General features: G+C 44.0%; 1 protein-coding gene and 1 pseudogene across 2 annotated transcripts; one reads left to right on the forward strand and one right to left on the reverse strand.

The window, feature by feature from the left end:
- The first annotated feature begins 477 nt into the window (after positions 1–477).
- Positions 478–108,263, forward strand: LOC126426739 (serine/threonine-protein phosphatase 6 regulatory ankyrin repeat subunit B-like). Of its 2 annotated transcripts, none has more exons than XM_050088708.1 (3): positions 478–615; positions 62,391–62,886; positions 107,555–108,263. In XM_050088708.1, exons 2-3 carry the CDS (start codon positions 62,402–62,404, stop codon positions 108,201–108,203), a joined length of 1,134 nt encoding a protein of 377 aa, XP_049944665.1. In that variant the 5' UTR covers positions 478–615; positions 62,391–62,401; the 3' UTR covers positions 108,204–108,263. The 2 variants fall into 2 exon arrangements, with proteins under 2 accessions (XP_049944665.1, XP_049944666.1); XM_050088709.1 differs by having other exon boundaries at positions 107,576–108,263.
- Positions 108,264–119,078: 10,815 nt separating this feature from the next.
- LOC126427456 (5S ribosomal RNA) lies at positions 119,079–119,196 on the reverse strand (annotated as a pseudogene).
- Between the last annotated feature and the right edge of the window lie 24,983 nt (positions 119,197–144,179).

Raw genomic sequence — 144,179 nt, forward strand, 5'->3', positions numbered from 1 at the left:
GGAAAGGGAGGTAATGACAGTGGCACGTAAAGTGCCCTCCGCCACACACATTTGGGTGGCTTGTGGAGTATAAATGTAGATGTAGATGTAGATAGATGTAGATATTAGGCGGGTGTACCAGTTTCTTTGGCTCTTCATTGTGTATTCCGAGTTTTTCGTAATAAGGATAGTCTCTTATTACGTCACTTTCGCAGCAACGGCAGTTTTCGCGCTGACGTGTAAACGAAAGCGACGACTCGAAACAGAGGAACAGAAGGCCAGAGCAGTAGCAGTAGATGCATCTTTTTTTTTCTAGTCCACTGAGACCAGAAGTAGGTCGTGAGAAAGGGTCTTTACTGAGGATGAGCGGCTGTCTAGGAAGGCGGGAGTCCGAATGACACTCAGACTGCAGCGCACTGTCACAGGAGGTATCGAGTCGACTGATATCGCGGAAGCGAAGGTTGCGGCCTTCACCCGCCGGCGTTGCAACAGCGGCAGCGGCGGTCACGTGACGGCGGAGCTGCGGCGCCGCGTCGTTCTGGAACAGTTGCCGGAGAGGCGCGGCAGCAGGCGGACCTGGAGCGAGGGTTGCGGCTTCCCATCTGGAATCCAGGGCAGGCGGGCGTGGCACGGCAGGTAGGAGGGTTTAACCAGCCAGCACTGCTACCACTGAACGCGCTCCAGTCTGGGGAGGTGAGACGGCTGATGAAATACGGGGACCTGGCGGCGGAGGGGCGCCAACTGTCAGACCGTCTCGTTGCGTCCTAACTTCTCTGTGTAATTTATCTATACGGTGATTTTTTTCCAACGTCAGCAAACTCTAGGGATTGATCGATGAGAGGATACGGAACAAAAAGGGTCTAATGAACTTACACTACTGGCGATTAAAATTGCTACACCACGAAGATGACGTGCTACAGACGCGAAATTTAACCGACAGGAAGAAGATGCTGTGATATGCAAACGATTAGCTTTTCAGAGCATTCAGAGCGACACCTACAACGTGCTGACATGAGGAAAATTTCCAACGATTTCTCATACACATACAGCAGTTGACCGGCGTTGCCTGGTGAAACGTTGTAGTGATGCCCCGTGTAAGGAGGAGAAATGCGTACCATCACGTTCCCGACTTTGATAAAGGTCGTATTGTAACCTATCGTGGTTGTGGTTTATCGTACCGCGTCATTGCTGCTCGCGTTGCTCGAGATACAATGACTGTTAGCAGAATATGGAATGGGTGGGTTCAGGAGGGTAATACGGAATGGCGTGCTGGATCCCAACGGCCTCGTACCACTAGCAGTACAGATGACAGGAATCTTATCCGCACGGCTGTAACGGATCGTGCAGCCAGGTCTCGATCACTGACTCAACAGATGGGGACGTTTGCAAGACAACAACCATCGGTACGAACAGTTCGACGATATTTGCAGCAACACGGACTATCAGCTCGGAGACCGTGGCTGCGGTTACTCTTGACGCTGCATCACAGACAAGAGCGCCTGCGATGGTGTACTCGGTGACGAACCTGGGTGCACAAATAGCAAGACGTAATTTTTTTGGATGAATCCAGGTTCTATTTACAGCATCATGATGGTCGCATCACTGTTTGGCGTCATCACGGTGAACGCATATTGTAAGCGTGTATTCGTCATCGCCATACTGCCGTATCATCCGGCGTGATGGCATGGGGTGCCATAGGTTACACATCTCGGCCACCTCTTGTTTGCATTGAAGGCACTTTGAACAGTGGCCGTTACATTTCAGATGTGTTACAACCCGTGGCTCTACCCCTCATTCGATCCCTGCGAAACCCTGTATTTCAGCAGGATAATGCACGACCGCATGTGGCAGGTCCTGTATGGGCCTTTCGGATACGGAAGATGTTCGACTGCTGCACTGGTCAGCACATTCTCCAGATCTCTCACCAAGTGAAAACGTCTTTTCAATGGTGGCCGAGCAACTGGCTCGTCGCAATATGGCAGTCTACTCTTGATGAACTGTGGTATCGCGTTGAAGCTGCATGGGCAGCTGTACCTGTAAACGCCATCCAAGTGCTGTTTGACTCAATGCCCAGGCGTATCAAGGCCGTTATTACAGCCAGAGGTGGTTGTTATGGGTACTGATTTCTCAGGATCTGTCGTTGTTGTTGTGGTCTTCAGTCCTGAGACTGGTTTGATGCAGCTCTCCATGCTACTCTATCCTGTGCAAGCTTCTTCATCTCCCAGTACCTACTGCAACCTACATCCTTCTGAACCTGCTTAGTGTATTCATCTCTTGGTCTCCCCCTACGATTTGTACCCTCCACGCTGCCCTCCAATACTAAATTGGTGATCCCTTGATGCCTCAGAACATGTCCTACCAACTGATCCCTTCTTCTAGTCAAGTTGTGCCACGAACTACTCTTCTCCCCAATTCTATTCAATACTTCCTCATTAGTTACGTGATCTACCCATCTAATCTTCAGCATTCTTCTGTAGCACCGCATGTCGAAAGCTTCTATTCTCTTCTTGTCCAAACTATTTATCGTCCATGTTTCACTTCCATACATGGCCACACTCCATACAAATACTTTCAGAAATGACTTCCTGACACTTAAATCTATACTCGATGTTAACAAATTTCTCTTCTTCAGAAACTCTTTCCTTGCCATTGCCAGTCAACATTTTATATCCTCTCTCCTTCGACCATCGTCAGTTATTTTGCTCCCCAAATAGCAAAACTCCTTTACTACTTGAAGTGTCTCATTTCCTAATCTAATTCCCTCAGCATCACCCGACTTAATTCGACTACATTCCATTATCCTTGTTTTGCTTTTGTTGATGTTCATCTTATATCCTCCTTTCAAGACACTGTCCATTCCATTCAACTGTTCTTCCAAGTCCTTTGCTGTCTCTGACAGAATTACAATGTCATCTGCGAACCTCAAAGTTTTTATTTCTTCTCCATGGGTTTTAATACCTACTCCGAATTTTTCTTTTGTTTCCTTTACTGCTTGCTCAATATACAGATTGAATAACATCGGGGAGAGGCTACAATCCTTTCTTACTCCCTTCCCAACCACTGCTTCCCTTTCATGTCCCTCGACTCTTATAACTGCCATCTGGTTTCTGTACAAATTGTAAATAGCCTTCCGCTCCCTGTATTTTACCCCTGCCACCTTTAGAATTTGAAAGAGAGTATTCCTGTCAACATTGTCAAAAGCTTTCTCTAAGTCTACAAATGCTAGAAACGTAGGTTTGTCTTTCCTTAATCTTTCTTCTAAGATAAGTCGTAAGGTCAGTATTGCCTCACGTGTTCCAGTATTTCTACGGAATCCAAACTGATCATCCCGAGATCGACTTCTACTAGTTTTTCCATTCGTCTGTAAAGAATTCGTGTCAGTATTTTGCAACTGTGGCTTATTAAACTGATTGTTCTGTAATTTTCACATCTGTCAACACCTGCTTTCTTTGGGATTGGAATTATTATATTCTTCTTGAAGTCTGAGGGTATTTCGCCTGTTTCATATATCTTGCTCACCAGATGGTAGAGTTTTGTCAGGACTGGCTCTCCCAAAGCCGTCAGTAGTTCCAATGCAATGTTGTCTACTCCGGGGGCCTTGTTTCGACTTAGGTCTTTCAGTGCTCTGTCAAAATCTTCACGCAGTATCGTATCTCCCATTTCATCTTCATCTACATCCTCTTCCATTTCCATAATATTGTCCTCAAGTACATCGCCCTTGTATAGACCCTCTATATACTCCTTCCACCTTTCTGCTTTCCCTTCTTTGCTTAGAACTGGGTTTCCATCTGAGCTCTTGATGTTTATACAAGTGGTTCTCTTATCTCCAAAAGTCGTTTTAATTTTCCTGTAGGCAGTATCTATCTTCCCCCTAGTGAGATAAGCCTCTACATCCTTACATTTGTCCTCTACCCATCCCTGCTTAGCCATTTTGCACTTCCTGTTGATCTCATTTTTGAGACGTTTGTATTCTTTTTTGCCTGCTTCATTTACTGCATTTTATATATTTTCTCCTTTAATCAATTAAATTCAATATTTCTTCTGTTACCCAAGAATTTCTACTAGCCCTCGTCTTTTTACCTACTTGGTCCTCTGCTGCCTTCACTACTTCATCCCTCAAAGCTACCCATTCTTCTTCTACTGTATTTATTTCCCCCATTCCTGTCAATTGCTCCCTTATGCTCTCCCTGAATCTCTGTACAACCTCTGGTTCTTTTAGTTTATCCAGGTCCCATCTCCATAAATTCCCACCTTTTTGCAGTTTCTTCAGTTTTAATCTACAGGTCATAACCAATAGATTGTGGTCAGAGTACACATCTGCCCCTGGAAATGTCTTACAATTTAGAACCTGGTTCCTAAATCTCTGTCTTACCATTATATAATCTATCTGATACCTTTTACTATCTCCAGGGTTCTTCCATGTATACAACCTTCTATCATGATTCTTAAACCAAGTGTTAGCTATGATTAAGTTGTGCTCTGTGCAAAATTCTACCAGGCGGCTTCCTCTTTCATTTCTTAGCCCCAATCCATATTCACCTACTATGTTTCCTTCTCTCCCTTTTCCTACACTCGAATTCCAGTCACCCATGACTATTAAATTTTCGTCTCCCTTCACTACCTGAATAATTTCTTTTATTTCATCATACATTTCTTCAATTTCTTCGTCATCTGCAGAGCTAGTTGGGATATAAACTTGTACTACTGTAGTAGGTGTGGGCTTCGTATCTGTCTTGGCCACAATAATGCGTTCACTATGCTGTTTGTAGTAGCTTACCCGCATTCCTATTTTCCTATTCATTATTAAACCTACTCCTGCATTACCCCTATTTGACTTTGTGTTTATAATCCTGTAGTCACCTGACCAGAAGTCTTGTTCCTCCTGCCACCGAACTTCACTAATTCCCACTATATCTAACTTTAACCTCATGATCTATGCAGCCGAATTGCGTGAAAATGTAATTACATGTCATTTCTAGTATAATATATATCAGCAACGAATACCCGTTCATCATCTGTATTTGCTCTTGGTGTAGCAATTTTAATGGCCAGTAGTGCATGTACAGAAATGCGTGGTTTCCACGCTATAGACCATTTATTGCATCATACATTGTTGCAGAGACTGCAGTCTAATATGCGCTGTACCGTGCGGTCAGTGTTACAGTATCTGTCCAAAATGGTTTCCATGTGCGGCAACGCACAGTCTTGTCTCACAAGTTCACATAGTCCAGGCTGCTCCCAAACAGCGTCAAAACGAGCACGAATACGGTGCTCCAGTGTCGCCACATCTGGAATGGGCTCTGCATACACGATGTTTTTGAGATGGCCCGGTAGCCAGATACCGCACTGGTTGAGATATGGTGAAAGACAGTCCGTGCAACTGGACTCCTTCGTTCGATCCATTGGCTGGGGAAGACACGAGTGAGATGCGCCCGGACGTTAACGGCGAAGTGCACTGGAGCATCAGCGTTTGAGGATACGGGACAAAAAAATGTCAAATGAACTTGATACGCCCGCTAAAGCCGCTGGGAAGAACAGGTTATGAGGATTGTAGAAAGAGCCAAATAGGTTGGGGTCATTTTCATCTTCTAAATGTAATTTACTGTAATTTAATAACACTTTTACATCCACATAGCCGGCCGGCCGCGGTGGTCTCGCGGTTCTAGGCGCGCAGTCCGGAACCGTGTGACTGTTACGGTCGCAGGTTCGAATCCTGCCTCGGGCATGGATGTGTGTGAAGTCCTTAGGTTAGTTAGGTTTAAGTAGTTCTAAGTTCTAGGGGACTTATGACCACAGCAGTTGAGTCCCATAGTGCTCAGAGCCATTTGAACCATTTGAACCACATAGCCGGACCTTTACCGAATGCAACTCTTTCGTGGCTGAAGGCCTCCAAACAAGAAATCTTAACAAATCAGTAAGGTAAAAATCCAATTAAGATAGCAATAAAACAAAAAAACCATCACCGCAAAGTAGATAGGACAAACATATGCGAGGTGCATTACAAATGGGTGAAGGCCACAATTAAGTTTCAAAATTTTAGACTATATTGCCATAGACTTTTAAAGGCATAAGGCCACAATGTTTAAAAACAATAAATCTTACACATCAACAACATAAAAATGCAATTAAAGAGGTAAATAAAATAAATAAAAAGAAACATATCACGGCTAAGTGGAAAGCCTCAAGGCAAACACATAGGACAAACATATGCAAGGTGCAATACCAATGGCTGAAGGCCACAATTACGATTCAAAATTTTAAAATATATTACCATAATATTTTAAAAGCAGAAGGTCTCAATTTTTAAGCTTGAAAGATAAATTTAAGAATTAATTTTGCAAAATTTTTAAGAAGAAAGGATAATAAACATAAACCTAAAATTTTAAGCAGCTGACAACAGATAATTAAACTCAGAAGCCTCCAGGGAGGTGGGTCAGCCCTCGTTCACTTAGGCGAGACGGGTGGTGAGCCCAGCTACACTTGATCTGTCAGAATCCAACCAGGGGACAGCCACGGTCTGGCCGACACGACGACTTGCAGAGAAGGTTACAAACGTGATAATCCACAATGGAGTATGTATTAGCTGTCGACATTACACACCAAGTTGGACAGCGACAACAGATGAGGAAAGGACACTCCCTGAAATTACGTTAGTGGCCAGGGCAGGTAGCCAAAACACTAACGGCCACAAGGCAGAAAATTCCACGAGTGCACTCAAATTGTAGTCAACCGAAATAGTTAATTGCACCGCATGGCGGCTAAATTTCAGCAGTAGAAACACTCGGTGTTGCTCACAGGAAACCACCCTGAATGGGCATGGCTTGGGTGGTTGAAGCCATTACTCAACTCTGACGTCCTGGGTCGGTAAACCACGAAGCTCGTAGCGATCGGACAGCTCCACATACTCTCCGACATTGTGCAGGGGCTGCCAGCAGACCCAGCCAGCTGTACTGTGTGGAGATAACTTGCCTCATCTGCAACAACCGACCAAATCACTTCAGAATGCCGACATCTAAAATCGTCGTCAGTGGAAATAACGCCTACTACACACACACAACCTGACAAACACTTGCACGAAGACCTGAACGATACCCAACAGTAACTAAACACGCACGAAGTCAAATCGGGAGTCGATGCACACAGACACACAGCCAACTCATGAACGATCGGCGAGTCAAAACGCGTCGTCCAGTAGGACGACCGACCGACGATCCACCAAGACCGTGACCCGGCACAAATGATGCGTGGCGGCAGCGGTCGGGCGGGCCACGCTGACGCAGACCTCACTGCTGCTCCAACCCGACTGCACTAAAGTGCGCGTCATTTATGTTGGCGGCCGAGTTTAGGTTCGTTCTGCGCATCTGACGACGCAAAACGCAGCCATCCAAAGAACAGAGAACGACGTTGCCAGATCTCGACTGCAGTGCAGAGCATGGACGAGTGTCTTCAGTTATAGAAACGTTCAGTCATAAATAAAGTAATAGAACAAAAGCAATGCCTTGATAGCAGACTTTCTTTTATACTGCTTTTTCGCAGTAAAGAACAGCGGTAATTGTTTATTTCCTATTGTACTTCGACGAAGCGTGAGTAATTCATAGTTATACCAACAGTATTTGTCAGTATTTTGCGTGACGTGTTAGAGTCCTATTGACATACTAAAGCCGGACGAGCCGCGATAGCGTAACGGTTAAGGTGTTTGGCTTCTGTGTGAAAGGTCTTGAGTTCAAACCTTGAGGGGTGCTTAAAACTTTCATTATATCGAAGTGCCGTACTTCACGAATTATATTCGTTTGAATGCAATTTTTTGAAATTTCTAGTGCTTTGTCTCTTCATTAACCCTTTCGCTGCACCAGACACGTGCTCCCCGCATTCCGCGCTGTGCGCGATTTTGTCATCACTGCACTGTTCGCCTGTGCAGACACATGGTGTTCCCACTACTTTGACACGCTTATCATTCGATTTCACAAAAACTATTTGGCCCAAAAATTTGATTTTTACACGTCTTCTTGACTGATACCTTCCCCCCATAAATGACTTAATTTTGTTTCGATGTTCAACGCAATTATTATGCAGCATTAAATGTAGCAAACCATTGCACGAAATTTTGAAGAGTTTGCAGAGGTAGAAGTCCATAGCGTATACTTTCCGTATTGTCGATTTTAGTTGCCACAATGTTGAGAATGAAATGTGGACAAGATACCTAAATTTCATATAAAATTTACTGTATAACAATAGCTCATTTAATTTAAGTACCACATAGGTGTCGTATGTAATATTGAGAAATATTCCGTCTTTCGCGACTGTAATAAAAGTTTTACTTACACCGGACGCGTTTGGCTTTATTTTAAAGCACTTCAATCATGGAAAGGTATGGCACATACACAATGGTACTCATGTTCTCTTTCTCGTTTTTGTTCCACAGTCGCAGTTTTACCAATGGTATTGAAATATATCCCTCTTCTGCAACTGTAATAAGCGACTTATTTAGACCAGACGCGTTTTTCTCTTTTGAAGCATCTTCAGTGGACAGTATTTTGTGTCCCCCATTGCCAAGTCACCTTTCGTAGTTATGTGCTGCGGCAACACAATATTCAGCGTTTGTGTTGGCTGATCAGTGTTTTAGCAAATAAATGATGTTTGTGTGTGCCACACACAAAAAATGTATGTGACATATCTCAGAGCACTTCACTGATAGACGGTATATTCAAGTCCTAATGTTTTTGTAAGTTCACAGTTTTGTTTAATGTATTTTGTCTACTTCCTTTTGATTGATTGAAGTGCTTTAAAATAAAGCCAAACGTGCTCATTGTAAATAAAACTTTTATTACAGTCGCGAAAGACGGAATATTTCTCAATATTACATATGACACCTATGTGGTACTTAAATGAGATATTGTTATGCAGTAAATTTTATATGAAATTTAGGTATCTTGTCCACATTTCATTCTCAACATTGTGGCAACTAAAATCGACCATACGGAAAGTATACTCTATGGACTTTTACCTCTGCAAACTGTTCAAAATTTCGTGCAATGGTTTACTATATTTAATGCTGCATAATAATTGCGTTGAACATCGAAACAAAATTAAGTCATTTATGGGGGGAAGGTATCAGTCAAGAAGATGTGTAAAAATCAAATTTTTGGGCCAAATAGTTTTTGTGGAATCGAATGATAAGAGGGTCAAAGCAGACGGAACACGATGTGTCTGCACAGGCGAGCAGTGCAGTGATGACAAAATGGCGCACAGCGCGGAATGCGGGGAGCCCGTCTCTGTAGCAGCGAAAGGGTTAATGCGGCCGTGGTGGCTTTACTTCATGAACTGCGCGCTGCCTCCTAAACGTAAGCTTGCGAACTATGCTATACTATGGCGCTGCTTCTATTGGCGCGCGCGTCGTGTGCAACAGGCAACGCAGCAATCTCCCGCGTCTCGGCGGGCATGCGCGAGCCGCCAAGGTAAAAGAACTGAACTATAGTGCCGCATTGCAACTCCCGACTGCACTCCAGGTGCTTCCCAACCGACTGACAGACCCGAACCCGCAACCTGAACTGGCTTACGACAGACAGTGACCGGGAAGTAATAGCAGTCCAGCACAGATACTACGAGAGGGGATAGATCGATATCTACATCTACATCTACAGCCATACTCCGCAAGCCACCTGACGGTGTGTGGCGGAGGGTACCTTGAGTACCTCTATCGGTTCTCCCTTCTATTCCAGTCTCGTATTGTCCGTGGAAAGAAGGATTGTCGGTATGCTTCTGTGTGGGCTCTAATCTCTCTGATTTTATCCTCACGATCTCTTCGCGAGATATACGTAGGAGGGAGCAATATACTGCTCGACTCTTCGGTGAAGGTATGTTCTCGAAACTTCAACAAAAGCCCGTACCGAGCTACTGAGCGTCTCTCCTGCAGGGTCTTCCACTGGAGTTTATCTATCATCTCCATAGCGCTTTCGCGATTACTAAATGATCCTGAAACGAAGCGCGCTGCTCTCCGTTGGACTTTCTCCGTCTCCTCTATCAACCCTATCTGGTACGCATCCCACACTGTTGAGCAGTATTCGAGCAGTGGGCGAACAAGCGTACTGTAACCTACTTCCTTTGTTTTCGGATTGCATTTCCTTAGGATTCTTCCAATGAATCTCAGTCTGGCATCTGCTTTACCGACGATCAACTTTATGTGATCATTTTAAATCACTCCTAATGCGTACTCCCAGATAATTTATGAAATTAACTGCTTCCAGTTGCTGACCTGCTATATTGTAGCTAAATGATAAGGGATCTATCTTTCTATGTATTCACAGCACATTACACTTGTCTACATTGATATTCAATTGCCATTCCCTGCACCATGCATCAATTCGCTGCAGATCCTCCTGCATTTCAGTACAATTTTCCATTGTTACAACCTCTCGATACACCACAGCATAATCTGCGAAAAGCCTCAGTGAACTTCCGATGTCATCCACAAGGTCATTTATGTATATTGTGAATAGCAACGGTCCTACGACACTTCCCTGCGGCACACCTGAAATCACTCTTACTTAGGAATACTTCTCTCCATTGAGAATGACATGCTGGGTTCTGTTACCTAGGAACTCTTCAATCCAATCACACAATTGGTCTGATAGTCCATATGCTCTTACTTTGTTCAAGACCATTGTATTTGTACAGCAAACACAGATGGAAGAGCTTCAACCTGGCGATACACGCACTATTTTGTCAGTAATCATGATGTAGCGTCATTCTTTCTTTAAATACTGTCAGTGTTTAATGTTACGTCTTTTGAACGACAGCGATTTGTTTCGTTGCTATGGACTGCACAATTGCCTCGCTTGTCCCAATAATACCAGCAGCTTCTTAAAGTGATTTGCTCTCTTCACCTTGGGAGACAACTATTTGCCTTTCCTCTGTAGTTGCTTCCTTCTCTTTGCGTCGCAATTTGCTGTTGCGCGGCATTCACCGCGTATCAGAAGCAACACACACAAGGCGCAGCTTCTAGAGAGCAGCTACGAAGGCTGGTTCGTCGCGCGTTCCGCGAAGAGAGAGAGAGGGAGAGAGAGACAGGCAGGGTAGGGCGGGGGAGGGGGGAGGGGGGGGGGGAAGGAGACGTTACTTCGTCAGATCACGCACTGAGACACGTGACGGCGCGCTACATACACAGTGGTCTTTAAGAACTGCAGTCTTAGTACTGATAATCCTTGCGCGCACACACACAACCTTCCACATAGAATTACAACATTCCCAATCGTATAGAATATCGAGATAAATAATTGCTCTTCATTAACTTCTATGTGGTTGAAGACGACGGAGTGAAAGTACAACAGCTGTAAAGAAAAACATAAACAGCCAGGAAAAACGCTGCATGTGATAACAAGGTATACGTGCAAAACTTTGTGCTGTTTTCAGGTTTGTAAAAACTTTCTTAAAAACTCTACTTCATATACAGGGTGTTACAAAAAGGTACGGCCAAACTTTCACGAAACATTCCTCACACACAAAGAAAGAAAATATATCATGTGGACATGTGTCCGGAAACGCTTACTTTCCATGTTAGAGCTCATTTTATTACTTCAAATCACATTAATCGTGGAATGGAAACACACAGCAACAGAACGTACCAGCGTGACTTCAAACACTTTGTTACAGGAAATGTTCAAAATGTCCTCCGTTAGCGAGGATACGTGCATCCACCCTCCGTCGCACGGAATCCCTGATGCGTTGATGCGGCCCTGGAGAATGGCGTATTGTATCACAGTCGTCCACAATACGAGCACGAAGAGTCTCTACATTTGGTACCGGGGTTGCGTAGACGAGAGCTTTCAAATGTCCCCATAAATGAAAGTCGAGAGGGTTGAGGTCAGGAGAGCGTGGAGACCACGGAATTGGTCCGCCTCTACCAATCCGTCGGTCACCGAATCTGTTGTTGAGAAGCGTACGAACAGTTCGACTGAAATGTGCAGGAGCTCCATCGTGCATGAACCACATGTTGTGTCGTACTTGTAAAGGCACGTGTTCTAGCAGCACAGGTAGAGTAGCCCGTATGAAATCGTGATAACATGCTCTATTGAGCGTAGGTGGAAGAACATGGGGCCCAATCGAGACATCACCGACAATGCCTGCCCAAACGTTCACAGAAAATCTGTGTCGGTGACGTGATTGCACAATTGCGTGCGGATTCTCGTCAGCCCAAACGTGTTGACTGCGAAAATTTACAATTTGATCACGTTTGAATGAGGCCTCATCCGGAAAGAGAACATTTGCACTGAAATGAGGATTGACACATTGTCGGATGAACCATTCGCAGAAGTATACCCGTGGAGGCCAATCAACTGCTGATAGTGCCTGCACACGCTGTACACGGTACGGAAACAACTGGTTCTCCGTAGCACTCTCCATACAGTGACGTGGTCGACGTTACCTTGTACAGCAGCGACTTCTCTGACGCTGACATTAGGGTTATCGTCAACTGCACGAAGAACTGCCTCGTCCATTGCAGGTATCCTCGTCGTTCTAGGTCTTCCCCAGTCGCGAGTCGTAGGCTGGAATGTTCCGTGCTCCCTAAGACGCCGATCGATTGCTTCGAACGTCTTCCTGTCGGGACACCTTCGTTCTGGAAATCTGTCTCGGTACAAACGTACCGCGCCACGGCTATTGCCCCATGCTAATCCGTACATCAAATGGACATCTGCCAACTCCGCATTTGTAAACACTGCACTGACTGCAAAACCACGTTCGTGATGAACACTAACTAACCTGTTGATGCTACGTACTGATGTGCTTGATGCTAAAACTGTAGAGCAATGAGTCGCGTGTCAACACAAGCACCGAAGTCAACATTGCCTTCCTTCAATTGGGCCAACTGGCGGTGAATCGAGGAAGTACAGTACATACTGACGAAACTAAAATGAGCTCTAACATGGAAATTAAGCGTTTCCGGACACATGTCCACATAACATATTTTCTTTCTTTGTGTGTGAGGAATGTTTCCTGAAAGTCTGGCCGTACCTTTTTGTAACACCGTGTATATGTAAGTAGTAACGAGTATTTTTCCTATAGTATAACAGAAAGCAAATGAAAGCCAAGCGATGATGCTAAAACCTCAACGAAACGACTCTGGGTGATAGCACAAGAAGAAACTGTGTTTTGCTCAAGGCAAAGCCCTTACAAAAGACCATTGTATTTGTACAGCAAATACAGACGGAAGAGCTTCAACCTGGCGATACACATACTATTTTGTCAGTAATCATGATGTAACGTCATTCTTTCTTTAAATACTGTCAGTGTTTAATGTTCCGTCTTTTGAACGACAGCGATTTGTTTCGTTAATCAAACGAATTTTTGCGTTGCGTACGTTAGGTACCCACAGTGATCGAACACATTTAAACCATTTTCAAATTTTAATTATTTGTGACCACAAGGATATCAGAAACGGATCGTTTCATGTGTTACTAAAAGCTAACTTTCTTTCATTGTGCAACCTGCTACGGCGTTATAGTACGTGAACGAAATATGTTTTATGAAGAAAACGGGATCGTTACGAGGTTAAAGATGAAACTTGAGCGACTAGTAATTTTTTATGCTGCTGCAGGAACAGTCGTGCAAATGATGTCATAAGTAGCAGTAATTGGTACATACCTACTTCACAGCAAGATATCCACGCCATCGTCTTCGCTGACATAGATGAATCAGACTCAGCTGACGTAGATGAATCAGCCGACGTAGATGAATCAGCCGACGTAGATGAATCAGCCGACATAGATGAGTCAGACTCAGCAAGATCTATGAGAGATTGTTCCATAACGGTGTCCCTGCCAATTTCCCTGTTGCAATCTTCATCTTGCAGTTTCTCTGCTTGTCTTGCGCAAGCTGCCTACGCAGATGCTGAGATGCTGTCTATTGCCTCATGTGTAAGTCTCTTAACATCTGCAATTTTGAATGTATTGTTTTTTTCCGCAATATGTGATTTCACCTGAGCCCATACCAGTAACGATGTAATGTAACGATACGGCGTCCATAGTGCTTTGCAGTTTCGTCTATCTCATAAACTGTGTATGCAGGCTTGTGTTGATTGAGAAGAACCAGCAATTCTGCTGTGGTATGCGACGAGTTACGAGGTATTCCGTTGGATGATGCCATGCAATAACGCCTGCCTCTTTGGAGTTCGTATTGGGAGCTTTGTTCACTTGCACTGAGTGGATGCTCTCGCATTGTCCACGACTACAACTGAAGACGCGGGAATATGCGGCAATAATTGTTGTGTAAACCACCTTTTGAAGACGCTGTACGCCATTTCAGAGTGGTAATCTTCAGAATTCTTAGCCTTTGACGCCTTAAAAATCAGCTTACCCTGGGGAATAACGCCAGTATCTTCTCATCCGACACAAAGCACTATAATTCTGTTACTCTTACAACAGGAACTTTTAATCCACCGTACCCACCGCTCATTTTCCAACACATAGCCCTTGCGTGGTTCTGATTAACGAAAGATTCATCTAAGTAATAAATTCGAGATGTGCCAGCTTCTCTGATCTTCTGCATTGTTCTCAAAAACACAGTCCTTGCAGCAACAATATCGCTTCGTTCCATTAATAATTTAATACCATCGTTCGGTTCCTGATACCTGAACCCCACCTCTTTCCGTACCATGAACATGGTCCATTTGCTCCCGTTAAATTTTTCAGCTTCTTTCATACGCGAAACTAGTTTCTCTCCTTGATGAACACTATACGCCACAAAACATTTTTCGCGAAATCGTCTAGCTCGCCCACTTCATTTTTGCGGTTGTGTTGCTTCCCGCCGGCCGAAGTGGACGAGCGGTTCTGGGCGCTACAGTCAGGAACCGCGCGACCGCTACGGTCGCAGGTTCGAATCCTGCCTCGGGCATGGATGTGCGTGATGTTCTTAGGTTAGTTAGGTTTAAGTAGTTCTAAGTCCTAGGGGACTGATGACCTCAGATGTTAAGTCCCATATTGCTCAGAGCCATTTTTAGTAGTGACTGGCGTATTGTGACGAGCCAGTTGCTCGGCAACCATTGACCACATGTTTTCAATTGGTGAGAGACCTGGAGAATGTACTGGCCAGGGCAGCAGTCGAACATTTTCTGGATCCAGAAAGGCCCGTGCAGGACCTGCAACATGCGGTCGTGCATTATCCTGCTGAAATGTAGGGTTTCACAGGGATCGAATGAAGGGTAGAGCCACGGGTCGTAACACATCTGAAATGTAACGTCCACTGTTCAAATTGCCGTCAGTGCGAACAAGAGGTGACCGAGGCGTGTAACCAATGGCACCCCATACCATCACGCCGGGTGATACGCCAGTATGGCGATGACGAATACACGCTTCCAATGTGCGTTCACCGGGATGTCGCCAAACACGGATGCGACCATCATGATGCTGTAAGCAGAACCTGGACTCACCCGAAAAAATGACGTTTTGCCATTCGTGCACCCAGGTTCGTCGTTGAGTACACGATCGCAGGCGCTCCTGTCTGTGATGCAGCGTCGAGGGTAACCGCAGCCACGGTCTCCGAGCTGATAGTTCGTGCTGCTGCAAACGTCGTCGAACTGTTCGTGAGGATGGTTGTTTTCTTACAAACGTCCACATCTGTTGGCTCCAGTATCGAGACGTGGCTGCACGATCCGTTACAGCCATGTGGATAAGATTCTTTTCCTCTCGACTGCTAGTGATACGAGGTCGTTGGGATCCGGCACAACTGGCCCTTACTGGTGTAGCGATCTGGCAAAAATGTTCTCCCAAGATTTTATTTTCTTGGATAAACCGAGAAGTTAATATGTAATCCTTCTTACCTGTTATTCCTGTTAGTCGTTTATTTCAAAAATGTTCAAATGTGTGTGAAATCTTATGGGACTTAACTGCTAAGGTCATCAGTCCCTAAGCTTGCACACTACTTAACCTAAATTATCCTAACGACACACACACACACACACACACACACACACACACACACACACACACCCATGCCCGAGGGAGGAGTCGAACCTCCGCCGGGACCAACCGCACAGTCCATGACTGCAGCCCCTTCAGACCACTCGGCTAATCCCGTGCGGCCGTCGTTTATTCCCTCTCAGGTGGTCTGAATCTATGGATTTCGCTATAATTATAATAACGCTTGTCATTAGCACATCCAATCAACCACACAAACAAACAGCAGAACTTCATATGGACATATGCCCTATTCCGAATTGTTTCCGAGATAGAACACATTTAATATCACTTTTGTACGTTTTTCTTGATTAACTCGAAAACCGCATCCTCCAGCGAAATTTGAGATAGTTTCCCGACTTGATAGACCACAAGTGTCCCGAATCAAACTGTTCGTCTCAACTTGCTACCTCAAATTGTTCTAAAAAGCTAGATAAGCTACCGCATGCGCGTCGAGCGAACTTTTCAACATTCTCGCGATCTCTTCGTACAAACCATTAGATCTAGTTTTTTGTAGGAATTTTAATATAGTTTAATTTCGTACTGCGACACGTTTTCGCTGGAGGGTGCGGTTTCCGAGTTTTTCAAGAAAAACGTACAAAAGTGATATTAAATGTGTTCTACTTCGGAAACCATTCGGTATAGGGCACACGTCCATATGAAGTTCTTTGTTCAGAATCACTAATGCTATCACCCCTCAAAGCACGTACATTTCCCTCTCACTCACCCTGCATATAGGGTGTTACAAAATGGTACGTCCAAACTTTCAGGAAACATTCCTCACACACAAAGAAAGAAAATATGTTATGTGGACATATGTCCGGAAACGCTTACTTTCCATGTTAGTGCTCATTTTATTACTTCTCTTTAAATCAAATTAATCATGGAATGGAAACACACAGCAACAGAACGTACCAGCGTGACTTCAAACACTTTGTTACAGGAAATGTTCAAAATGTCCTCCGTTAGCGAGGATACGTGCATCCACCCTCCGTCGCACGGAATCCCTGATGCGCTGATGCGGCCCTGGAGAATGGCGTACTGTATCACAGCCGTCCACAATACGAGCACGAAGAGCCTCTACATTTGGTACCGGGGTTGCGTAGACGAGAGCTTTGAAGTGCCCCCGTAAATGAAAGTCGAGAGGGTTGAGGTAAGGAGAGCGTGGAGACCACGGAATTGGTCAGCCACAACCAATCCGTCGGTCACCGAATCTGTTGTTGAGAAGCGTACGAACACTTGGACTGAAATGTGCAGGAGCTCCATTGTGCATGAACCACATGTTGTGTCGTACTTGTAAAGGCACATGTTCTGGTAGCACAGGTGAAATCATGTGTGAAATCATGATAACGTGCTCCATTAGGTGGAAGAACATGGGGCCCAATCAAGACATCACCAACAATGCCTGCCCAAACGTTCACAGAAAATCTGTGTCGATGACGTGATTGCACAATTGCGTGCGGATTCTCGTCAGCCCACACATGTTGATTGTGAAAATTTACAATTTGAATCGAGGAAGTACAGTACATACTGACGAAATTAAAATGAACTCTACCATGGAAATTAAGCGTTTCCGGACACATGTCCACATAACATCTCTTCTTTATTTGTGTGTGAGGAATGTTTCCTGAAAGTTTGGCCGTACCTTTTTGTAACACCCTGTATATAACCTATTAATGTGTGTGTCGTTGAATTGAATGAGAATGTGGGATTTTATTATTTTATTTTATCTAATTTATATTGTATTTTTATTTTTAATTTGATTTTGGATTCACTGCAAAGATATGCGAAGGCACAGGTCGTTCTTAGATTTCACTGTCACAAAAATTCGTGGGATGCTGTGTAACTATTGAAGTTACTTAGGCGAGACTGTTCTCAAAAACAGTTAATCATTATAGGCAATAAACACACACACACAAAGGAATTTCACTATTTTCAATACATAAGGACTTACGTGTGATTTAATTTCGCCTTAGCGCAGGCCAGATCTGTATCCTATTGCACGTAACATAAATCGTCTGAATATATCACTAAGTACTTTGAAAATACCAGTTTGCTATAAATCATAAATGAAATAATATAGCCGATCTCCAGCTTCTCGTGTGGAAAGAACGAGATAATATTTACGATAATTTTAAATTGTCGCTTAATGGCTGCCAATTGTCGCCGTCCAGCGACGTTCAGCTTGCTGCCGGCGCGGCGTCTGAAATTCTTTTAAAAATGATTGAAAAAGCAAACGGGGTATGTTGGGCAGGTTACGGTTAAAATTAACAACAGCAATACTTTTGACTTATATTGGAGCTCACTGCTCAAATAATAAAACATGTACACACCTTATTATGTAGACTGCGTACAATGGCGTCTTATCAGAACAAGACAGGACAAAGATAATAGTAATACTTACATTAAAGATAATAGTTTTTCTTTATAATCGCATTATTCCTTGACTTTCAGTTTCTTTTACATATGACAAATATAATTGCTTAATATCGTGGAAAAAGTTAAATAATTTATATTTCTCATAACCTGGACCATGGGACATCAACCCTCCGTGGTTCGACCACGGTGTTAATAAACTCCTAGGAAGGAAAAGAGAGCTTCGCAGCAAATTTAAACGTCATCGAGGCCTCAGAGAGAGACGAGAACTGAACGAAGCCTAAACTGGCGGATGGAGGGCCGTGTGTGAACCGTTCGACGACTTCGAAAGTACAATTGTAGTAAGCGACTTGCAGAAAATTGTAGGAAGCTTTGCTCTTACGTCAAGGAATATATATATATATATATTTGAATTTATTTTCAAAGTAATAGATACAATAAGACATTAACAATTGTAACGGAAGTAGATAGTTTCTTTCATAACATGGGAAACAAAACAGGGCGTTTGCATTTCCTGGATGGAAACTGGTACACAGGCGCCCACTGTCCTGTTACGTTATTTTACCGTTAGTATTTTTGCCAACCTCCGTTCTTCATAATTACCTCAAAAATTTTCTTCGGAATCCGTTTACTTAGGTCTTGTAGTTCTTGCAGGGAAACTGTCGTCCACGCTTCTCGTCTCGCACTTTTCAGCTCACATACGGCCTCAAATTCCGTTCCATTGCGATAAACACCCTTGTAAGTACTTCCCAAAAGTCTTCCACGGGATTCAAATCCAGGCTAGGTGCAGGCCAGGGCAAACCATCGTTATCTTTTTCTTAAAACCAACTTTATGTCGTGCAGAAGCACACACAGACGCTTTGTTTTGTTGAAATGTTAGGCTTTGGTCCCCTAGCCCCTTACACAGTCTAATCCATTCCGTCTCTAGCAAGCTGTGCGGGATATCCGCGCGGTCCGAAGCGCCTTGCCACGGTTCGCGCGGCTCTCCCTCCCCCCCCCCCCCTCCCCCTCAGATGATCCAGTCGTCCCTCTGGCATTCGTGTGTTATCCTTAGCGTAAGTTAGTTTAAGTGAAACTGAGTAGTGTATAAGCCTAGGGACCGATGACCTCAGCAGTTTGGTCCCGTAGGAACTTGGCACAAAAATGTCTCTAGCATCCTAGTGTACATAGTAGAGCTCTTCGTAGTGTCGATCCACGCAATGTGTGAATTACCTTCAGTGCAGAAGGCTCTCAAATCTTCCACCGCGAACATTTCCACTCTTTTCTTACATGCTGCTCTCCTCTTATATCACTGCAATCATACTGAAAAATCCATACCTATGTTAAACTTCTTCTCGTCCCTGAAGACCACTTTATCCCATTGTCAAGTCCGTGACATACGTTTTCCAGTAAACTGCAATCTAGCCTGTTTATATCTGGGTGTGAGAGCAGGTTTCTGCAGTCGTTTCTCCAATGCATGACGTTTGTCATTTGACAAACGTCTGGCAGTCGCTGGCGACTGTAAATCAGCGACAAGTTGAGACTAATAACGATTTGTGGCCCTTGCCCTGCGCAAAAGTAACCGTTCCGATGCCTCAGACAATTTTCTACTTTGCCCACATTTTCGATTCTGTCCATATCTTGCGCGAATCTAACGAAGTTATAAATCTCTGCCCTTGAACTATTCAACTTCTTGGCGGTAGGTGGTTAGGGAGTCCAATTTCCTCCCACGAACCTATTTCTGCTTTTTCATCGCGTGATAACTGTTTTCCGCGTGGCTGTGTCATATGCACTGTATGCAGCTGTTCCGACCAGCAATGTTTATTTTCGTACTGTTTTCCACTGTTAGAGATGTGGATGCAGGCTAGCGCTTTGCCACAGACACTGCAGTAAATATCCTCGCTGTGACGAACTACACTACTGGCCAATAAAACTGCTACACCAAGAAGAAATGCCGATGATAAACGGGTATTCATTGGACTAAAACTGACATGTGATTACATTTTCACGCAGTTTGGTTGCAAAGATCCTGAGAAATCAGTACCCAGAACAACCACCTCTGGCCGTAAAAACGGCCTCGATACGCCTGGGCATTGAGTCAAACACAGCTTGGATGGCGTGCACAGGTACAGCTGCCCATGCATGTACAACACGATACCACAGTTCATGAATAGTAGCGACTGGTGTATTGTGACGAGCCAGTTGCTCGACCACCATTGACAAGACGTTTTCAATTCGTGAGAGATCTGGAGAATGTGCTGGCCAGGGCAGCAGTCGAACATTACCCAGAAAGGCCCGTGCAGCACCTGCAACATGCGGTCGTGCATTATCCTGCTGAAATGTAGGGTTTCGCAGGGATCGAATGAAGGGTAGAGCCACGGGTCGTAACACATCTGAAATGTAACGTCCACTGTTCAAAGTTCCGTCAATGCGAACAAGAGGTGACCGAGACGTGTAACCAATGGCATTCCATACCATCACGCTGGGTGATAAGCCAGTATGGCGATGACGAATACACGCTTCCAATGTGCGTTCACCGCTATGTCGCCAAACACGGATGCGACCATCGTGATGCTGTAAACAGAACCTGGATACATCCGAAAAAAAATGACGTTTTGCCATTCGTGCACCCAGGTTCGTCGTTGAGTACACGATCGCAGGCGCTCCTGTCTGTGATGCAGCGTCGAGGGTAACCGCAGCCACGGTCTCCGACCTGATTGTTCGAGCTGCTGCAAACGTCGTCGAACTGTTCGTGCAGATGGTTGTTGTCTTGCAAACGTCCCCATATGTTGACTCAGGGATCGAGACGTAGCTGCACGATCCGTTACAGCCGTGCGGATAAGATGCCTGTCATCTCGACTGCTAGTGATGCGAGGCCGTCGGGATCCAGCACGGCGTTGCGTATTACCCTCCTGAACCCGCCGATTCCATATTCTGCTAACAGTCATTGGATCTCGACCGACGCGAGCAGCAATGTCGCGTACCGATAAACCGCAATCGCGATAGGCTCCAATCCGACCTTTATCAAAGTCGGAAACGCGATGGTACGCATTTCTCCTCCTTACACGAGGCATCACAACAACGTTTCACCATGCAACGCCGGTCAACTGCTGTTTGTGTATGAGAAATCGGTTGGAAACTTTCCTCATGTCAGCACGTTGTAGGTGTGGCCACCGGCGCCAACCTTGTGTGAACGCTCTGAAAAGCTGATCATTTGCATATCACAGCATCTTCTTCCTGTCGCTTAAATTCCGCGTCTGTGCACGTCATCTACGTGGTGTAGCAATTTCAATGGACAGTAGTGTATAAATAAGTTGAAGGAATCAGCTTCTGCCACGCACCAATTTTTGCTTTTTCATCGCGTGATAACAGTTCTCCACGTGGCTGTGTAAAAGCGTGCTTTACGTACACAACGCGCACTGCCACTAATGATGTCTGCTTCCCTTCTGCCCTACGAGTTTCACCCTGTATTCTGTACTGCTGACGTCAAATGCGATTCTGCTTGGCTGCATTTATCATTTTATTGAATATCACACTATCGGATATACACTACATGGAACTATTCCGACCGACAATGTTAATTTTCGTACTGTTTTCCACTATTATACACGTAGATGTAGGCTAGCTCTTTGTGGCAGTCTCTGCAGTAAATAGCCTCGCGGCAAGCCTGCTAGTTGTGTGGTAATATAACAGCAGTTTGCGAGCAGGAAGCGGGCGTCGTGCAGTGGGAGGTAATGCGTGACTGCAGAAAGAGGTCAGCACACGCCGCGGAGCTGACGTCATGGGTGGAGGGAGGGTGGGAGGGAGGGAGGGAGGTGACATCGACAGCAGCGCGTATTGACGCATTTGCGGAGCGCAGGATGGCCTCGGTGAGTCAAGTACCCTCCACCACGCACCGTGCAACGGTCCGATCGTGAGCAGCGGAGATCTAGCTGGTTCTTTATTTATGTCTGCAATACTCTCCATCACAATATTCATTCTGCAGTACTACGTTTTAGGTCTGATTTCTATGCTTTATGACCAAGGTCAAGTATAACGAATTACGATTGTATAGATGAGAGTATACAATTGTATTTATAACAGTACACTGCCATACATTTCACATCGTTTGAAAGAGGTGTTTCACACTCGTGCGGAAAGTATTGCAGCATAAGAAATAAGCTTTCACACCACATAAATTTTTCGTCTACAAGAACTATTGGGATAATCTGACATTAAAAACTGTACGTATTTTCTTTCCGGTAATTTTAGTGAAATCTGTTTGACTACTGGAAACCTGCATCCTCTTCCTGTTATACACTTCTTATCACGTCTCTCTCGCTATTACGTTTGCGACATATCCGTAAATACCCACCTGGTTGTGCAGTAAGTACATTTTTCATGTACAAGATTGCTTCCTATACCTTTGACAAATGATAAACACTGAAGAGCCAGACAAACTGGTACACCTTTTTGGGACGACGTTCAGTAAAAAAAAAAAAAAAAAATAGCAAATAGATATTGTTATACATTATGGTGACAGTACTCAATGGTTTCAAATGGTTCAAATGGCTCTGAGCACTATGGGACTTAACATCTATGGTCATCAGTCCCCTAGAACTTAGAACTACTTAAACCTAACTAACCTAAGGACATCGCACAACACCCAGTTATCACGAGGCAGAGAAAATCCCTGACCCCGCCGGGAATCGAACCCGGGCGCGGGAAGCGAGAACGCTACCGCACGACCACGAGCTGCGGACCTCAATGGTTTCAATATTGTTCTTTTGTTGTTCAACCGAGGTACGTAGGGTGGCCAAGGTAAAAGACATACATAAACACCGCAAGAATGAAAGGAATGTTTGAAGATCACTGAAGAGCCAAATACAGCTGGCTAATATCGCATACGGCCCCCACGAGCACGCAGAAGTGCCGCAGCACACCGTGGCAAGGACTCGATTAATGTCTGGAGTAGTGCTGGAGGGACTTGGCACCGTGAATACTGCAGGGCTCTCCATAAATCCCTAAGAGTACGAGGGGGTGGAGATCTCTTCGGAAGAGCACGTTGCAGGGATTCCCAGATATGCTCAATAATGTTCGTGTCTAGGGAGCTTGGTGGTCGGCGGAAGTGTTTAAACTCATAAGAGTGTTCCTGGAGCCTCTCTGCAGCAGTTTTGGGTGCGTGGGGTGTCGCATTGTCCTGCTGGAATTGCCCGAGTTCTTCGGAATGCACAATCGACATGAGTGGATGCAGGTGATCAGACACGGTGCTTACGTACGTGTCACCTGTCAGAGTCGAATCTAGACGTATCAGGAGTCGCATATTACTGCAACTGCACACGCTTCACACCATTGCCGCGCGGGATTAGCCGAGCGGTCTGAGGCGCTGCAGTCATGGATAATTTAGGTTAAGTAGTATGTAAGCTTAGGGACTGATGACCTTAGCAGTTAAGTCCCATAAGATTTCACACCCACTTGAACATTCCACACCATTATAGAGCCTCCGCCAACTTGGACAGTCCCCTGCTGGTATGCAGGGTCCATCGATTCAACGAAACTCGTCCGTGTTTCCAGTCATCAAAAGTCCTCGGTTGGCCGAGGCGTAAAGCCTTGTATCGTGAAGTCACCAAGGATATATGAGTTCGCCTCCGGCTCCATTTCGTCAAATGGTTCGCGCGTTGACACTTGTTGACGGCCCAGCATTGAAACTGCAGCAGTTTGCGGAAGGGTTTCACTTCTGTCACGCTGAACGATTCTCTTCAATCGTCGTTGGTCCCTTCTTACAGGATCTTTGTCCGGCCGCAGCGATGTCGGAGAATTGATGTTTTACCGCACTGCTGCTATTCACCGTACAATCCTCAAATGGTCGTACGGGAAAGGGCAGTAGTAAGGGCGGCGGCTCTGGACAAACCCTCAACTTTCCGGCCAAAAGATGACGATCACCTTTTTGCAAAATTTCGGCGGTGACTTTTTTGGCGATAACTGACCGCTGTTTTAGCAGAATGTTGACACCTTTTTGGCTGCCACTTTTTTTCTGAAGCGACTTCTTCGTCATCACTTTTTTTCGGAGGCGGCTTTTCGTCCAAAAGATAGCAGCCACTTTTTCGCCGGCGCATTTTATCGCAAGCGACTTTTTCGGTAAAATCCGGCAATCTCTTTTTCGCGGATACTTTTTTTGGGAAGGGACTTTCTCGTTAAAAACCGGCAACCACTTTTTCGCTGCCGCTTTTTTTGGGAAGCGACTTTTCTTCCAAAAGATAGCAGCTACTTTTTCGCTTCCAGTTTTTTTGGAAGCGACTTTTTGACGGTTTCTCGCGGCTACTTTTTTGCATAATTTCAGCGGTTACTTTTAGCAAAAATGTTGACGCCTTTCTCGCGGCCAATTTTCAAGCAACGACTGTTTGGCAGCCATTTTTTTTCGACCAATTTTTTGCATCCGCTGTTTCGATGCGATTTATACCCGCGGCCGGTCAGCAGAAGCAGCAGCAACGACTTTATGGCGACCACAAGTCTGAAATTTTATAGGCCTTGACTTATAAAATTATCCTTAGCAGTTCTTATATTTCACCTTCATTATTTCCTCGTTGATAAATGTCGTATTAATTATTTCTATGCCGGCCGGGGTGGCCGAGCGGTTCTAGGCGCTACAGTCTGGAACCGCGCTTCCGCTACGGTTGCAGGTTCGAATCCTGCCTCGGGCATCGATGTGTGTGATGTGTGTGATGTCCGTAGGTTAGTTAGGTTTAAGTAGTTCTAAGTTCTAGGGGACTGATGAACTTATAAGTGAAGTCCCATAGTGCTCGGAGCCATTTGAACTATTTTTTAATTATTTCTATATTGTCATCGAGTATGAGCTCGTACCAACGAGCAGGATCATCGATGAATTCTGTAATCACTGTTTCCATTAGTATGTGCAAAAGTTTTTCTTTAATATCCCCGTGGAAGACCATCAATTATGCCGTCTTTTTCCTCTAGAAGCATGCGGTTATCGTAGTTAAATTTGAACTCTTTTGCTATAAATTTATTCAGCAGGTTTTTCGTCTCCTTATCTGTCGTAATCATGTTGTTACTTATGATAATCTTATCTTCAGAAGTCTGTATTAATTCTGTCATCGTTTTCATGTCGAGTTTTACGGAATTTTCTCAGTTCAGAGTATAGCGTTTAATTTTGATAGCGTCTGCCTTTATATGTTTGTTAAGCATAGCTTTTTGGCCGAGTGCTTATCCATTCAGTGGCAAAATCGTCTTTGCCAAATTCATCTGTCCATTCGCCAAGCATGCAACCTGCTTGCAGAGTGGTTTTGCCATCATCAATATAAACAACAGAGCCTTTTTCGTAGTATACAACGTTATCACAATGTTAGCATATCATACAGCCTCATCCTAGCGTTAGAAGTGGTGAAGGCGGCAACGAATACGTTAGTACTATGTTCCACATACTAATCGTTGTAACGGTATGTAACTTCAGTGACTTCCTCATTGATGAATATTACGATACTAACATCTATCGCATCATCGAGTAAAAGTTCATACCAACGACTAGCATTATCTATAAATTCCGTTTGTGTCATATTCAGTCTTCGTCCAAATTTTCTCCAAAGAGAGTTGAGACTTATTTGGAAACATCACGTTTGCCTGCGTTTGATTCAATATTGCTAACATAAAGCTCGATATCTTGCTTTTTCATGGTAACTCGCCTGTATTCTTCATTTGACTTGTAACTATCTTCCAAAGGACTAGTTTCCAGTTCGATCTTCATGAAGGTTTTTACGTAGTCTTTAAACAGTTTGTTACTTACACGAGCAAAATGCCATACCTCGTAAAATTCTTGCATTTTATAGCGTTTTTCGATGGCTTTGTTGAGTTCTGTTGTAGTCCACGTTCCTACAAATGTCCGCTCATCGTCACTGTGATTTCAACAACGATGAGTTTTGATCTACTACACATTTTGCGCGCAGAGCGGACAAAAGCTTTTCCTGCTTAACTGGTTGCACAGGACGATACAAGCCACGCGGCACAACCACTTTGCATCTACCAAAACCAAACCATTCCTCGTCGCATTTTTCTGGTTTCATTATGTGTGCAGGATGACCTGCAGGATAACTGTCGTAAAACATCGCTGTAGGACAAAGACTGCGGATGTCTATGTATCGCTGCTTCTTGCCTGAAACCTTCAATTCAGCAGTGTCTGTTCTTCCGCCGAGAAAGGCGTCTCTAGGATTCAGTAGTTCTACAACTTTTGTTGTTTTATTTACGTTCTCTTTGTTAGTCTTAGAATTTTTCCACTCACAGCTCCACATCTCCACAACGTTATAACCAGCATTCCTTAAATCTTGTGCGCGATATGTTGTCTTTAAATAGAGCTCGCCCACTGAAGCATTATTCACATTATTTATAGTGTCGGGTGAATAACACTCGAGACAACCGTGCCAAAAGCAGCCGTGAAACTGATACATTGTTTTCGTGTTTGCGTCTTGACCATCAACTTCTGTGCCGCATATTGTAACTTCCCCGCCATGTAGAGCATGCTGTACATTAGGGAAAGTATTCATCCATGCAATCGATTCTTTGCCGAACATTTCCTTCTTTTGATCTTTGACTACAGCAATAGCGTTAGGTTAAAGAAAATTTGACTTGTAAATTGCCATACTACCCACAACTCCACATCTTCACAACGCTATAACCAGCAATCCCTTAATCTTGAGTGCGATATGTTGCATTTAAATAGAGCTCGTCCATTAAATCATTGTTCTTGTTGTTGTTGTTGCCGGCCGAAGTGGCCGTGCGGTTAAAGGCGCTGCAGTCTGGAACCGCAAGACCGCTACGGTCGCAGGTTCGAATCCTGCCTCGGGCATGGATGTTTGTGATGTCCATAGGTTAGTTAGGTTTAACTAGTTCTAAGTTCTAGGGGACTAATGACCTCAGCCGTTGAGCCCCATAGTGCTCAGAGCCATTTAAACCATTGTTGCTGTTGCGGTCTCCAGTCCTGAGACTGGTTTGATGCAGCTCTCCATGCTACTCTATCCTGTGCAAGCTCATTCATCTCCCAGTACCTACTGCAATCTACATCCTTCTGTATCTGTTTAGTGTATTCATCTCTTGGTCTCCCTCTACGATTTTTACCCTGCACGCTGCCCTCCAATACTAAATTGGTGATCACTTGATGCCTCAGAACATGTCCTACCAACCGATCCCTTCTTCTAGTCAAGTTGTGCCACAAACTTCACTTCTCCCCAATCCTATCCAATACTTCCTCATTAGTTACGTAATCTACCCATCTAATCTTCAGCATTCATCTATAGCACCACATTTCAAAGGCCTCTATTCTCTTCTTGTCCAAACTATTTATCGTCCATGTTTCACTTCCATACACTCCATACAAATACTTTCAGAAACGACTTCCTGACACTTAAATCTATATTCGATGTTAACAAATTTCTCTTCTTCAGAAACGCTTTCCTTGCCATTGCCAGCCTACATTTTATATCCTCTCTATTTCTACCATCATCAGTTATTTTGCTCCCCAAATAGCAAAACTCCTTTACTACTTTAAGTGTCTCATTTCCTAATCTAATTCCCTCAGCATCACTTGACTTAATTCGACTACATTCCATTATCCTCGTTTTGCTTTTATTGATGTTCATCTTATACCCTACTTTCAAGACACTGTCCATTCCGTTCAACTGCTCTTCCAAGTCCTTTGCTGTCTCTGACAGAATTACAATGTCATCGGCGAACCTCAAAGTTTTTATTTCTTCTCCATGGATTTTAATATCTACTCCGAATTTTTCTTCTGTTTCCTTCACTGCTTGCTCAATATACAGATTGAATAACATCGGGGAGAGGCTACAACCCCGTCTCACTCCCTTCCCAACCACTGCTTCCCTTTCTTGCCCCTCGACTCTTATAACTGCCATCTGGTTTCTGTACAAATTGTAAATAGCCTTTCGCTCCCTGTATTTTACCCCTGCCACCTTCAGAATTTGAAAGAAATTATTCCAGTCAACATTGTCAAACGCTTTCTCTAAGTCTACAAATGCTAGAAACGTAGGTTTGCCTTACCTTAATCTGTTATCTAAGATATGTCGTAGGGTCAGTATTGCCTCACGTGTTTATTTCTACGGAATCCAACCTGATCTTCCCCGAAGTCGGCTTCTACCAGTTTTTCCATTCGTCTGTAAAGAATTCGCGTTAGTATTTTGCAGCTGTGACTTATTAAACTGATAGTTCGGTAATTTTCACATCTGTCAACACCTGCTTTCTTTGGGATTGGAATTATTATATTCTTCTTGAAGTCTGAGGGAATTTCGCTTGTCTCATACATCTTGCTCACCAGATGGTAGAGTTTTGTGAGGACTGGCTCTCCCAAGGCTGTCAGTAGTTCTAATGGAATGTTGTCTACTCCCGGGGCCTTGTTTCGACTTAGGTCTTTCAGTGCTCTATCAAATTCTTCACGCAGCATCATATCTCCCATTTCATCTTCATCTTCATCTACATCCTCTTCCATTTCCATAATATTGTCCTCAAGAACATCGCCCTTGTATAGTCCCTCTATATACTCCTTCCACCTTTCTGCTTTCCCTTCTTTGCTTATAACTGGGGTTCCATCTGACCCCTTGATATTCATACAAGTGGTTCTCTTTTCTCCAAAGGTCTCTTTATTTGTCCTCCAGCCATGCCCGCTTAGCCATTTTGCACTTCCTGTCGATCTCATTATTCACATTATTTATAGTGTCGGGTTAATAACACTCACACTTGCGATTGTTATATACTGGAAATTTCTCTTAAATTCCAGACGGCGCAATATATGAACATCAGAATGGCAGTACTCGGAAAGTTCTTTCTCGAAGTCAAACACGTAATTTTCGTTCACCGTCTGAGCGTGTCATTCTAAGAGCTCTTTTCTAGCTTCAGGTTTCATAGTATGAACAACGCAGTACTTGGTTGCCGGAAGTTGTCCTACGTAATTCTGATTTACGCGTGTGTTAAAGAAGGGGGGAAAACAACCTTTTTTCAACTCTTTAAAAACCAAATGTTTTTGGAAACGTTGCAAGACCTCCTTGGATAAAGTTTATGCTGTCTATTATTCCAAGGTTTATGGTGGATGTTTTAACTCTATAATCTTTGTTCCTTGGTAAATGGTTTTGATCTTAACGCCATTATTGACACAATACCGTAAAATGAAGTACGCGTCGTAAGCCTTTGCATTGTGTGCTATACGCGTATAGCCTCTGTTATTGTGTGATATCAACCATTTACAGAAATCAACCTTACTTCTAAATTCGTAACGGTTTCCTTTGAAGTCATGCTCAGCTGTAAAGTTTGGCGTGTGTACTCCTGTATCTTGCTGTGGTGAAATCGAAAAAGTAGTACTTTTGTGTGTAAGTGCATTTTTTAAATCGTTTAGTACCTCTACCGTCACAAGCACAATAATCCTCGCAGTAAGCGCCGAGACTTTCTCTTCTTTGTATGTACCATTCGTATTCACTTGTCTTCACACATTCTTCACCACAATTACGGCAATCAGAGGATCCACAGAGGTGATCGATTTTTGCGCTGATTCTTCTACACATCTTACTCCACTTTTTGCGCTTGTAAACTGATTCACAGACACACCCATGGTTATCCATGCATTCCTTATTAAAACAAAATCTGTTACAGTTTTTGCAATAAACCCTTGTTTGTTTATCTTTCATATCTTCATGTCTGCGACCTAAACATAATTTACACACATTTTGTATCTCTTTTTTGCATGTGTGTTTATTTTTGTGATCAAAGGCAACATCACATTTTTTACAATGATATGAACTACCATCAAATCCTCAGTTTTATACATAATCCACTTGCAAATTATTCCTGCAGATTACGGTTTTTCCTAATGTATGTGATAACGTTGTCGGATAATTTACGATTTAATATATAGCTAGTTTCATAGGTGAGCGCTGTAATTATTGCTCGAGGCCCGCGTAAATTATCAGTATTTATTGATCTGTTCATGCTACTCTTGCTAATTAATTAGCAATACTAACTACACTCCTGGAAATTGAAATAAGAACACCGTGAATTCATTGTCCCAGGAAGGGGAAACTTTATTGACACATTCCTGGGGTCAGGTACATCACATGATCACACTGACAGAACCACAGGCACATAGACACAGGCAACAGAGCATGCACAATGTCGGCACTAGTACAGTGTATATCCACCTTTCGCAGCAATGCAGGCTGCTATTCTCCCATGGAGACGATCGTAGACATGCTGGATGTAGTCCTGTGGAACGGCTTGCCATGCCATTTCCACCTGGCGCCTCAGTTGGACCAGCGTTCGTGCTGGACGTGCAGACCGCGTGAGACGACGCTTCATCCAGTCCCAAACATGCTCAATGGGGGACAGATCCGGAGATCTTGCTGGCCAGGGTAGTTGGCTTACACCTTCTAGAGCACGTTGGGTGGCAGGGGATACATGCGGACGTGCATTGTCCTGTTGGAACAGCAAGTTCCCTTGCCGGTCTAGGAATGGTAGAACGATGGGTTCGATGACGGTTTGGATGTACCGTGCACTATTCAGTGTCCCCTCGACGATCACCAGTGGTGTACGGCCAGTGTAGGAGATCGCTCGCCACACCACGATGCCGGGTGTTGGCCCTGTGTGCCTCGGTCGTATGCAGTCCTGATTGTGGCGCTCACCTGCACGGCGCCAAACACGCATACGACCATCATTGGCACCAAGGCAGAAGCGACTCTCATCGCTGAAGACGACACGTCTCCATTCGTCCCTCCATTCACGCCTGTCGCGACACCACTGGAGGCGGGCTGCACGATGTTGGGGCGTGAGCGGAAGACGGCCTAACGGTGTGCGGGACCGTAGCCCAGCTGCATGGAGACGGTTGCGAATGGTCCTCGCCGATACCCCAGGAGGAACAGTGTCCCTAATTTGCTGGGAAGTGACGGTGCGGTCCCCTACGGCACTGCGTAGGATCCTACGGTCTTGGCGTGCATCCGTGCGTCGCTGCGGTCCGGTCCCAGGTCGACGGGCACGTGCACCTTCCGCCGACCACTGGCGACAACATCGATGTACTGTGGAGACCTCACGCCCCACGTGTTGAGCAATTCGGCGGTACGTCCACCCGGCCTCCCGCATGCCCACTATACGCCCTCGCTCAAAGTCCGTCAACTGCACATACGGTTCACGTCCACGCTGTCGCTGCATGCTACCAGTGTTAAAGACTGCGATGGAGCTCCGTATGCCACGGCAAACTGGCTGACACTGACGGCGGCGGTGCACAAATGCTGCGCAGCTAGCGCCATTCGACGGCCAACACCGCGGTTCCTGGTGTGTCCGCTGTGCCGTGCGTGTGATCATTGCTTGTACAGCCCTGTCGCAGTGTCCGGAGCAAGTATGGTGGGTCTGACACACCGGTGTCAATGTGTTCTTTTTTCCATTTCCAGGAGTGTATTTTCATGCATTTCGTGCTTTTCCTCGAGGTACGAGGGCTGTTCAATAAAGAATGATCATAATTTTTTATGGTCATAATTTCTCGAGCTAAAATTTAATCCTACGATATTCTGTTAGCTGAATGTGCAACAAACATGCCGTAGTAGTTTCATTGTTGGGACTCCTGGTTCCCGCCTAGGTAGGCAAGGTCAGACATGTTCGGTATCTCCTACCGCTGCAATGTTACAGGAGGCCTATGGAGAGTCTGTTCTTCCCTACAGCACAGCTCGAACTTAGTTTAAAATGTTTAAAGAGGGGAGACAATCAGTTTCAAAGAAACGTTGACCCGGTGCTCCAGTTACTGCTCTTACGGAAGAAAACATCAACACTGTTGCTGTGAGAGAGGATCGAGGAATTATCTTAAGATCACTTTGGAAGTACTGAACATTTCATTGGCTGCCACCCACACGTTGGTGACAGAGAAATTACACACGACCTGTGTTTGTGCGCGGTGGTTTCCAGGACTGTTGATTTCCGAACGAAAGGACATTCCTGTGCAGGCCTGCGTGCAGTTAAAGTTGACGTTAGAGGAAGATCCGGAGTTTCTTTCAAATCACTGCTGATTAAACTTGGCTAGATCATTCTGATCCTGGGAGCAAACAGCAAAGCTCAGTGTGGAAATCTCCTGCATCACCAACTCCCCAAAAAGCAAAGGTGTTTGCTTCTGCGGGGAAGGTTGTGGTCATCACATTCTTTGATATTCACGGAGTGGTTTATGAGCATGTTGTACCTGCACATACATCAGTAACTGGACAATACTACAGGGATGTACTGAAAACATTGCACTTCAATACCAGGCGCAAATGACCACATTTCCGTGAAGCAGGATGGATGTTGCCCCACGATAATGCGCGGCCGCTTATTGCCAATGTTGTTGCTGAATATCTTGCAGAGATCAACGCGAAGCGCATCCCTCACCCTCCCTACAGTCCGGAGTTAGCCCCATGTGACTGGAACACGAAGAAACGCCTTCGTGGGAGGCATTATCAATCATCAGAAGCAACGGTGAAGACTGCGGAGGCGATTTTGAAGGACCTCTCAAAAAATGGTTTCCAGCATATATTTGAAGACTGGCAGGAACGGTGGGACAATTACATCGCACTCATGGGAGACTACCTTGAGCAGGACCATCAAAATTATGAGGATCAGTAAAGGCGTGTCGTCAAAACAAAATCATTCTTTATTGAAGAGCCCTCGGGTTTTATAGACTACAAAATGAAATGTAGTATAACTTACGTCAACATTTTCGTCGTTGTTGTTGTTGGTTGTGGTCTTCAGTCCTGAGACTGGTTTGATGCAGCTCTCCATGCTACTCTATCCTGTGCAAGCTTCTTCATCTCCCAATATGTACTGCAGCCTACATCCTTCTGAATCTGCTTGGTGTATTCATCTCTTGGTCTCCCTCTACGATTTTTACCCTCCACACTGCCCTCCAATACTAAATTGGTGATCCCTTGATGCCTCAGAACATCTCCTACCAACCGATCCCTTCTTCTAGTCAAGTTGTGCCACAAACTCCTCTTCTCCCCAATTCTATTCAATACCTCCTCATTAGTTACGTGATCTATCGATCTAATTTTCAGCATTCTTCTGTAGCACCACATTTTGAAAGCTTCTATTCCATTCCCTTCTCGTCCAAACTATTTATCATCCACGTTTCACTTCCATACATGGCTACACTCCATAAAATACTTTCAGAGACGACTTCCTGACACTTAAATCTATATTCGATGTCAACAAATTTCTCTTCTTCAGAAACGCTTTCCTTGCCATTGCCAGTCTACATTTTTTATCCTCTCTACTTCGACCATCATCAGTTATTTTGCTCCCCAAATAGCGAAACTTGTTTACTACTTTAAGAGTCTCATTTCCTAACCCGATTCCCTCAGCATCACCTGACTTAATTCGACTACATTCCATTATCCTTGTTTTGCTTTTGTTGATGTTCATCTCATATCCTCCCTTCAAGACACTGTCCATTCCGTTCAACTGCTCTTCCAAGGCCTTTGCTGTCTCTGACAGAATTAAAATGTCATCGGCGAACCTCAAAGTTTTTATTTCTTCTCCATGGATTTTAATATCTACTCCGAATTTTTCTTTTGTTTCCTTCACTGCTTGCTCAATATACAGATTGAATAACATCGGGGAGAGGCTACAACCCCGTCTCACTCCCTTCCCAACCACTGCTTCCCTTTCTTGCCCCTCGACTCTTATAACTGCCATCTGCTTCCTGTACAAATTGTAAATAGCCTTTCGCTCCATATATTTTACCCCTGCCACCTTCAGAATTTGAAAGAAATTATTCCAGTCAACATTGTCAAAAGCTTTCTCCAAGTCTACAAATGCTAGAAACGTAGGTTTGCCTTTTCTTAATCTAGCTTCTAAGATAAGTCGTAGGGTCAGTATTGCCTCACGTGTTCCCATATTTCTACGGAATCCAAACTGATCTTCCCCGAGGTCGGCTTCTACCAGTTTTTCCATTCGTCTGTACAGAATTCGCGTTAGTATTTTGCAGCCGTGACTTATTAAACTGACAGTTCGGTAATTTTCACATCTGTCAACGCCTGCTTTCTTTGGGATTGGAATTATTATATTCTTTTTGAAGTCTGAGGGTATTTCGCCTGTCTGATACATCTTGCTCACCAGATGGTAGAGTTTTGTGAGGACTGGCTCTCCCAAGGCTGTCAGTAGTTCTAATGGAATGTTGTCTACTCCCGGGGCCTTGTTTCGACTTAGGTCTTTCAGTGCTCTATCAAATTCTTCACGCAGTATCATATCTCCCATTTCATCTTCATCTACATCCTCTTCCATTTCCATAATATTGTCCTCAAGAACATCGCCCTTGTATAGTCCCTCTATATACTCCTTCCATCTTTCTGCTTTCCCTTCTTTGCTTATAACTGGGTTTCCATCTGAGCCCTTGATATTCATACAAGTGGTTCTGTTTTCTCCAAAGGTCTCTTTAATTTTCCTGTAGGCAGTATCTATCTTACCCCTAGTGAGGTAAGCCTCTACATCCTTACATTTGCCCTCTAGCCATGCCTGCTTAGCCATTTTGCACTTCCTGTCAATCTCATTTTTGAGACGTTTGTATTCCTTTTTGCCTGCTTCATTTACTGCAGTTTTATAATTTCTCCTTTTGTCAATCAAATTCAGTATTTCTTCTGTCACCCAAGGATTTCTACTAGCCCTTGTCTTTTTACCTACTTGATCCTCTGATGCCTTCACCACTTCATCCCTCAAAGCTATACATACTTTCTTTCCCCCATTCTTGTCAATTGTTCTTTATGCTCTTCCTGAAACCCTCTACAACCTCTGGTTCTTTCAGTTTATCCAGGTCCCATCTCCTCAAATTCCCATCTTTTTGCAGTTTCTTCAGTTTTAATCTACAGTTCATAACCAATAGATTGTGGTTAGAGTCCACATCTGCCCCTGGAAATGTCTTACAATTTAGAACCTGGTTCCTAAATCTCTGTATTACCATTATATAATCTACCTGATATCTTCTAGTATCTTCAGGGTTCTTCCATGTATACAACCTTCTTTCATGATTCTTGAACCAAGTGTTAGCTATGATTAAGTTGTGCTCTGTGCAAAATTCTACCAGGCGGCTTCCTCTTCCATTTCTTAGCCCCAATCCATATTCACCTACTATGTTTCCTTCTCTCCCTTTTCCTACACGCGAATTCCAGTCAGCCATGACTATTAAATTTTTCGTCTCCCGTCACTACCTGAATAATTTCTTTTATTTCATCATACATTTCTTCAATTTCTTCGTCATCTGCAGAGCTAGTTGGCATATAAACTTGTACTACTGTAGTAGGTGTGGGCTTCGTATCTGTCTTGGCCACAATAATGCGTTCACTATGTTGTTTGTAGTAGCTTACCCGAACTCTTATTTTTTTATTCATTATTAAACCTACTCCTGCATTACCCCTATTTGATTTTGTATTTATAACCCTGTATTCACCTGACCAAAAGTCTTGTTCCTCCTGCCATCGAACTTCACTAATTCGTACTATATCTAACTTTAACCTATCCATTTCCCTTTTTAAATTTTCTAATCTACCTGCCCGATGAAGGAATCTGACATTCCACGCTCCGATCCGTAGAACGCCAGTTTTCTTTCTCCTGATAATGACGTCCTCTTGAGTAGTCCCCGTCCGGAGATCCGAATGGGGGACTATTTTACCTGCGGAATATTTTACCCAAGAGGACGTCATCATCATTTATCCATACAGTAAAGCTGCATGCTGCATTTTCGTTAGATGTGACAATTCTTTCAGTCTGTGCAAGTAGCCGTGAAGCACCGACATTTACGTTACGGTTCGATGATATTGCGAGATTAGAAGACTCATATTCAGGCACGATCTTCATTTGATCACTTTTCTTGATCTCAGTTAATTTTCTTACACGTTTTATTGTAGCGTGTAAGGCTTGTCTGACTGCTTTCATCTGCTCGGATGGATCGTCTTTCAAGTTCTTAATCTTAATACTGTAAGATGTCTCCGAAATGTTATATTTTTTATGCAGTATCATTCGTTCGCATGGTTTAATTTCGAATGGTAATTTCTGTTCTTTCAGTAAAGTAAACACTTTTTGCTTAAATGGAAAAATTTGGCCTAGTTTTTGTTCACATGGTTCTTCATTACGTTGCTTCTTTTTTTTTTTTTTTTAACGTACTAAATACATCGGGTTTAAATGGAAGAAGCTGACCTATTTTTTTCTCACCTTTTTTTCTTACCATTCTTTTTCCTCACTCGTGATTATGTATTTGCCATCTAACAATTCTGTTGTAAATTGAATGTTGCTGATTTTCTTTAAAAATTGTCTCTGCATCTATGAGAGCCACCAAACCATTTCTGTGTGAATTTGGAAACCCTCTATTTTCCTTTGCAATCCGCTTCAACTACCGTACAGTTTTGTTAGAAAATTAGTTTAAATAAGCCGCTTGTCGATGCTGTGGAGTAAGTCTTTTCTATAGAATCGACAAGAGCGTCCTTTTTCATTTTGTATAAGCCTTTAACTCTGAGCGCTTTTCCGTGCGCTCTGAGACTTTGATAGTAGTAGTAGAATTATTATTTTTATTTGTATCCATTTTAAATATAGAGATTATATTTTGAAATTTAGGCAGTCCAGTTTTTCTAGACACCGCAACGTTTATGAGTTATACGCGCGTGTGAGGCACGGCTGAAAAAATTCCGCGATAGCAGAGGCGGCGGCCATTGCCCCTCACCGCTATCTTCTCTGTTATCGCTAGGCTGGCACGTGATTCATAGCTTTAGCTATTGTAGATTGACGATACACTAAATGCTCTTGCAATAAATAAGCACAAAAATGCAGGCATACACGTGGACAACACATCAATGTTATCGCAACGCGAGTCCCTCTTTCAAAATGGTTCAAAAGCTCTGAGCACTATCCGACTTAACATCTGAGGTCGTCAGTCCCCTAGAACTTACAACTACTTAAACCTAACTAACCTAAGGACATCACACACATCCATGCCCGAGGCAGGTTTCGATCCTGCGACCGTCGCGATCGCGCGGTTTCAGACTGCAGCGCCTAGAACCGCACGACCACTCCGGCCGGCCTCGCTCTTTCCGTCGAAACGACAGGTGGATGGTACAATGCAAACTATGACTGTGTGAACACTTGTACGCAAAAAGAATGACCTGCAACCACAATTTTAATGGATTTCGATCCATTAAAATTATGCCGACAACGTAGCCTCATGGAGATATTTGATATCATTAATCAGTTCGTCTTGCGTCTAGTCATCCTTCATATTGAAATACGCTACTGGCCACTAAAATTGCTACACCATGAAGACGACGTTCTACAGACGCCAAATTTAACCGACAGGAAGAAGATGGTGTGATACGCAAATGATTAGCTTTTCCGAGCATTCACACAAGGTTGGCGCCGGTGGCGACACCTACAACGTGCTGACATGAGGAAAGTTTCCAACCGATTTCTCATACATATACAGCAGTTGACCGGCGTTGCCTGGTGAAACGTTGTTGTGATGCCTTCTGTAAGCAGGAGAAATGCATAACATCACGTTTCCGACTGATAAAGGTCGGATTGTAGCCTATCGCGATTGCAGTTTATCGTATCGCAACATTGCTGCTCCCGTTGGTCGAGATCCAATGTCTGGTAGCAGAATATGGCATCGGTCGGTTCAGGAGGGTAATACGGAACGCCGTGCTGGATCCCAACGGCCTCGTATCACTAGCAGTCGAGATGACAGGCATGTTATCCGCATGGCTGTAACGGATCGTGCAACCACGCCTCGATCCCTGAGTCAACAGATGGGGATGTTTGCGAGGCAACAATCTGCACGAACAGTTCGACGACGTTTGCAGCAGCATGGACTACCAGCTGTTACCCTTGACGCTGCATCACAGACAGGAGTGCCTGCGATGGTGCACTCAACGACGAATCTGGGTGCACGAATGGCAAAACGTCATTTTTTCGGATGAGTCCAGGTTCTGTTTACAGCATCACGATGGTCGCATCCGTGTTTTGGGACAGCGCGGTGAATGCACATTGGAAGCGTGTATTCGTTATCGCCATACTGGCATATCACCCGGCGTGATGATATGGGGTGCCATTGGTTACACGTCTCGGTCACCTCTTGTTTCCACTGAAGGCACTTTGAACAGTGGACGTTACATTTCAGATGTGTTACAACCCGTGGCTCTACCCTTCATTCGATCCCTGCGAAACCCTACATTTCAGCAGGATAATGCAGCTCCTGTACGGGCCTATCTGGATACAGAAAATGTTCGACTGCTGCCTGGCCAGTACATTCTCCAGATGTCTCACCAATTGAAAACGTCTGGTCAGTGGTGGCCGAGCAACTGGCTCGTCACAATACGCCTGTCACTACTCTGGATGAACTGTGGTATCGTGTCGAAGCTGCATGGGCAGCTGTACCTGTACACGCCATCCGAGCTCAGTTTGACTCAATCCCCACGCGTATCAAGGCCGTTATTACGGCCAGAGGTTTTGGGTACTGATTTCTCAGGATGTATGCACCCATATTGGGTGAAAATGTAATCACATGTCAGTTCTAGTATAATATATTTGTCCAATGAATACCCGTTTATCATCTGCATTTCTTCTTGGTGTAGCAATTTTAATGGCCAGTAGTGTAGTTCATGTGGTAGTCGATACTCAAGTTTTCCTTCATTTTTGGTACAAATTTATCGAATTTGGATTGTACTCGAGCCTCAGAATTTCTTCTCTGTTTGGATGTCTGTCCATTACGCCGTACAAATGTTGTTGCAAATTTCTTCTCTCCACTAGGATGTCATAGTAAGTGTAGTCGCAATCATCGTCAAATCATTTCAGTCTCAAATTTTCATTGACTGTTCTAGCAACAACATGAGGTAATAATTCAAGTAAAGTTCCTTACAGCTCTATCAACTATTCCATTTAAATTTTGAACGTGCTCTTCGCGAATTCTGTTTATATTTTCCAAGTGAGTTATTTGTCTTTAATTCTGTACTCACCATATTTTCTGATTGATGGTAAGACATCACGTGTGAGCCATTTTTTAAACTGCTTAGCGTCTTCTTTCTTGGATGAGAAGATCAGTGAATACAGTCCTGCTTCGTTGATAAATATTGATGATTTTCCGTTGCCCCTTAACCCCCATAAATCTCGGGGGGTTAAAAATTCTTTCACATCTCACTTTGCCATCAACTTCTACGTGTTCACGTATTTGCATCGCCAGTATTTTTACACTAAAAAATTTCAGACACATTTTTGACCTTGAACCATTGATTGTTCTCATTGTCCTGGATAGTTTACACTTCCTTGTTGTTGAATGTAAGTTGCATGTTGCTGATATCTATAACTGATTCCATTTTATTATACCATCCGGATGACCCAAAACCATACAGGCCAACCTCGTCTGTTGACTGACAGAGACCGCCGACAGTTGAAATCATAAGCCACACATCATGCTGGTAAATGCCAAACAATGCCTCGCGTGGTGTAAGGAGCCTAAAATGGTTCAAATGGCTCTGAGCACTATGGGACTTAACATCTGAGGTCATCAGTCCCCTAAAACTTAAAACTACTTAAACCTAACTAACCTAAGGACATCACATACATCCATGCTCGAGGCAGAATTCGAACCTGCGACCGTAGCGGTCGCGCGGCTCCAGACTAGGAGCGTAAACATTAAGACGACTGAATTGTGGAAAAACGTTATGTGGAGAGACGAATCACGATACACAATGTGGCGGTCCGATCGCAGGATGTGAGCGCCATCTACCAGCGTGTATAGCGCCAACAGTAAAATTCGGAGGCGGTGGTGTTATGGTGTGGTCGCGTTTTTCATGGAGGGGCTTACACCCCTTGTTGTTTTATGTGGCACCATCACAGCACAGGCCTACATTGATGTTTTAAGTACTGTGTTGCTTCCCACTGTTGAAGAGCAATTCGGGGGTAACGATTGCACCTTTCAATGCGATCGAGCACCTGTCTGTAATGCACGGCCTGTGGCGGAGTGGTTACACGACAATAACGTCCCTGTAATGGACTGGCCTGCACAGAGTCCTGACCTGAATCCTGCAGAACACTTTTGGGATGTTTTGGAACGCCGACTTCGTGCCAGGCCTCACCGACTGACATCGATACCTCTCCTCAGTGCAGCATTCTGTGAAGAATGGGCCGCCATTCCCCAAGAAACCTTCCAGCACCTGACTGAACGTAGCCTGCGAGATTGGAAGCTGTCATCAAGGCTAAGAGTGGGCCAACACCATATTGGATTCCAACATTACCGATGCCACGAACTTGCAAGTCATTTTCAGCCAGGTGTCCAGATGCTTTTGAACACATACTCTATATATTTGGATGCAGACATCCATGAAAATTGACTTGAATAAAAAATAACAATAAAATTTTTTCCATGAACAGAATAATTGTAGTTTCGATATTTTTACTCTTATTAATATCTGCTCTAGATGAAGCAGCAATGAAGTACTTGCACAAATTTGGTTGTTTGGCTGCCCAAGAAGATCAGCTTTCTAAATTGAGTGAAGAAGCGTTCAAAGCAGCACTTACGTTATTTCGACAGAAATATAATCTAGTAGGTAATAGCGAGCTGACGGAAGAAACTTCGCAATTAAAGGAGAAACCGAGATGTGGCGCGGAAATAACGTTTTGAGCTTTACTAGACACATCTACAAATTGAACATGAAGAAAGTAAAATGGCATTACTGTCTCGCCACAAGAAAAATGTTGCAGGCAGCTGAAGCAGCTTTTAAAATGTGGCAGCACCACACAGAGCTTACTTTTGAGAACAGCACCCGAAATCCTGATACTGTCATTTAGAACAAGACAGGAGCTCACGGAAGGCAACATTCAGTACTGCAATTCTGCCAACGAAGTTTTGACGGGAGAGGTCGCATACTGGCTGTTGCAGATTACCCTGATTTGTAAAACGACCCTATTGAAAGTCATGGTGGTCAGGATGAATACTAGCACATAGAAATGGTCAATAATACGCCTTCTTGACAAACAAACTTGCTCGTTGTCTTGGTTCACGAAACTGGCCACACGCTAGGTTTTGCCTATTCCGACGTCGCTGAGTCAATGAAGTACGCGCTCTACAACAACACCATCATGCAGCCATCTGAAGACGATATACGCAGTATTCAAAGTTTATGCGGGAAACTTGCTGTTACTGCTGCTGTTGCTTGTGAGCCTACACAGCCGCCGACGCCAGCAGCGCCTGAAAAAGAACAAAAATCAAGCAGTTTGGAAGTTGTGTTGTTGTTGTTGTTGTTGTGGTCTTCAGTCCTGAGACTGGTTTCATGCAGCTCTCCATGCTACTCTATCCTGTGCAAGCTCCTTCATCTCCCAGTACCTACTGCAGCCTGCATCCTTCTGAATCTGCTTACTGTATCCATCTCTTGCTCTCCCTCTACCATTTTTACTCTCCACGCTGCCCTCCAATGCTAAATTTGTGATCCCTTGATGCCTCAGATCATGTCCTACCAACCGATCCCTTCTTCTGGTCAAGTTGTGCCACAAATTTCTCTTCTCCCCAATCCTATTGAATACCTCATTAGTTACGTGATCTACCCACCTAATCTTCAACATTCTTCTGTAGCACCACATTTCGAAAGCTTCTATTCTCTTCTTGTCCAAACTATTTATCGTCCATGTTTCACTTCCATACATGGCTACACTCCATACAAATACTTTCAGAAACGACTTCCTGACACTTAAATCTATATTCGATGTCAACAAATTTCTCTTCTTCAGAAACGCTTTCTTTGCCACTGCCAGTCTACATTTTATATCCTCTCTACTTCGACCATCATCAGTTATTTTGCTCCCCAAATAGCAAAACTCCTTTACTACTTTAAGTGTCTCATTTCCTAATCTAATCCCCTCAGCATCACCCGACTTAATTCGACTACTTTCCATTATCCTCGTTTTGCTTTTGTTGATGTTCATCTTATATCCTTCTTTCAAGACACTGTCCATTCCGTTCAACTGCTCTTCCAAGTCCTTTGCCGTCTCTTACAGAATTACAATGTCATCGGCGAGCCTCAAAGTTTATATTTCTTCTCCCTGGATTTTAATACCTACTCCACATTTTTCTTTTGTTTCCTTTACTGCTTGCTCAATATACAGATTGAATAATATCGGGGAGAGGCTACAACCCTGTCCCACTCCCTTCTCAAGTTGTGTTATTATGGACGAATTCCTGTACATTTTCCACGGAAGAAGGATTTGGATGTACGCTCTTATTAATGATGACGAGCTGGCTGCTACTAAACCTCTGCTACTCACACTCGCGTTAAGATTTCTACTGCAGAATTTCAAAAATATATCAGCTGTTTATGAGAGGCCTTCAGGTCAAGTCGTGTTGATTGTTAATAGCATGACACTCGTGATTCAAGTTACGAGTTTAGCGCTAGAAGCTGGCTACCCTAAAAAAGTGTCTCATATAGGCCGGCGGCAAAACTCTGTCGTCTACGCAGCGTTGCACACTTATTCAGGCAGAAAGTTTTCATTTTTCATTTTTTTTTTTTTTGACGATGTATACTGCGCAGAAATAGACGAATGCAGCTTTAGAGTAAAGGTCTATAGCGTTATCAGTAAATGTTTTCCTGGCATACCGTCGGCCTTAGACTATATTTAGATACATAAATGGCATGTTGTGCTTCTTCAGGCACGGCGTATTCTACGAACACAATGAATTCTCGAACATTCTAGTGAGAGCAGGTAAATCTGAACTGTCATAATTTGGTATAAATTGCCCAAAACCATCTTTTTCATTCAAGACAATAATGAAGACTTTTAAAGAATACTGTCGTGTAACTAGAACCGATAAATCCATATAGAGGGTGTTCCAAAAAGGTACGGCCAAACTTTCAGGAAACATTCCTCACACACAAATAATGAAAAGATGTTATGTGGACATGTGTCCGGAAACGCTTAATTTCCATGTTAGAGTTCATTTTAGTTTCGTCAGTATGTACTGTACTTCCTCGATTCACCGCCATGATTTCATACTGTGCTGATAGAACATGTGCCTTTACAAGTACGACACAACATGTGGTTCATGCACGATGGAGCTCCTGCACATTTCAGTCGAAGTGTTCGTACGCTTCTCAACAACAGATTCGGTGACCGACGGATTGGTAGAGGCGGACCAATTCCGTGGCCTCCACGCTCTCCTGCCCTCAACCCTCTCGACTTTCATTTATGGGGGCATTTGAAAGCTCTCGTCTACGCAAATCCGGTACCAAATGTAGGACTCTTCGTGCTCGTATTGTGGACGGCTGTGATACAATACGCCATTCTCCAGGGCCGCATCAGCGCATCAGGGATTCCGTGCGACGGAGGGTGGATGCATGTATCCTCGCTAACGGAGGACATTTTGAACATTTCCTGTAACAAAGTGTTTGAAGTCACGCTGGTACGTTCTGTTGCTGTGTGTTTCCATTCCATGATTAATGTGATTTGAAGAGAAGTAATAAAATGAGCTCTAACATGGAAAGTAAGCGTTTACGGACACATGTCCACATAACATAGTTTCTTTCTTTGTGTGTGAGGAATGTTTCCTGACAGTTTGGCTGTACCTTTTTGTAACACCCTGTATATATATATATATAGCAAAAATGGAACGAAATCAGTTGAAGACGAACCTCAATAACGTGAACGCGCCAGTGTGTCATAAAAGGCTGAGCGAGTTAGAAGAAGGACGTTCATACAAAAGTATAGCCAGCAGCGTAAATACAAGATACGGATATAAAACATCTCTAACATCTCTAGAGCTCGATGGCGAGTGTAAGATTCTTTTACCAGACAGATACGAGGGCCATTCAATAAAGAAAGAGACAAATTGGTCTGGAGATAAAAGCGTTTATATTTACAAAACAATACTTTTTTTCTGCTTTTCATCATAATCCCCTTGAACATTAATGCACTTGTTCCAACGGGCTTCAAGCTTTTTTATTCCGCCTGGAAAGAACTCTTTATCTTGATGTTTGAACCAATTTCCCAAAAACATTTTCAGGTCATCGTTGTCCTGGAACCTCATCCCACGTAATGCCTCCTTCAGTGCACCAGACAAATGGCAATCACTAGGTGCTGAATCAGGACTGTAAAGGGGATGAGGCAGTACTTCCCAGCCCATGTTGTCGATTTTTTCACGGGTTAGTTGAGCAATATGAGGACGTGCGTTGTCTTGTTGTAGAATCACACCTCTCCTCTGAGATCCACGACGTCTCTCCACCTTGTTTGAAAGCAAATCGAGATAATCACAAAAAGCTGGACCTTCAGCATCCCAAACCACCGTCAGCATTACTTTCCTGCTGATGCTTGGTGTGCTTCAACTCCATGCTTCGTCTTTTTGATTCTGGCTCACACTAGCGAACCCAAGTTTCATCACAATAAAAACTTTGTCGAGGAAGTGCTCACCTTCTCTTTCATAACGTTCCTTTAGTTCTGTGCACACTCTCAACCTTGTTTCCTTTGGGACCCATCTTGCACATGTTTTGCAGTACTTCAGCTTGTTACAGATAATGTTATGAACTGTACCAGTACTAACTTGAACCTCATCAATTATCATTTCCACAGTCACACGGCTGTCGGCACGAATAATGTCATCAATTTGACTTTCAAGTGAGGGAGTTGAAACTGCAACTGGTCGGCCAGTACGGTGTTCGTCAGAGTCGCGACCATTTCTGAACTGCTCTACCCATTTGTAAAAATTTGCACGCTTCATACAACCTTCAAAATATCCCTTAGACATTCTACAGTATATATTCGCCGGTTTCTCGCCTTCAGCAAGTAAAAAACGAATAACAGAATGTTGTTCAGCTAATGTGGACGTTTCAAGCGGACTTGCCGTCTTGAAATGCATTTTTGAGGCTGTAAACAAAACAATGTTCATACATGAGCTCATCAGGGTTCATCCCAGTTGTGCCAACTTAAAGCCAAAAAAGTACCAAATTTGCCCTACTAACAGTTTTTTCCCCAGACCAATTTCTCTCTTTAATTACTAAATGATCCTCGTGTAACAGAATGCTGAATTTATCAGCAGTAAAAATTACAGTAAACATGAAACGTAGTGAGTGCTATCCATCCGTCGAAACGACGGAGAGAGGGACACACGCGTCATACTAAATTGCAAACGCATTGCACCATCCACACGTCGTTTCGACGGAAAGAGGGACACGTTGCTATAACATTAATGTGTCGTCCACGTGTGTGCCTGCATTTTTGTGATGGGCGTGTAACGTAACCTATTAAAGGCTTTATTATAACCAAGTATGCGATACCCTCCTAATTCAACAAGTTTAACTAGCAATTATGATAATAGAAAAGTAATTGTGTATGTTAGCAATGATTGCATAACATGCCTACATAAAGAGTCAATCCATTAAAATATAATTAATAACTGACCCACACAAAAGTAACATCACTTGAACACTGATACAGCAGATGTCATTATGTAAAAGCACTGTATTCAACTGAAATAATTAATATGAAATACGAATAATATTTGTCAACTTACGTATTTTGGATCTCCTTAAATAAAAATTATCCAGTGAAACCTATTTATTCACTAGGACTATTTTCACTCACTATTCATGTAAACACATCTATTTTAAACGAGAACCACTGTAATTTTTAATAATTCACGTTATTTACTTATGTATGCAAATGAGAGAAGTCAATAGATGTACCTTTGAAAAACGGCCTTTTTGCAACAAAGAATTGTTCTGACAGGTTGACAAATCTGTCTGTCATTTTAATGACCTATTAAATTATGTCACTCGATGTAAATTAATAACTCTTTTGCACAACTTACGATAGCAGATGGATGCCTGACTTATAAACCACATCTCTTCTTAGTCGTTCTTTGACGAGGTTATAAATACAAGCAGCTAGAAGCCTCGTCAGCTCAGTCTTGACAGAACTTTTGTAAAGTGTGTATGTTATTATCTTATGTGGAAAAACAGTCCAAAGATGTTGTAAAAGAAGTGTTACTCTGTACTGTGACAACGTCTTTGGGTGGTCGGCGGAGTTAAGATGGCTACCATACCAATAAATAGTTGAAGTTCACTTATTCTGTCGTTCATTATTTATCAACAAGCACATCAACAACACGGGACCTCATCTTTTTACCCCTAGACGAATACATATAGAGCCAACATTAACATCAAGATACAGCAGTGAACCAGCCAGCAGCAGCAGCAACAACTACAATACAATTTAATGGCGCCAACCCAATTCTCTACATCAACTGCTAACATGCTTCGTATATTGGAGTGATATAGTGTGAATATAGGAACATCAACGATTGGGCCACCATTATAGTCGAGACCCGCAAAATAGTGAGACGTGAGACGTAAACGTAAAACGTGAGACGTAAACGCGCATCTTTTAAATTTTCTCCTTAAATAAAGATGTCTGCAAAGCACAATCAAACGCTTGTTAAAGAAGCAAAGAAGAACAGGAAGAAGTTCCAACAGCTGAAAAGTCAGTTCAAAGAGTGGAAGATGAAACCGACAACAGAATACGAGAAGTATAAGAAAGAAGAGCCAGTTATCCACAAACTGGATGCTTTAGGGAAAGAAGTTTTCGGTGCTGTAGCTACATCCTTACGAAGGGAATTATGACGATGTGTTTCCTATACCGCCTACACCTAAGGAATTATCTTTTGAAAGAAGATTTGTCGGTGATGAACCGATCACGTCAGAGACGCGCAAGAGACTTGATCCTATGCTTCAGCAAACTGAGGAAGAAGAACGGGAGAAGACGAAGGCTGTTACAGACTACTCGACAACATATCTCGGACCGAAAGTATCAAAATACTTGCCGTTCTCCGCGATACAGTATTTGGCTTAAGATGTGACCATGGAAAGCAATACATAGGCGATTCGGAAGTAACGCGTTTCACAATGACACTGTTTCTGACAAAGATAACGCTTTCAATGCCAGCGATGGATTGATGAAACTGCTAACTCGGAAGAACGTATCATTCGAATACGTGCCTGATGACCTTGAAGCATATACAACTATGCTGAAAGAAACGAAGGCAGTATTTCACCACAATGGTCCATGTCGGCTACGAAAAGTACAACAGCATCATTAACCCAATATGGCAGTCATTAAGAAGAGTACGTAGCAATTCGACGTCAAAGTCACCAGGCAGCAGCTAAGGAGAAATGGGTTTTGTAAAAAGATATAGAGCAAAACCTGTAGAGTATGTTTGGATGAATGACGTCAGAGATTTAATTGACCGGCTGATGGTGATTTGCGGTGAAGAGAATGCAGGAAATAATAGTTACCATAAAGAAAATGTAGATATGACGAAATTTAACGACGTCATAGTGAAAAATTCGATGGGAATTTCGTACTTGATTAGTTTTCTGAATCATCTCCGTCACACGTTCTGGGAGTCAGAAAAGCATGGTAAAGGCCTAGTCAATAAATCTTGAATAATCTACCAACGCCTTGCACCTACCATGCATGAAATTTTGCGGGCCTTTTACTAAACTAGATGAAAGATTAGCAGTTGGAGTTGTAGGAATTAATCCTTTAGATGAAGCTTGCAAGAGACATGACACTGCGTACAGAGACCATGAAGATCTGGAAAATAGGCATCAAGTAGATATAGAATTGCAGAAGGCAGCAAAAAGAGAGAATTTTCAGCAATGTTGCATCGCTAGGCTAAAGATTAGCTTCTACTGCTGTTGATTAGATTAGATTAGTACTTGTTCCTTATAGATCATGAATACGACACTTCGTAATGACGTGGAACGTGTCAGGTTAATAGAAGGTGTCTATACAAGATATTACATTACACAAAATATTACATGACACTTAATATTTTCAATTTCTTTTTTTTGGGGGGTTGGGGAAATTACCCACTTACTATATCCAAAAATTCGTCTAATGAGTAGGAGGAGTTGCCATTAAGAAATTCTTTTAATTTCCTTTTTAATGCTATATGGCTATCTGTCAGACTTTTGATGCTATCAGGTAGGTGACCAAAGCTTTTGTGGCAGCATAATTTATCCCCTTCTGAGCCAAAGTTAGATTTAACCTTGAGTAGTGAAGATCATCCTTTCTGCTAGTGTTGTAGCCATGTACACTGCTATTACTTTTGAATTCGTTCGGATTGTTAATAACAAATTTCGTAAGTGAATAATATATATATATATATATATATATATATATATATATATATATATATATATTTTGAGGCTACAGTGAAGATACCTAGCTCTTTAAATAAGTGTCTGCAGGATGATCTTGGATGAGCTCCAGCAATTATTCTGATTACACGCTTTTGTGCAATGAACACTCTTTTACTCAATGATGAGTTACCCCAGAATATGATGCCATACGAAAGCAGAGATTGAAAATAGACGTGATAAGCTAATTTAATGAGATGCTAAAAAATGGTTCAAATGGCTCTGAGCACTATGGGACTAAACATCTATGGTCATCAGGCCCCTAGAACTTAGAACAACTTAAACCTAACTAACCTAAGGACATCACACAACACCCAGTCATCACGAGGCAGAGAAAATCCCTAACCCCGCCGGGAATCTAACCCGGGAACCCGGGCGTGGGAAGCGAGAACGTACTGAGATGTATATCGCCAAAATTTGCAATGACCCTAATAACATAATTAGCTGAACTCAAACGTTTCAGCAGATCCTCAGTGTGTTTTTTCCAGTTCGACTCCTCATCAATGCATACACCTAGAAATTTTGAATATTCTACCTTAGCTACCGATTTCTGATGTAGGAAATAGAGAATTAGACATGGGTTAGTAGACGATAATGGTTGGACATTATAATTTTTTTCTCCTGTTATTAACTGAAAGAATTTAGTATTGACTTTAATGGGTCATCTAGCGGCAAGCCAAAAGCCAAAGCTATTTAAGCCAAGGCTTTCCAACGACGAACTGAAAAGTCACGGCTTTCTTGGTAATTTTCTCACTGAAACACAGGTGAAACAGAAAGCCAGTCAAATTAAAAAAAAGGCGGCAGTTTACTCATAACTTTATCTATTCCTGCTGTGAAAAAATTACTTGAATATCTTACAGCAAAAGAAGAAGGTAAACACTAAGGCGGATTCTTGTCACCGATTCTAGCTACATTAGGCGGAATTGGATCGTTGGCCGCCGGTGCGGAGCAATTACGAGCGCTGTCCATAAAAAACGGAAGGAAGATGCTGAGTTTGCAGAACAGGGGAGACAACCTAGAAATGGAGAAAAGAAAAGCAGGGTCAAGTTTGCCTATGAAATCATGCCCAAAAAAAAAAAAGAAGTCAAAGGAATGATGCAAAAGTATAGACATCTGCTAACCAACTTTGATATAGAAAAATTAGTAAAGCAACTGAAAATTGCAAATTCTAGAGGCGTCTTTACGATCAATGAACTACAGCAAAAATCAGCAAAAGTTGAAGCAGGAATTGTTAACCTAGACACGTCTGATCACGTAGGCACTCACTGGATTGCTACCTCAAAAATGGCAGTGAAAAATTTGTGTTTGACTCGAACGGTGGCGATATTCCACAAGCGCTAGTGAACTACCTCGGTGAAGATAACTTGTTTTACAATACAGAGAGGATTCAAAATTTGCATCACTTTATATGTGGCCACCTATGTTTTCAGGTTCTGAAGCTGTTTACAGATGGCTGGTCGTTTGATAAAATTCTCGATATAATAAACGGATATATTAGGGAACAAAATAAAACAAGGAGAAGATGGATAAGCAAGTAGAATCGACTGCTAGTAAAGCTGACTTGGAAGAATTAGCTTCAAAAATCAAGCAATTTTATAAGCAGCTAAGATCGACTGCTAGTGAAGCTGACTTGGGAGAATTAACTTCAAAAATCGAAGGTGAGGCTGTACAATTTCGAAAGGAATTAAACATCGTTTTCAAAGTAACGAAAGGTATATTGACTTCAAAAGCAAGAGATTAGTAAATGTAAAAGACCCTATAGATGGCCATGATGTAGTTACCGAAAGATATGTAGAAAAGCAATTAAGTAATCTTGTTACCAAGCCTGAATACACAAGTATTCTCACACTACTTAATAAGAATGTGAACAAAGCTGACCTCAGCGAATACTACAAAAAAACCGACTTGAAGAAATTTTACGGTGATTATGTGAGTAAAGCTGAATATACAAGTATTCTCTCACTATTGAATAACTATGCAAGTAAAGCTGACCTTAGCGTACACTACCGCAAAAACGAGTTAGAGACAAATAAAATGAAAACAACGGTTAATCACTTGTTAGGCAGTATTGATGGGCTCGAGAGGAAAATGCAAAGTTAATTATAAATTTTGTGTTTAAAATGCAAAATTCTTACAGCTACAGTTCACCCTCATACAGTTACCACAAAAAATGTTCGAGAAGAATCGAGGGAAATTGTGCAGAATGTAAGAGTGAGAAGAGCAAGTTTGTGAAAAACGGTGAAGTGGTCGACTGTGAATATTCGTGAAGAAACTGTGGACGAGCTGCACTAACCGGTGAGAAAGAACTTCCCAAGGAAAGCCGTTACAGCATTTGGTACAGACGATTTGTGACAAGCTGACTTAGTTGAGATGAATTTTGGTAACCTAAAGAACATATCCAAAATCAATAAAAATATGCAGCATTTGTTGACTGTGATAGACGCGTTTTCAAAATTTGCTTGGGCGATACCTGTTAAAGATAAATCTTTCAAATATATTTTGACAGAAAGGGAGACGAAAAATTTGCAAACAGATAACGGCAAAGAATTCTACAACAAACACTTTAGAGAGTTGATGAAGCTTGAAAAGATAAATCACTACTCTACTTTTTCAGAGATGAAGGCGTCCGTCGTCGAGCTGTTTAACTGAACAATCAAGGAAAAAAGGTGGGAACAGTTTGCTTTTTACAGGTGGGTCGACCTACTACCAAAGTTGATACACAAATACTACAACAGTGTACATAGCTCAATAGGCATGAAACCTGTAGATGTAACTGATTTGCTACGGGGGAAAGAAACGCTTGAACTCTGAGGTGAACCACCCAAGTACGCGCCAGGTGACAAAGTGAGAATCAGCGAAGTGAGGGGTTTGTTCGAGAAAGGTTATACAGCAAATTGGTCTACTGAATTATTTGAAGTCGTTGATATCAGCAACACAAAACCACCTACATATAAGCTGAAGGATATGAGTGGCTACGAAATTGAAGGAAGCTTCTATGAGCAGGAATTACGGAAGACGAAATACCTAACTGTTTATCTCGTGGAAAAAGCGATTAAAAAGGAAGGTGATAAAATTTATGTGAAGTGGCTAGGTTTTGGTAGCTCACACAATAGTTGGGTAAACAGTTGGGTAAATGGATCTTGATCCATAGAAATCTGACAAACGTTTTTATTTTATCTCTGTTTTTGGATTAATTCGCTTTCAGAGTAATATCGATAGTTATAAAGTGAAAATCCTCGTTCCAAGATTTTGCTGCAAAATTTCTCTAAAGTCATTCCACTTCCAATCTCCACCCACAAATTCGTCATAGATGAGATTTAAATTTGTGTCATCTTGCCGAAAAATGTTGAAAAAATTAAGGTTATCTCTCACCAACTGCAAGGGAATTTTTGAGCACGTTTGTGTCCTAAAGTATTTCCTGACTGTATCTTGATTTTCAAGAACGAAGTCGTCAAAAACAACTGAATTATGTACACATTCATCTAGTGGAATAATTTTATCAGTGTTTTTGATAAAAGTAGTAATTTTTTTTTGTATTTGTCTTCCATTTTTTAACACGCTTTTATAAATTCTTGATATTTCAGCTGATCTAAACTTCTAGAGTAAACACACAGGTGGGTAATTTTTTTCCAGTTCAACCATCCTGGCGCTATTATTTTCAATCGTTAACGTTGTCTTCCCAAATCCACTTTTGCCTATTATTGCACGTCGAGTAGAATTAGGTGAAAGTTTGCCATGTTTCTTTCTCTGGTTTTTTTTTCACGAATTCTGGTTTATGGCTCCCAATCATTCGTCATTTTTTATAATAATAAATGAACAGAGTTTCGACTTTAAAAAAAAGGCTGAATATGCCTATACGAAGTGCGTTTACAAAAATAGGATTGGTTGGTTTTTACTCGACATTTTTAACTCCAAATGTTACATGTAGAAACAACGGAATACACTTTGAGGAAGACGGTGTCATTAATATGTTGACTGTTCCCACAGACGAGTACAGTCTAGATAATTTAGAGAAATATATACAGAGTCAGCAGGCATTCAATGCTGATAATATAAAGATTAAGCCAAACAGTACGCTCGACGGAGTCGAAATTCAGAGCACACGCCATAAGCTGTATTTTGACAGAGAGCTCAGTATTGGGCAGTTGTCGGGTTTGACGGAGAATCAAACTGTGGAGCTCGCAGTAAACGCTGTTGCAGCACACTGCCGAAAGTCAGTCCTTTCGGTAAAACCTAATTCCATTTTAATTTAACAGACGCCATGTTTGTAAAGGACTCTGATCATTTTCACAGGGAAATGAACATTATCGCTTCATTTAAGCCAAAGTTGCTGGAACTAGCTGGTCATTTGCAGTTTGGCAGTCTTATTACGAGCGTAAGTCAATTGTTACCCGCAATTTAGGTATATTTTTGTTTATTTTGGTAGTACTGTCGTTTTTCGTTGATGACGCGTGCTTTGTTTATTTGTTGTTACATCTTTGCAATTTTCAAGCTGCTAGGTTAGTTTCTTTATCGCTGCCGTGTTAATCATGGCTGCTCCGCTGTCTGTCTGTACCGAAGAAGAGCAACGTTCAGTGATCCGTTTCTTGTGGTCGGAAGGCGTAGCAGGGGCTGAAACTCATCGCAGACTTTCGGTACAGTACGGGAACAGTGTTTTGCCACAACAGAGTGTCTACGAATGGATTGAAAAACTCCGAAATGGTCGCACAAGTGTTACGCACGATGAAGGAGTCAGACGGCCGTTTACCTCCACAAATTGAGCGTTCACGTGAAATGATTCTCTTAGACAGACGACTAACTATTGACGAAGTGGCACATCGTCTGCAAATTAGTTACGGTTCTGCTTACGAAATCATCCACAACAGACTTGGGTTTCATAAGGTTTGTGCAAGATGGGTCCCAAAACAATTCACACAGTTGCATAAACAAACGCGCTTGGACATCTGCGAAAAAAACATTTGGATCGCTGTGGTAAGGAAGGGGACAAATTCTTAGATAGGATCATTACTGGTGACGAAACATGGATCCATCACTACGAGCCGGAGAGTAAACGGCTGAGTATGGAATGGAAACATCCAAATTCTCCGTGCAAGAAAAGTTCAAGACCCAACCGTCCGCAGGAAAACTAATGCTTACAGTTTTTAGGGACGGACAAGGTCGAGTAGTGGAACGTTATAGGGAAAGGGGCACAACAACAAACAGTGTACGTTGCAGTGAGATGCTTACTGCCAGGCTAAAGCCTGCAATTCGAAGCAAACGCCGAGGATTGTTGTCGAAAGGTGTTGTGTTGTTGCACGACAAAGCCCGTCCGCATACTGCTGCCCACACTGCTGAAACGCTACAGAAACTCAAATTTGAAGTACTGGATCATCCTCCATATACTCCCGATCTATCACTTGTTTGGTCCACTCAAACAGGCATTAAATGGCCGTCGATTTGTCTCGGACGAAGCAGTGAAAGAAGCGGTGCATTCCTGGGCCGCAGCACAACCGAGAACCTTCTTTTATGAGGCCATGAGGAAGCTTGTACAAGGATGGACCAAACGCATTGAAACGCAAGGAGACTATGTCAAAATATGATTTCTTGTAACTTTCCTATTTGATTACAATAAAATTTTATAACTACTTTGTGGATAATACACTCCTGGAAATTGAAATAAGAACACCGTGAATTCATTGTCCCAGGAAGGGGAAACTTTATTGACACATTCCTGGGGTCAGATACATCACATGATCACACTGACAGAACCACAGGCACATAGACACAGGCAACAGAGCATGCACAATGTCGGCACTAGTACAGTGTATATCCACCTTTCGCAGCAATGCACGCTGCTATTCTCCCATGGAGACGATCGTAGAGATGCTGGATGTAGTCCTGTGGAACGGCTTGCCATGCCATTTCCACCTGGCGCCTCAGTTGGACCAGCGTTCGTGCTGGACGTGCAGACCGCGTGAGACGACGCTTCATCCAGTCCCAAACATGCTCAATGGGGGACAGATGCGGAGATCTTGCTGGCCAGGGTAGTTGACTTACACCTTCTAGAGCACGTTGGGTGGCACGGGATACATGCGGACGTGCGTTGTCCTGTTGGAACAGCAAGTTCCCTTGCCGGTCTAGGAATGGTAGAACGATGGGTTCGATGACGGTTTGGATGTACCGTGCACTATTCAGTGTCCCCCTCGACGATCACCAGTGGTGTACGGCCAGTGTAGGAGATCGCTCCCTACACCATGATGCCGGGTGTTGGCCCTGTGTGCCTCGGTCGTATGCAGTCCTCATTGTGGCGCTCACATGCACGGCGCCAAACACGCATACGATCATCATTGGCACCAAGGCAGAAGCGACTCTCATCGCTGAAGACGACACGTCTCCATTCGTCCCTCCATTCACGCCTGTCGCGACACCACTGGAGGCGGGCTGCACGATGTTGGGGCGTGAGCGGAAGACGGCCTAACGGTGTGCGGGACCGTAGCCCAGCTTCATGGAGACGGTTGCGAATGGTCCTCGCCAATACCCCAGGAGCAACAGTGTCCCTAATTTGCTGGGAAGTGGTGGTGCGGTCCCCTACGGCACTGCGTAGGATCCTACGGTCTTGGCGTGCATCCGTGCGTCGCTGCGGTCCGGTCCCAGGTCGACGGGCACGTGCACCTTCCGCCGACCACTGGCGACGACATCGATGTACTGTGGAGACCTCACGCCCCACGTGTTGAGCGATTCGGCGGTACGTCCACCCGGCCTCCCGCATGCCCACTATACGCCCTCGCTCAAAGTCCGTCAACTGCACATACGGTTCACGTCCACGCTGTCGCGGCATGCTACCAGTGTTAAAGACTGCGATGGAGCTCCGTATGCCACGGAAAACTGGCTGACACTGACGGCAGCGGTGCACAAATGCTGCGCAGCTAGCGCCATTCGACGGCCAGCACCGCGGTTCCTGGTGTGTCCGCTGTGCCGTGCGTGTGATCATTGCTTGTACAGCCCTCTCGCAGTGTCCGGAGCAAGTATGGTGGGTCTGACACACCGGTGTCAATGTGTTCTTTTTTCCATTTCCAGGAGTGTAATTGACCCACCCTCGTATATATCCGTTATTTTTCCCAGTTTACGATAAAGTTCAAAATCTGCAAGGCACTATAATGGATGAAAACGATTCTGTGATAGATTTTGGTGGTGCGAATCTAACTGTGCTTCTGGAAATGGTGCAATAAAAATTTTTTCCTGTTTAATAAATATGAACAAGATAGAAAGTTACCAGTAGCAGTCTTTCCCAGTAAACGCGAAGACCAGAAATAATTTGAACTTGCCAAACACAGACGTAGAAATAGACGTCAAAGTTGGTGACGGCTGGTTTGATAATAGTGCTTACTTGTACATGACATTTAATGCGACACATGAAGACGGCTGAGATTACCCTGCCTATGAGGGCAAATCGAATGTGAAACTAGCTGACAATTTTTCAAGTCTTCTTTGGAGTGTCGCAATTGCCAATAAAAGAGGACACATTATCTACCGGCTAGAACTTCCAGGCGTTTCTTCAACAGTCTTGAATCACCTAACGTCTTCTCTGGACGATGGCACAAGATTCGAGGGAAATTTCATTAACAACGGGAAGTTGCAAAGAAAAGAAAATGAAGTACTTTACCCGCTGAAAATGCTGGGAGGTTTCTTTAAAGATTACAAAGAAATCATGTGGAAAGGAGATTCAACGATAACGTTTGTAGGAAGTCCACATCCTCGCGACGCGTTGTATAGATGATTTTCAAAGAAGGATGATGGCACTGAGTGTTCAGATTCTCGACCATACCATGGTAAAGTAACAATTACGAATATAGAAATTCGAGCACCTATTGTAAAGCGCGAAGCAAACTATGGAATGGAATTGAAAGATGCTTAAGCGACCTAAAACACCTGTTTCAGCTTTTGACCTTCAATCGCAGGAAATAGCGGGAATCAGCGGCAAAAGAAATTTTGAAATGGATACAACAAATTACTATAATTCTATGGACTTTGACATGCTGTATTTTGTGTTTTCCAAAAGGAAAGGAAACGAGGACACAGACTCGTCGTTGTGTGGTCATGTTAAGCTGCAAAATATTTATCTCGAGAATGGCCGAGACGATATATTTCCTGAAGAACTGTGGAACATTAATCCTCCAGGCACTTGTCTGAAGGCATGCAGTGCGTTCATAGATTTCAAGAAAATAACTAAATCGAGTAATGGCGCTAAAATTAGTGCATTCGCTCTCATTAATCCGTATCCAATGTACATTATCAATATGAGCAGGCGCAAGAATATCGTCACTGCTCAAAAGACAGACATGAAACTGTCAGACACTTTTAATGCGCCTATTCCTGATGACACTTTAGCGTACATCATTATACGGCAAGAAGAGTTTGACTTATGATCTTAAGCACGGAATAATTAGTGACAACTTGTAGGCATATGTTTCTTTAATGGATCTCGATCCATTGAAAATGTTCACTCAATATTTCTCTTCATAACTGTTCTGCACATTGGACAGTTATTTTCCATTGCTAATCACCGGGCAACGCATTCTTTATGAAAAAGGTGTTTGCGGTTTGTCAGCACGAATTGACCACTTTCATTTGTTAAGCATATAAAACAGTCATTTTCAGGTTGTTTGGTCAGTATTTCATATGGACATAACATCTTTTGTTTGAACGAGTCAGACAGATTTGGAAATTTTAAAATTACTTCCCAGTTTACTTTATGCTGAAATTCCATTACTAAACCTTCAGACAGCTTTTCACAAAGCGATATACCATTCCAGAACAATATATCTTGGAAATCTCGCTTCAAATCTTCAGACTTTTTTTTGATGCAGTGACATAAATTCCCAGTCTAATCTGTCTGCGAATTCTCGCCTGAAATTTTCAGACAGTTTTTGATGTGCTGATATTTGAAATCAGTCTGATCTGTCTTGTAACTCTCTAATGAAATCTAGAGACAGCATTTCATGTTTTGATACGTGATGCAATGACATATATTCCCAGTTTAATCTATCTGCGAATTAGCACATGAAACTTTCAGGCAACGTTTTATTGTATGATATATGATTCCAGTCCAATCTGTCCTGAAACTCTCCCATGAAATCTACAGACAGCGTTATATTACAAGATACTGCACGCCAGTCTAATCTGTCTTGAAACTTTCTCATGAAATCTTCAGACATTTCTTGAGTATATGATGTTTCAGTCCAGTCTAATTTGTCTTGAAAATCTCTCATGAAATCTTCAGACAGTTTTCCCCACCTTGATATATTTCTCCATCTGGCACGTTTGAATGGATTTTCTTTTTTGATATAATCAGCAATTAGTGTAGCGTATGTTTCATTTGTTGAATACAAGTTGCATAATTGTTCAGATTTAAAAATTTACACATTTGATTAATCATCTGAATAAGTTGCTGGCTCAATAGGTTCTTCTTCATGTTGTTTTTCATTCATTTGAGCATTATTAATGTAAATAAGATGGTGTTTTCTCAGCTGCGGCTAACCTTTTAAGCCTATTTTTTTCGCTTCATCTTTTAGTTCATGCATAGTATATTTATTCAATCCATTTCCTTTCGTTGCAATTTTATTAAATATACATATACAATATATTTATTAAATATATACAATATATTTATTGCAATACAATATATTTATTAAATATAATATATTTAATATATTAAATATAATATATTTATTACAATACAAAATATTTATTAAATATACATGTACAAAAAATATTTCAATTATGCAATTCAATTTTCATACAGGACAGCTCGCCATTCGATGCTGCCGCTGCCGCTCGCTGGCGGCGGGTATAAATCGCATCGAAAAAGCGGCTCCCAAAAAGCGCTCGCAAGAAAGTGGGCGCTAAAAAGTCGCCAACGTTTTGCTGAAAATACCCGCCAAAATTTTGCAAAAAAATTCGCCGCAGAAATAAGTGACAAATCGCTTCCGAAAAAAAATGGCTATATTGTTGACGAAAAGTTGCTTCCGAAAAAAAGTGGCTTTCGGTTTTTAACGAAAAAGTCGCTTCCGAAGAAAAGTGGCCACGAAAATTTTGCAAAAAAGTGAGCGCAAAAAAGTGCTCGCAAAAAAGTGACCGATAAAAGCGTCGCCAACATTTTGTAAAAAAAGTTACCGTTTAGGCGGCTGCCACTGTTTCGTCAAAAAATGACCGCTAAAAATTCGCCGATAAAAAGTTGACAATATTTTGCAAAAAAGTTGCCACTTACACGGCTGTCATAAAGTCGCCGCAATTTTGCAAAAAAGTGGCCGCCAAAAGGGTCACCGCTACCTTTTTGGCAAAAAGTTACGGGTTTAAGGAGGTGTCAAGATTTAGCAAAAAAGTAGCTGCAAAAAAAATAGATGCTCGACATAAAAGTCGCCAACATTTTGCAAAAAAGTTGCCGTTTAGAAGGTGCCGAACTTTTGCAAGAAAGCGGCCGCAAAGAAGCGGTCGCCATCTTTTAGGCAAAAATTTGAGGGTTCCGGGGGGCGCCATCTTTGGCGCAGAATGTAGAGGATTTGCCCTGAACCACCGGCCTCACTACTTTTGTCATTTCACAGAACTTGTCCTACAGGTCTGGCAGTTGCCGGCAACTGTAAATCAGCGACAAGTTGAGAATAACAATGGCTTTTGGCACTTGCTCCGCGCAAAAGTGTTTCGATGCCTTAGACAGTTTTCTACTTTACCCACATTTTCCATTCTGTCCATATTCTGTGCGAGTCTAACGAAGTAATGGATTTCTGCCCTTGAATAATTCAGCTTCTTGGCAGTTGGCGATTAGACAGTCCCATTTCCTCCCACGAACCAATTTTTGCTCTTTCATCGCGTGATGTTTTCCGAGTGGCTGTGTAAAAGCACTAATGACGTCTGTTTCCCTTCTGCCCTCCGAGTTCCACCCTTTACCACGTCGACCGTCGATGTCTTGTTATATCATACTGTACTGCTGACGTCAAATGCTATTCTACTTGGCTGTACTTCTCAGTATATTGGCTATCACACTATTGTGTATGCATTGTGTGCAACTATTCCGACCGACAATGTTAATTTTCGTACTGTTTTCCACTATTATATATGTAGATGCAGGCTAGCGTTTTGCGGTAGACTCTGCAGTAAATACCCTCGCTGTAAGCCGGCTAGCTGTGAGGAAGTCTCTTATCTCGGCGGCAGGCTGGCGTCGGGCAGTGGTGGGAGGTAATGCATGGCTCGTGAGCAAGGTCAGAACCAGCCGGGACTTCCCCGAAGAGCTGACGTCATGAGGGGGGGAGGGGAGAGGGCGGGAGGGAAGCAACATGGACAGCAGCGAGTCTGGCACATTCGCGGAGCGCAGGATGGCCTTGGTGTGTCAAGTATCCTCCGCCACACACCGTGCTACTGTCTGATCGCGAGCAGCGGGGATCTAGCTGGTTCTTTATTTATGTTTGCTCCATCACAGTATTCATTTTGCAGTACTTCATAATTAGGATACATTTCTAAACAAGGTAGTTTATGGACAAGGACAAATATAATTTCTCCTTGTCGTAGTTGTACTGAAATCTGTGTACTGGCGACGTGCATCCTTTTCCTGTTATACACTTCCTTATCATGTCTCTCTCGTTATTACATCTACATCTACATTTATACTCCGCAAACCACCACGGTGTGTGGCGGTGGGCACTTTAGGTGCCAATGTCATTACCTCCATTTCCTGTTCCAGTCGCATATTGTTCGCGGGAAGAACGACTGCCGGAAAGCCTCCGTGCGCGCTCGAATCTCTCTAATCAAAAGAAGAAGGTAAACACTAAGGCGGATTCTTGTCACCGATTCTAGCTACGTTAGGCGGAATTGTATCGTTGGCCGCTGGTGCGGAGCAATTACGAGCGCTGTCCATAAAAAACAGAAGGAAGATGCTGAGTTCGCGGAACAGGGGAGGCACAACCTAGAAATGGAGAAAAGAAAAGCAGGGTCAAGTTTGCCTATGAAATCATGCCTAAAAGAAAAAGAAGTCAAAGAAATGATGCAAAAGTATAGTCATCTGCTAACCAACTTTGATATAGAAAAATTAGTAAAGAAACTGAAAATTGCAAATTCTAGAGGCGTCTTTACGATCAATGAACTACAGCAAAAATCAGCAAAAGTTGAAGCAGGAATTGTTAACCTAGACACGTCTGATCACGTAGGCACTCACTGGATTGCTACTTCAAAAATGGCAGTGAAAAATTTGTGTTTGACTCGAACGGTGGCGATATTCCACAAGCGCTAGTGAACTATCTAGGTCAAGATAACTTGTTTTACAATACAGAGAGGATTCAAAATTTGCATCACTTTATATGTGGCCACCTATGTTTTCAGGTTCTGAAGCTGTTTACAGATGGCTGGTCGTTTGATAAAATTCTCGATATAATAAACGGATATATTAGGGAACAAAATAAAACAAGGAGAAGATGGATAAGCAAGTAGAATCGACTGCTAGTAAAGCTGACTTGGAAGAATTAGCTTCAAAAATCAAGCAATTTTATAAGCAGCTAAGATCGACTGCTAGTGAAGCTGACTTGGGAGAATTAACTTCAAAAATCGAAGGTGAGGCTGTACAATTTCGAAAGGAATTAAACATCGTTTTTAAAGTAACGAAAGGTTATATTGACTTCAAAAGCAAGAGATTAGTAAATGTAAAAGACCCTATAGATGGCCATGATGTAGTTACCGAAAGATATCTAGAAAAGCAATTAAGTAATCTTCTTGGCAAGCCTGAATACACAAGTATTCTCACACTACTTAATAAGAATGTGAGCAAAGCTGACCTCAGCGAATACTACAAAAAAACCGACTTGAAGAAATTTTACGATGATTATGTGAGTAAAGCTGAATATACAAGTATTCTCTCACTATTGAATAAATATGCAAGTAAAGCTGGCCTTAGCGTATACTACCGCAAAAACGAGTTAGACACAAATAAAATGAAAACAACGGTTAATCACTTGTTAGGCAGTATTGATGGGCTCGAGAGGAAAATGCAAAGTTATTTATAAATTTGGTGTTTAAGGTGCAAAATACTTAGAGCTACAGTTCACCCTCAAACAATTACCATGAAAAATGTTCGAGAAGAATGCAGATGGTTGTTGTGTTGCCAACGTCCCCATCTGTTGACTCAGGGATCGAGACGTGGCTGCACTATCCGTTACAGCCATATGGATAAGATGCCTGTCATCTCGACTGCTAGTGATTCGAGGCCTTTGGGATCCAGCACGGCGTTCCGTATTACTCTCCTGAACCCACCGATTCCATATTCTGCTAACAGTCATTCGATCTCGACCAAAGTGAGCAGCAATGTCGCGATACGATAAATCGCAATCGCGATAGGCTACAATCCGACCTTTATCAAAGTCGGAAACGTGATGGTACGCATTTCTCCTCCTTACACGAGGCATCACAACAACGTTTCACCAGGCAACGCCGGTCAGCTGCTGTTTGTGTATGAGAAATCGGTTGGAAACTTTCCTCATGTCAGCACGTTGTAGGTGTCGCCACCGGCGCCAACATTGTGTGAATGCTCTGAAAAGCTAATCATTTGCATATCACAGCATCTTCTTGCTGTCAGTTAAATTTCGCGTCTGTAGCACGGCATCTTCGTGGTGTAGCAATTTTAATGGCCAGTAGTGTATGTTTCGCAAAGCAAGGGCTCTGAAATAATTCGGGAAATTTGGAAAATTGTGTTGCTGATGCTTTCACCTGAGGCACCATTGTGACACAACGAGGACACATGGTGTTATACCTGACTTGTGGTGAACAACCTTTCCTGACTGATGCTTGCCACAGATCTGCCTGTGACCCCTAAATGTACCAGGTGTGGTGTTTAAGGGCAAAGGGCTGCTCAGTTGGCGATGTCACGTTTCAGGATCATCTCCGATGGCACAAGCTCCGAAGATGGAGGACGCGGCAGCTGAGGCAGCGCGTGCGCAGACTCACTCCACACCCGGTGTCACGGGAGGCGAGACTGCGCCTGCGCAGAACGGCTCCACAGCCAGTGTCGTGGCAGCTGAGGCGGTGCCTGTGCAGACTCACTCCATCCCCGGTCTACAAGCAGCCGAGGCCGTGCGTGCGCTGGCTCGCTCCGTGCCCGGCCTCACACATGCTGGCGCCATTAACCTCTTGAAGGGTCACTTACAGCTGATGGCCATACAGCAGACTCACTCGACACCGAGTGTCACGGCAGACCAGGCAGCGCCTGCGCAGACTCTCTCCGTCCCCAGTCTCGAGGCAGCCCGGGCTGTGCGTGCGCTGACTGGCTCCTTCCCTGGTCTCACAGATGCTGGCGCTATTAACCTGTTAAAGGGTCACTTACAGCTGATGGTTATACAGCAGAGCTTGGCACTCACGGAGGACGAGGCAAGGTAAGCACGAGCTTAGGCACTCACGCGTGTTCCCCAGTTCTACACACACCAAAAAAGTTTCGCATCACTCGAGTTCCCAGAACTCCTGAAGATAGATGTTGACTGCTGATGTTGTATCTCAGACACAGTCCCTTTGAATGTTCAGAGATGTCACTAAACCCGACCAAACCGTGCACGAGCAGCGCCTATTAGACAGAGGAGGTCCAACAGCGGATCAGTTCCAGTCATTCCACCAGGAATGAGTTACACTGCTCGTGTTATCTGTTGTTCGACCGTGCCTAGACGGTCAATACCGCGGTTCGATCGCGTCCGCATTGTTACTTTGTGCCAGGAAGGGCTCTCAACAAGGGAAGTGTCCAGGTGTCTAGGAGTGAACCGAAGCGATGTTCTTCAGACACGTAGGAGATGCAGAGAGATCGGAACTGTCGATGACACGCCTCGGTGACGCCGCCCGAGGGCTACTACTGCAGTGAATGACCGCTGCCTACGGATCATGGGTCGGACGAAACCTGAAAGCAACGCATCCGTGTTGAATAATGCTTTTCGTGCAGCCACAGGAGGTCGTTTTACGACTCAAGCTGTATCCAATAAGCTGCATTATGCGCAGCTTCAATCCCGACTTCCGTGGCGAGGTCCATCTTTGCTACGAAGACACCATGCAGCGCGGTACAGATGCCGAATGGACCACTCAGGATGGGCATCACGGTTTCTTCACCGATGAGCGCCGCAGATGCCTTCAACCAGACAATCGTCAGAGACGTGTTAGGATGCTAACCGGCGAGGCTGAACGCCTTAGACACACTGCCCAGCGAGTGCAGCAAGGTGAATGTTCGCTGCTGTTTTGGGGTGGCATTGTTTGGGGCTGACGTACGCCGCTGGTGCTCACGGAAGGCGCCGTAACGGCTGTGCGATACGTGAATGCCGTCCTACCACCGATAGTGCAACCATATTGGCAGCATATTTGCGAGGCATTCGTCTTCATGGACGACAATTCGCGCCCCCATCGTGCACATCTTGTGGATGACTTCCATCAGGAGATCGACATCGCTCGACTAGAGTGGCCAGCATGTTCTCCAGACTTGAACCCTATTGAACACGCCCGGGATAGATTGAAAAGGGCTATTTACGGACGATGTGGTGCCGTGTCCCACCAACCACTCTGAGAGACCTACGCCGTTGAGAAGTGGGGCAATTTGGACCGACAGTGCCTTGATGAACTTGTTGATAGTATACTACGAAGAATACAGGCATGCACCAATAGAGAGGACATAGTACTGGCCACTGTGCACAGCAATCTGGACCACCACCTCTGAAAGTCTCGCTCTATAGTGGTACAACATGCAATGGGTGGTTTTCATGAGGAATAAAAAGGGCGGAAATGATGTTTATGTTGATCTCTATTCCAATTTTCTATACAGGTACCCAAACTTTCGGAATCGAGGTTATGCAAAACTTTATTCGATGTCTGTATACACGTGTGTGTCTCACTACCTACAGCGTCTGCCACTGTGTTCCTTAGTGGTATTTTGACTTGATTGACAACTACAAAAGGCATTTGCAGGTAGCACATAATGCATTCACTGGCTTCGCGTGACTGGGTCACTGTATCTCTGAACTGAACTTTATTTATTAGCAGGTGAGTTAACTAGCAAAAGTAACGGAAGAGGCAAGTTTTTTGCAGCGTTAAAAATTGTTATGCTCTTTAAGCCATGCATCCCTATTTACAGTGATTAATTATCTCAAATTGCATGTAGACAACCACTTGTTATCTGTGTTTTGTGAAGAAGCGAACAATGGATAATTTCGCCACTGGGGTGGGCTGCCCAGCACAGAATCAGACACACTGGCTGTTTGTAATCAGGCAGATTAGTGCTGAGGACTCGTTCTCCAACATGTACAGATCACTGTAAACCTGTTTACACAAAATACACACTACAGTTGCTTGTTGTCACTGCTACTGCCAACATTGAATAATTTCGTCACTGGGGTGGGCTGCCCAGCACAGAATGAGACACAGTGGCTGTTTGTAATCAGGCAGATTAGTGCTGAGGACTCGTTCTCCAACATGTACAGATCACTGTAAACCTGTTTACACAAAATACACATTAAAGTTGCTTGTTGTCACTGCTACTGCGAACATTGGATAATTTTGTCACTGGGGTGGGCTGCCCAGCACAGAATCAGACACAGTGGCTGTTTGTAATCAGGCAGATTAGTGCTGAGGACTCGTTCTCCAACATGTACAGATCACTGTAAACCTGTTTTCACAAAATACACATTAAAGTTCCTTGTTGTCACTGCTACTGCCAACATTGAATAATTTCGTCACTGGGGTGGGCTGCCCAGCACAGAATGAGACACAGTGGCTGTTTGTAATCAGGCAGATTAGTGCTGAGGACTCGTTCTCCAACATGTACTGATCACTGTGAACCTGTTTACACAAAATACACATTAAAGTTGTTTGTTGTCACTGCTACTGCTAACATTGGATAATTTCGTCTGTGGGGTGGGCTGCTGAGCACAGAATGAGACACAGTGGCTGTTTGTAATCAGGCAGATTAGTGCTGAGGACTCTTTCTCCAACATGTACAAATCACTGTAAGCCTGTTTACACAAAATACACATTAAAGTTGTTTGTTGTCACTGCTACCGCGAACATTGGATAATTTCGTCACTGGGGTGGGCTGCCCAGCACAGAATCAGACACAGTGGCTGTTTGTAATCAGGCAGATTTGTGCTGAGGACTCGTTCTCCAACATGTACAGATCACTGTAAACCTGTTTACACAAAATACACATTACAGTTGCTTGTTGTCACTGCTACTGCCAACATTGAATAATTTCGTCACTGGGGTGGGCTGCCCAGCACAGAATGAGACACAGTGGCTGTTTGTAATCAGGCAGATTAGTGCTGAGGACTCGTTCTCCAACATGTACAGATCACTGTAAACCTGTTTACACAAAATACACATTACAGTTGCTTGTTGTCACTGCTACTGCGAACATTGGATAGTTTTGTAACTGGGGTGGGCTGCCCAGCACAGAATCAGACACAGTGGCTGTTTGTAATCAGGCAGATTAGTGCTGAGGACTCGTTCTCCAACATGTACTGATCACTGTAAACCTGTTTACACAAAATACACATTACAGTTGCTTGTTGTCACTGCTACTGCGAACATTGGATAGTTTTGTAACTGGGGTGGGCTGCCCAGCACAGAATCAGACACAGTGGCTGATTGTAATCAGGCAGATTAGTGCTGAGGACTCGTTCTCCAACATGTACTGATCACTGTAAACCTGTTTACACAAAATACACATTAAAGTTGCTTGTTGTCACTGCTACTGCTAACATTGGATAATTTCGTCAGTGGGGTGGGCTGCTGAGCACAGAATGAGACACAGTGGCTGTTTGTAATCAGGCAGATTAGTGCTGAGGACTCGTTCTCCAACATGTACAGATCACTGTAAACCTGTTTACACAAAATACACATTACAGTTGCTTGTTGTCACTGCTACTGCGAACATTGGATAGTTTTGTAACTGGGGTGGGCTGCCCAGCACAGAATCAGACACAGTGGCTGTTTGTAATCAGGCAGATTAGTGCTGAGGACTCGTTCTCCAACATGTACTGATCACTGTAAACCTGTTTACACAAAATACACATTACAGTTGCTTGTTGTCACTGCTACTGCGAACATTGGATAGTTTTGTAACTGGGGTGGGCTGCCCAGCACAGAATCAGACACAGTGGCTGTTTGTAATCAGGCAGATTAGTGCTGAGGACTCGTTCTCCAACATGTACTGATCACTGTAAACCTGTTTACACAAAATACACATTACAGTTGCTTGTTGTCACTGCTACTGCGAACATTGGATAGTTTTGTAACTGGGGTGGGCTGCCCAGCACAGAATGAGACACAGTGGCTGTTTGTAATCAGGCAGATTAGTGCTGAGGACTCTTTCTCCAACATGTACAAATCACTGTAAAACTGTTTACACAAGATACACATTAAAGTTGCTTGTTGTCACTGCTACTGCGAACATTGGATAATTTCATCACTGGGGTGGGCTGCCCAGCACAGAATGAGACACAGTGGCTGTTTGTAATCAGGCAGATTAGTGCTGAGGACTCGTTCTCCAACGTGTACTGATCACTGTAAACCTGTTTACACAAAATACACATTAAAGTTGCTTGTTGTCACTGCTACTGCGGACATTGGATAATTTCGTCACTGGGGTCGGCTGCCCAGCACAGAATGAAACACAGTGGCTGTTTGTAATCAGGCAGATTAGTGCTGAGGACTCGTTCTCCAACATGTACAGATCACTGTAAGCCTGTTTACACAAAATACACATTAAAGTTGATTGTTTTCACTGCTACTGCGAACATTAGATAATTTCGTCACTGGGGTAGGCTGCCCAGCACGGAATCAGACACAGTGGCTGTTTGTAATCAGGCAGATTAGTGCTGCGGACTCGTTCTCCAACATGTACAGATTATTGTAAGCCTGTTTACACAAAATACACATTAAAGTTGTTTGTTGTCACTGCTACTGGGAACATTGGATAATTTTGTCACTGGGGTGGGCTGCCCAGCACAGAATCAGATACAGTGGCTTTTTGTAATCAGGCAGATTAGTGCTGAGGACTCGTTCTCCTACATGTACAGATCACTGTAAACCTGTTTACACAAAATACACATTAAAGTTGCTTGTTGTCACTGCTACTGCGAACATTGGATAATTTCGTCACTGGGGTGGGCTGCCCAGCACAGAATCAGACACAGTGGCTGTTTGTAATCAGGCAGATTAGTGCTGAGGACTCGTTCTCCAACATGTACAGATCACTGTAAACCTGTTTACACAAAATACACATTAAAGTTGCTTGTTGTCACTGCTACTGCGAACATTGGATAATTTCGTCACTGGGGTTGGCTGCCCAGCACAGAATGAGACACAGTGGCTGTTTGTAATCAGGCAGATTAGTGCTGAGGACTCGTTCTCCAACATGTACAGATCACTGTAAACCTGTTTACACGAAATACACATTAAAGTTGCTTGTTGTCACTGCTACTGCGAACATTGGATAATTTCGTCACTGGGGTGGGCTGCCCACACAGAGTCAGACACAGTGGCTGTTTGTAATCAGGCAGATTAGTGCTGAGGACTCTTTCTCCAACATGTACAGATCACTGTAAACCTGTTTACACAAGATACACTTTAAGTTGCTTGTTGTCACTGCTACTGCGACCATTGGATAATTTCGTCATTGGGGTTGGCTGCCCAGCACAGAATCAGACACAGTGGCTGTTTGTAATCAGCCAGATTAGTGCTGAGGACTCGTTCTCCAACATGTACAGATCACTGTAAGCCTGTTTACACAAAATATACATTAAAGTTGCTTGTTGTCACTGCTACTGCGAACATTGGATAATTTCGTCACTGGGGTGGGCTGCCCAGCACAGAGTCAGACACAGTGGCTGTTTGTAATCAGGCAGATTAGTGCTGAGGACTCGTTCTCCAACATGTACAGATCACTGTAAACCTGTTTACACAAAATACACATTAAAGTTGCTTGTTGTCACTGCTATTGCGAACATTGGATAATTTCGTCACTGTTGTGGGATGCCCAGCACAGAATGAGACACAGTGGCTGTTTGTAATCAGGCAGATTAGTGCTGAGGCCTCTTTCTCCAGCATGTACAGATCACTGTAAACCTGTTTACACAAGATACACATTAAAGTTGCTTGTTGTCACTGCTACTGCAAACATTGGATAATTTCGTCACTGGGATGGGCTGCCCAGCGCAGAATCAGACACAGTGGCTGTTTGTAATCAGGCAGATTAGTGCTGAGGACTCGTTCTCCAACATGTACAGATCACTGTAAACTTGTTTTCACAAAATACACATTACAGTTGCTTGTTGTCACTGCTACTGCGAACATTGGATAATTTCGTCACTGGGGTGGGCTGCCCAGCACAGAATGAGAAACAGTGGCTGTTTGTAATCAGGCAGATTAGTGCTGAGGACTCTTTCTCCAACATGTACAGATCACTGTAAAACTGTTTACACAAGATACACATTAAAGTTGCTTGTTGTCACTGCTACTGCGAACATTGGATAATTTCGTCACCGGGGTGGGCTGCCCAGCACAGAATCAGACACAGTGGCTGTTTTTAATCAGGCAGATTAGTGCTGAGGACTCGTTCTCCAACGTGTACTGATCACTGTAAACCTGTTTACACAGAATACACATTAAAGTTGCTTGTTGTCACTGCTACTGCGAGCATTGGATAATTTCGTCACTGGGGTGGGCTGCCCAGCACAGAATGAGACACAGTGGCTGTTTGTAATCAGGCAGATTAGTGCTGAGGACTCTTTCTCCAATATGTACAGATCACTGTAAACCTGTTTACACAAGATACACATTAAAGTTGCTTGTTGTCACTGCTACTGCGAAAATTGGATAATTTCGTCACTGGGGTGGGCTGCGCAGCACAGAATCAGACACAGTGGCTGTTTGTAATCAGGCAGATTAGTGCTGAGGACTCGTTCTCCAACATGTACAGATCTCTGTAAACCTGTTTACACAAAATACACTTTAAAGTTGTTTGTTGTCACTGCTACTGCAAACATTGGATAATTTCGTCACTGGGGTGGGCTGCCCAGCACAGAGTCAGACACAGAGGCTGTTTGTAATCAGGCAGATTAGTGCTGAGGACTCGTTCTCCAACATGTACAGATCACTGTAAACCTGTTTACACAAAATACACATTAAAGTTGCTTGTTGTCACTGCTACTGCGAACATTGGATAATTTCGTCACTGGGGTGGGCTGCCCAGCACAGAATGAAACACAGTGTTTGTTTGTAATCAGGCAGATTAGTGCTGAGGACTCGTTCTCCAACATGTACAGATCACTGTAAGCCTGTTTACACAAAATACACATTAAAGTTGCTTGTTTTCACTGCTACTGCGAACATTGGATAATTTCGTCACTGGGGTGGGCTGCCCAGCACAGAATCAGACACAATGGCTGTTTGTAATCAGGCAGATTAGTGCTGAGGACTCTTTCTCCAACATGTACAGATCACTGTAAACCTGTTTACACAAGATACACATTAAAGTTGCTTGTTGTAACTGCTACTGCGACCATTGGATAATTTCGTCATTGGGGTTGGCTGCCCAGCACAGAATCAGACACAGTGGCTGTTTGTAATCAGCCAGATTAGTGCTGAGGACTCGTTCTCCAACATGTACAGATCGCTGTAAACTTGTTTTCACAAAATACACATTAAAGTTGCTTGTTGTCACTGCTACTGCGAACATTGGATAATTTCGTCACTGGGGTGGGCTGCCCAGCACAGAATGAGACACAGTGGCTGTTTGTAATCAGGCAGATTAGTGCTGAGGACTCTTTCTCCAACATGTACAGATCACTGTAAAACTGTTTACACAAGATACACATTAAAGTTGCTTGTTGTCACTGCTACTGCGAACATTGGATAATTTCGTCACCGGGGTGGGCTGCCCAGCATAGAATCAGACACAGTGGCTGTTTTTAATCAGGCAGATTAGTGCTGAGGACTCGTTCTCCAACGTGTACTGATCACTGTAAACCTGTTTACACAAAATACACATTAAAGTTGCATGTTGTCACTGCTACTGCGAGCATTGGATAATTTCGTCACTGGGGTGGGCTGCCCAGCACAGAATGAGACACAGTGGCTGTTTGTGATCAGGCAGATTAGTGCTGAGGACTCTTTCTCCAACATGTACAGATCACTGTAAACCTGTTTACACAAGATACACATTAAAGTTGCTTGTTGTCACTGCTACTGCGAAAATTGGATAATTTCGTCACTGGGGTGGGCTGCGCAGCACAGAATCAGACACAGTGGCTGTTTGTAATCAGGCAGATTAGTGCTGAGGACTCGTTCTCCAACATGTACAGATCTCTGTAAACCTGTTTACACAAAATACACTTTAAAGTTGCTTGTTGTCACTGCTACTGCAAACATTGGATAATTTCGTCACTGGGGTGGGCTGCCCAGCACAGAGTCAGACACAGTGGCTGTTTGTAATCAGGCAGATTAGTGCTGAGGACTCGTTCTCCAATATGTACAGATCTCTGTAAACCTGTTTACACAAAATACACTTTAAAGTTGTTTGTTGTCACTGCTACTGCAAACATTGGATAATTTCGTCACTGGGGTGGGCTGCCCAGCACAGAGTCAGACACAGAGGCTGTTTGTAATCAGGCAGATTAGTGCTGAGGACTCGTTCTCCTACATGTACAGATCACTGTAAACTTGTTTACACAAAATACAAATTAAAGTTGCTTGTTGTCACTGCTACTGCGAACATTGGATAATTTCGTCACTGGGGTGGGCTGCCCAGCACAGAATCAGACACAGTGGCTGTTTGTAATCAGGCAGATTAGTGCTGAGGACTCGTTCTCCAACATGTACAGATCACTGTAAACCTGTTTACACAAAATACACATTAAAGTTGCTTGTTGTCACTGCTACTGCGAACATTGGATAATTTCGTCACTGGGGTGGGCTGCCCAGCACAGAATGAAACACAGTGTTTGTTTGTAATCAGGCAGATTAGTGCTGAGGACTCGTTCTCCAACATGTACAGATCACTGTAAGCCTGTTTACACAAAATACACATTAAAGTTGCTTGTTTTCACTGCTACTGCGAACATTGGATAATTTCGTCACTGGGGTGGGCTGCCCAGCACAGAATCAGACACAATGGCTGTTTGTAATCAGGCAGATTAGTGCTGAGGACTCTTTCTCCAACATGTACAGATCGCTGTAAGCCTGTTTACACAAAATATACATTAAAGTTGTTTGTTGTCACTGCTACTGCGAACATTGGATAATTTCGTCACTGGGGTGGGCTGCCCAGCACAGAGTCAGACACAGTGGCTGTTTGTAATCAGGCAGATTAGTGCTGAGGACTCGTTCTCCAACATGTACAGATCACTGTAAACCTGTTTACACAAAATACACATTAAAGTTGCTTGTTGTCACTGCTATTGCGAACATTGGATAATTTCGTCACTGTTGTGGGATGCCCAGCACAGAATGAGACACAGTGGCTGTTTGTAATCAGGCAGATTAGTGCTGTGGCCTCTTTCTCCAACATGTACAGATCACTGTAAACCTGTTTACACAAGATACACATTAAAGTTGCTTGTTGTCACTGCTACTGCAAACATTGGATAATTTCGTCACTGGGATGGGCTGCCCAGCACAGAATCAGACACAGTGGCTGTTTGTAATCAGGCAGATTAGTGCTGAGGACTCGTTCTCCAACATGTACAGATCACTGTAAACTTGTTTTCACAAAATACACATTAAAGTTGCTTGTTGTCACTGCTACTGCGAACATTGGATAATTTCGTCACTGGGATGGGCTGCCCAGCACAGAATGAGACACAGTGGCTGTTTGTAATCAGGCAGATTAGTGCTGAGGACTCTTTCTCCAACATGTACAGATCACTGTAAAACTGTTTACACAAGATACACATTAAAGTTGCTTGTTGTCACTGCTACTGCGAACATTGGATAATTTCGTCACCGGGGTGGGCTGCGCAGCACAGAATCAGACACAGTGGCTGTTTTTAATCAGGCAGATTAGTGCTGAGGACTCGTTCTCCAACGAGTACTGATCACTGTAAACCTGTTTACACAAAATACACATTAAAGTTGCATGTTGTCACTGCTACTGCGAGCATTGGATAATTTCGTCACTGGGGTGGGCTGCCCAGCACAGAATGAGACACAGTGGCTGTTTGTAATCAGGCAGATTAGTGCTGAGGACTCTTTCTCCAACATGTACAGATCACTGTAAACCTGTTTACACAAGATACACATTAAAGTTGCTTGTTGTCACTGCTACTGCGAAAATTGGATAATTTAGTCACTGGGGTGGGCTGCGCAGCACAGAGTCAGACACAGTGGCTGTTTGTAATCAGGCAGATTAGTGCTGAGGACTCGTTCTCCAACATGTACAGATCACTGCAAACCTGTTCACACGAAATACACATTAAAGTTGCTTGATGTCACTGCTACTGTGAACATTGGATAACTTCGTCACTGGGGTGGGCTGCCCAGCACAGAATGAGACACAGTGGCTGTTTGTAATAAGGCAGATTAGTGCTGAGGACCCATTCTCCAACATGTACAGATCACTGTAAACCTGTTTACACAAAATACACATTAAAGTTGCTTGTTGTCACTGCTACTGCGAACATTCGATAATTTCGTCACTGGGGTGGGCTGCCCAGCACAGAATGAGACACAGTGGCTGTTTGTAATCAGGCAGATTAGTGCTGAGGACTCGTTCTCCAACATGTACAGATCACTGTAAACCTGTTTAGACGAAATACACATTAAAGTTGCTTGTTGTCACTGCTACTGCGAACATTAGATAATTTCGTCACTGGGGCGGGCTGCTGAGCACAGAATCAGACACAGTGGCTGTTAGTAATCAGGCAGATTAGTGCTGAGGACTCGTTCTCCAACATGTACAGATCACTGTAAGCCTGTTTACACAAAATACACATTAAAGTTGCTTGTTGTCTCTGCTACTGCGAACATTGGATAATTTCGTCACTGGAATGGGCTGCCCAGCACAGAATCAGAAACACTGGCTTTTTGTAATCAGGCAGATTAGTGCTGAGGACTCGTTCTCCAACATGTACAGATCACTGTAAACTTGTTTACACAAAATACACAATAAAGTTGCTTGTTGTCACTGCTACTGCGAACATTGGATAATTTCGTCACTGGGGTGGGCTGCCCAGCACAGAATCAGACACAGTGGCTGTTTGTAATCAGGCAGATTAGTGCTGAGGACTCGTTCTCCAACATGTACACATCACTGTAAACCTGTTTGCACAAAATACACATTAAAGTTGCTTGTTGTCACTGCTACTGCGAACATTGGATAATATCGTCACTGGGGTGGGCTGCCCAGCACAGAATGAGACACAGTGGCTGTTTGTAATCAGGCAGATTAGTGCTGAGGACTCTTTCTCCAACATGTACAGATCACTGTAAAACTGTTTACACAAGATACACATTGAAGTTGTTTGTTGTCAGGGCTACTGAAAACATTGGATAATTTCTTCACTGGGGTGGGCTGCCCAGCACAGAGTCAGACACAGTGGCTGTTTGTAATCAGGCAGATGAGTGCTAGGACTCGTTCTCCAACATGTACAGATCACTGTAAACCTGTTTACACAAAATACACGTTAAAGTTGCTTGTTGTCACTGCTACTGCGAACATTGGATAATTTCGTCACTGGGGTGGGCTGCCCAGCACAGAATGAGACACAATGGCTGCTTGTAATCAGGCAGATTAGTGCTGAGGACTCTTTCTCCAACATGTACAGATCACTGTAAAACTGTTTACACAAGATACACATTAAAGTTGCTTGTTGTCACTGCTACTGCGAACATTGGATAATTTCGTCACCGGGGTGGGCTGCGCAGCACAGAATCAGACACAGTGGCTGTTTTTAATCAGGCAGATTAGTGCTGAGGACTCGTTCTCCAACGAGTACTGATCACTGTAAACCTGTTTACACAAAATACACATTAAAGTTGCATGTTGTCACTGCTACTGCGAGCATTGGATAATTTCGTCACTGGGGTGGGCTGCCCAGCACAGAATGAGACACAGTGGCTGTTTGTAATCAGGCAGATTAGTGCTGAGGACTCGTTCTCCAACATGTACAGACAACTGTAAGCCTGTTTACACAAAATACACATTGAAGTTGTTTGTTGTCAGGGCTACTGAAAACATTGGATAATTTCTTCACTGGGGTGGGCTGCCCAGCACAGAGTCAGACACAGTGGCTGTTTGTAATCAGGCAGATGAGTGCTAGGACTCGTTCTCCAACATGTACAGATCACTGTAAACCTGTTTACACAAAATACACGTTAAAGTTGCTTGTTGTCACTGCTACTGCGAACATTGGATAATTTCGTCACTGGGGTGGGCTGCCCAGCACAGAATGAGACACAATGGCTGCTTGTAATCAGGCAGATTAGTGCTGAGGACTCTTTCTCCAACATGTACAGATCACTGTAAAACTGTTTACACAAGATACACATTAAAGTTGCTTGTTGTCACTGCTACTGCGAACATTGGATAATTTCGTCACCGGGGTGGGCTGCGCAGCACAGAATCAGACACAGTGGCTGTTTTTAATCAGGCAGATTAGTGCTGAGGACTCGTTCTCCAACGAGTACTGATCACTGTAAACCTGTTTACACAAAATACACATTAAAGTTGCATGTTGTCACTGCTACTGCGAGCATTGGATAATTTCGTCACTGGGGTGGGCTGCCCAGCACAGAATGAGACACAGTGGCTGTTTGTAATCAGGCAGATTAGTGCTGAGGACTCTTTCTCCAACATGTACAGATCACTGTAAACCTGTTTACACAAGATACACATTAAAGTTGCTTGTTGTCACTGCTACTGCGAAAATTGGATAATTTAGTCACTGGGGTGGGCTGCGCAGCACAGAGTCAGACACAGTGGCTGTTTGTAATCAGGCAGATTAGTGCTGAGGACTCGTTCTCCAACATGTACAGATCACTGCAAACCTGTTCACACGAAATACACATTAAAGTTGCTTGATGTCACTGCTACTGTGAACATTGGATAACTTCGTCACTGGGGTGGGCTGCCCAGCACAGAATGAGACACAGTGGCTGTTTGTAATAAGGCAGATTAGTGCTGAGGACCCATTCTCCAACATGTACAGATCACTGTAAACCTGTTTACACAAAATACACATTAAAGTTGCTTGTTGTCACTGCTACTGCGAACATTCGATAATTTCGTCACTGGGGTGGGCTGCCCAGCACAGAATGAGACACAGTGGCTGTTTGTAATCAGGCAGATTAGTGCTGAGGACTCGTTCTCCAACATGTACAGATCACTGTAAACCTGTTTAGACGAAATACACATTAAAGTTGCTTGTTGTCACTGCTACTGCGAACATTAGATAATTTCGTCACTGGGGCGGGCTGCTGAGCACAGAATCAGACACAGTGGCTGTTAGTAATCAGGCAGATTAGTGCTGAGGACTCGTTCTCCAACATGTACAGATCACTGTAAGCCTGTTTACACAAAATACACATTAAAGTTGCTTGTTGTCTCTGCTACTGCGAACATTGGATAATTTCGTCACTGGAATGGGCTGCCCAGCACAGAATCAGAAACACTGGCTTTTTGTAATCAGGCAGATTAGTGCTGAGGACTCGTTCTCCAACATGTACAGATCACTGTAAACTTGTTTACACAAAATACACAATAAAGTTGCTTGTTGTCACTGCTACTGCGAACATTGGATAATTTCGTCACTGGGGTGGGCTGCCCAGCACAGAATCAGACACAGTGGCTGTTTGTAATAAGGCAGATTAGTGCTGAGGACTCTTTCTCCAACATGTACACATCACTGTAAACCTGTTTGCACAAAATACACATTAAAGTTGCTTGTTGTCACTGCTACTGCGAACATTGGATAATATCGTCACTGGGGTGGGCTGCCCAGCACAGAATGAGACACAGTGGCTGTTTGTAATCAGGCAGATTAGTGCTGAGGACTCGTTCTCCAACATGTACAGACAACTGTAAGCCTGTTTACACAAAATACACATTGAAGTTGTTTGTTGTCAGGGCTACTGAAAACATTGGATAATTTCGTCACTGGGGTGGGCTGCCCAGCACAGAATCAGACACAGTGGCTGTTTGTAATCAGGCAGATTAGTGCTGAGGACTCGTTCTCCAACATGTACAGACCACTGTAAACCTGTTTTCACAAAATACACATTAAAGTTGCTTGTTGTCACTGCTACTGCGAATATTGGATAATTTCATCACTGGGGTGGGCTGCCCAGCACGGAATGAGACACAGTGGCTGTTTGTAATCAGGCAGATTAGTGCTGTTGACTCGTTCTCCAAGATATACAGATCACTGTAAACCTGTTTACACAAAATACACATTAAAGTTGTTTGTTGTCACTGCTACTGCGAGCATTGGATAATTTCGTCACTGGGGTGGGCTGCCCAGCACAGAGTCAGACACAGTGGCTGTTTGTAATCAGGCAGATTAGTGCTGAGGACTCGTTCTCCAACATGTACAGATCACTGAATACCTGTTAACACAAAATACACATTAAAGTTGCTTGTTGTCACTGCTACTGCGAACATTGGATAACTTCGCCACTGGGGTGGGCTGCCCAGCACAGAGTCAGACACAGTGGCTGTTTGTAATCAGGCAGATTAGTGCTGAGGACTCGTTCTCCAGCATATACTGATCACTGTAAACCTGTTTACACAACATACACATTAAAGTTGCTTGTTGTCACTGCTACTGCGAACATTGGATAATATCGTCACTGGGGTGGGCTGCCCAGCACAGAATGAGACACAGTGGCTGTTTGTAATCAGGCAGATTAGTGCTGAGGACTCGTTCTCCAACATGTACAGACCACTGTAAACCTGTTTTCACAAAATACACATTAAAGTTGCTTGTTGTCACTGCTACTGCGAATATTGGATAATTTCATCACTGGGGTGGGCTGCCCAGCACGGAATGAGACACAGTGGCTGTTTGTAATCAGGCAGATTAGTGCTGTTGACTCGTTCTCCAAGATATACAGATCACTGTAAACCTGTTTACACAAAATACACATTAAAGTTGTTTGTTGTCACTGCTACTGCGAACATTGGATAATTTCGTCACTGGGGTGGGCTGCCCAGCACAGAGTCAGACACAGTGGCTGTTTGTAATCAGGCAGATTAGTGCTGAGGACTCGTTCTCCAACATGTACAGATCACTGAATACCTGTTAACACAAAATACACATTAAAGTTGCTTGTTGTCACTGCTACTGCGAACATTGGATAACTTCGCCACTGGGGTGGGCTGCCCAGCACAGAGTCAGACACAGTGGCTGTTTGTAATCAGGCAGATTAGTGCTGAGGACTCGTTCTCCAGCATATACTGATCACTGTAAACCTGTTTACACAACATACACATTAAAGTTGCTTGTTGTCACTGCTACTGCGAACATTGGATAATTTCGTCACTGGGGTGGGCTGCCCAGCACACAATCAGACACAGTGGCTGTTTGTAATCAGGCAGGCAAGTGCTGAGGACTCGTTCTCCAACATGTACAGATCACTGTAAACCTGTTTACACAAAATACACATTAAAGTTGCTTGTTGTCACTGCTACTGCGAACATTGGATAATTTCGTCACTGGGGTGGGCTGCCCAGCAGAGAATGAGACACAGTGGCTGTTTGTAATCAGGCAGATTAGTGCTGAGGACTCGTTCTTTAACATGTACAGATCACTGTAAACTTGTTTACACAAAATACACATTAAAGTTGCTTGTTGTCACTGCTACTGCGAACATTGGATAATTTCGTCACTGGGGTGGGCTGCCCAGCAGAGAATGAGACACAGTGGCTGTTTGTAATCAGGCAGATTAGTGCTGAGGACTCGTTCTTTAACATGTACAGATCACTGTAAACTTGTTTACACAAAATACACATTAAAGTTGCTTGTTGTCACTGCTACTGCGAACATTGGATAATTTCGTCACTGGGGTGTGCTGCCCAGCACAGAATCAGACACAGTGGCTGTTTGCAATCAGGCAGATTAGTGCTGAGGACTCGTTCTCCAACATGTACAGATCACTGTAGGCCTGTTTACAGGAAATACACATTAAAGTTGTTTGTTGTCACTGCTACTGCGAACATTGGATGATTTCGTCACTGGGGTGGGCTGCCCAGCACAGAGTCAGACACAGTGGCTGTTTGTAATCAGGCAGATTAGTGCTGAGGACTCGATCTCCAACATGTACAGATCACTGTAAACTTGTTTACACAAAATACACATTAAAGTTGCTTGTTGTCACTGCTACTGCGAACATTGGATAATTTCGTCACTGGGGTGGGCTGCCCAGCACAGAATGTGACACAGTGGCTGTTTGCAATCAGGCAGATTAGTGCTGAGGACTCTTTCTCCAACATGTACAGATCACTGTAAACCTGTTTACACAAGATACACATTAAAGTTGCTTGTTGTCACTGCTACTGCGAACATTGGATAATTTCGTCACTGGGGTGGGCTGCCCAGCACAGAATGAGACACAGTGGCTGTTTGTAATCAGGCAGATTAGTGCTGAAGACTCGTTCTCCAACATGTACAGATCACTGTGAACTTGTTTTCACAAAATACACATTAAAGTTGCTTGTTGTCACTGCTACTGCGAACATTGGATAATTTCGTCACTGGGGTGGGCTGCCCAGCACAGAATGAGACACAGTGGCTGTTTGTAATCAGGCAGATTAGTGCTGAGGACTCGTTCTCCAACATGTACAGATCACTGTAAGCCGGTTTACACAAAATACACATTAAAGTTGCTTGTTGTCACTGCTACTGCGAACATTGGATAATTTCGTCACTGGGGTGGGCTGCCCAGCACAGAATGAGACACAGTGGCTGTTTGTAATCAGGCAGATTAGTGCTGAGGACTCGTTCTCCAACATGTACAGATCACTGTAAACCTGTTTACACAAAATACACATTAAAGTTGCTTGTTGTCACTGCTACTGCGAACATTGGATAATTTCGTCACTGGGGTGGGCTGCCCAGCAGAGAATGAGACACAGTGGCTGTTTGTAATCAGGCAGATTAGTGCTGAGGACTCGTTCTTTAACATGTACAGATCACTGTAAACTTGTTTACACAAAATACACATTAAAGTTGCTTGTTGTCACTGCTACTGCGAACATTGGATAATTTCGTCACTGGGGTGGGCTGCCCAGCAGAGAATGAGACACAGTGGCTGTTTGTAATCAGGCAGATTAGTGCTGAGGACTCGTTCTTTAACATGTACAGATCACTGTAAACTTGTTTACACAAAATACACATTAAAGTTGCTTGTTGTCACTGCTACTGCGAACATTGGATAATTTCGTCACTGGGGTGTGCTGCCCAGCACAGAATCAGACACAGTGGCTGTTTGCAATCAGGCAGATTAGTGCTGAGGACTCGTTCTCCAACATGTACAGATCACTGTAGGCCTGTTTACAGGAAATACACATTAAAGTTGTTTGTTGTCACTGCTACTGCGAACATTGGATGATTTCGTCACTGGGGTGGGCTGCCCAGCACAGAGTCAGACACAGTGGCTGTTTGTAATCAGGCAGATTAGTGCTGAGGACTCGATCTCCAACATGTACAGATCACTGTAAACTTGTTTACACAAAATACACATTAAAGTTGCTTGTTGTCACTGCTACTGCGAACATTGGATAATTTCGTCACTGGGGTGGGCTGCCCAGCACAGAATGTGACACAGTGGCTGTTTGCAATCAGGCAGATTAGTGCTGAGGACTCTTTCTCCAACATGTACAGATCACTGTAAACCTGTTTACACAAGATACACATTAAAGTTGCTTGTTGTCACTGCTACTGCGAACATTGGATAATTTCGTCACTGGGGTGGGCTGCCCAGCACAGAATGAGACACAGTGGCTGTTTGTAATCAGGCAGATTAGTGCTGAAGACTCGTTCTCCAACATGTACAGATCACTGTGAACTTGTTTTCACAAAATACACATTAAAGTTGCTTGTTGTCACTGCTACTGCGAACATTGGATAATTTCGTCACTGGGGTGGGCTGCCCAGCACAGAATGAGACACAGTGGCTGTTTGTAATCAGGCAGATTAGTGCTGAGGACTCGTTCTCCAACATGTACAGATCACTGTAAGCCGGTTTACACAAAATACACATTAAAGTTGCTTGTTGTCACTGCTACTGCGAACATTGGATAATTTCGTCACTGGGGTGGGCTGCCCAGCACAGAATGAGACACAGTGGCTGTTTGTAATCAGGCAGATTAGTGCTGAGGACTCGTTCTCCAACATGTACAGATCACTGTAAACCTGTTTACACGAAATACACATTAAAGTTGCTTGTTGTCACTGCTACTGCGAACATTGGATAACTTCGTCACTGGGGTGGGCTGCCCAGCACAGAATGAGACACAGTGGCTGTTTGTAATCAGGCAGATTAGTGCTGAGGACTCGTTCTCCAACATGTACAGACAACTGTAAGCCTGTTTACACAAAATACACATTGAAGTTGTTTGTTGTCAGGGCTACTGAAAACATTGGATAATTTCTTCACTGGGGTGGGCTGCCCAGCACAGAGTCAGACACAGTGGCTGTTTGTAATCAGGCAGATGAGTGCTAGGACTCGTTCTCCAACATGTACAGATCACTGTAAACCTGTTTACACAAAATACACGTTAAAGTTGCTTGTTGTCACTGCTACTGCGAACATTGGATAATTTCGTCACTGTTGTGGGATGCCCAGCACAGAATGAGACACAGTGGCTGTTTGTAATCAGGCAGATTAGTGCTGATGACTCGTTCTCCAAGATATACAGATCACTGTAAACCTGTTTACACAAAATACACATTAAAGTTGTTTGTTGTCACTGCTACTGCGAACATTGGATAATTTCGTCACTGGGGTGGGCTGCCCAGCACAGAATGAGACACAGTGGCTGTTTGTAATCAGGCAGATTAGTGCTGAGGACTCGTTCTCCAACATGTACAGATCACTGTAAGCCGGTTTACACAAAATACACATTAAAGTTGCTTGTTGTCACTGCTACTGCGAACATTGGATAATTTCGTCACTGGGGTGGGCTGCCCAGCACAGAATGAGACACAGTGGCTGTTTGTAATCAGGCAGATTAGTGCTGAGGACTCGTTCTCCAACATGTACAGATCACTGTAAACCTGTTTACACGAAATACACATTAAAGTTGCTTGTTGTCACTGCTACTGCGAACATTGGATAACTTCGTCACTGGGGTGGGCTGCCCAGCACAGAATGAGACACAGTGGCTGTTTGTAATCAGGCAGATTAGTGCTGAGGACTCGTTCTCCAACATGTACAGACAACTGTAAGCCTGTTTACACAAAATACACATTGAAGTTGTTTGTTGTCAGGGCTACTGAAAACATTGGATAATTTCTTCACTGGGGTGGGCTGCCCAGCACAGAGTCAGACACAGTGGCTGTTTGTAATCAGGCAGATGAGTGCTAGGACTCGTTCTCCAACATGTACAGATCACTGTGAACTTGTTTTCACAAAATACACATTAAAGTTGCTTGTTGTCACTGCTACTGCGAACATTGGATAATTTCGTCACTGTTGTGGGATGCCCAGCACAGAATGAGACACAGTGGCTGTTTGTAATCAGGCAGATTAGTGCTGAGGACTCTTTCTCCAACATGTACAGATCACTGTAAACCTGTTTACACAAAATACACATTAAAGTTGCTTGTTGTCACTGCTACTGCGAATATTGGATAATTTCATCACTGGGGTGGGCTGCCCAGCACGGAATGAGACACAGTGGCTGTTTGTAATCAGGCAGATTAGTGCTGATGACTCGTTCTCCAAGATATACAGATCACTGTAAACCTGTTTACACAAAATACACATTAAAGTTGTTTGTTGTCACTGCTACTGCGAACATTGGATAATTTCGTCACTGGGGTGGGCTGCCCAGCACAGAGTCAGACACAGTGGCTGTTTGTAATCAGGCAGATTAGTGCTGAGGACTCGTTCTCCAACATGTACAGATCACTGAATACCTGTTAACACAAAATACACATTAAAGTTGCTTGTTGTCACTGCTACTGCGAACATTGGATAACTTCGCCACTGGGGTGGGCTGCCCAGCACAGAGTCAGACACAGTGGCTGTTTGTAATCAGGCAGATTAGTGCTGAGGACTCGTTCTCCAGCATATACTGATCACTGTAAACCTGTTTACACAAAATACACATTGAAGTTGTTTGTTGTCAGGGCTACTGAAAACATTGGATAATTTCTTCACTGGGGTGGGCTGCCCAGCACAGAGTCAGACACAGTGGCTGTTTGTAATCAGGCAGATGAGTGCTAGGACTCGTTCTCCAACATGTACAGATCACTGTAAACCTGTTTACACAAAATACACATTAAAGTTGCTTGTTGTCACTGCTACTGCGAATATTGGATAATTTCATCACTGGGGTGGGCTGCCCAGCACGGAATGAGACACAGTGGCTGTTTGTAATCAGGCAGATTAGTGCTGAGGACTCGTTCTCCAACATGTACAGATCACTGTAAACCTGTTTACACAAGATACACATTAAAGTTGCTTGTTGTCACTGCTACTGCGAACATTGGATAATATCGTCACTGGGGTGGGCTGCCCAGCACAGAATGAGACACAGTGGCTGTTTGTAATCAGGCAGATTAGTGCTGAGGACTCGTTCTCCAACATGTACAGACCACTGTAAACCTGTTTTCACAAAATACACATTAAAGTTGCTTGTTGTCACTGCTACTGCGAATATTGGATAATTTCATCACTGGGGTGGGCTGCCCAGCACGGAATGAGACACAGTGGCTGTTTGTAATCAGGCAGATTAGTGCTGATGACTCGTTCTCCAAGATATACAGATCACTGTAAACCTGTTTACACAAAATACACATTAAAGTTGTTTGTTGTCACTGCTACTGCGAACATTGGATAATTTCGTCACTGGGGTGGGCTGCCCAGCACAGAGTCAGACACAGTGGCTGTTTGTAATCAGGCAGATTAGTGCTGAGGACTCGTTCTCCAACATGTACAGATCACTGAATACCTGTTAACACAAAATACACATTAAAGTTGCTTGTTGTCACTGCTACTGCGAACATTGGATAACTTCGCCACTGGGGTGGGCTGCCCAGCACAGAGTCAGACACAGTGGCTGTTTGTAATCAGGCAGATTAGTGCTGAGGACTCGTTCTCCAGCATATACTGATCACTGTAAACCTGTTTACACAAAATACACATTAAAGTTGCTTGTTGTCACTGCTACTGCGAACATTGGATAATTTCGTCACTGGGGTGGGCTGCCCAGCACACAATCAGACACAGTGGCTGTTTGTAATCAGGCAGGCAAGTGCTGAGGACTCGTTCTCCAACATGTACAGATCACTGTAAACCTGTTTACACAAAATACACATTAAAGTTGCTTGTTGTCACTGCTACTGCGAACATTGGATAATTTCGTCACTGGGGTGGGCTGCCCAGCAGAGAATGAGACACAGTGGCTGTTTGTAATCAGGCAGATTAGTGCTGAGGACTCGTTCTTTAACATGTACAGATCACTGTAAACTTGTTTACACAAAATACACATTAGAGTTGCTTGTTGTCACTGCTACTGCGAACATTGGATAATTTCGTCACTGGGGTGGGCTGCCCAGCACAGAATGAGACACAGTGGCTGTTTGTAATCAGGCAGATTAGTGCTGAGGACTCGCTCTCCAACATATACAGATCACTGTAAACCTGTTTACACAAAATACACATTAAAGTTGTTTGTTGTCACTGCTACTGCGAACATTGGATAATTTCGTCACTGGGGTGGGCTGCCCAGCACAGAATCAGACACAGTGGCTGTTTGTAATCAGGCAGATTAGTGCTGAGGACTCGTTCTCCAACATGTAACGATCAGTGTAAACCTGTTTAGACGAAATACACATTAAAGTTGCTTGTTGTCACTGCTATTGCGAACATTGGATAATTTCGTCACTGTTGTGGGATGCCCAGCACAGAATGAGACACAGTGGCTGTTTGTAATCAGGCAGATTAGTGCTGAGGCCTCTTTCTCCAATATGTACAGATCACTGTAAACCTGTTTACACAAGATACACATTAAAGTTGCTTGTTGTCACTGCTACTGCAAACATTGGATAATTTCGTCACTGGGGTGGGCTTCCCAGCACAGAATCAGACACAGTGGCTGTTTGTAATCAGGCAGATTAGTGCTGAGGACTCTTTCTCCAACATGTACAGATCACTGTAAACCTGTTTACACAAGATACACATTAAAGTTGCTTGTTGTCACTGCTACTGCGAACATTGGATAATTTCGTCACTGGGGTGGGCTGCCCAGCACAGAATCAGACACAGTGGCTGTTTGTAATCAGGCAGATTAGTGCTGAGGACTCGTTCTCCAACGTGTACTGATCACTGTAAACCTGTTTACACAAAATACACATTAAAGTTGCTTGTTGTCACTGCTACTGCGAACATTGGATAATTTCGTCACTGGGGTGGGCTGCCCAGCACAGAATGAGACACAGTGGCTGTTTGTAATCAGGCAGATTAGTGCTGAGGACTCTTTCTCCAACATGTACAGATCACTGTAAACCTGTTTACACAAGATACACATTAAAGTTGCTTGTTGTCACTGCTACTGCGAAAATTGCATAATTTCGTCACTGGGGTGGGCTGCCCAGCACGGAATCAGACACAGTGGCTGTTTGTAATCAGGCAGATTAGTGCTGAGGACTCGTTCTCCAACATGTACAGATCACTGTAAACCTGTTTACACAAAATACACATTAAAGTTGTTTGTTGTCACTGCTACTGCAAACATTGGATAATTTCGTCACTGGGGTGGGCTGCCCACACAGAGTCAGACACAGTGGCTGTTTGTAATCAGGCAGATTAGTGCTGAGGACTCGTTCTCCAACATGTACAGATCACTGTAAACTTGTTTACACAAAATACACATTAAAGTTGCTTGTTGTCACTGCTACTGCGAACATTGGATAATTTCGTCACTGGGGTGGGCTGCCCAGCACAGAATGAGACACAGTGGCTGTTTGTAATCAGGCAGATTAGTGCTGAGGACTCGCTCTCCAACATATACAGATCACTGTAAACCTGTTTACACAAAATACACATTAAAGTTGTTTGTTGTCACTGCTACTGCGAACATTGGATAATTTCGTCACTGGGGTGGGCTGCCCAGCACAGAATCAGACACAGTGGCTGTTTGTAATCAGGCAGATTAGTGCTGAGGACTCGTTCTCCAACATGTACAGATCACTGTTAGCCTGTTTACACAAAATACACATTAAAGTTGCTTGTTGTCACTGTTACTGCGAACATTAGATAATTTCGTCACTGGGGTGGGCTGCCCAGCACGGAATCAGACACAGTGGCTTTTTGTAATCGGGCAGATTAGTGCTGAGGACTCGTTCTCCTACATGTACAGATCACTGTAAACTTGTTTACACAAAATACACATTAAAGTTGCTTGTTGTCACTGCTACTGCGAACATTGGATAATTTCGTCACTGGGGTGGGATGCCCAGCACAAAATGAGACACAGTGGCTGTTTGTAATCAGGCAGATTAGTGCTGAGGACTCGTTCTCCAAGATGTACAGATCACTGTAAAACTGTTTACACTAAATACACATTAAAGTTGCTTGTTGTCACTGCTACTGCGAACATTGGATAATTTCGTCACTGGGGTGGGCTGCCCAGCACAGAATGAGACACAGTGGCTGTTTGTAATCAGGCAGATTAGTGCTGAGGACTCTTTCTCCAACATGTACAGATCACTGTAAACCTGTTTACACAAGATACACATTAAAGTTGCTTGTTGTCACTGCTACTGCGAACATTGGATAATTTCGTCACTGGGGTGGGCTGCCCAGCACAGAATCAGACACAGTGGCTGTTTGTAATCAGGCAGATTAGTGCTGAGGACTTGTTCTCCAACATGTACAGATCACTGTAAACCTGTTTACACAAAATACACATTAAAGTTGCTTGTTGTCACTGCTACTGCGAACATTGGATAATTTCGTCACTGGGGTGGGCTGCCCAGCACAGAATGAGACACAGTGGCTGTTTGTAATCAGGCAGATTAGTGCTGAGGACTCGTTCTCCAAGATGTACAGATCACTGTAAAACTGTTTACACTAAATACACATTAAAGTTGCTTGTTGTCACTGCTACTGCGAACATTGGATAATTTCGTCACTGGGGTGGGCTGCCAGCACAGAATGAGACACAGTGGCTGTTTGTAATCAGGCAGATTAGTGCTGAGGACTCTTTCTCCAACATGTACAGATCACTGTAAACCTGTTTACACAAGATACACATTAAAGTTGCTTGTTGTCACTGCTACTGCGAAAATTGGATAATTTCGTCACTGGGGTGGGCTGCCCAGCACAGAATCAGACACAGTGGCTGTTTGTAATCAGGCAGATTAGTGCTGAGGACTTGTTCTCCAACATGAACAGATCACTGTAAACCTGTTTACACAAGATACACATTAAAGTTGTTTGTTGTCACTGCTACTGCAAACATTGGATAATTTCGTCACTGGGGTGGGCTGCCCAGCACAGAGTCAGACACAGTGGCTGTTTGTAATCAGTGCTGAGGACTCGTTCTCCAACATGTACAGATCACTGTAAACCTGTTTACACAAAATACACATTAAAGTTGCTTGTTGTCACTGCTACTGCGAACATTGGATAATTTCGTCACTGGGGTGGGCTGCCCAGCACAGAATGAGACACAGTGGCTGTTTGTAATCAGGCAGATTAGTGCTGAGGACTCGTTCTCCAAGATGTACAGATCACTGTAAAACTGTTTACACTAAATACACATTAAAGTTGCTTGTTGTCACTGCTACTGCGAACATTGGATAATTTCGTCACTGGGGTGGGCTGCCAGCACAGAATGAGACACAGTGGCTGTTTGTAATCAGGCAGATTAGTGCTGAGGACTCTTTCTCCAACATGTACAGATCACTGTAAACCTGTTTACACAAGATACACATTAAAGTTGCTTGTTGTCACTGCTACTGCGAAAATTGGATAATTTCGTCACTGGGGTGGGCTGCCCAGCACAGAATCAGACACAGTGGCTGTTTGTAATCAGGCAGATTAGTGCTGAGGACTTGTTCTCCAACATGAACAGATCACTGTAAACCTGTTTACACAAGATACACATTAAAGTTGTTTGTTGTCACTGCTACTGCAAACATTGGATAATTTCGTCACTGGGGTGGGCTGCCCAGCACGGAATCAGACACAGTGGCTGTTTGTAATCAGGCAGATTAGTGCTGAGGACTCGTTCTCCAACATGTACAGATCACTGTTAGCCTGTTTACACAAAATACACATTAAAGTTGCTTGTTGTCACTGTTACTGCGAACATTAGATAATTTCGTCACTGGGGTGGGCTGCCCAGCACGGAATCAGACACAGTGGCTGTTTGTAATCAGGCAGATTAGTGCTGAGGACTTGTTCTCCAACATGTACAGATCACTGTAAACCTGTTTACACAAAATACACATTAAAGTTGCTTGTTGTCACTGCTACTGCGAACATTGGATAATTTCGTCACTGGGGTGGGCTGCCCAGCACAGAATGAGACACAGTGGCTGTTTGTAATCAGGCAGATTAGTGCTGAGGACTCGTTCTCCAAGATGTACAGATCACTGTAAAACTGTTTACACTAAATACACATTAAAGTTGCTTGTTGTCACTGTTACTGCGAACATTAGATAATTTCGTCACTGGGGTGGGCTGCCCAGCACGGAATCAGACACAGTGGCTGTTTGTAATCAGGCAGATTAGTGCTGAGGACTTGTTCTCCAACATGTACAGATCACTGTAAACCTGTTTACACAAGATACACATTAAAGTTGCTTGTTGTCACTGCTACTGCGAACATTGGATAATTTCGTCACTGGGGTGGGCTGCCCAGCACAGAATCAGACACAGTGGCTGTTTGTAATCAGGCAGATTAGTGCTGAGGACTTGTTCTCCAACATGTACAGATCACTGTAAACCTGTTTACACAAAATACACATTAAAGTTGCTTGTTGTCACTGCTACTGCGAACATTGGATAATTTCGTCACTGGGGTGGGCTGCCCAGCACAGAATGAGACACAGTGGCTGTTTGTAATCAGGCAGATTAGTGCTGAGGACTCGTTCTCCAAGATGTACAGATCACTGTAAAACTGTTTACACTAAATACACATTAAAGTTGCTTGTTGTCACTGCTACTGCGAACATTGGATAATTTCGTCACTGGGGTGGGCTGCCAGCACAGAATGAGACACAGTGGCTGTTTGTAATCAGGCAGATTAGTGCTGAGGACTCTTTCTCCAACATGTACAGATCACTGTAAACCTGTTTACACAAGATACACATTAAAGTTGCTTGTTGTCACTGCTACTGCGAAAATTGGATAATTTCGTCACTGGGGTGGGCTGCCCAGCACAGAATCAGACACAGTGGCTGTTTGTAATCAGGCAGATTAGTGCTGAGGACTTGTTCTCCAACATGTACAGATCACTGTAAACCTGTTTACACAAAATACACATTAAAGTTGCTTGTTGTCACTGCTACTGCGAACATTGGATAATTTCGTCACTGGGGTGGGCTGCCCAGCACAGAATGAGACACAGTGGCTGTTTGTAATCAGGCAGATTAGTGCTGAGGACTCGTTCTCCAAGATGTACAGATCACTGTAAAACTGTTTACACTAAATACACATTAAAGTTGCTTGTTGTCACTGCTACTGCGAACATTGGATAATTTCGTCACTGGGGTGGGCTGCCAGCACAGAATGAGACACAGTGGCTGTTTGTAATCAGGCAGATTAGTGCTGAGGACTCTTTCTCCAACATGTACAGATCACTGTAAACCTGTTTACACAAGATACACATTAAAGTTGCTTGTTGTCACTGCTACTGCGAAAATTGGATAATTTCGTCACTGGGGTGGGCTGCCCAGCACAGAATCAGACACAGTGGCTGTTTGTAATCAGGCAGATTAGTGCTGAGGACTTGTTCTCCAACATGAACAGATCACTGTAAACCTGTTTACACAAGATACACATTAAAGTTGTTTGTTGTCACTGCTACTGCAAACATTGGATAATTTCGTCACTGGGGTGGGCTGCCCAGCACAGAATCAGACACAGTGGCTGTTTGTAATCAGGCAGATTAGTGCTGAGGACTCGTTCTCCAACATGTACAGATCACTGTTAGCCTGTTTACACAAAATACACATTAAAGTTGCTTGTTGTCACTGTTACTGCGAACATTAGATAATTTCGTCACTGGGGTGGGCTGCCCAGCACGGAATCAGACACAGTGGCTTTTTGTAATCGGGCAGATTAGTGCTGAGGACTCGTTCTCCTACATGTACAGATCACTGTAAACTTGTTTACACAAAATACACATTAAAGTTGCTTGTTGTCACTGCTACTGCGAACATTGGATAATTTCGTCACTGGGGTGGGATGCCCAGCACAAAATGAGACACAGTGGCTGTTTGTAATCAGGCAGATTAGTGCTGAGGACTCGTTCTCCAAGATGTACAGATCACTGTAAAACTGTTTACACTAAATACACATTAAAGTTGCTTGTTGTCACTGCTACTGCGAACATTGGATAATTTCGTCACTGGGGTGGGCTGCCCAGCACAGAATGAGACACAGTGGCTGTTTGTAATCAGGCAGATTAGTGCTGAGGACTCTTTCTCCAACATGTACAGATCACTGTAAACCTGTTTACACAAGATACACATTAAAGTTGCTTGTTGTCACTGCTACTGCGAACATTGGATAATTTCGTCACTGGGGTGGGCTGCCCAGCACAGAATCAGACACAGTGGCTGTTTGTAATCAGGCAGATTAGTGCTGAGGACTTGTTCTCCAACATGTACAGATCACTGTAAACCTGTTTACACAAAATACACATTAAAGTTGCTTGTTGTCACTGCTACTGCGAACATTGGATAATTTCGTCACTGGGGTGGGCTGCCCAGCACAGAATGAGACACAGTGGCTGTTTGTAATCAGGCAGATTAGTGCTGAGGACTCGTTCTCCAAGATGTACAGATCACTGTAAAACTGTTTACACTAAATACACATTAAAGTTGCTTGTTGTCACTGCTACTGCGAACATTGGATAATTTCGTCACTGGGGTGGGCTGCCAGCACAGAATGAGACACAGTGGCTGTTTGTAATCAGGCAGATTAGTGCTGAGGACTCTTTCTCCAACATGTACAGATCACTGTAAACCTGTTTACACAAGATACACATTAAAGTTGCTTGTTGTCACTGCTACTGCGAAAATTGGATAATTTCGTCACTGGGGTGGGCTGCCCAGCACAGAATCAGACACAGTGGCTGTTTGTAATCAGGCAGATTAGTGCTGAGGACTTGTTCTCCAACATGAACAGATCACTGTAAACCTGTTTACACAAGATACACATTAAAGTTGTTTGTTGTCACTGCTACTGCAAACATTGGATAATTTCGTCACTGGGGTGGGCTGCCCACACAGAGTCAGACACAGTGGCTGTTTGTAATCAGGCAGATTAGTGCTGAGGACTCGTTCTCCAACATGTACAGATCACTGTAAACTTGTTTACACAAAATACACATTAAAGTTGCTTGTTGTCACTGCTACTGCGAACATTGGATAATTTCGTCACTGGGGTGGGCTGCCCAGCACAGAATGAGACACAGTGGCTGTTTGTAATCAGGCAGATTAGTGCTGAGGACTCGCTCTCCAACATATACAGATCACTGTAAACCTGTTTACACAAAATACACATTAAAGTTGTTTGTTGTCACTGCTACTGCGAACATTGGATAATTTCGTCACTGGGGTGGGCTGCCCAGCACAGAATCAGACACAGTGGCTGTTTGTAATCAGGCAGATTAGTGCTGAGGACTCGTTCTCCAACATGTACAGATCACTGTTAGCCTGTTTACACAAAATACACATTAAAGTTGCTTGTTGTCACTGTTACTGCGAACATTAGATAATTTCGTCACTGGGGTGGGCTGCCCAGCACGGAATCAGACACAGTGGCTTTTTGTAATCGGGCAGATTAGTGCTGAGGACTCGTTCTCCTACATGTACAGATCACTGTAAACTTGTTTACACAAAATACACATTAAAGTTGCTTGTTGTCACTGCTACTGCGAACATTGGATAATTTCGTCACTGGGGTGGGATGCCCAGCACAAAATGAGACACAGTGGCTGTTTGTAATCAGGCAGATTAGTGCTGAGGACTCGTTCTCCAAGATGTACAGATCACTGTAAAACTGTTTACACTAAATACACATTAAAGTTGCTTGTTGTCACTGCTACTGCGAACATTGGATAATTTCGTCACTGGGGTGGGCTGCCCAGCACAGAATGAGACACAGTGGCTGTTTGTAATCAGGCAGATTAGTGCTGAGGACTCTTTCTCCAACATGTACAGATCACTGTAAACCTGTTTACACAAGATACACATTAAAGTTGCTTGTTGTCACTGCTACTGCGAACATTGGATAATTTCGTCACTGGGGTGGGCTGCCCAGCACAGAATCAGACACAGTGGCTGTTTGTAATCAGGCAGATTAGTGCTGAGGACTTGTTCTCCAACATGTACAGATCACTGTAAACCTGTTTACACAAAATACACATTAAAGTTGCTTGTTGTCACTGCTACTGCGAACATTGGATAATTTCGTCACTGGGGTGGGCTGCCCAGCACAGAATGAGACACAGTGGCTGTTTGTAATCAGGCAGATTAGTGCTGAGGACTCGTTCTCCAAGATGTACAGATCACTGTAAAACTGTTTACACTAAATACACATTAAAGTTGCTTGTTGTCACTGCTACTGCGAACATTGGATAATTTCGTCACTGGGGTGGGCTGCCAGCACAGAATGAGACACAGTGGCTGTTTGTAATCAGGCAGATTAGTGCTGAGGACTCTTTCTCCAACATGTACAGATCACTGTAAACCTGTTTACACAAGATACACATTAAAGTTGCTTGTTGTCACTGCTACTGCGAAAATTGGATAATTTCGTCACTGGGGTGGGCTGCCCAGCACAGAATCAGACACAGTGGCTGTTTGTAATCAGGCAGATTAGTGCTGAGGACTCGTTCTCCAACATGTACAGATCACTGTTAGCCTGTTTACACAAAATACACATTAAAGTTGCTTGTTGTCACTGTTACTGCGAACATTAGATAATTTCGTCACTGGGGTGGGCTGCCCAGCACGGAATCAGACACAGTGGCTTTTTGTAATCGGGCAGATTAGTGCTGAGGACTCGTTCTCCTACATGTACAGATCACTGTAAACTTGTTTACACAAAATACACATTAAAGTTGCTTGTTGTCACTGCTACTGCGAACATTGGATAATTTCGTCACTGGGGTGGGATGCCCAGCACAAAATGAGACACAGTGGCTGTTTGTAATCAGGCAGATTAGTGCTGAGGACTCGTTCTCCAAGATGTACAGATCACTGTAAAACTGTTTACACTAAATACACATTAAAGTTGCTTGTTGTCACTGCTACTGCGAACATTGGATAATTTCGTCACTGGGGTGGGCTGCCCAGCACAGAATGAGACACAGTGGCTGTTTGTAATCAGGCAGATTAGTGCTGAGGACTCTTTCTCCAACATGTACAGATCACTGTAAACCTGTTTACACAAGATACACATTAAAGTTGCTTGTTGTCACTGCTACTGCGAACATTGGATAATTTCGTCACTGGGGTGGGCTGCCCAGCACAGAATCAGACACAGTGGCTGTTTGTAATCAGGCAGATTAGTGCTGAGGACTTGTTCTCCAACATGTACAGATCACTGTAAACCTGTTTACACAAAATACACATTAAAGTTGCTTGTTGTCACTGCTACTGCGAACATTGGATAATTTCGTCACTGGGGTGGGCTGCCCAGCACAGAATGAGACACAGTGGCTGTTTGTAATCAGGCAGATTAGTGCTGAGGACTCGTTCTCCAAGATGTACAGATCACTGTAAAACTGTTTACACTAAATACACATTAAAGTTGCTTGTTGTCACTGCTACTGCGAACATTGGATAATTTCGTCACTGGGGTGGGCTGCCAGCACAGAATGAGACACAGTGGCTGTTTGTAATCAGGCAGATTAGTGCTGAGGACCCGTTCTCCAACATGTACAGATCACTGTAAACCTGTTTACACAAAATACACATTAAAGTTGCTTGTTGTCACTGCTACTGCGAACATTCGATAACTTGTCACTGGGGTGGGCTGCCCAGCACAGAATGAGACACAGTGGCTGTTTGTAATCAGGCAGATTAGTGCTGAGGACTCGTTCTCCAACATGTACAGATCACTGTGAACTTGTTTTCACAAAATACACATTACAGTTGCTTGTTGTCACTGCTACTGCGAACATTGGATAATTTCGTCAGTGGGGTGGGCTGCCCAGCACAGAATCAGACACAGTGGCTGTTTGTAATCAGGCAGATTAGTGCTGAGGACTCTTTCTCCAACATGCACAGATCACTGTAAAACTGTTTACACAAGATACACATTAAAGTTGCTTGTTGTCACTGCTACTGCGAACATTGGATAATTTCGCAACTGGGGTGGGCTGCCCAGCACAGAATCAGACACAGTGGCTGTTTGTAATCAGGCAGATTAGTGCTGAGGACTCGTTCTCCAAAGTGTACTGATCACTGTAAACGTGTTTACACAAAATACACATTAAAGTTGCTTGTTGTCACTGCTACTGCGAACATTGGATAATTTCGTCACTGGGGTGGGCTGCCCAGCACAGAATGAGACACAGTGGCTGTTTGTAATCAGGCAGATTAGTGCTGAGGACTCGTTCTCCAACATGTACAGATCACTGTAAACCTGTTTACACAAAATACACATTAAAGTTGTTTGTTGTCACTGCTACTGCAAACATTGGATAATTTCGTCACTGGGGTGGGCTGCCCACACAGAGTCAGACACAGTGGCTGTTTGTAATCAGGCAAATTAGTGCTGAGGACTCGTTCTCCAACATGTACAGATCAGTGTAAACCTGTTTAGACGAAATACACATTAAAGTTGCTTGTTGTCACTGCTATTGCGAACATTGGATAATTTCGTCATTGTTGTGGGATGCCCAGCACAGAATGAGACACAGTGGCTGTTTGTAATCAGGCAGATTAGTGCTGAGGCCTCTTTCTCCAACATGTACAGATCACTGTAAACCTGTTTTCACAAAGTACACATTAAAGTTGCTTGTTGTCACTGCTACTGCGAACATTGGATAATTTCGTCACTGGGGTGGGCTGCCCAGCACAGAATGAGACACAGTGGCTGTTTGTAATCAGGCAGATTAGTTCTGAGCACTTTTTCTCCAACATGTACAGATCACTGTAAAACTGTTTACACAAGATACACATTAAAGTTGCTTGTTGTCACTGCTACTGCGAACATTGGATAATTTCGTCACTGGGGTGGGCTGCCCAGCACAGAATCAGACACAGTGGCTGTTTGTAATCAGGCAGATTAGTGCTGAGGACTCGTTCTCCAACATGTACAGATCACTGTAGGCCTGTTTACAGGAAATACACATTAAAGTTGTTTGTTGTCACTGCTACTGCGAACATTGGATGATTTCGTCACTGGGGTGGGCTGCCCAGCACAGAGTCAGACACAGTGGCTGTTTGTAATCAGGCAGATTAGTGCTGAGGACTCGTTCTCCAACACATACAGATCACTGTAAACCTGTTTACACAAAATACACATTAAAGTTGCTTGTTGTCACTGCTACTGCGAACATTGGATAATTTCGTCACTGGGGTGGGCTGCCCAGCACAGAATCAGACACAGTGGCTGTTTGTCATCAGGCAGATTAGTGCTGAGGACCCTTTCTCCAACATGTACAGATCACTGTAAACCTGTTTGCACAAAATACACATTAAAGTTGCTTGTTGTCACTGCTACTGCGAACATTGGATAATTTCGTCACTGGGGTGGGCTGCCCAGCACAGAATCAGACACAGTGGCTGTTTGTAATCAGGCAAATTAGTGCTGAGGACTCGTTCTCCAACATGTACAGATCACTGTAGGCCTGTTTACAGAAAATAAACATTAAAGTTGTTTGTTGTCACTGCTACTGCGAACATTGGATAATTTCGTCACTGGGGTGGGCTGCCCAGCACAGAATCAGACACAGTGGCTGTTTGTAATCAGGCAGATTAGTGCTGAGGACTCGATCTCCAACATGTACAGATCACTGTAAACCTGTTTACACGAAATACACATTAAAGTTGCTTGTTGTCACTGCTACTGCGAACATTGGATAACTTCGTCACTGGGGTGGGCTGCCCAGCAAAGAATGAGACACAGTGGCTGTCTGTAATCAGGCAGATTAGTGCTGAGGACTCGTTCTCCAACATGTACAGATCACTGTAAACCTGTTTGCACAAAATACACATTAAAGTTGCTTGTTGTCACTGCTACTGCGAACATTGGATAATTTCGTCACTGGGGTGGGCTGCCCAGCACAGAATCAGACACAGTGGCTGTGTGTAATCAGGCAGATTAGTGCTGAGGACTCGTTCTCCAACATGTACAGATCACTGTAGGCCTGTTTACAGAAAATACACATTAAAGTTGTTTGTTGTCACTGCTACTGCGAACATTGGATAATTTCGTCACTGGGGTGAGCTGCCCAGCACAGAGTCAGACACAGTGGCTGTTTGTAATCAGGCAGATTAGTGCTGAGGACTCGATCTCCAACATGTACAGATCACTGTAAACTTGTTTACACAAAATACACATTAAAGTTGCTTGTTGTCACTGCTACTGCGAACATTGGATAATTTCGTCACTGGGGTGGGCTGCCCAGCACGGAATGAGACACAGTGGCTGCTTGTAATCAGGCAGATTAGTGCTGAGGACTCGTTCTCCAACATGTACAGATCACTGTAAGCCGGTTTACACAAAATACACATTAAAGGTGCTTGTTGTCACTGCTACTGCGAACATTGGATAATTTCGTCACTGGGGTGGGCTGCCCAGCACAGAATCAGACACAGTGGCTGTTTGTGATCAGGCAGATTAGTGCTGAGGACTCTTTCTCCAACATGTACAGATCACTGTAAACCTGTTTACACAAGATACACATTAAAGTTGCTTGTTGTCACTGCTACTGCGAACATTGGATAATTTCGTCACTGGGGTGAGCTGCCCAGCACAGAGTCAGACACAGTGGCTGTTTGTAATCAGGCAGATTAGTGCTGAGGACACGTTCTCCAACATGTACAGACCACTGTAAACCTGTTTTCACAAAATACACATTATAGTTGCTTGTTGTCACTGCTACTGCGAAGATTGGATAATTTCATCACTGGGGTGGGCTGCCCAGCACAGAATCAGACACAGTGGCTGTTTGTAATCAGGCAGATTGGTGCTGAGGACTCGTTCTCCAACATGTACAGATCACTGTAAACCTGTTTACACAAAATACACATTAAGGTTGCTTGTTGTCACTGGTACTGCGCACATAGGATAATTTCGTCACTGGGGTGGGCTGCCCAGCACAGAATGAGACACAGTGGCTGTTTGTAATCAGGCAGATTAGTGCTGAAGACTCATTCTCCAACATGTACAGATCACTGTAAACCTGTTTACACAAGATACACATTAAAGTTGTTTGTTGTCACTGCTACTGCGAACATTGGATAATTTCGTCACTGGGGTGGGCTGCCCAGCACGGAATCAGACACAGTGGCTGTTTGTAATCAGGCAGATTAGTGCTGAGGACTCGTTCTCCAACATGTACAGATTACTGTAAACCTGTTTACACAAGATACACATTAAAGTTGCTTGTTGTCACTGCTACTGCGAACATTGGATAATTTCATCACTGGGGTGGGCTGCCCAGCACAGAATCAGACACAGTGGCTGTTTGTAATCAGGCAGATTGGTGCTGAGGACTCGTTCTCCAACATGTACAGATCACTGTAAACCTGTTTACACAAAATACACATTAAGGTTGCTTGTTGTCACTGGTACTGCGCACATAGGATAATTTCGTCACTGGGGTGGGCTGCCCAGCACAGAATCAGAAACAGTGGCTGTTTGTAATCAGGCAGATTATTGCTGCGGACTCGTTCTCCAACATGTACAGATCATTGTAAACCTGTTTACACAAAATACACATTAAAGTTGCTTGTTGTCACTGCTACTGCGAACATTGGATAATTTCGTCACTGGGGTGGGCTGCCGAGCACAGAATGAGACACAGTGGCTGTTTGCAATCAGGCAGATTAGTGCTGAGGACTCTTTCTCCAACATGTACAGATCACTGTAAGCCGGTTTACACAAAATACACATTGAAGTTGCTTGTTGTCACTGCTACTGCGAACATTGGATAATTTCGTCACTGGGGTGGGCTGCCCAGCACAGAATCAGACACAGTGGCTGTGTGTAATCAGGCAGATTAGTGCTGAGGACTCGTTCTCCAACATGTACAGATCACTGTAGGCCTGTTTACAGAATATACACATTAAAGTTGTTTGTTGTCACTGCTACTGCGAACATTGGATAATTTCGTCACAGGGGTGGGCTGCCCAGCACGGAATGAGACACAGTGGCTGTTTGTAATCAGGCAGATTAGTGCTGAGGACTCGTTCTCCAACAAGTACAGATCACTGTAAGCCGGTTTACACAAAATACACATTAAAGTTGCTTGTTGTCACTGCTACTGCGAACATTGGATAATTTCGTCACTGGGGTGGGCTGCCCAGCACAGAATCAGACACAGTGGCTGTTTGTGATCAGGCAGATTAGTGCTGAGGACTCGTTCTCCAACATGTACAGATCACTGTAAACCTGTTTACACGAAATACACATTAGAGTTGCTTGTTGTCACTGCTACTGCGAACATTGGATAACTTCGTCACTGGGGTAGGCTGAACAGCACAGAATGAGACACAGTGGCTGTTTGTAATCAGGCAGATTAGTGCTGAGGACTCTTTCTCCAACATGTACAGATCACTGTAAACCTGTTTACACAAGATACACATTACGGTTGCTTGTTGTCACTGCTACTGCGAACATTGGATAATTTCGTCACTGGGGTGGGCTGCCCAGCACAGAATCAGACACAGTGGCTGTTTGTAATCAGGCAGATTAGTGCTGAGGACACGTTCTCCAACATGTACAGACCACTGTAAACCTGTTTTCACAAAATACACATTAAAGTTGCTTGTTGTCACTGCTACTGCGAACATTGGATAATTTCATCACTGGGGTGGGCTGCCCAGCACAGAATCAGACACAGTGGCTGTTTGTAATCAGGCAGATTGGTGCTGAGGACTCGTTCTCCAACATGTACAGATCACTGTAAACCTGTTTACACAAAATACACATTAAGGTTGCTTGTTGTCACTGGTACTGCGCACATAGGATAATTTCGTCACTGGGGTGGGCTGCCCAGCACAGAATGAGACACAGTGGCTGTTTGTAATCAGGCAGATTAGTGCTGAAGACTCATTCTCCAACATGTACAGATCACTGTAAACCTGTTTACACAAGATACACATTAAAGTTGTTTGTTGTCACTGCTACTGCGAACATTGGATAATTTCGTCACTGGGGTGGGCTGCCCAGCAAGGAATCAGACACAGTGGCTGTTTGTAATCAGGCAGATTAGTGCTGAGGACTCGTTCTCCAACATGTACAGATCACTGTAAACCTGTTTGCACAAAATACACATTAAAGTTGCTTGTTGTCACTGCTACTGCGAACATTGGATAATTTCGTCACTGGGGTGGGCTGCCCAGCACAGAATGAGACACAGTGGCTGTTTGTAATCAGGCAGATTAGTGCTGAAGACTCTTTCTCCAACATGTACAGATCACTGTAAACCTGTTTACACAAGATACACATTAAAGTTGCTTGTTGTCACTGCTACTGCGAACATTGGATAATTTCGTCACTGGGGTGGGCTGCCCAGCACGGAATCAGACACAGTGGCTGTTTGTAATCAGGCAGATTAGTGCTGAGGACTCGTTCTCCAACATGTACAGATCACTGTAAACCTGTTTGCACAAAATACACATTAAAGTTGCTTGTTGTCACTGCTACTGCGAACATTGGATAAATTCGTCACTGGGGTGGGCTGCCCAGCACAGAACCAGACACAGTGGCTGTTTGCAATCAGGCAGATTAGTGTTGAGGACTCTTTCTCCAACATGTACAGATCACTGTAAGCCGGTTTACACAAAATACACATTAAAGTTGCTTGTTGTCACTGCTACTGCGAACATTGGATAATTTCGTCACTGGGGTGAGCTGCCCAGCACAGAATCAGACACAGTGGCTGTTTGTAATCAGGCAGATTAGTGCTGAGGACTCGATCTCCAACATGTACAGATCACTGTAAACTTGTTTACACAAAATACACATTAAAGTTGCTTGTTGTCACTGCTACTGCGAACATTGGATAATTTCGTCACTGGGGTGGGCTGCCCAGCACAGAATGAGACACAGTGGCTGTTTGCAATCAGGCAGATTAGTGCTGAGGACTCGTTCTCCAACATGTACAGATTACTGTAAACCTGTTTACACAAGATACACATTAAAGTTGCTTGTTGTCACTGCTACTGCGAACATTGGATAATTTCATCACTGGGGTGGGCTGCCCAGCACAGAATCAGACACAGTGGCTGTTTGTAATCAGGCAGATTGGTGCTGAGGACTCGTTCTCCAACATGTACAGATCACTGTAATCCTGTTTACACAAAATACACATTAAGGTTGCTTGTTGTCACTGGTACTGCGCACATAGGATAATTTCGTCACTGGGGTGGGCTGCCCAGCACAGAATCAGAAACAGTGGCTGTTTGTAATCAGGCAGATTATTGCTGAGGACTCGTTCTCCAACATGTACAGATCATTGTAAACCTGTTTACACAAAATACACATTAAAGTTGCTTGTTGTCACTGCTACTGCGAACATTGGATAATTTCGTCACTGGGGTGGGCTGCCCAGCACAGAATCAGACACAGTGGCTGTTTGTAATCAGGCAGATTAGTGCTGAGGACTCGTTCTCCAACATGTACAGATCACTGTAAACCTGTTTACACGAAATACACATTAAAGTTGCTTGTTGTCACTGCTACTGCGAACGTTGGATAACTTCGTCACTGGGGTAGGCTGCCCAGCACAGAATGAGACACAGTGGCTGTTTGTAATCCGGCAGATTACTGCTGAGGACTCTTTCTCCAACATGTACAGATCACTGTAAACCTGTTTACACAAGATACACATTAAAGTTGCTTGTTGTCACTGCTACTGCGAACATTGGATAATTTCAGCACTGGGGTGGGCTGCCCAGCACAGAATCAGACACAGTGGCTGTTTGTAATCAGGCAGATTAGTGCTGAGGACTCGTTCTCCAACATGTACAGATCACTGTAAACCTGTTTACACAAAATACACATTAAGGTTGCTTGTTGTCACTGGTACTGCGCACATAGGATAATTTCGTCACTGGGGTGGGCTGCCCAGCACAGAATCAGAAACAGTGGCTGTATGTAATCAGGCAGATTATTGCTGAGGACTCGTTCTCCAACATGTACAGATCATTGTAAACCTGTTTACACAAAATACACATTAAAGTCGCTTGTTGTCACTGCTACTGCGAACATTGGATAATTTCGTCACTGGGGTGGGCTGCCCAGCACAGAATCAGACACAGTGGCTGTTTGTAATCAGGCAGATTAGTGCTGAGGACTCGTTCTCCAACATGTACAGATTACTGTAAACCTGTTTACACAAAATACACATTAAAGTTGTTTGTTGTCACTGCTACTGCGAACATTGGATAATTTCGTCACTGGGGAGGTCTGCCCAGCACAGAATGAGACACAGTGGCTGTTTGTAATCAGGCTGATTAGTGCTGAGGACTCGTTCTCCAACATGTACAGATCACTGTAAACCTGTTTACACAAAATACACATTAAAGTTGCTTGTTGTCACTGCTACTGTGAACATTGGATAATTTTGTCACTCTGGTGGGCTGCCCAGCACAGAATCAGATACAGTGGCTGTTTGTAATCAGGCAGATTAGTGCTGAGGACTCGTTCTCCAACATGTACAGATCACTGTAGGCCGGCCGGAGTGGGCGAGCGGTTAAAGGCGCTACAGTCTGGAACCGCACGACCGCTACGGTCGCAGGTTCGAATCCTGCCTCGGGCATGGATGTGTGTTATGTCCTTAGGTTAGTTAGGTTTAAGTAGTTCTAAGTTCTAGGGGACTTATGACCACAGCAGTTGAGTCCCATAGTGCTCAGAGCCATTTTTGAACAGATCACTGTAAGCCTGTTTACTCAAAATACACATTAAAGTTGCTTGTTGTCACTGCTGCTGCGAACATTGGATAATTTCGTCACTGAGGTGGGCTGCCCAGCACAGAATCAGACACAGTGGCTGTTTGTAATCAGGCAGATTAGTGCTGAAGGGTCGTTTTCCAACATGCACAGATTCTGTAAGCCTGTTTACACAAAATACACATTAAAGTTGCTTGTTGTCACTGCTACTGCGAACATTGGATAATTTCGTCACTGGGGTGGGCTGCCCAGCACAGAATGAGACACAGTGGCTGTTTGTAATCAGGCAGATTAGTGCTGAGGACTCGTTCTCCAACATGTACAGATCACTGTAAGCCTGTTTACACAAAATACACGTTAACGTTGCTTGTTGTCACTGCTGCTGCGAACATTGGATAATTTCGTCACTGGGGTGGGCTGCCCAGCACAGAATCAGACACAGTGGCTGTTTGTAATCAGGCAGATTAGTGCTGAGGACTCGTTCTTCAACATGTACTGATCACTGTATACCTGTTTACACAAAATACACATTAAAGTTGCTTGTTGTCACTGCTACTGCGAACATTGGATAATTTCGTCACTGGGGTGGGCTGCCCAGCACAGAATCAGACACAGTGGCTGTTTGTAATCAGGCAGATTAGTGCTGAGGACTCGTTCTCCAACATGTACAGATCACTGTAAACCTGTTTACACAAAATACACATTAAAGTTCTTTGTTGTCACTGCTACTGCGAACATTGGATAATTTCGTCACTGGGGTGGGCTGCCCAGCACAGAATGAGACACAGTGGCTGTTTGTAATCAGGCAGATTAGTGCTGTGGACTCGTTCTCCAACATGGACAGATCACTGTAAACCTGTTTACACGAAATAAAGTTGTTTGTTGTCACTGCTACTGCGAACATTGGATAATTTCGTCACTGGGGTGGGCTGCCCAGCACAGAATCAGACACAGTGGCTGTTTGTAATCAGTCAGATTAGTGCTGAGGACTCGTTTTCCAACATGTACAGATCACTGTAAACCTGTTTACGTAAAATACACATTAAAGTTCCTTGTTGTCACTGCTACTGCGAACATTGGATAATTTCGTCACTGGAGTGGGCTGCCCAGCACTGAATGCGACACAGTGGCTGTTTGTAATCAGGCAGATTAGTGCTGAGGACTCGTTCTCCAACATGTACAGATCACTGTAAACCTGTTTACACAAAATACACATTAAAGTTGTTTGTTGTTACTGCTACTGCTGACTGTGAGCAACCTTCAAAAACCATCAAGCTTGATAAAGAGAAGATGAACATAAGTAGTGGGTGTGTCGCTTATAACCTGCACCAGGAACACTGCAGCACGGTTCACAGAGGGCAGCAGCGTGATTACAATTTTTCATTTCTGGTGTCTCAGGCTGCGGCGAAACTTTTAGATGTAGGGAAGAGTACTGCGTAAGCCTTGAGTGCGCAAGCGTCTCTACATAGCTGCAAGCTTTCACAAACATCCCATCAGGTGCTGACTCACGAGGGCAACCTTGTAATAGTTCTATCGATCGCAGTGGAGGACATTAAACCTCAACATCTCGTAAGCATAAGGCACCAAATAGGAGCGCGAATATCAGCCTCTGTAGACGAACTCTTGCGTCCAGCACGCCCTGCCCCCACCATGTGTTTGCCAGTGTTCAGGACAGAATTACAGACCCGTGTGTTGGAGTCATCACTCGTCTGAATGATTTGGTGCGACCCACCACGAAATTCTCTCCTGTGCCAAACCCTTCATCTCAGAATAGCACATAGAACTTGTCCTCAATAATTTGCTGGATGTATTCCAGACTCTGTCTTCCAGTACAGGAAAGCGTTTCTGAACAACAGCAATTTGTTAACATCGAGTACAGATTTAAGTGTCAGGATGTCCTTTCTGAAAGTATTTGGAGTGTAGCCATGTGTGGAAGTGACACATGAACGATAAACAGTTTAGACAAAAAGAGAATAGCAGCTTTCTAAATGTGGTGCTACAGAAGAATGCTGAAGATTAGATGGGTACTGACATAACTAATGAGGAAGTATTTAATAGAATTGAGGAGACAAGAAATTTGTGTCACACCTTGAATGAAAGGAGGGACCGGTTCATTGGACACTTTCTTAGACACCAAGGGATCACCAATTTAGTACTGGAGGGAAATGTAGGGGGAAAGGTGGGGTGAAAAACGTAGATGGAGGCCAAGAGATGACTACATTAAGCAGATTCAGAAGGATGTAGGTTGCAGTAGTTATTCGGAGACAAAGAGTCTCGCACAGGATAGGATAGCATGGAGAGCTGCATAAAAGCATTCCTCGAAATGAAGATAACAACAACAACAACAACAACAAGCATCTGAATCCAGGGACAAGTACAGAGCACCAGGAAGAAGGTGCTATCGTAAGAGGCAGGTCTGCGGAAGAAGGTACTTGCAATCATATGCAACAAATAAAGCAGCAGGCACAGGTGGACAAAAATGGTTCAAATGGCCCTGAGCGCTATGGGACTTAACATCTGAGGTCATCAGTCCCCTAGAACTTAGAACTACTTAAACCTAACTAACCTAAGGACATCACACACATCCATGCGCAAGGCAGGATTCGAACTTGTGACCATAGTGTTGGCGCGGTTCCAGACTGAAGCGTCTAGAACCGCTCGGCCACAGCCGCCAGCCACAGGTGGACAACCTTTGGAATCGTTTGAGCAGCTATAGTGGAGATTTGTCCGAGGGAGGCTGAAAGTTCTTGCTGTGGGGCTCCCAGCCAATCGTGCCTTACGAATTTACATTACTGCTAGACTATGGAATGACAACATTACTCAAGGCGGATTACAAAATTTTAGAGCGCATAGTAAACAGCAGTCTAACACCAGGGGCAGTTTGAGGCCCAATGGCCTCTCGGGGTCCGAGAGGGGCGCCGGGGGAAACCAGGAGCAACATTCCAGGGGAAGCCAGCAACTGTCGGAGAGAGAAGGACTGGCGTCAAGCGACGTGTCGATGCCGTGGAGAAATGTTCTCGAACGTCCCCTGGCTAAAAACGCAGCTGAGAAAGATTCTAGCCCCCTGCCACACACTATGGCTACAGGTAGGAGCACCTCAGAGCAGTTCACAGAATGTACAGGCACGTGTATTCTCCATGTCACGTCAGTCTGAAAATCACAGTTAGCCGTACGCCTAATGTTTATTACCAGTACAAAGTGTGTAACTGAATTAAACACAGTTTTTAATTACGTGTGTGAGCAAAATGGCATTTAACGAATGGGCATCCTCTGTTATATTCTAATGGCTGAGGACACCAGGATCAATGTCTGTGGAAAACTTACACTATTATTGAGTGAGGACACCAGAATCAATGTCTGTGGAAAACTTACACCATTATTGAGAAGTCCAAGTCAACAGGGATTTCTTCTTCCACAACATTACATGCAACTTACGTGGAGACAACTCCCGAAACATTTCGAGAACTCTGGCTTCTCGACATGAAGATGGTATGTGACGAATATGCAGATTAAGTCATCTTGGTGATCAGCAAGAAGGAAGTTTAATAGAAATCCAAAAAAGATACACTATGTGATCAAAAGTATCCGGACACCTGGCTGAAAATGACTTACAACTTCGTGGCGCCCTCCACCGGTAATGCTGGAATTCAGTATGGTGTTGGCCCACCCTTAGCCTTGATGACAGATTCCACTCTCGCAAGCGTACGTTCTATAAGGTGCTGGAAGAATTCTCGAGGAATGGCAGCCCATTCTTCACGGAATGCTGCACTGAGGAGAGGTATCGACGCTAGTAGATGACGTTGACCGGGAATTCGTAACACCCTGCCTTCGGATCGCCACATTGTGTACCGTGATTCGTCACTCCAAACAACGTTTTTCCACTGTTTAATCGTCCAATGTTTACGCTTCTTACACCAAGCGAGGCGTCGTTTGGCATTTACCGGCGTGATGTGTGGCTTATGAGCAGCCACTCCACCATGAAATCCACGTTTTCTCCCCTCGCGTCTAACTGTCATAGTACTTGCAGTGGATCCTGATGCAGTCTGGAATTCCTGTGTGATGGTCTGCATAGATGTGTGCCTATTACACGTTACGACCTTCTTCACCTGTCAGCGGTATGTCAGTCAATAGACGAGGTCGGCCTGTACGCTTTTGTGTTGTATATGTCCCTTCACGTTTCCACTTCACTTTCACATCGGAAACAGTGGACCTCAGCATGTTTAGGAGTGTGAAAATCTCGCGTACAGACGTATGAGACAAGTGACACCCAATCACCTGACCACGTTCGAAGTCCGTGAGTTCAGCGGAGAGCCCAATTCTTTGTTGTTTTTTTTTTTGGTGTCCGGATACTTTTGATCACATAGTGTGTGTCAAAGTGACAGAAGTGAACGTTTCCTGTAAGAAAATCATAGCTCAGGAATAACTGGATTATTACGACCGAGGAAAGGACGTTGTCGAGTAACATGATAAAAGCCAGCCCATATCTTCTGGCAATAAGGATCCCACAGCAAATGCGCCAAGGAAATCAAATACCCTCTTGGCAGTGGTAGGCCCTGAGGATGGCGGTAACGTGCCGTCGAAACTAGTCGGGTGACACAATAGAGACATTCTCTAGATACAGCTGTGGCGTTATTTTTCTCAGAATGTTCTTGCTTTTCTTTTGTATGGGTGTTGCTGAGTTTTACTTCTCCCCACAAGTAACACAGTTTGCAGTACATCAATATACTTTGTGTGCTAGGTTCACTGTGGTGAACCAATGAAAACAGAATTGTTTGTTTCTCAGTGCACACATCAGTAGTGTTACGTATACAGCGTATTGGAAAAGCCAAGGTTTACTTACAAGAAGTTTTGTTATTGTAACCTACATGAGACATTACTTTAGTCTGTAAGTCCACTGGTTTTGAAGTCGCCTTCAGATACATGGCAGGCACAAGAATTTACTTGCAAGTGGATTGTGTGTGTGTGTGTGTGTGTGTGTGTGTGTGTGTGTGTGGATGCATGTGTGTATGTGATTGAGTGTGTTATGCAGACGTATCTGTGCATCATGTCAAACAATAAGTTCCTGTATTTGGTGTGGTTGAGTTGCGAAATTAACTATGAAGATGTCAGGGAACTGTTTTAAATACTCAGCTGTATGTGTTTAGTGTCTTTGCTAGTTTGAGAAACGTTTGCTGCACACAAAGGACCTGTAATAGAGGTATTAAGAACCTGTTTCAGTGCAGGTCAGTTCTTAGATCTGAAGGTGAAAGGAAGTGAATGTCAAGTATGACTCTGAGAAAACGTGTCAACAGAATTTCTTGAGTGATTGAGAACACGGATTTTTAATGGGAAATAGGTGTGGATTTTCATACAGGGATGCAATGATATATGTGTACTTCAAGCGACACAGAATTCTAAAAGATATAAGGCAGAATGTTTTATATTGGTAATTTAGAACTGGACAGTTGCGTTTCATGAATTCTTGTCTGTTTCGCATCTGATAGTTTTCTTGATAATGTATGTGTGTGTTTATAGTAAAGTATGAGAATGTGTCTGTTTTGTGTAGGGAGTTTTCTCAAATGAACAGCTGGATGATCAAGATGGCAGATGACGGGATAGTGGAAGAGGTGGAGAGGCTGCTGAAGTTGGGGGCGAACGTGGAGGCGAAGGAAGAGAAGTATGGCTGGACAGCCCTTCACCCTGCATCAATCGACGGATACTTGAACGTGGTGCAGTGTCTGCTGAGGTACGGAGCGGATGTGGGGGCGAGAGACAGGGAAGGGCGGACACCACTGCACTGGGCGGCGAGGTACGGACAGTTGGAGGTGGTGAAGTATCTACTGGAGAACGGGGCGGATGTGCAGGCGATGGACCACGAAGGCCAGACGCCAGTACACTGGGCAGCAAAGAATGGGAGTTTGGGGGCGTTGGCGGTTCTGCTGGAGAGTGTGGTCGACGCCAAGGACGAGAATGACGACACCCCTCTCCACTTGGCCGCAACCTGGGGCTACACAAAAACGGCACTGCTACTGGTGAGGTTCGGTGCTGACCTGAGTGCCATCGGTCAGGAGGGGCTGACACCGCAGGAGAGGGCCGAACGCTGGAACCACGACGTCACGGCAGCTGCACTACGAGAAGCAGCGAAACTATTTGAGGGCAGTGGGGACAAGGACACAGCCTCCCAGACTAGAGTCCAGCAAATGTCTGTGGAGTAAAATTCAAATAGTTTCACTACACATTTATTCTTTTCTTCAATAAAGGATACAAAAAATTAATCCTACAGTCACTCATTTGCACCCTCTTTGCATTATATAACAACTGAAGTAAAACTGCAGCTAAAGTAAGATGAAGGTAGGTATGTCAAAGTATTATCAAGTAAACACTGTTCAGTAACAAGAGACAACCTTTCTTTCGAATGAAACGCCTGAAATACATTCCTAGGAACAACATTCGAAACTTCAACGAGAACTGAAAAATACAGGCTTCATTATTTGATAAGCGTAAGTAGCCAACAAGTTTTTACTTACTGTAAAGTATTTCATAGTGATTTGCTATGTGCTCTGTGCAACGAGTATAAATTGCACAGTAGCAACGTTAGAGCCATATAAGGTCTACGGTTAGAATGAATCTTCGAGTCAGATCTGTTCTAGAATTTAATTTATGCCTCTCTCTGCAGCGCAGATGGTCTCATTCTTTGATTAATTACAAAATGAAATAAGTGGCAATATTCACACTACACCATGCACTTATCGTGTGGAATCTTATGATCAGTTCACTTGTAGCTCAGGAGAATCGAAGAACAACCTCCAATCGTATGTTCCCCGAATAGCTGTAACGCTGCAGTTACAGTCTGCTAAGTAACACGAGTCGTCACTCTCAAATAACAGGAGCCTACAACAGATTTTCCGGCTTTCACGACATTCCTTACCACCGCCTACAGCCAACTGATTGTGAGACCGCTCCACTCAGACGGGGACTGTACGAAGTACCCCTAATTGTTAACAGCGAAGGAGCCCGCAACCGCCATACTGCCCGGACATAAGTCCTGGTCACTTTGATTTGATTCCGAAGATGAAGGAACCACTTCGTGGCATTCGCTTCGCAACTATTCCAGAGATTCGACCGGCAGTAGACCACTCCATTCGCACCATCAACAGAGCAGGCTCTGCTAATGGTATACTACACCTTCCACATCGCTGGCAACGGGTTCTACACAACGCTGGTGACTAATTTGAAGGACAGTAACAGGTGCAAAACATGTAACTCTTTTGCATCGGTTGTGCATAAATACACTCATGGAAATGGAAAAAAGAACACATTGACACCGGTGTGTCAGACCCACCATACTTGCTCCGGACACTGCGAGAGGGCTGTATAAGCAATGATCACACGCACGGCACAGCGGACACACCAGGAACCGCGGTGTTGGCCGTCGAATGGCGCTAGCTGCGCAGCATTTGTGCACCGCCGCCGTCAGTGTCAGCCAGTTTGCCGTGGCATACGGAGCTCCATCGCAGTCTTTAACACTGGTAGCATGCCGCGACAGCGTGGACGTGAACCGTATGTGCAGTTGACGGACTTTGAGTGAGGGCGTATAGTGGGCATGCGGGAGGCCGGGTGGACGTACCGCCGAATTGCTCAACACGTGGGGCGTGAGGTCTCCACAGTACATCGATGTTGTCGCCAGTGGTCGGCGGAAGGTGCACGTGCCCGTCGACCTGGGACCGGACCGCAGCGACGCACGGATGCACGCCAAGACCGTAGGATCCTACGCAGTGCCGTAGGGGACCGCACCGCCACTTCCCAGCAAATTAGGGACACTGTTGCTCCTGGGGTATCGGCGAGGACCATTCGCAACCGTCTCCATGAAGCTGGGCTACGGTCCCGCACACCGTTAGGCCGTCTTCCGCTCACGCCCCAACATCGTGCAGCCCGCCTCCAGTGGTGTCGCGACAGGCGTGAATGGAGGGACGAATGGAGACGTGTCGTCTTCAGCGATGAGAGTCGCTTCTGCCTTGGTGCCAATGATGGTCGTATGCGTGTTTGGCGCCGTGCAGGTGAGCGCCACAATCAGGACTGCATACGACCGAGGCACACAGGGCCAACAGCCGGCAGCATGGTGTGGGGAGCGATCTCCTACACTGGCCGTACACCACTGGTGATCGTCGAGGGGACACTGAATAGTGCACGGTACATCCAAACCGTCATCGAACCCATCGTTCTACCATTCCTAGACCGGCAAGGGAACTTGCTGTTCCAACAGGACAATGCACGTCCGCATGTATCCCGTGCCACCCAACGTGCTCTAGAAGGTGTAAGTCAACTACCCTGGCCAGCAAGATCTCCGGATCTGTCCCCCATTGAGCATGTTTGGGACTGGATGAAGCGTCGTCTCACGCGGTCTGCACGTCCAGCACGAACGCTGGTCCAACTGAGGCGCCAGGTGGAACTGGCATGGCAAGCCGTTCCACAGGACTACATCCAGCATCTCTACGATCGTCTCCATGGGAGAATAGCAGCCTGCATCGCTGCGAAAGGTGGATATACACTGTACTAGTGCCGACATTGTGCATGGTCTGTTGCCTGTGTCTATGTGCCTGTGGTTCTGTCAGTGTGATCATGTGATGTATCTGACCCCAGGAATGTGTCAATAAAGTTTCCCCTTCCTGGGACAATGAATTCACGGTGTTCTTATTTCAATTTCCAGGAGTGTAGTTGCTACTACTTACATTCCAACCCTTGTATAAATGAAATGACTGTATTCATTTGACTGAAAGTTCTTCTGTAGCCTTTCTTAATTTCGAACCTCCTTAAGAAAAATATTGCTGCTCCTTTTTTCACGCTGACTACACTGAAGAGCCAGAGAAATTGGAACACCTGCCTAGTATCGTGTAGGGCCCGTGCGAGCACACACTACTGCCACAGTATGATGTGGCGTGGACTCAACGAATGTGTGAAGCACTGCTGGAGGGAACCGACGCTATGAGTCCTGGTGGGCTGTCCATAGATCCGTGAGAGTACGAGGGGGTGCAGACCTCTTCTGAACAAACGCTGCAAGTCATCCCAGAAATGCCCAATAGTGTTCGTCTGTCAGGGTTTAGTGGCCAGCAGAAGTGTTTAAACTCAGAAGTGTGTTCCTGGAGCCACTCTGTAGTAATTCTGGACGTGTGGGGTGTCAGATTGTCCTGCTGGAATTGGCCAAGTCAGTCGGAAAGCACAATGAACATGAATGCATGCATGAAATTAGAATTATATTAATACTGTCAGCTGCTCACTGGCGTTGCTTCGTATCGACGGGGACAGGTGAAGATGTGTGCCCCGACCGGGACTCCAACCCGGGATCTCCTGCTTACATGGCAGACGCTCCATCCATCTGAGCCACCGAGGGCACAGAAGATAGTATGACTGAAGGGAGTATCTCGCGCATGCCTCCCGCGACGCTCACATTCTCACTTTGTACATCCACACACTACGTCCGTAGTGTCCCGCCCCAACACACTCATTACTTGTCGAAGACATTCTTTCCAAGTCCCGTAAGAGTTCGGGGAATGTGTGTGCATCCGCACAGAAGAAGAAGGTCATGGCCGGTATTTCCAGAGCTATATGTTTATATGGATATGGTGTCTGTTCTCTCGGACTGTAATGATAAAGGGCCCGCTTAAATCAGGCATGTTGTATACAGAAGTGGAAGAGAGAGCACCACTAAATTCTACAATCTGTATAAATTGCATACACACAGAAATTACTGTTATAGTGTATTATTGGAACCCAATGGGTTAACTGCGTATTTTCCGGTGAGAAAGAGCACTGGCAAACAGTCTTCGCTGCATTAGGTTACTTAAACTGGTGTCACTCTGAGCTAGAATTTATGGTCGGCGACTAAGTGTAAGGTCAATGGGTCGGATGCGGGTTTTCCAACTGTGAAATTCTGTCTCACATTACAGAAGCGAATATTAAATTTGAACTAATATTGCGAAAATTTTGAACTTGTATAGCTTAGAATGAAACTCTTTCTGTTTATTGAAAAGGAAATCAATTGATTTTCTAAAACATTCTCTGTCATACACAACCTGAAACAGGTCACGTCGACCAAATCGTATGGAAGATCTGACAGTGGCGAATATCGGAAGGCAGTAAGATCCCTTGGCGTTTGGTTTGGCAGTATTCGACAGCCATTTCTAGGCGCAAGTAAATGAAGAAAGACAGCGCGTTTTTGTTATCAAGTGACGTCTTCATCAATTACTTCAGTTTTAATGTTATCTACGAGTAATTGCTGATGTTTGATATTAACATGAAAAGAATTCCGTAGACAGGGAAAGAACCTGTTCTTAGGCAACCACTTCTATAATGACCAAAAGGCATTAAATGATGTTCAAGTACATGTGTTCCAGCAGCGGTATGAAGAAAATGATAGCAATAATGACGGTAATAACCGAATTATCCGGTAACTTCACACTTCACAGTGGATTTTCTCAAACTAAGAAATTTGCTGAAACAGTGAAAATTTCAAAATGGCTTTACATCGAGGCTGTTATGCCTAGAAGAGTCTTTACATCCTTCTGACATGACAATAGCATAATCTCCGCGTCAGAAGCTTGCTCCTACTTAACCATTTAATAGACTCGCATTTTTTTCCACTGTGACTAATTTTGTAAGCTAAGCACATCATCCGTTACAGCACACTCTTGGGGCTGGGTAATGTGGCCACAATGGTATGGTGGAACGAACTATCACAGGTGCAAGTCGTGGGTTCAGGCATTTACTTTAAGAGGCACAAACAGATTTACTTTACCTCTGGCAACCTCAAGAGAAAGACATTATAATTCAGAATCCGCATTAAACATCACGTTCCTTCATTACCAACTGGGCAGAGCCAGTTTACGTTGGGAAATGACATACGCGGAAGTAATGGTAAACAGAAATACTGTCGCCGGTAATCTTACTTACATTAGAAAATTTTATTTTATTTGATGTATCGATAGCCATTTAAAGGAACAGGGCTCTTGTTTTGCTTGTACTTGATTGAACTAAGGACTTTGAAAAATTTGGTGCTGGACTGTGATTTGAATTCGTATCTCCTCTTTCGAGGATCTGAATCTCTCGGAACAGTGTAGTTCGGTCATTTCGTTCCTTTTCTCAAGACTGCAATCTTCTCTAGGTCTCCTCCCAAGTAAGTATGTGGGTCCGAATACTGATCCAGTACAAAAATATCCATAATTTCATTTCAAGCCCTATCACGTGCACACCGGCCTGGTAGTGAAAATTAACATGCATTTTTGATGTCTGTTCATGTGTTACCAACATTCGCAATAGGTGTCATTATTTCTCCTCAAACACGCACACATATTACTGTTGGTGAGCAACCAATTGATAGTTAAGCTATATTCGTGGATGATAAAGAAGGACGGTAGGTGTGCGGTTCGATTGTCGCTCAGGCACAAAAATTTGTATCCTTATTTTAGATTCAAAAACCTAGCAGCTGGTAAGGAAAACCGATACACAACATTTGATTTTACTTAGTTAACAATCCAATTACGTGTTGGGTTCGTATCTCCGTCACAGAACTTCACATCATGCGCTTCATCTTTAAATGCATGCACACTTTGTTACTTCTGAATGGAGGTATATCAGACATCTATCGTGGTTAGTTAACAGGGACGAAAGGGTCTTGATAGGAGTACCGGTTTATTACAAAAAGCTGTCGTCTTTTATTTTCAAGTTAGGATTTCGTTACTGATACTGGCGACAACTTCGGTAATTCATGACTCTTCACGGTAGTCAGCAATATATGATTAGATTAGATTACATTTGATTAGATTAATACTTGTTCTATAGATCAGGAAATCAGTAAAAGAAATTCGTTTTTCGTTGCGACAGAATCTTCTCACGAAATTCCAATCACCAGCTTTCTCCTCCGAATGTGATAATATTTTGTTGACACCGACCTACATAGGGTGGAACGATCGCCACGATAAAATAAGGGAAATCAGAGCTCGTACGGAAAGGTGTTCATTCTTACCGCGCACTATACGAGATTGGAATAATAGAGAATTGTAAAGGTGATTGGGTGAACCCTCCGCCAAGCACTTAAATGTGATTTGCAGAGTATCCATGTGGATGTAGATGTAGAAAACTAAGAAACTCATCCATGGACGTTTTCGTGCTTGGCCGATAGTCGATCACAACAAACAAATAAAAATATAAATTAATGTTTGTCTGTGTGTGTGTGTGTGTGTGTGTGTGTGTGTGTGTGTGTGTGTGAAGGGAGAGAGAGATAAAAATAAAAAATAATGAGAGAGATAGTAAAAAATGGTTGTAAAGAAATTGAATCATGGTACGTAAAGAAATCTTTCATAAAACTGACACATTCCACATCATTACTTCCCCTCCTCACAGCCTTACTTCTGCCAGTAACTCGTCTGCTGCGAGGACGGGGCGTGAGTCGTGCTTGGGTAGCTCAGTTGGTAGAGCGCTTGCCCGCGAAAGGCAAAGGTCCCGAGTTCGAGTCTCTGCCAGGAAGCTTCATACCAGCGTAGAGTGAAAATCTCATCCTGGAAACATCCCCCAGGCTGTGGCTAAGCCATGTCTCCGCAATATCCTTTGTTTCAGGAGTGCCAGTTCTGCAAGGTTCGCAGGAGAGCTCCTGCAAAGTTTGGAAGGTAGGAGACGAGGTACTGGCAGAAGTAAAGCTGTGACGACCGGGCGTGAGATGTGCTTGGGTAGTTCAGTTGGTAGAGCACTTGCCCGCGAAAGGCAGAGGTCCCGAGTTCGAGTATCGGTCTGGAACACAGTTTTAATCTGTCAGGAAGTTTCATATCAGCGCACACTCCACTGTAGAGTGAAAATCTCATTCTGGAAACTTTCAATGTAATTGTAGTTATACTTCAGGCAGAGGACAGACTGTCTCTATTCTGAACACAGATTCCTCAGTGCGGTTCACTAAACTCGACACTTATCAGACAGAATGGTGCAGCTGAGGCAGTAATGAAAGAACAGGTAATATCAATACATTAACTTTAGGTCACAAATGAAGTAAATGAGTGTAATGAAAAGTATGCATGTAATACGTTAATTAGAGTTGCGTTATTTAATTCACTGTTGGCAATTGCGCGGTTTCTCTGACGTTAAGCAAATCGTGAGTTGATGTATTTATCTCGCATTTTTATAGAAGGGCATGTATTCCATATCAACACAAGTACGGCAGCGTCAGTGCACCTTTTTATGCTTCAACACCTGCGCACGGCCATTCCACTAACGTACTTAACGTTGTCAGTCATCAGACATACATTCAAACAATGATTTGTACATTTCATTTTAAAATCATTTCAAACTAATTTTTGAGCTAGTTGTTCATACTTTGTACGCTCAGTTTGGTTGATATGTTATTTCAACAACAAACATAACACACTCAATGGAAGTTCAGGAACACACGTGAGCAATGCACAGCAAATGTCAGACAATACTCCATACTGATTGATTACTTTCGTGATACGGCCGCAGATAAAAGATAGTCTGTATTGTCTGCGAAGTAGAATTAACAGAAGAGATCGAGAAGATACAAAAATCAGGGGCACATCTGGTAACGCGATTGGTAAGTCAGGTAGAGAGCATTAGGGAGATGGTGAAAAATCTCCAGTGGCAGACATCCCGAGAGGAAAGTCACCCATCCGGAGGAGAGGTGCTGTTGACGGTCCGAGAGCGCTTTCGGAGAAGAGTCAGCAACAAAACACTTCCTCCCACAAACTTTTACAGTTCGCAAAGCGAGCGTCACCGGAAAATCAGAGAATTTAGAACTCTTACTGAAGCTTATAGACATTGTAAGGAGTGTGTCAGAACCCTTCATTGCATAAAACGATGTGACCAGCTTAACGCTATTCTCAGCATTGTGTAAGCACTCAGATATCGATAGTGACAATGTGAGGGCGAAACGTGGGAGCGCCATTCTAAGCATTGTCGTGAGACGAGGTCCGTCTGCAGTGTCGGTCGGTCGAGAGCTCGAAGACAGAAGACGTGTTACGCTGCCCTCACGGCTGTGACGGCGGATCTCACCACACTCCAGGCCTCACTTCATTTATACAGCCAGGAGAGATTTCAATGGCTTAGCTACACTCGGAGATGGAATTCGAGGTGAAATTCGCAAGCATAGCGCAAAAGCAATTGCAGGGCTAGGCTCGTGATTCTTAATCAGAGTTTGCAATAATCCCATGTTTTGCTTGTCAGTGAAAGATACCTTCTTATCCTCCAAATAATAATAATCATTCTCCACACCTAAAAACACTACTGGCCATTAAAATTGCTACACCGAGAATAAATGTAGATGATAAACGGGTATTAGTTGGACAAACATATTATACTAGAACTGACATGTGATTATATTTTCACGCACTTTGGGTGCATAGATCCTGAAAAATCAGTACCCTGAACAACCACCTCTGGCCGTAGTAACGGCCTTGATACGCCTGGGAATTGAGTCAAACAAAGCTTGTACAGAGCGTGTACAGGTACAGCTGCCCATGCAGCTTCAACACGATACCACAGTTCATCAAGAGTAGTGACTGGCGTATTGTGTCGAGCCAGTTGCTCGGCCACCATTGACCACATGTTTTCAATTGGTGAGAGACCTGGAGAATGTCTGGCCACGGCAGCAGTCGAACATTTTCTGTATCGAGAAAGGCCCGTACAGGACCTGCAACATGCGGTCGTGCATTATCCTGCTGAAATGTAGGGTTTCGCAGGGATCGAATGAAGGGTAGAGCCACGGGTCGTAACACATCTGAAGTGTAACGTCCACTGTTCAAAGTTCCGTCAATGCGAATAAGGCGTGACCGAGACGTGTAACCAATGGCACTCCATACCATCACACCGGGTGATATGCCAGATGGCGATGACGAATACACGATTCCAATGTGTGTTCACCGCGATGTCGCCAAACACGGATGCGACCATCATGATGCTGTAAACAGAACCTGGACCCATCCGAAAAAAATGATGTTTTGCCATTCGTGCACCCAGGTTCGTCGTTGAGTACACCATTGCAGGCGCTCCTGTCTGTAATGCAGCGTCAAGGGTAACCGCAGCCATGGTCTCCGAGCTGATAGTCCGAGCTGCTGCAAACGTCGTCGAATTGTTCGTGCAGATGGTTGTTGTCTTGCAAACGTGCCCGTATGTTGACTCAGGGATCGAGACGTGGCTGCACGATCCGTTACAGCCAGGCGGATAAGATGCCTGTCATCTCGACTGCTAGTGATGCGAGGCCGTTGGGATCCAGCACGTCGTTCCGTATTACCCACCAGAACCCACCGATTCCATATTCTGCTAACAGTCATTGGATATCGACCAGCGCGAGCAGCAATGTCGCGATACGATAAACCGCAATAGCGATAGGCTACAATCCGACCTTTATCAAAGTCGGAAACGTGATGGTACGCATTTCTCCTCCTTACACGAGGCATCACAACAACGTTTCACCCGGCAACGCCGGTCAACTGCTGTTTGTGTATGAGAAATCGGTTGGAAACTTTCCTCATGTCAGCACGTTGTAGGTGTGGCCACCGGCGCCAACCTTGTGTGAATGCTCTGAAAAGCTAATCATTTGCATATCACTATCTTCTATATGTCGGTTGAATTTCGCGTCTGCAGCACATCTTCGTGGTCTAGCAATTTTAATTGCCCGTAGGGTGATATGCTGTGGTTAGTAAATGTTAATGTAGCTTTGAAATTGAAATGATTTGCTAATCTGGCACTCAGCCTTTATTGTCAAATTTGTCATTTATCATTGTCATTATTAATGCTTGTTCATGGCAATTCTGAAGTTTTAAACAGACTTAATTAGTGAAATCCCTTCTCAAAAGTTATTTAGTACTTAAGAGACCCAAAGAAACTCCTTTTAATTAAAATCATTCTTAGTAACAATAAACTTTAGCGCTGGTGCTGCATGTTGCCGCTCATAGCTGTAAACCACATGGAAAAACGAAGTCATCTAAAGAGGTGAGTTGAAAACTTAGGGCCAAAACAGAGACACTGGCACACTACAACTTGTTTTAATTCCGTTGCACAAGTCAGACACTGTATCACTTGTAAATTCCTGTTCAAAAACGCAGTCAGATAGCTTAACCAGTCGTCGGTCTTAAGTTTTTCATGTAACGATCTGTTGAGGGCTAAAATGACAGTGAAACTGACATTCATTCAACACGCACACAGTGTTATGCAGGTTGGATTCAGTTTACTAATAACTCACGTTGCTTATCGAGCCGAACACAGGCAATATCGGCTGTAGCTACGTTACAGGTATTGGTTGTATATACGTTACAGCATTCGTTCTTGACGCACACCGTTGCCGGATGGAACAGAGAAGGGGAGTGTGAAGACTGCAGAGGCGCAACTCGCTAAGACTGACACACTTGTGACCAGCAAATTCATGAGAATCTTAAAAATATACAATGTGGCAAAAAGCCAAGTATTTGCTTGAAAATATAATGAGGTTAAGATGTGACGTATTTATAGGGCCGTATTTCTCGAAATACAAGTTGCTACGTTAGTGTGTGTTGTTCCCTTATTTTTATTTGAGTGCCAGCATGAAATGTGAACCAAAGGGGCAATGGCTACATACATTCACCCAGGGATCCATCTCGTTATAAGCTTTTTTAATTCTGTTTTTAATAGCATTAAAAGTAAAAGTTTTATCAAACAACTGTGGGGATGTTGTCAAGCCAGGAACAGCTGAAGGTGCTATGGAGCTTGTTGAACACTAAACACTGACATTTAGCACATTAGGAGGTCACCCTTGGCTGCGGTTTGCGATAAACTTGAAGCTACACTCTAATCTCTGTGCTACCTGCGTCTGAGAATGGCTACTTTGAAATTGAGTCATATCTGGTTTTTGTGTAATATAAGAGCACTCCGTCTTCAGGCCAGGCCCATCGGGACCATCCGACCGCCGTGTCATCCTCAGATGAGGATGCAGAGAGGAGGAGCGTGTGGTCAGCACACCGCTCTCCCGGTCGTTATGATGGTATTCTTGACCGAAGCCGCTACTATTCGGTCGAGTAGCTCCTCAATTGGCATCACGAGGCTGAGTGCACCCCGAAAAATGGCAACAGCGCATGGCGGCCTGGATGGTCACCCATCCAAGTGCCGGCCACGCCCGACAGTGCTTAACTTCGGTGATCTGACGGGAACCGGCGTATCCACTGTGGCAAGGCCGTTGCCTGGTGCTCATAAAAGCAGGGAATTAAATGAGAAGTTTTTACAAGTTTTTCTATTCAGGAGAAACGTACACTTGCTCCCTTCGGATAAATGGAGACTAATGGTATCGTTTTTTACTATTCAAGACGATTGTGCCACAACCCCGTAGACAGGCAGTGAGTCACGTACAATGGACATAGCTTTCAGCCAAAAGGTGCCACAACTGCAGGGACAAGGAGTAACTGAAGTTTGTGGTGCGTCTGCCGCCGAGACCAGAGCAGAGTCTGGGGTTTGACAGTAGTGACAGCGCAGCTTACGGGTAAACTGGTGGAGCAGATTTATGACTGCTCGTTGTTGCAACGAAAAAAGCATGTCAAATTTAAAACAACGCAAAATCGCCAAGATTGCCAAAGTTTTACCGAAGATCGAAATATGGAGCGTACTTCAATGCGAGATGCTTTTAGTAATTTCCACAACGAAATTCTGTCTCGACATCTGGCAGAAAACCCAAAGAGATTCTGGTCATACACAAAGCACACCAATGGCAAGACGCTATCAATACCTTCACTGCGTGATAACAACGGTGAAGCCACTGATGACAGTGCCACTAAAGCAGAGTTATTATGCACGGTTTTCCGAAACTCCTTCACAAAAGAAGACGAAGTAAATATTCCTGAATTCTAATCAAGAACAATTGCCTAAAGACTCGAAAATTGCTCAAGTCGCACGAATACCCAAAAAGGGAAGTAGGAGTAATCCGCTGAATTACAGGCCCATATCACTAACGTCGATTTGCAGTAGGGTTTTGGAACATATACTGGATTCGAACATTATCAAGTACCTCGAAGAAAACGATTTGTTGACACACAGTCAGCACAGTTTCAGAAAATATCGTTCTTGTGAAACACAACTAGCTGTTTTACTCAAGAAGTAATAAGTGCTATTGGCAGGGGATGTCAAATTGATTGCATATTTTTAGACGTCCAGAAGGCTTTCGACACGGTTCCTGACAAGCGTCTTCTAACAAAACTGCGTGCCTACGGAGTATCGCCTCAGTTGTGCCACTGGATTCGTGATTTCGTGTCAGAAAGGTCACAGTTCGTAGTAATAGACGGAAAGTCATCGAGTAAAACAGAAGTAATATCCGGCTTTCTCCAAGGAAGTGTTATAGACCCTCTATCGTTCATGATCTATGTTAACGACATACGAGACAATCTGAGTAGCCGTCTTAGTTTGCAGATGATGCTGTCATTTGCCGTCTTGTAAAGTCATCAGATGACCAAAACGAATTGCAAAATGATTTAGATAAGGCATCTGTATGGTGTTAAAAGTGGCAATTGACCCTGAATAAGGGAAAGTGTGAAGTTATTGACATGAGTACTAAAAGAAATCAGCTAAATTTCCATTACGCGATAAGTCACACAAATGTGAAGGCTGTAAATTCAACTAAATACTTAGGGATTACAATTACAAATAACTTAAAATGGAACGATCACATAGATAATATTGTGGGTAGAGCAAACGAAAGACTGCGATCCGTTGGCAGAACAGTTTAGAAGGTGCAACAGGTCTACTAAAGAGACTGCTTACACCACGCTCGTCCGCCCTATTCTGGAGTATTGCTGTGCAGTGTGGGATCCACATCAGGTGGGACTGACGGATGACATCGAAAAAGTACAAAGAAGGGCAGCTCGTTTTGTACTATCGCGAAATTGGGGAGATAGTGTCACAGGCATGATGCGTGAACTGGAGCGGCAATCATTAAAACAAACGCGTTTTTCGTTGCGACGGCATCTTCTCACGAAATTTCAATCACCAGTTTACTCCCCCGATTGCGAAAACATTCTGTTGGCACCCACCTACATAGGGAGAAATGATCATCACGATAAAATAAGAGAAATCAGGGCTCGCACGGAAATATTTAAGTGCTCGTTTTTCCCACGTGCCGTTCGAGAGTGGAACGGTAGAGACACAGCATGAAGGTGGTTCATTGAACCCTCTGCCAGGCATTTTATTGTGAATAGCAGAGTAATCACGTAGATGTAGATGTAGATGACTCAGATTACAACTGACACAGTGAAGTGAACCATTTATAAGCAATTAGGGTCGCCAGCTTCATTTACTGTCTCGCTTTCTTGCCCTTACGTTAGCATAAAGATACATTTCTCGTCACCAGTAACGATATACGACAGCAATGGTCGGCGTTGTTCACAGGCCAGTTGATGACGAGCAAGCAGGCACCCACATACGGCCACCCGCTGGTTTCTTTGACTTTGGCTTATAGCATATGGTACCTGGACACCCAATCTTTCAATCTTCATCATTGCATGCAAATGTCACGCAATGATGGAACGATGACAGTTCATGACATTTGCCAGTTCTGCAGTCCACTGATGTGGATCATTGTGGGTTAATGCGTTTAAACGAGCTTCATCAAACCCATCCTGAATGTGGAGAGTCACTAATGTCAAAGAGACCCTTCTTAAACCGAGAAAAGCATTTTACTGTCGTGCTCTGTCCCGTGACATTATCCCCACACACGGCGAAAATGTTTCCGGCTGCCTCGGCACCACACGTGAGCCGGGAGCCGGCGGTCTAGGAGTGTCGGCCACACCCGGGCTGTCCAGGGGTCCACTCGCAGCCCAGCCTGCAGACCGGGACTGCTCTGCCCGCAGCTGGTCACTGGGTGTCCCCACCGCCTCGCCTGTCGCGCAGTCTGTGGACCCGGTCACTGACCGCCGGCTGCCTGCGACGTATCCAGCCGTTAAGTTTTGCCAGACTCAGTTAAAACTTCGTACTGACTCAGTGGCCAACTATACTGCCCATCAGAATTAAGACTACTGACACTGTGTCGTCAACAATAATATCAAGGGTGTAACTTCCAGTAATGTGACTACGCACTAATGCCTGAAACCAAATTCAAAAGGAGTATTTGCTTATGGGTTTTTTTTTTTTTGGCGAGGAGGAAATTAAAGGTTATTGATTGTTTTTCCTGGAAAACTAGTATTTTCTCACAGGATGAAACTGGTAAAAATGAAAATGTGAGGGTAGAAATGTAGTATAATTGGCTTTTTACACTAACAGACATGCCAAAATTCTCAAAGTTCCTACAAATGTGAAGGCGTTGCGACAAAATTACAAACTCACAATACAGCCTGCAAAGAGTTTTTTTACCCTTCGCTGTTGTATATGGTATGGTGGATGAATCGTGAAGGGTTGCCAGAAAAAAAAAGTCATCTAGATATAAGCATTAGCAGTAATCTTTGCAAATTAGATAGAGATGTACAGTCAGAGTTGCTTTCGACAGTTCCAGTTCAGTAGGTCACGCACAGTGAGGAACCGCTGGTTTCACACTCGCTGATTGCGAATTGGTGATGGTGGTAAGTTCATATGGGACCAAATTGCTCAGGTCATCGGTCCGTAGGCTTACACTACTTAATCTTTCTTTTTTTTTTGCGTCATCAGTCTACTGACTGGTTTGATGCGGCCCGCCACGAATTCCTTTCCTGTGCTAACCTCTTCATCTCAGAGTAGCGCTTGCAACCTACGTCCTCAATTATTTGCTTGACGTATTCCAACCTCTGTCTTCCTCTACAGTTTTTGCCCTCTACAGCTCCCTCTAGTACCGTGGAAGTCATTCCCTCATGTCTTAACAGATGTCCTATCATCCTGTCCCTTCTCCTTATCAGTGTTTTCCACATATTCCTTTCCTCTCCGATTCTGCGTACAACCTCCTCATTCCTTACCTTATCAGTCCACCTAATTTTCGTCTATAGCACCAAATCTCAAATGTTTCGATTCTCTTCTATTCCGGTTTTTCCACAGTCCATGTTTCACTACCATACAATGCTGTACTCCAGACGTACATCCTCAGAAATTTCTTCCTCAAATTAAGGCCGGTATTTGATATTAGTAGACTTCTTTTGGCCAGAAATGCCTTTTTTGCCATAGCGAGTCTGCTTTTGATGTCCTCCTTGCTCCGTCCGTCATTGGTTACTTTACTGCCTAGGTAGCAGAATTCCTTAACTTCATTGTCTTCGTGACCATCAATCCTGATGTTAAGTTTCTCGCTGTTCTCATTTCTACTACTTCTCATTACCTTCGTCTTTCTCCGATTTACTCTCAAATCATACTGTGTATTCATTACACTGTTCATTCCGTTCAGCAGATCATTTGATTCTCCTTCACTTTCACTCAGGATAGCAATGTCATCAGCGAATCGTATCATTGATATCCTTTCACCCTGTATTTTAATTCCACTCCTGAACCTTCCTTTTATTTCCATCATTGCTTCCTCGATGTACAGATTGAAGAATAGGAGCGAAAGGCTACAGCCTTGTCTTACACCCTTCTTAATACGAGCACTTCGTTCTTGATCGTCCACTCTTTATTATTGCCTCTTGGTTGTTGTACATATTGTATATGACCCGTCTCTCCCTATAGCTTACCCCTACTTTTTTCAGAATCTCGAACAGCTTGCACTTAATCTATGTTAAACTAACTTACGCTAAAAACAACACACACACACCTCTGAAGGGGGAGCCGCTGCGAATTGGAGGTAAAAGGTTTTGCAGTCACTTACCCTCTATAAGCACACAGGCCACAATACCGTACATAGAGGCTCTCACAAGAGAATGGTCAGACTTGTCATGCCGAAACATGTATTGCTTTTTTTAGCACTGTTATTTAACTGTGCAAAAGGTCCGTATGCAAAATCACGAACACGGCTGTGTTTCCTGCATGGCGCTTGCAGTGACGGCTGGCGACCCCTGGAAATGGCGATTCGCGAGCGTTGTGCGCATGGTCGGCAAGTGCGGCCGTCTTATCGCGGCGTTCACTAAAGAGGAATAGCGCTGCACTGTTTTGGTGGGAAGGGGAAACGAATATTCGTTTCTGTGGCATGCACGTCCTTTTAATTTTTGGTACGTATTGCGAAACATACCGTCCTGAAACTGGTTACAGATGTGAAAGAGGTTCTGTACATGTTCATCTATACTCCGCAAGCCACTTTACGGTGAACATTCAATCTCCCCTCACAGGTGATGGCGAACCCTGTAAATGTTTTGCTGCTTGCCATGGAGATATACCACAGACGCCAAACGAAGCAATCGACAGAAAACACGTGTGAAGACTGTGTGTTGTGCGACATGGTTGTTAAACTTCTAGACGAGCATGTAAATGGCGCAGACATGTGGCTAGAAACAACTGAAACACTCGATATTGCAGATTGTGAATCTACATATGGCGAAGACACCGACGGAAGTTGCACTCGTGAAGACTCTTCGAGTGATTGTGCCAAGTACCATCATCAGTTATCCCCGAAAGTAACACCAGCAACTACAATTACCTTATCAGACAAAGAAAAAGCGGTGACGTATTGATTGAACGAAAGTGGTAAGAAACGCCTACGTGTCAGTGCTGTTCAAAATAATTGTCGCTTTGTCCGTTCTGAACGTGAATTGTATAGATGGAAAAAGCAAGTCGCTGGACGACGTAAGAGTCGACTGGAAATTGCGACGGAGACAAATGCGCGACTTTTTGAGCTATTTACCGATGCCAGGAAACAGTCATTTAGTGTCAGCGATACAACTTCGCGTGATTGGGCGCTAGAGATTGCCAAAGCGATAGGCGCTAAAGAATTTACAGTTTCTCAAAGTTGGATTAGTCGCTCTAGAAGATCACAAAAAATTGTGGCAAGAAAAATAACAAAATTTGTATCGAGAAACAGGTCGGAAAATGAAGTGACACAAATCGAAATGATAGAAGCTTTTCTTGCGAATGCAAAAAATAAGATCGCTAGTTTTAGTGAATCGTAGGTGTACAATGCAGATCAGTCAGGTTTTCAAAAAGAAATGCGTGCGAAAAGAACACTGTCATTCAGAGGGGAAAAACATATTGAGGCGATTGCGCAGTCCACGACTGCACTCACCCATTCATACACTATAATGCCCATAATTAGTCTGGATGGTTCATTGCTGCCTATACTATATGTGTCTTCAAGAACCAACTGGACGTTTTGGACCACGTGTCAAAAGAACAATGTTCTACGCAAACAATCTTGTGGTAGACGCATCGAAGTCTGGAAAAATGGGAAATGAAAACGTTACACTTCTCGTGCGTCATGCTTTTCTTCCGTTCTGCGGGAACAAATCTCTTCTCCTTCAAGATTCGTTGTCAGGTCGTAAAAGGTCATTAAAAGCTGTATTTCGAGCCCACCATGACAAAGAAGTAGAGATACTTCAGATTCCACCCGGCACGACGAACGTAATTCAACCTTTAGACAGAGAATTTTTCCGTCAGTGGAAGGCATTTTACAGAAAACTAACAGAGAAAATTATTGTGTGCAGATCACTGCAATTTCCTGCCTATCGCCGTGACAATATTCTCAAGCTGCAATCAGTAGTACATTATCAATTTTCCTCCCCACGGTGCCGGCCGCGGTGGTCTAGCGGTTCTAGGCGCGCAGTCCGGAACCGCGCGACTGCTACGGTCGCAGGTTCGAATCCTGCCTCGGGCATGGATGTGTGTGATGTCCTTAGGTTGGTTAGGTTTAAGTAGTTCTAAGTTCTAGGGGACTGATGACCACAGTAGTTAAGTCCCATAGTGCTCAGAGCCATTTGATCTCCCCACGGTTTCAGAATTTGATTACATATGCGTGGCAGTCCTCGAAATATACTGTTACTAGGCCTGATTCATTCCGAACACCAGCCCAGTTTTGTCTACGGACATCTAACAATGTCTGTGATTCGCAGGGCTGTCATATGTCGTCTTTACTTGTATGTTCTCGGTGCACAAAAAAACCTATGTTTTGAACATTGTATCAATATTTCGCATTTTTGCGGTAATTACAAGAAATAAAATTTGGACGTGTTCTAAACCGTATATTTATTTGTGTCTATTTCATAGCTATTTGGAAAGAATGTTGTAGATAACATATCGGCCATATTTGTCAACGAACCTTTAATTATCATACGATCGCTTTCACTGGGGGAATCAGCTCTCTCACTGCTGTGGCTAGAGAGCGGCGCGTAGCTGACGCCACCTTGACCCTAGATGGCGTCGGTATAACGTAGCGAGGGAGGTCAGGGTTGTACAAGAGACAGTTATAAGCGTGTAAACTATGCGACAATAATGTCTTACTTCATAAAATTGTTTACAGACTTGCAGGTCATGTCAGCAGCTAAAATTCTGCATACATACTTCTTGCAATGTTAACTCACAGTGGTAAAAAAAAGCAACACAGGTTTCGACATGGCAAGTCTGACCATTCCCTTGTCGGACATCAAGGCAGAGATCCAGGCAGAGAAGAGTTCCAGACAGCGAAGATCTCCAGACAGAAAAGACACCCTGACAGCGTCCTACAGCAGATACTATGTGAGTGAGCACTATACTCAATTAAGCTTGTACACGACGAAGAACTTGGAAAGCTCGCCTGTATGTATCTGTGAGCTAATCTTACAGGTTTCCATCGTACATTGGTCTACATGTACTTGTGTCTGTATGTCACTTTGATTGTGACAAGCACTCGAAGCTAAGAGTTTGACTTCTTACAAGGGAACCTCCCCATCGCACCCCCCTCAGATTTAGTTATAAGTTGGCACAGTGGATAGGCCTTGAAAAACTGAACACAGATCAATCGAGAAAACAGGAAGAAGTTGTGTGGAACTACGAAAAAAATAAGCGAAATATACAAACTGAGTATTCCATGCGCAACATATGCAACATCAAGGAGAATATGAGACATGAGCGCCGTGGACCCGTGGTTAGCGTGAGCAGCTGTGGAGCGAGACGTCCTCGGTTCAAGTATTCCCTCGAATAAAAATTTTACTTTCTTTATTTTCGCAAAGTTATGATCTGTCCGTGCCTTCATTGACGTCTCTGTTCACTGTAATAAGTTTAGTGTCTGTTTTGCGACCGCACTGCAAAACCGTGCGAGTAGTTGACGAAAGGACGTGCCTCTCCAATGGGAACTGAAAACATTTAATAGCAAGGCCATAGGTCAACCGATTCCTCCACAGGAAAACACGTCTGATATATTCTATACGACACTGGTGACGGCATGTGCGTCACATGACAGGAATATGTTGTCGACCCACCTAACTTGTACACTTGGCGAATGGGTAAAAAGATTCTTCTACCTTGCCCGATTTAGGTTTTCTTGTGGATGTGATAATCACTCCCAAAAAAGTGATTAAAACATAACAATTTGTCACATAAACTGCAACAAATGAATGCAACTGTTTCACAGGCGCACAGTTTTCCCTGTGCTCTGTCAAAACATATGTTTTTAACGTTTTCCAATTTTTCCGCGTGTAGACCGTCAAATCCTGCATATCTCCAAGCAAATCTGAACATGTCCTGGAATTTTGGAGAGCGAAGTTGATTATGTGTGAGTGCCTGAACTTTGATAATTGTCTGAAAATAAAAAATTAAACTTTTCATTCGAGGGAAGACTTGAACGAAGGACCTTTCGTTCCGCAGCTGCTCACGCTAACCACGGGACCACGGCTCCCATAACGCACTTTATCCATTATGTTGCTTATGTTGCACATGGACTACTCAGTTTGTATATTTTGCTTATTTTTTTCATACTTCCACACAACTTCTTCCTGTTTTCTCGATTGATCTGTGCTCAGTTTTCCAAGGCCTATCCACTGTGCCAACTTACAACTAAATCTGAAGGGGGTGCGATGGGGATGTTCCCTTGTTAGACTATTACTGCTGAGTGCAATAAGTCACTAGCTTGTACCACCCCCCCCCCCCCCCCCCCACTCCCACTTGCTGTTTGTTGCAAACCTCTCCCACTAAACTGTACAATGAACCACTTTTCTTTGAGCACTTATTTTTATGATAATGAAAGATGAATGTTATTTAGGTTGAGTGTGTGTGTGTTTCGCTGTGTATCGCAAGTGCTACCCACAACTGCTTCTCAGATAAGAAAGCGAACTATCCACAGTGAGGGTAAGACAGTTGCTACAAAACATATTTCCCCTGCATTACTCCTCTCCATTGCGGCACTTGCTTCACCTGCAACCCTGTTTAAAAACATCCTAGTTAAAATGTGTTTACTTCACTTACTGTTCATAAATTACTTGATTGCTGCACCCTTTACTTCTGAACTGGCACAAACTGGAAAATTTCACGATTTTAATGCTTTGTGTCTGACCACAGCCCATAACTATTATTATTATACAGTGTACAGTACTATAGTAGACTCTACATAGCTATTCTTGTATTGTGCTGTCAATTAACCCATTTATCTGTTTCGAAGCGAGTAATGGAGGAATTTCTGGACTACTGCAGCTACTATCTAAAACTTGGAGAAGACATTTTTTTGAGATGTTTAGCATTTGTTGCGCATATGTCTCACTTTCATCATCCGCGATGTACAGGACAAAGCCACGGATCTGTTATCACTATAATGATCGTACGAAAGTAATTTAGTTTCGTGATTCAAACAGAATCGAATCGTTTAGTTTTCACCCCTTTCTTCGGAACCACCGGGTTAGAGCAATACACTCTAGCACTCCCATGGTTTGAGGTCTGTTGTAGCACACGTTGATTTGTATACCCAATCGAATCGTTTAGTTTTTACCCTTCAGGGGTAATTACCACCCAGGCTAGAAACCAATGGATGAGATGAGTGGTTGCCAACAGGTGGTCCGCGGACCCCCAGGTGTCCGTGAGGGGTCCGCCAGATGCTATTAGAATAAAAATTATATTAAATATATTTCGTATGATAACAGATTTGTTTTGGCCGCTTCCTGCATGAGCAGAGCTTCAGCGAACGCTAACTTCTGCGTCTAACTGTATACTGATGGAGTACATTGTAACTGCATTTTTTTTAAATAAATAATACGTTGTATGAAATTAGTGTTTTCTTATTTTTCAGACATGTTTACTCAATGCAATCTGAAGTGTAGTACACTTGAAAGACCAATACAGTCAGTTTTAATTTTTTCCTGTAATTTTCAGTTCATACTCAATTTTTATGTTTATAAGGAGTTTGTTATATTAAACACCTAGATTTGAAGACAAAGCTTTTGAGCAATAATCAAATATTTAACAATAACAATGATGGCTAAACTGAAAAAGTTTTAAGCTCAATATTTTTTCAATAATGAATATGTCAATGTTTTTTCTAAGTACCACAAATAGAAAACGTATAGAAAGACTCTTAATTTGGCTTTTTTAGGTACTTAATACTGTGATATGACAAGGTACCAATCATGTTCGATGAGGGAGTCCTCGAGAAAATTTTGTTGGGACCCTGGATTATAGCATTGCACTCTGGGACTACAATGGCTGGAGTTCTGTAGTACCACATGTCGCTTTGTACAACCAGTCAAATCGTTCAGTTTTTACCCCTCAGGGGGAGGGGGTAATTGCCTCCAGGGTGTGAACCACTGGATTAGAGTAATACACTCTGGCACCCCCACGATTCGAGGTCTACACAGTTTTATGGAAATGAAAAAATTGACAGGCTGTTTCAAAAAGGACTTTATAACTTTTAAAATTCATATAAATTTATTGAAAGAAAATATAGACCTGGGCTTAATGTTATTTTGTAGGAAAAAAATCAATTTTTTTTACCTTGGACTAAAGATGCATGTGGTTTCCGCTGGTTATCCCATCGGAAGTCAATTTTTTCCCAAACTCGCTGTGTTATTGCAGGTGTAACTTGCTCAGTGGCGGTGTACATATTCTTGCTCTAACTTCAGGTAGACAAGCGGGCACAGGAGGTACAAACAAGACAGCCTTGACGAATCTCCATTAAAAAAATATCGAGCGGTGGCAGGTCTGTGGAACGTGGAGGTCATGTAATTGGCGCATTACGCCAATCAATTTTCTTGGAAAGCTGTCGCTGAGAAAATCCCGGACATCAGCCAGGTAGTGGCTGCGTGAAGTAATCATTTCGTTTTTGGTCGTCCTCATCGATCTGTGTTATCAAAGTTTGTTGTATCACATCCAGGTACACTATCCCGTGGATGGTTCTCTCATGTAAGAAAAGGGGACGTACACATTGCTTTCGCGCAATGCACAAAAAACGTTCAATTTATTGCTCTCACGAACACGTTGCCATGTTTTATGTGGATTTTCACCGCCCCAAGTCCTACAGTAACGTATGTTAACCTTGTCACATAAGTGAAAAGTAGACTCGTCAGAAAATATGATTTTGTCCAAGAAGCGTTCAACCTCATGTAATCGATTTAACATATCCGCACAGAAGATCTCGCGAGCAATTTCATCAGTGTCTTTATTGCTCGCACGACCGTCAGTCAGTACGGTTTCAGATGCAAACGGTTTCTCAACTCACGCCAGTCATATGTGGGATCTGCAGTTTGCGAGATGCACGCCGCGTAGAATTCTTAAGCTGTTGACAAAACGTTGTCTCAGTCGATCGACGAGTCAGATGTGCTTGGACGACGAGATGATTTCCCGCGTCTTAGCGAGCACCCTGTTTCTACAAAACTCTTATGCCACTCCTAGACTGCAGGCCTACTAGGAGGATCTTTAGTGTACTTGATACAGAAATTAGGCTGAAGTGTTGTCGCCGATTTCGATTCTTCAAACCAAATCACACAACTAACACGCTCAGGGCCAGTGAAGGTAGCCATCTGTAACGCAACTGCCTCTATCGCTTCTTACGGGGCGATTCGGCACTAGCGAACTACGCGAGACAAAACTTGATATATTTTCCTACAAATTACGCTACAATGAACTCTGTAGGTTCTATGAATTAATTTATATGAATTTTCAAAGTTGTTAAGTCCTTTTTACAAAATTTTCAGTCTCCAATTGTTGGTTTAGGATAGAAAGTGGTTCTAAATTCACTCATTCATGGAAAGAATCATATTACACTACTGGCCATTAAAATTGCTACACCAAGAAGAAATGCGGATGATAAACAGCTATTCATCGAACAAATATATTATACTAGAACTGACATGTGATTACATTTTCACGCAATTTGCGTGCATAGAACCTGAGAAATCAGTACCCAGAACAACCACCTCTGGCCGTAATAACGGCCTTCATACGCCTGGGCATTGAGTCAAACAGAGCTTAGGTGGCGTGTACAGGTACAGCTGGCCGTGCAGCTTCAACACGATACCACAGTTCATCAAGAGTAGTGACTGGTGTATTGTAACGAGCCAGTTGCTCGACCACCATTGACCAGACGTTTTCAATTGGTGAGAGACCTGGAGAATGTGCTGGCCAGGGCAGCAGTCGAACATTTTCTGTATTCAGAAAGGCCCGTACAGGACCTACAAAATGCTGTCGTGCATTATCCTGCTGAAATGCACGGTTTCGAAGGGATCGAACGAAGGGTAGAGCCACGGGTCGTAACACATCTGAAATGTAACGTCCACTGTTCAAAGTGCCGTCAATGCGAACAAGAGGTGACAGAGACGTGTAACCAATGGCACCCCATACCATCACGCCGTGTGATACGCCAGTATGGCGACGACGAATACACGCTTCCAATGTGCGTTTACCGCGGTATCGCCAATCACGAATGCGACCATCGTGATGCTGTAAACAGAACCTGGATCCATCCGGAAAAATGACGTTCTGCCATTCTTGCATCCAGGTTCGTCGTCGAGTGCACAATCGCAGGCGCTCCTGTCTGTGATGCAGCGTCGAGGGTAACCGCAGCCACGGTCTCCGAGCTGATAGTCCATGCTGTTGCAAACGTCGTCGAACTGTTCGTGCAGATGGTTGTTGTCCCCATCTGTAGACTCAGGGATCGAGACGTGGCTGCACGATCCGTTACAGCTATGCGGATAAGATGCCTGTCATCTCAGCTGCTAGTGATTCGAGGCCGTTGGGATCCAGCACGGCGTTCCGTATTACCCTCCTGAACCCACCGATTCCGTATTCTGCTAACAGTCATTGGATCTCGACCAACGCGAGCAGGCTACAATCCGACCTTTATTAAAGTCGGAAACGTGATGGTACGCATTTCTCCTCCCTACACGAGGCATCACAACAACGTTTCAGCAGGCAACGCCGGTCAACTGCTGTTTGTGTATTAGAAATCGGTTGGAAACTTTCCTCATGTCAGCACGTTTGTAGGTGTAGCCACCGGCGGCAACCTTGTGTGAATGCTGTGGAAAGCTAATCATTTGCATATCACAGCATCTTCTTCCTCTTGGTTAAAATTTCGCCTCTGTAGCACGTCATCTTCGTGGTGTAGCAATTGTAATGGCCAGCAGTGTATTTTCATGGACAATAATTTTAAATCATATGATCTGTTCAAGAACCTAAAGTGCAATTCCAGAATGAGAATATCACTCTGCAGCGGAGTGTGCGCTGATATGAAACTTCTTGGCAGATTAAAACTGTGTGCCGGACCGAGACTCGAACTCGGGACCTTTGCCTTTCGCGGGCAAGTGCTCTACCAACTGAACTACCCAAGCACGACTCACGCCCCGTCGTCACAGTTGCCGCTGCAGAGTGAAACTCTCATTCTGGAAACATCCCGCAGGCTGCGGTTAAGCCATGTCTCCGCAATATCCTTTCTTTCAGGAGTGCTAGTTCTGCAAGGTTCGCAGGAGAGCTTCTGTAAAGTTTGGAAGGTAGGAGACGAGGTACTGGGAGAAGTAAAGCTGTGAGGACGGGGCGTGAGTCGTGCTTGGGTAGCTCAGTGGTAAAAAAAAAAAAAGAAAAAAAAGCGTGGTAGGGCACTTTCCCGCGAAAGGCAAAGGTCCCGAGTTCGAGTCTCGATCCGGCACACATTTTTAATCTGCCAGGAAGTTTCTTAAAGTGCAATTGTCTGAACGTTTGTACAACAATATACCACAGAAAGAAAAAAAAAACGCCAAAACTGGGGGAGGAAAAGGAACTCGAGAGAAGAGTATTGGATTACAGAATCAGCGATCGTCAACAGATGAAAGGGTAACATGGAAGTCAGGACGATTTCTACATGCCGTGCATCATCAGATGTGTCCACAGTGGCAGGACAAATGACGGAACAATAACCAATACCACTTGCCGTGTTGTGCGGAAGCATTGCAATTCCAGTGTGAACTATGCGGATAAATTTGATTGAATTAAGTGAGACTATGCTACAGACAGAAAAAGGAAGAAATAGTGGATGAGACTGTTCCTTCACTTTCTAGGCTGCTGCATAACAAATGCATACATTATGGACAAGGAGACTCAAATAGAGCAGTTCTCGAATGGAAGAAGGGGAGTTTGCAGTTCAGGAAAATCAGTAGTCCAGACTGTGCGGTTGTGTTCAGGTGTGCAAAGTGCGTAGGTGCCTGAGTAAAGGCAAGAACTGTATCAAGAGCTACCAGTAAAATTAAAAGAAAGTTATACTGAAGCTGAATCACCAACTACCGAACTTGTATACCGTAATGGCGAGGTGGTTGGCTGTGGTGATCACATTTAATGCTAATATTTTGTTGTTGTTAAAGTGAATTTCTACCAACCTACTGTAGAAAACATTTCACAATAATAAAAGTAAACTCTTATAAGTGAGTCAGATTTGAAATATGTAAATTATAGCTCATGCTCGTGTAGTGTAGGTTTTTTTGTCGTTTACCCGCCCCTGAACGAGTCATGTTACTGTCGAGAGTTTTTTATGGGAACAAAGATGAAGATAGAGAATTCGTAGACGATTGTGACCTAGCTTTCGAACTAAAGTCATGACAAAGCCATAGTGTGTTATTAAAATTGATGTATAAACGTGCGAGGGCGTAATCCTTTCCCGTTTTCTTTATAATGTTGGAATTTTATGACTGCTAAAAAGTGATCATAGTCAAATTTTTCTATTGCACCATATGGCGCTTGTGTTTTCGCAACATTTTCCGTTCCCTTCAATTACGCCATGTTTTCAAAAAATGGTTCAAATGGCTCTGAGCACTATGGGACTCAACTGCTGTGGTCATAAGTCCCCTAGAACTTAGAACTACTTAAACCTAACTAACCTAAGGACAACACACACATCCATGCCCGAGGCAGGATTCGAACCTGCGACCGTAGCGGTCGTGCGGTTCCAGACTGTAGCGCCTTTAACCGCTCGGCCACTCCGGCCGGCGCCATGTTTTCCTTTATTCGTACCACCACATTTGGATGCTGAGATGACATATTTGAGTCCCATCCAGCATCGCATCTACGCAGCGGTGTGCAATTATCTAAACCGTACCGTTCCTCGTGTATCGGACTCGAAGATGCGTTTAAATTTCCCGTTACAAGATCAGTGTTTTGTCTTTGTATATGCTTCATATTGACCTGCAGTAAATGACCTGTTGTACTGTAACTCGTAAACTGAGAATTTGGTACGTGTGGGGGCAGTAAACTGCAATGTCGTCGCCTCTTTCGCGTACGTTCGGAGGGTCGGCCGCCGCTGTGTTGTTACGCGCCATCGTCTGCTTCGCTCACCTGTCTCAGCTGTACTTCTACCATTTGGCCCGCAGCTCGTGGTCGTGCGGTAGCGTTCTCGCTTCCCACGCCCGGGTTCCCGAGTTCGTTTCCCGGCGGGGTCAGGGATTTTCTCTGCCTCGTGATGGCTGGGTGTTGTGTGCTGTCCTTAGGTTAGTTAGGTTTAAGTAGTTCTAAGTTCTAGGGGACTTATGACCACAGCAGTTGAGTCCCTTAGTGCTCAGAGCCATTTTTTTCTACCATTTGCTTCTGTTTCGGACCGGAAAGTACCGACGCAGCATCTTGTGGACATACAAGTGCATCCTGCAAGTGGTCAATGTCAGTACGCATCTTTCTCTGATCGGCCATACTCGATTGAATTAGTTCGCCTCTTTTCGGATTTCGATAAGCTGTCCATTAACTTCCGTTCGCAACTTTTGCTGATCTTGGCCGACTTTTTCGAAACCACCATTGGTTTAAAATTTGAGCCCATTCAAAGCCACTTTTGTTTCGGCTTTTAAATTCGCCGCTTCTGTTTTTAAGTCTGCTAAACCTGCATTAGTTTGCTTGAAAACAATAGTGAGTTGCTTCAACATTGCGAATATACTATGAGACTCTTCGCCATCGTCATCTGTCACCATCTGGTGTACATTTTGCCGTTCGCGTCTTTCATGTAACGTCTCACCGACTTCTGTGCATAGTGTTGACTTACACACGTTCTTTCCGTAGGAAACAGTCCCTTTTGATTCAGAATTACAACATTTCGATCAACGTATCGAAGTTGTTCGTTCTCTGATTCTACTTCTGACCCATTAGATCCGTCATCTGTTCGGTTTTGTGCGGTCGCAACCGGAGATACCGATCGCGAAGCTGCCACCATTCCCTCTGCATTGTCACTTCGTTCGGTTTCGTGACTCGCATTCTATACATTTTGTTGTACGTCATTTTCTATCCTACCAAGATATTCAGTTCGTCCTATATGCGATGATCTACGTCGGTCCGCCATCTCATGCCAGACAGTCTAACTAGCATCTATCTTTCACGATTTGCGCGAGCCTGACCTCTAATCAACACAAAGTTATACGACGTGGCACTTCTTAGACAGTCTCATATGTCATTAACACATCATTATCAACACCGTTATCAGTTTGTGGGTACTCAAACTATTCAACAACGTCGTGAATAACTTCGCTCGCACCAGTTATGCACAAACTAGTTTGATTCAAACACAAAAATTTTTCTTTACTCGTTAATACAACCCTTCCTACTCTGTGGATCACACATTTACATTAATCTGACCACTACGCAGATGCATACCTTGTGCAACCTCGTCACTTTTTGTTTTAAAAGAATTTTTTTCTTAATACCAGAATTTAATTATTCTTTCCAAGTTGACTAATTGCCATCCTGGCAGACCAATTGCCACCCTGGCAGGGTCACCATTACCCGACACTCCACTCCTTTCCCCGTTCGGCAGAAACCAGCAAAAACACCCGGTGATTGCGTTAGCATCACTAGAATACATGACAGGGGTTAGGAGTGGACCCTTATTCTATGACAGAGCACATCGGTGTTTAGCTATAAGAGTGGTTTCATTTCTCTATTATTGTCAAAGAAGCACACGAGTTTACATACATTGTTACATGACAATTGCAGGACAGTTATCAATATAATGCATTACGACCTGTTTAGCGGAAACAACACTGAACACAACAATCTCGAATTTAAATAGAAGGTTCGCTACAGGATTTTTCTTACTTATACACAGAGAAGTTGGCCAATATTACGACAAATCATCCAATTCCGGTTCTAAGTTCGGTACTATTTAGGTTGACAATCAAGTCTACAGAGGATGGTTAGTTTTTGTGACTAGATGATCAAAAGGTTGCTCGAGTTCACAGTGGACGCAAGCTGGTGATCCAACAATTTTACACCTCTGCCAATGGCATTTAGCTTTAGTGGTGATGAGCTGTTGGCTGCATGGTTGCTCCCGCCCTCTGAAAATCCTATACAAATCTCATCAAAATCTTGGCTGGTTTTATTAGCTGAAACTGTCATATGTTTCTCATTAGCCGAGAAAACATGCACTCATACCTGGACTGAAAAATATGGCGGTTTACACGTACATAGCTGGAGCAGTGTGTGTAGTTCAATGACCTCTCAGTTCTAGCAAGAACAATTAACTACGTGGCTGTTTCGTTTCTTCGCTATCGGAGCTCAACGACTCTTCAACTGATTTCCAGCTGAATGTCAGCCAAAGTGAATGCGGTAATTGTGGTGTCACCGCCAGACACCACACTTGCTAGGTGGTAGCCTTTAAATCGGCCGCGGTCCGTTAGTATACGTCGGATCCGCGTGTCGCCACTATCAGTGATTGCACACCGAGCGCCGCCACACGGCAGGTCTAGTCTAGAGAGACTCCCTAGCACTCGCCCCAGTTGTACAGCCGACTTTGCTATGGATGGTTCACTGTCAAAATACGCTCTCATTTGAAGAGACGATAGTTTAGCATAGCCTTCAGCTACGTCATTTGCTACGACCTAGCAAGGCGCCATATTCAGTTACTATAATGACTTCAAGAATGTATTCTGAACAGATAATATAGTGAATCATGTACCGTCAAGAGCGACCTTCACCATTAATGGATTAAAGTTAAGTATCAAACTAATTATGTCCGCTTTCTGAATTCTCATTCATTGTCATGTTCCAGACCTCACGTCAGTATAGTTCTTCCTCCTCACGCCAGCCTGCGTGAGCTAAGACGCGTGCATTTCGGCCTCCTCTCGTAACACGGTGTTGGCTCTTCTGCCAACACAAAAGTATTCACACAAAAATCCCTTTTTTAGCGGCGTACAGGCGTGATGCGCCCAGTTCTACACTTGATTCTGGTTCAGAGCAGAGTCCCCGAACTTCGTACCAAACTGTCCCCCACCTGTGTCCTTTCGCGCACCATGTCACAGCTTTTTCAGACCAATGGGAGCGTTCCTTTCATCTTGTGGAAACTACCTGTGCCAATCACAAAGGGCCTACCTTTAAACTGCGTCGCAACATCGCCCCTTTTTCTGCTTCCGAGTTTACTTCAGCCAGTCACACATTTTGGGCCCGCTCCTGACTCCTAAAAGCTACACAGGTACTTCACGATTGTACCACAGGCCTTTCACGTGATCAGCTGCGTCGCTGGTCTGTTTGTGTTCATCTGGAAATTCCCCAATGCAGTTTCCTAAAGAATTTCTCCGTCACAGGCAGCGCCGGGCCGCTAACTGCTCCCCTCGGTGTATCACGCGGCGCATTCGTTGTCAGCCTCGCTGTGGGTTACCAACCTCTTTTAGAAGTCTTTCATTGTAGGCGGGCCGTGACGGCGCAACTTGCGTCTGCCCCCAAACTAAAACGTTTCTTCCAGCAGCTTTTTTCACCTTATGCTCATTGACATGCAGGATTTGGGTTCGGCGTGTTAATACTGTTGAATCGAGTGTCATCCCTCTCCATTACATACTGTACATTTTCATAGGCAAATCTGCTCACTATCGCTGAAGCATATAATCTCATGCAAGATGCGAAACTGACATTCATTCAAGCTGCCACCTTGCAAGGAAAAAGAAAACGAAAGAAAAAAGCTGCACAGACAATAGAGTCTACACGGGCAAAGCAGCGAACGCTACGCCGATCTTGATATGAAAACAAGGTAAACGATGTGAAAACCTCATACCTATAGAACAAAGTGTAGTGACGTAACAAGACTGTTACGCCACACGGTAGTCGGAAGAAAGGCACGCGTACACACACGCCGACTGGCGTCAATTCTGGAACAGGCTACATAATTAATGCTATGAAGAAAAGTACGTAGCTGGATTAATACTTATCTTTTATCAATCATTGTGGTACATCGCTCTTGACTATACACAGGAGACTTTAATTACAATCACTGTAAGGCTAATGGCACCTTGCTAGTTCTTAGCCATTAACTTAGCTGAAGGGTATTCTGTCTCTCGGCTAATGAGAGAGAAAGGCTTCGTACATCTAGTCGCTAGCTAGGTCGTCCGTACAACTGGGACGAGTGCTTGTTCGTATCACGAGACCTGCCTTGTGGTGGCGCTAGGTCTGCGATCACACAGTGGCGACACGCGGGTCCGACATGTACTAAATGGACCGCGGCCGATTTAAGCTACCACCTAGCAAGTGTGGTGTCTGGCGGTGACACCACACAAAGCATTGAAGTTTGCAAAATAATGCACCAAGATAGGACTATTTTGAGTTGTAACATCTATTCAGCGACAGGACAGTGTGGAAACTAAAACTGCTGTATTATATTTATGTTTTTTATTTAATTTTTTTTCTTTTTGCTGAAATTAAGCATTGCTGATCTTTAAAAACCCTTAATACCTTTTTTAAGCACTTCTATACAGTATCTTGTTTCTTTCTTATATTAGGTTTCAAGTGATAAAAAGTCCCACTCAGCTCGCTGTCGGACCGTCAAGCAAGGCAAATGTCGAACGAAAATCAAAACTGATGTCAACGGTTTTATCGAAGACTGCTGAATAAAGGAATGAGGACAATGAAAATTTGTGCCGGACCAGGACGCGAACGAGCGCAGCCTGTCGATGACGTATGGGAGTCTGGATGTGGCCGTGAGTCCTGCTTGAATAGCCTAGTGGTAGAGCGACCGCTCGTGATAAGTGGCAACGAGTCGCACTCAGGCACAAATTCTCACTGTACTCATGCCATTATTCAGCTGACGGTTATCGATATTCTCAGTTGCGAATACATTTAATGCACTTCATAACGGCTGTAGTCACCACAGGAACAACTGCATCGTACTTCTGAATAACACGGGCACTTCAATGTCGTACTGGCTGTCTTGGTTCTTCATTGCAAATCTGGTTCTTGGCCAGTTGGGCCCAGATGTGCCATCCAGCGCTGATTTGGTCTGTTCAAAACAACTCGAAAAGAGTAACCAGCGGAAAACTGAACGCTTTGTTAACAGTGGGCTGAACGTGCTTTATCCAAATGCCACGGATCAAAACAGGCTGCTTCTAGGCGCTTCAGTCTGGAACCGCGCGACCGCTAAGGTCGCAGGTTCGAATCCTGTCTCAGGCATGGATGTGTGTGATTTCCTTAGGTTACTTAGGTTTAAGTAGTTGTAAGTTCTAGGGGAGTGATGACCTCAGATATTAAGTCCCATAGTGCTCAGAGCCAGCCAAAACAGGCTGCTTCTGGCCTTCACAGACACTGCTGTATAAATGTTGGCAGCGATTCAGTTGCTTCAAGTATTCTGCCCTTTGATGCGGCAAGTAACTTGTGTAGCACTTGGTACCAACAGTATAGCATAGGAACTAAGACAAGGATTGCCTACTATAAATCTCCATGGTATAGAAAGTTTTTGGTACAGCACCATCAAGGACGCATGCACTCAAAGAACAGCATCCACTTGTGCTCTTGTCAGTAGAACCTGTTGTATCCAGTGGGGCACATGGTTAGCAGCAACAGAATACTATAGTTCCAAAAGAAATCCGTTGGAATTCGATTACTCGATAAATAGTACAATTCTCAAGGCTGTCAATTCAACTAAGTAACTGGATGTTAAAATTACGATAACTTCAGTTGGAAAGACCACATAGATAATTTTGTGGGGAAGGCGAGCCAAAGGTTGCGTTTCATTGGCAGGACACTTAGAAGATGCAACAAGTCCACTAAAGAGACAGCTTACACCACACTCGTTCGTCCTCTGTTAGAATATTGCAGGGCGGTGTGGGACCCTTACCAGGTGGGATTGACGGAGGACATCGAAAGGGTGCAAAAAAGGGCAGCTCGTTTTGTATTATCACGTAATAGGGGAGAGAGTGTGGCAGATATGATACGCGAGTTGGGATGGAAGTCATTAAAACAAAGACGTTTTTCGTCGCGGCGAGATCTATTTACGCAATTTCAGTCAACTTTCTCTTCCGAATGCGAAAATATTTTGTTAAGCCCAATCTACATAGGTAGGAATGATCATCAAAATAAAATAAGAGAAATCAGAGCTCGAACAGAGAGGTTTAGGTGTTCGTTTTTCCCGCGCGCTGTTCGGGAGTGGAATGGTAGAGAGATTGTATGATTCTGGTTCGATGAACCCTCTGCCAAGCACTTAAATATGAATTGCAGAGTAATCATGTGGATGTGGATTGATGTTTGGAACCGTCTCCGAGCAGTCCAGCGGCTAACTCAAACTCTACCAGAGCAATCCGCCTCTGTAGCTTCAGCGAAACAGTTACTCAGAGATCCGTCAGTCCAGCGGGAATTGCCTTAATCTAGAGCTATCTACACAGTTATGGCAAGAATTATTTTTGAAATAGAAGCCTCTTGGAGACCCTTCTGCGAGATTATTTCTTTACCAGAGGATGTTAAAAGCAAAAATTAATGAAGCGCCAGGCGAAATGAGAGAAAAAGCATTGGGAAAAATCCAAATACTTTTCAGAAGAACTCCAGCCTGAAAGGACTTTTGCTTGGTAGCATATGTACTTATCGCAAAGTCCAGCTCTGCTGAATCCAGCATTCCCGCTCAACATCAGTCAAAACTGAACTGTACACTTCTGTCTCATTCACCGATGTACAATGTCGTTTTGTGGCATGTAAATTTTTACTGAATGAAAAGCACCATAGTTTTTCGCTGGAAGACCTGGAAAAGATTTTAGTTATTTACTGTGAAGTCGACCGTGATCTGAATATTTGAAACCACTGGTTTACAATACGTGATCAAAAGTATCCGGACACCTAGCCGAAAATGACTAACAAGTTCGTGGCGCCCTCCATCGGTAATGTATGGTTTTGGCCCTCCCTTAGCCTTGATGACAGTTTACACTCTCGCAGGCATACGTTCAGTGAGATGCTGGAAGGTTTCTTGGGGAATGACAGCCCATTCTTCACGGAGTGCTGCACTGGGGAGATGTATCGACGTCGGTAGGTGACGTCTGCCACGAAGTCGGCGTTCCAAAACGTCCCAAAGGTGTTCTATAGAATTCAGGTCAGTACTCTGTGCAGGCCAGTCCATTACATGGACGTTATTGTCGTGTAACCACTCCGCCATAGACCGAGCACTAAGAATGGATGCTCGATCGTGTTGAAAGTTGCATTCGCCATCCCCGACTTGCTCTTCAACAGTGGGGAGCAACAAGGTGATTAAAATATCATTGTAGGCCTGTACTGTGATAGTGTAACAATAAGGGGTGCAAGCCCCTTCCGTGAAAAATAACCACACCGTAACACTACCACCTCCAAATTTTATTGTTGGCACTATACACACTGGAAGATGAGGTTCGCCATACCCACACTCTGTCATCGGATTGCCACATTGTAATTTTAGACTGTTCAATCGTCTAATGCTTACGCTCCTTACACCAAGAGAAGCGTCGTTTGGCATTTACGGCGTGATGTGTGGCTTATGAGCAGCCGCTCGGCCATGAAATCCAAGTTTTGTCACCTCCACATAACTGTCACAGTATTTGCCGTGGATCCTGAAGCAGTTTGAAATCCCTGTCCGACGGTCTGGATGGATGTCAGCCTATTACCCATTACGACCTGCTTCAAATGCAAATGTCGCCAGTCTGTCAGCCAACAGACGATGTCGGCCTGTAAGCTTTTGTGCTGTACGCGTCCCTTCAAGTTTCCACTTCACTATCACATCGGAAACAGCGAACCTAGGGATGTTTAAGAGTGTGGAAATCTCGCATACAGATGTATGGCCCAAGTGACATTATCACCCAACTACATTCGAATCCGTGAGTGCCACAGAGTGCCCCATTCTGCTCTCACGATGTCTAATAACTGCTGATGTTGGTGATGTGGGGTACTTGTCGGTAGGTGTCAGCACAATGCACCTAATACGGAAAACGTATGTTTTTGAGGGTGTCCAGATACTTTCGATCACATAGTAAATGTGGCAGTATCTATTTGTCCAGCTCAAATGGAAACCCAGTTCTTATCAAAGAAGGGAAAGCAGAAAGGTTGAGAGGTGGCAGAAGCCCCCCTCTCATATTTCAATCTTACTCTGAGTAATTCGATTCTCCTCTCTAATTGCATGCAGTGAAAAGTTGCTATTCCTTCACACGCGGACTTCCCACACAGCGTCTCGTCACCCGGGTGGTCCAGTGACAGGCGGGGTCTGCTGATCTTGAAAGGGTTAAGCCGATGGGTGTGACGGAGTCGAGTGAATGCTTTCCAGACGCCGACATTGTCATAATAGCGGCGCAGACACGCCTGCAGGGGCCTGAAGGAGCGGCTGGGCTAGAGATTCCGTTACTTCGCAGAAACTTAGCGAAAACATTTTCTGGCGGGCTACCAGCAGGGCGTCTTCCCAGGCAGTCATGCTGGGCAAATTCCCGCGTTTTCTACAAAATCGTAACTGTGATTGGCTTGCTCAGGGCATAGCTTCGTGATGTACCAAAATCGGCGCAGAAATTGGCGCCAAGAATCTCCATTGGTGGAATGGTAGTGCTTCAGCAATAGAGTGGAATTTTCCGCCGGTTTTCGAGTTGCTGATTGGAGCGATAAACCACGGCCACTGTCGTGGGGGGCGGGAATGTTCTGTGTTCGGTTTGTATGGGTGCTCTTGTGGGCTCTCGCCTTTCGGTAGGAGTAGGTAACAAGACTGAGCTCTCGCTGCTCTGGACAGCCTGCCTTCCGTTGGCTGTCTAATATACTTTTATTTGATTGTAACTGTTTGACGAAGTTGCTAAAGTTTCGACTTCAACATAACTTTCCGAGTACAGTTGGCAATTGAGCGTTCTGTGTACAAGCGGCCTATGTTGTTTGTCTTGGGCAGTTTTGGCTAAAGTTGACTGTATCGGAGTTACTGTGTGACTTCGCTTGTTAAAATCAGTCACTGTACCGTCAGTGATTGTGTGGCGAGCCTTCTTCGTCTCCCTCAGACACGCATTTGTATTGATAGGAAGTCTTTAGTCTGGAACAACCAGACCAGGACAATTTGTTTCGGGCTATACTCGCGACATTATCATCACCACGATGGGACGTCGAAGCAACCAGCCATCGCTTCCGGTGCGCCAGACCGTGTCCTTGCAGTTAAGAAGACAGCTTGGTAATGTATGTCCGCAGCACCGGCAGATTAGGGAATTTTGCTCTGTGATAATCAGAGCTCAGCAGAGTGCGCCTGTTCGTCTTTTATAACTTTGTTTTGTCTTGGGTGTTCATTGTCTGAATTATCACTACTGTAGCAGCAATTAATGTTGAGTTGGTTGGGTGTTTCTCTTAAGATTTGAGTTGCAAGGAATTGGCTCCACATTCCACTTTGTCATAAATGTCACAATCTAGTTTATGGACAACTTCACCTTCACAGCATTTATTTGAGTATCCAATTTGATGTATTGTAAATGTTTCATGTGTTTTGTTTATGATTTTGAGTTTAGTCATAATAAATCATATTTTTATTTTGGACAGAACTCCTCTGTTAATCGGTAGAGCAATCCTTTCATTTCTCACTACGTTAATGAAACTTTCCTTTATGTAACTTATTTATCAAATTAAATTATTGCAGGTGCCAAACTCTTTTCTACTCCACTTGCAGGGTCGATTACAGTCAGTTCGCGTTTCTTCTTAATCCATGTGCAACAGCAAAAGTAGGAGTTAGAAAAGGGGGGCTTAGAGCA

This window comes from Schistocerca serialis, chromosome 11 (genome assembly GCF_023864345.2).
Source record: "Schistocerca serialis cubense isolate TAMUIC-IGC-003099 chromosome 11, iqSchSeri2.2, whole genome shotgun sequence".
NCBI lineage: Eukaryota > Metazoa > Arthropoda > Insecta > Orthoptera > Acrididae > Schistocerca > Schistocerca serialis.

What these genes read in the sequence shown, in the direction of transcription:
- LOC126426739 (XM_050088708.1), top strand. Translation starts at nt 62,402, where the DNA reads ATGGCACAAGCTCCGAAGATGGAGGACGCGGCAGCTGAGGCAGCGCGT. An exon ending in CTCACGGAGGACGAGGCAAG is followed by an intron (nt 62,887 to 107,554) that starts GTAAGCACGAGC and finishes TGTTTTGTGTAG; the next exon opens with GGAGTTTTCTCAAATGAACA.